Consider the following 121,789-nt stretch of genomic DNA (forward strand, 5'->3'; position numbering starts at 1 on the left):
CCAAATATTTAATGATTATTTGATTACCTAGGACTGTATTTTTAGTTTATGATTATTTGATTACTAAAGATAAGCAAATATTTAATGATTATGTGATTATATTGGCAAAAAAATGGTGATTATGTGATTACTAGGACCCCCCCCCCCCCCATGAGGGGCCTCAAATATCAATTTGGGAGCCTCTATGGGGGAAATCCCCCGCAAATAGTTACAGCAGAGACATATATATGTCTCTGGTTACAGTAAGTGAGTTCGGCAGGTATGTAGATTGCAAATCTAATTTATAACAGACAGACACATAAATCTGAACAAACGATATAACCCTTTTTTTTTAGCTGTTACCTGAGACTACCATTATATAGTAATAACAAGTTATAGTAAGTCATAGTAGTCTGTTTGAACACTTACGTATTTTAAATTTGCCGCCAGGAAACTTGATCACAAATGAGTTTGCGTGAACGACATATTGGATATTATGGGATATACGAGTGTTGTGGCGAAGTGAAATTTGAATATCTTTTTAATGCAAAATTAGTTTTCAAATACACAAACAGACAAATGACAGACTTAATCACAGGTATACATAGGTCACAAAAATATATTTTATCAAATCTGAACATTTAGTTTGCATGAACATATTAACAACAGAATTACCAGAATGGTGTTTACACATTGTCAACACGATGTACACATTGTCATTCTGAAATAAACATTGTAATAGATTTCCACACATTGAAATTGACAACTGCTATAATTTGTTTTCGTATAGCTACATTGTTTGATGCCCGTAATTCGGAAGTTTTATTCAATATAAACAAAAAACACGAGCATGGCGAAGTTTACCTAAAATCTCCCGCCATAGTAAAGTTTTTTTAGAGAGTGCATGGAAGTGCATTAAAGGTGAATGGCGGTTTTTAAACAAAGTCAGATTTTTTTCATAAAAGAATATGTATAGCAAATTCACATGATAAATTTACATTACTTGAGTATGTCATAATATGTATACCAATTAAGATAAAAAAGGAGACAAAATATTAAAATATTGTTTGGTTATGTATGTGTATTGTCATAGATGCAATACCCATCTATGGTATTGTTAACAACTCTGAGGTTAACAAATATCTGGGACTAATAGATAAATTATATTTTCCAGAGGTTCTAGGTGGGTAGGGTGCCTTTATGGAGATACATTTTGGTTAATCTAACCGTTTTATCTATTATCCCAAGCTTTGTATAAGGACCCCCTTTTTTCAGAATTGGGATCTAATTCTGCATCTGTTTACATGTTATTCCCAGGAAATACTAAACATTAGATCTTTATGAAAATACAGAAGCTTGGTGTAATTTGTTCATGGCTGCAAGAAATATGTCACGAATTAGATAATAAATGATTAAGATACAATTTTGTTTTGTTTCAAACATTAATAATTTAATTAGCAGAACATGAAAATAATATTTTGCTTTAAGTAGTCAGTTTGGTTCAATTTTGTCAAAATATAATAAAAAGAATTGTTGAGGTACATGTATTATATTATTGGCTTGCAACTCATATAAATCCCACAACTACAATGAGAGTAATGCAACTTTAATTTATAACCTTTCGTCCAGATGGTTGTGTAGGTTCTCTCACAGCATGTCGCCATGGTCAGTAACTCGGTATGTTCATTCATAAAAAAGAAAAGAATGTGAAAAAAGGGAGACACCAGTAAAACCCTTTTGTTGACTCATCACTGCACACAAAATCATTCTTATAAAGATAAAATGATAATTTAATTATATTTTATCCCATACAACATGAAATGAAACAGATATAGAAAAGTCATCATTAGACGATTGTACATGTATGTGCTTGTGTACATGTGTCTACATATATTTCTATTTATGTTTACATTGGGTTAATAGACTGCAGTCTTCAGTGGTCATCTCTAGTGATAATTAGGACGGTGGAATGTAGTCTAAAATAATTATATGGATTACAGCAGATTCCAACGAGTATGAAGCTATATGTAGATTCTTTGGTTAGCTTCCTTGCTAGCTCAACCATGAAATCATTATTAGGTAAGGTCCACAAGTCTGTGGGTGGAGTCAATAGTTAAACAGAGAACCAATCAGAACTAGTGACAGAATATAAACATTGTAAAACTAGTTTTATAAGTCAGTCTAAAAATAAGTTTTCAATCTAAATTTAAAATTTATTGATTCACAAGCATGTTGTAGGTGTGTTTGAATTGCCAATTTTATTTCAATCAATTACTCAGTTCATTTATAAATACAGTTATGTGTATATACTTTACAATGGTACAATCACGACGTAAATATCCTTCTGTTGCCTTTGAATTACGAATTTTTCAAACTGCAATAGTATAAAAACAGCAAAGATAATGGATAATAGAGGTGGGTCATTTTGTACATATACAAAGGGGAAACTTCAAGCAAGCATAATTATTTATAGTTTCATTGCATTTACATTAGAAGGTGTACTTGAATTGGTCCATATTTATATGTATTTATTTAAACCAATATCTAAATTTCTAAACTTGTTTTTTAGGAAATCATTGCTAGCACTGCTTGCAATAATCCTCCATCTATCAAGTACCAAATTGCCAACTATGAGAGTACAAGGGAAAATGATGTGGATTTTTTATAAAATTTCTATTTGTTTAGCATTGAATCAACACTAAATATTATCATCCTTGAACAAAACATAAACCGTAACTTACTACGCTTCTAATTTATTGAAATACAAAGAATTTTTTAATTCAATCAAAGACTACAAGAAATAAAATTTAATTTGCAAAGTTCTTTAGGTATACCTGTTTGTATGAAACATACATTATTATTATAAACAGGCCATTGATATGAGTGTTTTCATTGGATGACGAATTAGTGCTATGCTCCTCCCAATTTTAAGGTAATAATCATTTCATGGTTGAGCTAGCAAGGAAGCTAACCAAAGAATCTACCTGTAGCTTCATACTCGTTGGAATCTGCTGTAAATGCTGATATGTTAAAGCAAATCCATGCATTGTTATTGCTTCTTTTAGACTTTTTTCTAAATTGGATATAAGGGAAAATCACACGCTTTTCAGTACAATTTTGGATTTGAAAATACTTATTGGCTGAGATTTCAAGATTACTTAAAAAGAATTTGAAGATGACAAAAGCCTAAAACTGAGAATTCATGGTTTTTAGAATAGGATATTAATGACTAGGACAAAAGCCTAAGACTAAGATTTCAAGATTTTTAAAATAGGATATAAAAGAGGAGGACAAAAGCCTTAGACTTGAGATTTAAAGATTCTTAAAATAGAATGTTAAAGAGGAGGATAAAAGCCTTAGACTGAGATTTTTGGGTTTTTAAAATAGGATATAAACAATGATAAAAAATGACAAAAGCCTAAGACTTTGTTAAGCTAAAATGTGGACAATAGTATTTTTTTCTAAATTTGAGCAGAAAATTAAAACAGATAGAGCTATCTAAATGTTTGCTTCTTCGTCTCCTATCTTTGCTACTGCTTGGTATACACAATTTTGATGCCTGAAATTCTGGATGTGCCCCTGAAAACTGAAACTAAATTATAATGTAAGAAATTTGCTTTAAAATTATTTATGGATTATAAATAGAAAACATAGTAATATACATATATAAACCATTTAAAATTAAAGCTTCAAACTGCCTCAACTTTTCACAAACCTGAGACTTTACATTGCTCTTATTTCAGGCATATCATCTGAACTAGTTATTGAACAGAATCAAGATGGAATGGTTCAAGAAGATTCTGACAATGAGGTAAATTGTAACATGTCCAGCTTGCATACATATTGTGAGAGCCGTGGTGTAGTGGTTAGTGCATCGGACTACTAACACAAAGGTTCCTGGTTCGATTCCTGTCTGGGATGAAAATTTCAGGGACTGAATTTTCGGTTCTCCCTTGACACCATTTGCGAGTATGGTCTTGAGGAAACGATGATAGTCCGTCGGACGGGGACGATAAATGGCTGACCCGTGTTAAGAGAGAGCCATATTTCTTGCACGTTAAAGACACCCTTGTAGATTTCGAAAAAGAGCAGGCTAATGCCGCTACAAGGCAGCACACGCACCCGCAAAGTGGAAAGGGATTAATATAAGTTGCAAAACTTGTTTCCCAATCCACTATAGAGGGGGGATAGGAGGGGTCCTGATCCCGAAATCCCGGACTTAAAAAAACGAAATCCCGAGGTCCCGAATTTAAATAAAGTAAATCCTGACGTCCCGAAATCTGAAAAAAAGGATTCCCGGATCCCGAGAGGGTCAATCCCGAAATCCCGAGCTTAAAAACACCCGATCCCGGAGTCCCGATAAAGGTCCTATCCCCCTCACTATAAATAAATATGTTTAAACTAAACTATACATGTAGGTCATTTTGGCCATAGAGTTTGCCTATTTATCTTTTAAAACTTCAACCCAAATAAGTTAAGCAGTTCCCAAGACTGTTTACCTTGGTCATGTAAGTGTTAAGGTCATGTAAGTGTTAAGGTCATGTAAGTGTTAAGGTCGTGTAAGTGTTAAGGTGGTTGCAATTAACATATATTCAAAACTTTGCTTGTTTTGTTTCCTGCAAGAGTTTTAGTTTAAAAGATAGTCAACAATGGAGCTTTTATCAGTTCAAACTGAACATTACTTCATCATTCCTGTCTTTCATATTTATGGTATAAGTAGATTAGGAGTTCAGCCTTTAGAAACCAAGTACTGTTGTACTTTGTTTAAGGTCTAAGTATCACAGATGTTGAACTTGATTTTGCTTTGTAAATATGTTTTTTGCTTTATTTGATATGCAAAGAAAATATTAAACTGCGGTTATTTCTCCCTATAGAAATAAGATGTGGTATGAATGCCAATGAGACAACTCTCTATCTAAGTCACAATTAGTAAAAAGTAAACCATTATAGGTCAAAGTACAATCTTCAACACGGCCTTGGCTCGCACTGAACAGCAAGCTATTAAGGGTCCCAAAAATGTCTAGTGTAAAACCTGTATATGTTCAGTTTATACCTTTAAACAAGAAATCGTTTACATGTCTTATGCCCCTTACTGATCTCTGATTAGTGTAAAATGGATGCTTTTATTTGCACTGTTATTCTCAGAATTTGGTTTGTGCTCCAAACAAATAGCAACCCAGGCCAGTAATAAGTTCCACAAGCTCTGGATATAATAACAGCAATTTACAGGGAGAATATTAAGATATTTGAGACAATAGACATTTTAAAACTTGTGTTATGTTTGACAGTACATGAATTCTTAAAGCATGTCCATCTTTTTTGCATCATTTACCAGAAAGTCAATCAATTGAGCCAACACATAGCCTGTGGTTAAAGTCTTTTCAGCCAAAACTAGGATTTACCTTTCAGGAAAAACTAGGAACTATCAATTTCAAAACATTCTTACTTATAATATTTTTATTATTGATTATAAGAACTAATTTATCTGACATTTATAAATTTTGACAACTGAATTTTTTTATCTTTGTCTTACAATTAACTAAAAGTTTGAAAGTTGAACTATTAATAAGAATTTCTTGGTCATAGTATTTGTAAACAAGTATCAGAGGGTGTAACAATATGTTTTAAAATTGATTTTAACCTTTTGATTTTTATTCATCCTTCAAAATTTTGGCGGGACATATTATGGTATACAAATGTCTTGCGTCTGTCTGTCTGTCTTTTTGACGCTTCACATGTCGCACTGTAACTTGAGAACTGCTGATCTAAATTTCATGAAACTTAAGATGGTTGTTTCTTATGATGGTTAAACAATCTGTATACTTTTTGGTGAAAATAGGATTTAAACTTTTTCAGTTACAGGACTTTATAACTAAAACAGTTGTTTTTTTTTCACATATTGCACTGTATCTAAAAAAAATGACTGATGATTAGTTCTTAAAACTTTACACACTTCTTAGTTATATTAATCTAAAGATCTGCATATTTTTTGGTGATGATTCATAATTTTATTTTAGAGTTGTTGAGTTTTTTGTAAAAAAAAGGGGGGTTTTCACATGTCGCGCCGTATCTCAGAAACTGTTTATAATTATTACATAAAACTTAACACACAAGAGGAAGGGTGTAGCATGCACTTATGGCTCAGCTGTTTATTATTTTTTTCCTAGTAAGGCTAACTTAATTGTTGATGCATTACATTTCTAATTGTTCAAACTGTGGAACAAAAAAATATTGCCCTACTTTTAAACGAGTTTGACTAAATAGTTGCTAGTCAACTAATAATTTGATGAATGCTAAATGAATATCATTTCTGTTTATTGACGAAATATTTGAAATATCTATACCAAACATGTCGAACTTGGATCGATAAAGACCCTTATGATAAGGTAGTCTAGAACTCTAGTGGTTTTGGTGTTTTTGTAAGACTGATATAAAGTAAAATTTTGGTTTCTGGGTGGAATCATTTATGATACTTGGTTTGTGAAAGCACCACACAGTATGATAGACATCTATCACTTTAGGGGTAAATAGGTTAAAGGTCAAGTTTACAGCAGCTATTGATGGACGGAAATTGCAATTTTGGTTTCTAGATGGTATCTTATGAACCTTAATGTCCATCTGGTCCGAGTACACAGTTATCGTCCTTTGATTTTCGTTGTCCACGAATATAGTCCATAGTGTGGACAGTGTGTTACTTGCCAATTTTTTTTATACCCCTTCTAAATTTATTTCTCCGTGTTTTATGCCTCATATAGCAAGTAGGGGGGTGAAATGACACTGTAAAAAAATTTGGGTTATAAATTTTAATGTAAAGTAGTGATTAGGTCTAGCTGAAAAAGGTAAAAAATTAGCACTTCGGAAGCTGTCAAAAGATTTCAAGACCCCCTTAACATAAAATTGTCCATATTTTGAGTTAGAGCTGATGAAGTTTTCTATAATTTTGATATAATTTGTCCCAAAAGAACTACAACACACTGTAAAAATATTATTGAGGAAGCGCAGGTGGGATTTTTTATTAAATTTTAATTTATTGCCTAAAAGAAATGCACTACGATATAACTGTGTACTCGACCCATCTTTCACAGAACTTGGTTAAGAACAAGACCATAAAATTGAAAATACCATTGATAGACTAAAGTTTAGGTAGAAGGTTTCCAGATGATATCTTTTGAAGAATATTTCCATTTTGAACCTTTTCCAAACTTAGCTGCTGGAGCATTAACCTTTGGAAAGAACAAGACTTCCATTGATTCTAGGTTCAGTAGATAAAAGCTCACGGTCACACTGTAGACTACAGAATACACAAGGGGAAATCATTCTCTAAGTTGTGAATTTTTACACTGAATGCTGGTGATTGATGATATATCTCTCTGAATATAACATAGGTAATATCATATGATTGTAAATCAAGGTTATGAAGGTTTTGTCACCTTAAATCACAATAATCCTGTATTTGAATTTTCATTATTTATTTCAATTGATCACAGCATATCTAAGGTGTTTAATAAATAATATATGCTGTCTTAATTTAAAGTCTTTAGGGATTAAAATGATAATTCAAACATTCATTTCTGAATTATTAATTACAAATACTGAATTCAAATGGCAAAGGGCTTAAAGTCAATATACATATATGTATGTAGAAAACCTGAAGTAAAGAAGTATGTACCACAAACAATAAATATTGTATGATGCCACTACCAAATACTTATAAAAAAAGAATTATTAGACAAGGCAATGTCAAGAGTGAAACTATAAAAAGTCTATGCATAACCATATCTGTGGACTCCCCTTTTAAATCAGCCTTTGGCTTTATTGCCCTTGTGAGTCATATTTGATGTAATTTTGCCATTTATCTGATTTTGATGTCCAATTTTGATAACTGTCAATAGACTGTAACAATGACCAGGTATACTGTGGATCCATTATTATTTGTGTGAAATAACAATTTTCATTGATATTATGGGTTACGGTTCCTGGTAAACCACTTAATTAAATATGTTCAAGGAAGTACACGTTTTCTAAAGGCTTATATACAGACTTTAGCAAATACTTGAGGGAAATTATTAGTTTACCCCAATCCACAAAAATAAATGAATCAACAGTGTTCCAAACTAAGAACGGAATGTTATATTTGAGAACAAGAATTCAACACCTGACTCTATGTCTTTAAACCAGAGGCATATAATAAAATACATGATATGTTTAGGCAAAAATTGACATCAAATTGTAGCTTCTCATTTTATAAATGAATAATGGATTGCAGCCTCATTATTACTATTATCAAATGAAGATACAGTAGTTGACTGTTGTTGTTATATTCATGATACAGAAATAATGAACATGATAACAAAAGTTGATCTAAGATACTAAAGCACATTGATGATATATTATTTCCTAACTTTTCATTGTCTTATGTTTGGGGTTTCTTAATTTAAAAATGTTTCCAAGAAAGAGAGGAAATTGCTTTTAACTTTAATAGGAGAGTTTAAGAAATATTGTAATGTTTTGAGCAAAGTCATGATCCAGATAATAACTACCAGGGAAGTATTTATGTGAGGTCTCAATTAGTTCTAGAGTTTCCACAACAAGCTATTGATTTTTCTTTCTAACTTTCAAACAAGACAGTAAAATCAATATCACATACTGCCATGTTGATGAAGAAAATCAAAGTTTCTTATGAGGAAAACACAACTTTTGTGTGCAAGCTGTAGTGAAAAAATTCAATTATAGTATAAATTAGATTTAAAGGCTAGAAAAACCAAAAAAAGTTCTGCATGGTCTGTAAAAAATGTGTAAAGATTAATTCAAGTTGTTATTAAAATCAGTTATTTCTAATCATTGAAAATAAATGAGATTTGAAAAAAGATAAAAAATTGTGTGTACATAATATACATAGAATAAAAGGACATTAGACAGGCACCTAACAGCACATGTAATCCAAATGAAATGCAATGAGACTGACACCCAACAGAATGAAACAGTGATACAGACACCAAACAGCGCATATAAACTAGAAAAATGCAATGAGACACACACATGACATGTGATTAAGTGAGACGCACACACATCAAATATAAAACAAATGACACACCTTTCAGGCTTAATATTGCCACCCATTTTTACTTGGTATGATTTTTTGAAAAACCAAAATTTTGAAAGTCACCTATTTGTTTCACAAACTTTTAATAGTGCTCATATATAGTTTTCAAAATGATGTGATTTGAAAAGGGAGTTATTTCCCTTGGCTGGTAAGTTCGAGGGCAAACTAGTCGGTTTTCACACTTCACTTACTAAAACATGTGATATCTGCAGGTCAGATAAATGATCCATCTTTTAGATTGTGATTAATTATAAAAAGCTTGAATTAGATTCTAAGTTTAGATAATAACCTTTTCTAAAGTTTAGCAATGAGTTTGGTTGATTCATGAAGGAATTTGTTTACTTTTTCCTTTAGAATTGCATCACAGGAAAAATCACTATTTCTCAAATTACGTCAATTGAAAACCTTCTATACTTACAACACTAAATTATTCAAGATTTATTACAGATCTTTCTGTGTAAATATTAATACAAAATAACCAAAATGGCCAATATATAAACTGCTTTAGGAGATTGCAGAGATTTTATATACTAGTACCTTATTGGAAAGTGATAGAACCTGATCATATTTTCCCAAAGTTTTGTTTTAAATTATCTAGTGTATAAGCAGATGCAAATTTGGTTGGTTTATGTTATTGTGTTGTTTGTTTGTTTGCTTATTTATAGACTTTTGATATTGGGGAGGAGTGTGAGTTTTAAATACATGGGGACGGGAGTGGGGGTGGTGGTTAATTTGCTAAATGATAATGGTTCGAAAAAGGAGGTTATGCATTCTTGAATGCTTACAAGATGCAAATCAGCAAAAATCATGCAAAATAGACAAAGTTGAGGATCTTCAAATTTGCATACAAGTATTTTTTGTTGAAGAATTATTTTTTGAGAGGTTTGGTGGTTATCTGGAAGCATACAATTTCTTGTATACAGTTTTCATCACCAACTATATAATTTGTATTGGGTTATTCTTTTACATTTTAAGAATATATATGCTCTTTTATTTAAGAAAATAAGTAAAAGTATTTTTTGTTGCATTTAGAAAGTTTTATTTTAAAATGTTTTAGGATTTTTTTAGATGAAAAATAAGTCCTTAAATCTTTTATTAAATGAAACTGAAAGGAAAGGAAATTTGTTTTTACATATGCAAAAGGCTGGTTTATTTACTGAATGTCAAAAAAGTTATAAAGTTCAAACGGAAAAACAAGAAAAGGCAGAGAAAAGCACTTTGTGTAAAAAGCAATAAATGTTGTGTACTGGTAAAAATATAAAGATGAGTAAATCAATTGAAAATTACATATAAAACAATATTTTAAATTCAGAAATAAAAGAATATTCAGTTTTTTATTAAATTGGCAATGATTTCGAAGAAAAAAATTGAAAAGGTGACAATCCTTCAATATGGCACACCTGTACATGACGATAGATCTCTCAGGTGAATAATTTGTTTTATGTTGCCATGGTAATAATACTCCCAGCTATCATTTTATTGATAGGTATTTGTATAGCAATTAATGGTATAATCTGAGCTTTAATGGTAAAATTAATCTATCTTTTACCTGATACATATATTTCAAATTAAAATCAAAGTATATAATAAATTCAGCATAAATGAAGACAAACTGAAAAATCTGACATTCTCCAATGTGTCTCTAAGACTAGGAGATTATTAATGCATTGCCATGACTAATATTAGGTTACTCTGGAATCATTAGCTATATAAAAGGAATTGTTAGATACTGTAAAAGCAGAAATTTTCGTGGAGGATTAAATTTTGTTTATGTCGTGGAAAGAATATGTCAACGAAATTAAAACCTCCATGAAAATTTAACCTACATATAATATCACTTCCATTTACTGGAATCCACAAAATTAAATCCCAATAAAATCTTATATTAGAGACAAAACCATGAAATTTTAACCCCACGAAAATTAATGTTTCTACAGTAATAAGTTGTATACTGTCTTTAAATAATACTTTTTGAATCCTGCTTTTATTGAATGGCATATTTAAATTTCCTGTAACTATCATGACTATTGAGGAAGGATGATGGGCATTTGCTTTCAGTTTTAAATCTTCTTGTTGGAAATTCATAAAACTTTTATCCAGTATTATAGTCTCAGCAGTTTACTGAAGAGAAAAAAATCAAATTTTGAACTTAATAACATTTTAAAACTTATTTAACCCTCCTTCAGATATAACTAGAACAATAGCTAGCTTACTTCAGAAATTGTATAATATGCAAATTCAATTGATTTATGCAAAGTTTAATTTGCCTTTGATATAAAAAATATATAAAAGAAAGTTCCTGAATCTTATTTTATTAAGAAAGATTTAATTTTGTCAAGTGTAAAATATTGAATGATATATATCCATATCAGACTACTGATTGTTTTTTGTTTATAACGATATCATTTCTGAACAAACAAAAGTTGTCCATTACAGGTAGTTTTCTTTGTGTAACACCCCATCAGCCATAAATCTATACCAATTACTACAACTAAAACATCTGCTCCTTTATATGTCCTTATACTACAGTTAATATTTCACCTTCATTAGCATGCATAGTTCTCAGCCAATCAAATTAGTTTATACAAATGACAAAGGCAGCAATCCGAAAGACAGATGCAAAATTATTATAATTGATTTTTCCAAAGGATGACATCTCTTCTACTCATTGTTCCAAGAGTTTGAACATTTAACTTTGTTATTGAAAAAAGGATTTTTAGGATAAAATAAATGGTTTTGAAGGTAAGATTATAGTTTATTTTACAGGAAAAGTACTTTTTATACTAGTTTTGATTGTTTTAATGGATTTTAAACTTGATAAAAAAGTCATGCAAGTCATTGGAACTCTGATCATAATTTATGCATCTAATGATGGTATTGGAAATTTGAAAAATATTTGTTTTTTGTATGTTTTAACTGCTTATAATAATGTAAAGGTAATTGATTGTGATTTATGTTTGGTTGACAGATATATTTGTTTTACTTATAAGTGGTTTTACATGGTTTTAAGCAGTTAAATTGACTTTACTGGAAAGTTTTATGCTAATGAGGAAGCTAGCAGATTCCTTTACCGACCAAAATGGCTGAACTTGCAGACAAGACTTGTTGACAATCAGAGTAATAGGAAAAAGTTCTAATATGACCATTTTTCAGGGAAATGTAATCCAAAGTCAATGTAATTCACTTTTTTATGAAGGTTTCAATATTTTGCTGGATTCTTTTTAGAAAGTTGACACTTTTTTTAAGAATCTTTGAAATGATGATATTGATTTTTTTGGAAGATGTAGCTTTAGTTAATTAAGTTGAAAGGCTAGTTAGTTATCATGGAAAGATGTGATTCATTAACCTTTGAGAGATTATAATATTTTTAAATTGATTTTTTTTCTTTGTAGAATTCTGATGGTGGTAAATCAAGGGGAACCGGAGAGGGAAATGAAAAGATGACAAACAAAAGAAAAAGTAAGTAAAGTAATTGAAAGGTTATTTTATATTAAAATATGAAGTTTTAACCAATAATAAGGTATGTGTATGGTTGCATCACATTATTATAACTTCTCTAAATTTAAACAATAGAAATGAAACTGAACCTAAAATAAGAAATTTAAATATTGATTTGTAATCAGAATAAATAATTCAGTATCAACTATTAAACTGTAAATTCATCATATTAGTTGCTACTGGATTAAGTTGTAGATTTTATTTTTAAAATGTATATGCAAAGAAAGGAAAGAAAAAAGTAGTAAAATCAAACTTTTTTATCATTCGAAAGAAATTTAAAAGTAAAAAATTGACAGAAAATGTAGTTTAAACCCAATAAAAAAAGTTTTTTGATGATTTATGATTTCAATATATTATCTAATTGTGCGTGAATGGTGACACAAAAGTTCAATATGTGACACAAAAGTTCAATATGTTACACAGTATAAAGTTGTTCACACTTTAGGTAGTTTTTATCTACCCCCTGTGTAACAGCTGTCATCCTCAGGTACATTATTGTACCTTTGTTATCAATGACAGATGGTAGATATTTAAAATCAGCTGTTATCAAAGTTTATAATTTTTATCATTATTAATTGTATTATTGAATTTGCGATTTTTCTGCCTATATATTTTCTAAATTTTAAATCCAAATAATTCAACTACATGTACTTCATAGATATAAGCCATGCAAGCACTGCAATGATATTGGTTATTTTTTTTTAGGTGTGTAATTTTAAGATATCAATTTGTTTGAAAATTCTATCCATTTTTGAACAATTTCATTCTTATAATTAGAAAATAATTACTATTTGTTTTACATGTATTGACAATTTTTTTTATAGAGAGAATTCTAGCCTGATAATGACAAATAAATATTTTGGACTTATAATCATAATTTTTCATTTTTGTCGAGCCTGCAACTTTTGTTGCAGAAAGCTCGACATAGGGATAGTGATCCGGCGGCGGCGGCGGCGGTGTTAGCTCACTTCTTAAAAGCTTTATATTTTAGAAGGTGGAAGACCTGGATGCTTCATACTTTGTATATAGATGCTTCATGTTACGAAGTTTCCGTCAGTTACTTGTCCAATGTCCTTGACCTCATTTTCATGGTTCAGTGACCACTTGAAGAAAAAGTTCAAATTTTTTGTAATGTTGAATTCTCTCTTATTATAAGTAATAGAATAACTATATTTGATATGTGCGTACCTTGCAAGATCCTCATGTCTGTCAGACAGTTTTCACTTGACCTCGACCTCATTTCATGGATCAGTGAACAAGGTTAAGTTTTGGTGGTCAAGTCCATATCTCAGATACTATAAGCAATAGGGCTAGTATATTCGCTGTATGGAAGGACTGTAAGGTGTACACGTCCAACTGGCAGGTGTCATCTGACCTTGACCTCATTTTCATGGTTCAGTGGTTATAGTTAAATTTTTGTGTTTTGGTCTGTTTTTCTCATACTATATGCAATAGTTCTACTATATTTGTTGTATGGAATGATTGTAAGGTGTACATGTCTAGCGGGCAGATGTCATGTGACCATGACCTCATTTTCATGGTTCAGTGGTCAAAGTTAAGTTTTTGAGTTTTGGTCTTTTTATCTAATACTATATGCCATAGGTCAACTATATTTGGTGTATGGAAATATTTTATGATCTTTATGTCAGTCGCGCACGTTTTATTTGACCGTGACCCCATTTTCACGGTTCATTGCACAGTGTTAAGTTTTGGTGTTTTGGTCTATTTTTTCTTAAACTATAGGTAATGGGTCAACTATATATGTTGTATAAAAGCATTGTTAGCTGTACATGTCTGCCTGGCATGGTTCATCTGACCTTGACCTCATTTTCAAGGTTCATTGGTCTTTGTTTAGTTGGTTAATGTTAAGTTTATGTGACAGTTGTAATAAAGCTTAGCTTTATACTTAGGACTATCAACATAATATCAATGATTAGTATAGAAGGCGAGACATTTCAGCGTGTGCACTCTTGTTTATTATGGGCCCAGTTTTCAAGTTGGTCCAAATCGGGGTCCGAAATGATTATATTAATTAAGTATTGTGCAATAGCAAGAATTTTTCAATTGAAGAAATCTTCAATTGCACAGTGTTGTGCAATAGCAAGAAATCTTCAATTGCACAGTATTGCGCAATAGCAAGAAATATCTTAATTGCTCAATAGCAAAAAATTTTCAATTGCACAGTTTTTGTCGAGCCTGCAACTTTTGTTGCAGAAAGCTCGACATAGGGATATAGTGATCCGGCGGCGGCGGTGGTTACAGCGGCTACAGCGGCCGCGTTAGCTAACTTTTTTAAAGCTTTATATTTTAGAGGGTGGAAGACCTGGATGCTTCATACTTTGTATATAGATGCCTCATGTTACGAAGTTTCCGTCAGTCACATGTCAAATGTCCTTGACCTCATTTTCATGGTTCAGTGACCACTTGAAGAAAAAGTTCAGATTTTTTGTAATGTTAATTCTCTCTTATTATAAGTAATAGGATAATTATATTTGGTATGTGTGTACCTTGCAAGGTCATCATGCCCGTCAGACAGTTTTCACTTGACCTCGACCTCATTTCATGGATCAGTGAACAAGGTTAAGTTTTGGTGGTCAAGTCCATATCTCAGATGCTATAAGCAATAGGTCTAGTATATTCGGTGTATGGAAGGACTGTAAGGTGTACATGTCCAACGGGCAGGTGTCATCTGACCTTGACCTCATTTTCATGGTTCATTGCTCAGTGTTAAGTTTTTGTGTTTTGGTCTTTTTATCTAATACTATATGCCATAGGTCAACTATATTTGATGTATGGAAATATTTTATGATCTATATGTCAGTCCCCCAGGTTTTATTTGACCTCGACCTCATTCTCACGGTTCATTAGTCAGTGTTAAGTTTTTGTGTTTTGGTCTATTTTTCTTAAACTATAAGTAATAGGTCAACTATATTTGTTGTATGGAAGCATTGTTAGCTGTACATGTCTGCCTGGCATGGTTCATCTGACCTTGACCTCATTTTCATGGTTCATTGGTCTTTGTTTAGTTATCTTGGTTAATGCTAAGTTTATGTGACAGTTTTTAATAAAGCTTTATACTTAGGACTATCAACATAATATCAATAATTAGTAATCTTGGTTAATGCTAAGTTTATGTGACAGTTTTTAATAAAGCTTTATACTTAAAACGATCAACATAATATCAATAATTAGTAAAGAAGGCGAGACATTTCAGCGTGTGCACTCTTGTTGAATAGATGCAAGATTTTATAATTTTCAAGTCACAACTATCATACAGAGTAGTATTTTACAAAAGAATTATTATTTAATTGTATGAGACATTTCACAGTATCACTCGCATCTTAAACAGAAAAGATCTGTATAAAAGTCTGATGAAAATATTGTTTGTTTTTAGGTACTGTGGATACCAAAGATTTAAGTAAGGTAGGTACAATATTTAAAGAAAGATAAAAAAATTTGCTTTAACTTTTTTGATTGGAGCATCACTGAGGAGTCTTTTGTATACTAAACATGCCTCTGGCATACAAAGTTTCAATCCTGGTATCTAAGATGAGTTTATTTACTTGTACATGTTGTAGTCGAGTTTCAGTTTCAGTTATGAATGATACTTTTTTGTTTATTTTATGAACAAGTTTACCTCATAGAGACAGCAACCTTAAAACACAAATTACACAAAGACACATATAGGACAACCTTCCTGCAGTGTCACCGCAAGGGCCTTGTAGTATTATGGTAACATGCTGTTATATGAATACTTTTTATATTAGAAAGATTTTAGTGTGGTGCTATAATATTTAGGGACCTTTGCTTTTTTAAGTACCTTGGTGCAATTTAAAATATCTGTGGATTCCAAAGGACTTTTCTTATATTATTTTGTAATAGTTTAAGCTTATACGATATATACTTCCATATTGGCTCATATTAAATTTATTAAAATGTTTTATACAATTCAAAGAGAATTTTTGGGGCTAAGTTAGGCATACATATTCAAACTAAATGCTTATACATTGACTTAATATTGAAATCTTTTTGATCTGTTTTTATTAGGCTGAAGGTTTGGAAAGTAAAAAATCAAAGACAAAACAAGGTAGGTCAACTTAGTAGTCATAGAGGGTGAAATATATTTATTATTATGTTAAGAATCAAGGCAGCTTTTCAGACAAGGGAAGCATACATTAATACTCAATTGTTAGTGTATCATGTGTATAATCCTTCTTATTACAAGTTATATTAATCTGATGGATTACATTTTATAAGATGAAATAAGAATGGTTTCCTTTAATAGAAGAGATCACAAGACAAATTATTAAGGTCATAAGTTTAATGATGGATAAACCATACTTGCAAAAAGAATGTTAATGAATAAATAAGATAAAAAAGGGGGAGAAAGTTTTCAACTGCTAATTTTTAGCTCCATCATGTTCAACAGATCAAGACATTATAATCTTACTATCATATTTCATAAAAAGGAGATATCTTTAAGATTCTTCACATTTTTCTATTTCAATTGTAGATGCAGTTTCTGATGGATTTTGTCCTTTCCCAGGATGCAATGGACTTGGTCATGTGTCGGGAAAATATGCTAGGCATCGCTGGTAAGATTATAATATTTTACTTGTTAAACATTTTTACATTTTTATACAAAATAGTTTAAAATTATTCAGTGTAATTTCTGAATAAAATTACGTGAAAAAGATCCAAAAGATTGTTATTGGCCTAAACATTTTTTTTACTTCTGCTTCTCTAAAAAAATGAACAAAAGGAAACTGATCTTTCTGTATTAGAATATGAATAAAATGTGCTGCATTTCCATTCTTGTCTAAAGTTTCTTACAAAAAATATATAATCTCAAAAGTGTAATGTTGTGTATATCTGCTAACACAGCCATTGAAGACACAGTTTGAAACAGTAAAATCTTAATCAACATAACAAATTAAAAAGGAAGCACAAGTACTCTTCTTTAAAAAGACTTATGTACAAAAAGACAACAATTTTCTTGAGTAATCCAAAGAATCTGAAAGACCCTGTATACAACTTCTTACAAAACATTGATTCTTTTTTTCAGTTTACAAAGCTGTCCACTGGCAGCAAACAAAAAGAAAATAAGTCAAACTACTACAGTAAAATCAACTCCAACCTCTAAGTCAATCCAGGTAGAAAAGACTGATGCTGAGGGGAACATTAAATGTGTCAAGGTCAGACTTGATGATGGTTCAATGGTCAGTTCAGGTGATGAGGAAAATGGATCATCAGAAGAAATACCAGAACAGCCACAATGTTCAGATATCCCAGGCGAAAATCCTGAGGTATCATCCGAACCAGCATGCTTCCAGGAAACAGAACAAGCTATCCAACAAATATCTGATGACCAGGATTTAAAACCAGCACCAGAAGATTCCACCAGTGAAACTAGTCATGACAATATAGTAAAATGTGAGGCAAAGTATGAAAATGAACAATCTGCCCCCAATGATGAAGACAACTTACATAAAATACAACAGCAGTGTGAAAGTATCCAAGAAAATGTCGACAATCAAATAGAATTAGACATGTTTGTCATGGAACACTCAACAGAACAACAGGATTTATCAGAAGTTGTACAAACTTACAAAACAGAGAATGTCGAACAATCATCCATCGAAGAATCTTTAGTCACTTCCATACAAACTGAACAGTCATCACAACCCATGGAAGAATCTACAGTCATTTCCATACAAACAGAACAGTCATCACAACCCATGGATGAACCATCAGTCTCTTTTATACATACTGAACAATCACCACAATGCATGGAAGAGTTGTCTACCTCACAACAATCTGAACAGACACAGTTTTCTGAAGAAAATATTGAGATAACAGAAGGAGATGCACAATCACAAGTGGAACCCATTGATCAAAACAATGTTGAAACTGTTCAGACTGGTCCATCTCAAATTATAATTGAACATATTGATTTATCTCAGGCTGGTAATGAAGATATGGACCAATCAGATGTTATAGATATATCTGATGCAATCAAGAAAGAAAAGCCAGATGAGGAGGGAGAATTCCAGGTGGTAGCTGAATGGAGTGCTCCAATGGAAGTGATGGAGAGAAATGAGGAGGAAAAAGAAACTCAGACTGTTGAAAAAGAGAAATTTTCCCCAGAAGACAGTGGAAAGGATGATGGGAAAGATAAAGGTAATTATAGAAATAGAGTATTACACATTTGAAATACATTAGATATAACCCTACATCAGAACACTGGGATTCTCATATTGTAACATATCTACACAAAATCTTTTCCACCAAATATTTGCAAGTTGGTGTAAAAGAAAATAATTTATTCTCTTTTTTGAAAGTCTAATGCATATAAAACATTTAAAATGTACTCCCAAAAAAAGTTCGTCTTTATAAACATTTGTTTCATCATGGGAAATAACTCTGCAATTAAAGTATTGCAAAAAAGAATCATCTTATCATTGTAAAATCTAAATAAAAAAAAACAGTAAAAAATCTCAAGTAAACCAAACTTGTTGAAGACTTGTAAGATATGTGAAATCTTGCTTAGGGTGTTAGACCTTTTTTTTAACATTCTTTTGTTTTAGAATAATGTATAATTTGGAAACAAATTGATATATAGTTTGGAAACAAATTGATATATAATTTGGAAACAAATTGATATATAATTTGGAAACAAATTATATATAATTTGGAAACAAATTATATATGAAAAAAGTAACTGAAAGACAATTTTTTTTTGTATTTTTTTGTATTTTATTTGAATAGTTAGACTTCTTTAGATTTAATATATCTCTGATTCAGATTCTCAACATTTAACTTTGTTTGAGCAATGACTATTTTAATTGTTGGAACAACATAATATAAAATGACTTTCAAAAGTTGTATATTTTTATGTAATTGGAAGATTTTTTTATTGTAATAGAAAAAAACGATATGGTTTATCCATCACATATTCAGTACATGCACACATATTCAGTACATGCACACATATTCAGTACATGCACAGCAAAAACACACTACATGTATATAAACAAAGAATCACGACTTTTGTTGCTGTTCTTCATCTTTGTCACAGCGAGGACTTGTACATGGAGCAAATTTGAACAACTTCTCATCACTGGAAGCTTAATACAGACCCTAGAACCTGTTTGAGTGGAATTCTTGGCAAAATATTTTGCATATTTTAAAAAGTTTAATGTTCATCACCCAACTGATATGATGAATATTACATATATGCATAGAATGCTAATCAATTTCAGATGTAAAATGTCCTACACCTGGTTGTGATGGAACTGGTCATATAACTGGGTTATATTCTCACCACAGAAGTTTATCTGGTTGTCCAAAGAAAAGTCAAGCTCCTCCTGAAGGTAAGTAAGAAACATTAACTAATGTTATAGGGTCCACTTCACAATTTTGTATTAAGTTAACCCTGTTGTAGATCATAACCTCTATGTAGTGCAATTTTGAACTGTTTACTATTATATTCATTTTGAGTTCTGCTAAATTCATTTACAAAATACATCAGGACTGAACTTTAAAATGGCATTTTTTCTTAATCTAATGAAAAAAGAGTTTAAGTTAATGTGACTTTAAACTTTTCCATAGTTTTGTTACAATTTACTGACAAACATTACTATTTTGTAGTTGTTGCTGCACATGAGAGTTTAACCAGGTAAGTGTATGGTATATTAGGAATATCTTTTTTTGCCTTATAGGATCTTATAGTGTTGCATATACATCATGTACATGTCTTGCTTGCCTTAAAAGGTTGCAGATTTAATGACACATGTTTGCAAATTGTTTTAGGCTTATTATTTTAGATGGTATTTGGTATATAGATGCCTTTTTGTTTCAGGATGTTTTTATATACAATTTAAATGCAAGTCTGTAAAACTGATATTTATCATACTTATTTAGAATTCCATTACTTTTGTGTACTGGAAAATTATTCTTTTTAGGATTTTTCCAATTATAAGCTGATTTCTAATTTTAACTGATTTGCTTGTTAAATCTATTTCGTTGGAAAAAATGAATTATGACATGACATTTGCTGTTATCTGGATTTGCCTCTGTTACTGCAGGAAAAAAAGAAGTTAGCAATTGCTCAATACAAATAAAATTGTAAAATTTTACTTTCAGAAGGACTTTTTTTAACTGATGTATTTTTCATTATAATATTTTGATGAGAAAATTAACTCAAGATTTTGTGACTCCAAAGTGATAGATGCCAACCATTACAATTTTTCCGTAATTTTTTCCGATTTTGCGATCAAAACTACGCTATAAAGGTCAAAGTTGAATAGTTTTGGATTCCCAGTCATCGCCGTTCAATTTTGCAAAACAGATTTTTATCATTCCTTTTTCGGCCTGGTCCGGTATTACGAAAACGCCCATGTAATGCTTCCAGTTTCTTGGGAGTTATCAACCTTTTGTTTGGTAACTAATTGACTTTGGAAGAGGCAAACTTGCTTTAAAGTAGCTTTTCCCCTTTCTCTGCTTCTCCTTGACAAAACGAAAAAGTACGAGTCGAGAATTTCTGAACAATTAATGAATTGAATACATACTACAGATAACATGTTAACGAAACATGTTAGTGCACATCAATTTGCAACCACTCTTCAGTATTTTTTTTTGGGTAAATGCACGTTTTTGAATGATTACTGAAAACTTTTCAAAATTACGGAAAATTTGATAGATTTTTGCTGATTGTGTCAAAAGGGGATTGGCATCTATGCAAAGTATAGTTTTCATTTCAATATTGTCTCCGATTTAAAAATGTACAATTGAACAATTATTATAAATATTTTGTTTCCAGATGTCCTACACCAGGATGTATAGGGAAAGGTCATGTAAACAGTAACCGTAGTACACATAGAAGGTAAGAACATTTTATATAGGGTTCAAAGTTGTTGGTTGGGTTCTTAAATGTTCTTTAAGATCTGTTCGTTTGTTTCAAAGAACTGACAAACATATAAAAGGATCAAAGTTGTTATACAGGGTATTTGAAATGATAATAATTGTTATGATCTTTTATTATGAAGTGCTTTATTTATCAACATTTTGAATTTAGTTGATTAATTTAAAAAAAAAAAGACAAGTTGTCTCTGGATAGATAGTGAATTTCAATCTCAAAACAATTTTTTTGGGTCAAATTTTCACATTATAAAACTGTTTATTTGTTTTATAATTGAACAATACTTAAAGAAATACATGCAAGTCCAATAAAACTTCACTTTGCATTATACTTTTAAATATTACATTATGAAATATGACATATTTATTTTTTTATCTTTAATCTTCTGTAACAAGAGAGCCTATTAGATGTAAAAGATGCTTATTGAATTCCTTAAAGCAGTTAGATTTTTAAGTCAACAGTAAAAACAACTTAAACATTTCTCATGTTTTGTCCAAAATGTCAAAATTTACATTTAACATTTGAAATTAACTTTTATTTTACAGTGTGTCAGGATGTCCTATTGCAGCCATGGGAAAACTAGTCAGTACAACAACAAATCAAGCCAAAAAAACAGGTCAATGTTATTCACATTAAATTTGAAAGAAATATTTAATAAGCTGTCCACAGAATAGCCTTTATCACAAATTTTATTATCTCCCCTTAATATTTGCACAATTATGTGATTAATACTTCACACATTTTTTGTTTTTAGCTCACCTGGCCCGAAGGGCCAAGTGAGCTTTTCCCATCACTTTGCGTCCGGCGTCCGTCATCGTTAACTTTTACAAAAATCTTCTCCTCTGAAACTGCTCGACCAAATTAAACCAAACTTGGCCACAATCATCATTGGGGTATCTAGTTTAAAAAATGTGTGGCGTGACCCTGCCTACCAACCAAGATGGCCGCCATGGCTAAAAATAGAACATAGGGGTAAAATGCAGTTTTTGGCTTATAACTCAAAAACCAAAGCATTTAGAGCAAATCTGACATGGAGTAAAATTGTTTATCAGGTCAAGATCTATCTGCCCTGAAATTTTCAGATGAATCAGACAACCCGTTGTTGGGTTGCTGCCCCTGAATATGTAATTTTAAGGAAATTTTGCTGTTTTTGGTTATTATCTTGAATATTATTATAGATAAAGATAAACTTTAAACAGCAATAATGTTCAGCAAAGTAAGATTTACAAATAAGTCAACATGACCGAAATGGTCAGTTGACCCCTTTAGGAGTTATTGCCGTTTATAGTCAATTTTTAACCATTTTTCGTAAATCTTAGTAATCTATTACAAAAATCTTCTCCTCTGAAACTACTGGGCCAAATTAATCCAAACTTGGCCACAATCATCTTTGGGGTATCTAGTTTAAAAAATGTGTGGCGTGACCCGGCCAACCAACCAAGATGGCCGCCATGGCTAAAAATAGAACATAGGGGTGAAATGTAGATGTTGGCTTATAACTCTGAAACCAAAGCATTTAGAGCAAATCTGACGGGGTAAAATTGTTCAACAAGTGAAAATCTATCAGCCCTCAAACTTTCAAATGAATAGGACAGCCGGTTATTGGGTTGCTGCCCCGAAATAAGTAATTTGAAGGAAATTTTGCAGATTTTGGTTATTATCTTGAATATTATTATAGAAAGAGATAAACTGTAAACAGCAATAATGTTCAGTAAAGTAAGATCTACAAATGAGTCAACATGACCAAAATTATCAGTTGACCCCTTAAGGAGTTATTGCCCTTTATAGTCCATTTTGACCAATTTTTCGTAAATTTTTGTAATCTTTTACAAAAATCTTCTCCTCTGAAACTCCTGGGCCAAATTTAACCAAACTTGGCCACAATCATTATTGGGGTATTTAGTTTAAAAATTGTGTGGCGTGACCCGTCCAACCAACCCAGATGGCTGCCATGGCTAAAAATAGAACATAGAGGGGAAATGTAGATTTTGGCTTATATCTCTGACACCAAAGCATTTAGAGCAAATCTGACTAGGTAAAATTGTTTATCAGGTCAAGATCTATCTGCCCTGAAATTTTCAGACAAATCAGACAACCTGTTGTTGGGTTGCTGCCCCCAAATTAGTAATTTTAAGGAAATTTTGCAGATTTTGGTTATTATCTTGAATATTATTATAGATAGAGATAAACTGTAAACAGCAATAATGTTCAGCAAAATAAGATCTACAAATAAGTCAACATGACTAAAATGGTCAGTTGACCCCTTTAGGAGTTATTGACCTTTATAGTAAATTTTTAACCATTTTTCGTAAATCTTAGTAATCTTTTACAAAAATCTTCTCCTCTGAAACTACTGGGCCAAATTAATCCAAACTTGGCCACAATCATCTTTGGGATATCTAGTTTAAAAAATGTGTGGCGTGACCCGGCCAACCAACCAAGATGGCCGCCATGGCTAAAAATAGAACATAGGGGTAAAATGCAGTTTTTGGCTTATAACTCAAAAACCAAAGCATTTAGAGCAAATCTGACATGCGGTAAAAGTGTTTATCAGGTCAAGATCTATCTGTCCTGAAATTTTCAGATGAATCGGACAACCTGTTGTTGGGTTGCTGCCCCTGAATTGGTAATTTTAAGGAAATTTTGCTGTTTTTGGTTATTATCTTGAATATTATTATAGATAGAGATAAACTGTAAACAGCAATAATGTTCAGCAAAGTAAGATTTCAAATAAGTCAGCATGACCAAAATGGTCAGTTGACCCCTGAAGAAGTTATTGCCCTTTATAGTCAATTTTTAACCATTTTTTCGTAAATCTTAGTAATCTTTTTACAAAAATCTTCTTCTCTGAAACTACTGGGCCAAATTAAACTAAACTTGGCCACAATCATCATTGGGATAACTTGTTTAAAAAATGTGTGGCGTGACCTGGCCAATCAAACAAAATGGCTGCCACGGCTAATAATAGAACATAGGGGTAAAATGCAGTTTTTGGCTTATAACTCAAAAACCGAAGCATTAAGAGAAAATCTGACAGGGTTTAATTGTTTATCAGGTCAAGATCTATCTGCCCTGATGTTTTCACATGGATCGGACAACCCGTTGTTAGGTTACTGTCCTGAATTGGTAATTTTAAGGAATTTTTCCGTTTTTAGCTCACCTGGCCTAAAAGGCCATGTGAGCTTTTCTCATCACTTGGCGTCCGTCGTCGTCGTCGTCGTCGTCGTCGTCGTCGTCGTCGTCGTCGTCGTTAACAATTTTTCAAACATCTTCTCCTCTGAAACTACTGAATGGATTTGAATGAAACTTAAAATGATTGTTCCTTAGATTATCCTGCACAAAGTGTGTGCTTCGATTTTTGATCCGTCAAAAAACATGGCCACCCTTACTTTAAATAGAACATAGGGGTCAAATGCAGTTTTTGGCTTATATCTCAAAAACGAAAGCATTTAGAGCAAATCTGACATGGGGTAAAAATGTTCATTAGGTCAAGATCTATCAGCCCTGAAATTTTCAGACGAATCAAACAAACCATTGTTGGGTTGCTGCCACTTAATTGGTAATTTTAAGGAAATTTTGCAGTTTTTGGTCATTATCTTGAATATCATTATAGATAAAGATAAACTGTAAACAGCAAAAATGATCAGCAAAGTAAGATCTACAAATAAGTTAAATATGACCAAAATTGTCAATTGACCCCTTAAGGGGTTATTGTCCTTTAATGACAATTTTTTCACAATTTGTTCATCATATTTGCTAACTTTAAAAAATCTTCTCCTCTAAAACTACTCAACCAAATTCAACCAAACTTCATTTGAATGATCAGTAGGGTGTATAAAATAAAGTTTGTGTTTTATTTTCTATTTCGTCAAAAAACATGGCCGAAGGCATTGTTTACCAGGTGAGCGATTCAGGCTCTTGAGAGCCTCTTGTTTGTTATTATCTTGAATATTATTATAGATAGAGATAAACTGTATACAGCAATAACGTTCAGCAAAATAAGATCTACAAATAAGTTTACATGACCAAAATAGTCAATTGACCCCTTAAGGAGTTATTGCCCTTTATAGTTAATTTTTAACATTTTTCATAAATTTTTGTAAATTTTTAGAAAATATTTTCCATTGTAATTACTGGGCCAAGTTCATTATAGATAGAGATAATTGTAGCAACAAGAATGTTCAGTAAAGTAAGATCTACAAACACATCACTATCACCAAAACACAATTATGTCATGAATTTATCCGTGTCCATTGTTTAATATGCACAAGACCAAGGTGAGCGACACAGGCTCTTTAGAGCCTCTAGTTCTCATTTCAGATTTCATAAATAAAAAGAAAATTTCTTCAAACATTTTTTTGAGAGGATTAATATTCAACAGCATAGTGATTGCTCAAAGACAAAAAAATTATTTTAAGTTCATTAGACCACATTCATTCTGTGTCCAAAACCTATGCTGTGTCAACTATTTAATCACAATCCAAATTTAGAGCTGAATCCAGCTTGAATGTTGTGTCCATACTTGCCCCAACCGTTCAGGGTTCAACCTATGCGGTCGTATAAAGCTGCGCCCTGCGGAGCATCTGGTTTTGTTTTACTTCAAATAATATTTTGCCCATTAGATATGCCAGGGCACTGAACAAATTTAATGGAAATTTTCTACACAGAACCTTTTTGAAAATAACTATGAAAACACTATGGAATGATATATATGCCACGTAAGGTAAAGTTTCTAAATATTGTCAAGGATCATAGACTTATTAAGAAAATTTTCCCTGTTTATGTATGTTTGAATGGAAGGGAAAAGTGAACAATTTTGAATAATGCAGGTTAAGTATTTTTAAGGAAAATGTTCTGTTAACCTCATTTAAGTTCATCATTCTTAACGAAAATTTCTATACCGAGAAAGTTTATTAATGGTTTTAAACATAAATCAAGGAGTTATTCTTTTAATCATAAGGCACAATACTTGTTTGCATTAGTAGGATAACTTATAATTTCTTAAGATTCAATGTAAATTTCAATACTGAGTTTTAAGTGTAAAATTATAGTAGGACCTATAACACCTGTGGGTAAGATTTCAGTGTTGTACTTAACATTGTAGGAATATATTTTTATTATGAATATCATTTAAGCATTGAACAGCTCTATCAACACAGTTATATAAATCTAAACATTGTCAAACTAAGGATACACAATGTTTAATTTAGTAGACAGTGTATGTTTATGTGTTGTGAAATAAAAATATATTGTGGTTTAATACATTTAATATTCAGTTGACCATTGTTGATGCTTATAGCTATATATAGTTTTTGCATCATTATTGCACATAATTGTATGCAATAGCGAGAACAATAGTTGCCTAAAAAAGTCAAAAACAAGTGGCCTTGCTTACAATTCAGAAAAAAATGGCAGAAAAGGATATGCTTTGTTAAAAATAGTTATGATATATAAAAAAATACATAGAAGTCAACGGTCACTTGTTTGTGGATTTGTATTCAGCCTTGCATGTCATTTATGTTGTTGCCATTTAGTTATATTATTTTTTTTATATTTTGGTTTGTTAGGTCTGCATTTAGTACTGCTCCCTAAAGAAGATGACCCCAGTAAAGCGGTATTGGCCGCTTGTAATGAAAAAGAACTGATTCGTCTTGCCGCCCAGAAGTCTCAATCTGTCCCGTCTGCAGGGCCTGCTAGTGGTGTGTACATTGCTTTTTGTTTGCTCCGTTTCATTTTGTAGAATTGTTGATAGTTTTTAAGATAATAACTTTTAATATTTAAACAGTGATCTAATTTTAATGAGATATGTGATTTAGAATGAGTATTTTTGTTATATTATCAGTGTTCAAACTTGTGATCAAAAGTAGAAATTCAGGTTCTTGTAAAAATAAATATACTGTCACCAAAATAAATAATTGATCTTTGAAAATTACATTTCCAAGTGATTATTTGATCGGTTAATAAATATAGAATGAATAATTTTTTTCCTATTATGGAAATTGAATGCATAATTATCTGTTATCATTGCATTGAAGAATATATTTATATTACTGAAAGTTTAGAAAAAGACCAAATCAAAGAACTTGTATTATTATAAATAAATGTAAACCTTATTGAATTATTGACAAAACATTATTATGAAAGTTAAGGATGTGAGGTTATTTTTTGCATTCTAGAATCAGATAGAATTCTTCGTCCAATGATACTCACCAAGCAATTAGAACTACAGGGAACAGACTCTGTTGTATCCACATCAACACCTCGTGGTAATCTGGCCAAAGAACTGGAAAAGTATAGTCGACCTGACCTAGCAGCAATGGCTAAAAATCTTAATGATCCGAACGGAACCAGTGCAACAACAACAGTACAAAAACCTCCACCTAGAAAAGACTTAAGTGATCGACCTAACATCTTACGTCGACCTAGTTTTAAGCCAAAGCTTGCACGTAGCCCGTCATCCAGTTCCGAGAGCAGCATTACATTACCAGTCAGTCAGCCAGTATCATCAACATCATCTACCATCAGTAACATTCTCAGTCAACAAAAACAAGCAAACATTGAGTATACTAGGTCTGTAACTACAGTAACAATACCTAATCCAATAATGGCCAAATCTAGTATACAGCCACAAATTCATGGATCTGTTCTAACCTCACAACAAAATATTGCCTCAAAAGCCAAAACCATTTATTTACAATCTGGTTCACAGACTTATAAATTACCACCGGGTTATGTTATTTTACCACAATGAAATTAGTGTTTTGAATTCAATATATGCAGCAAGATGAAATGGCTTGAACTTGGTTAAGACCCTTAGTTTTTTTTTTTCGAAAGTTATTAATGAGTACAAATTTCCTGATCGCATAATTGTTTTGTACACTGGGGGGCATTGATTTCAGTGAATTTTGGAATTTTAGATTTGAAATCTAAAGAATTAAGAACACATTTTCATAGATTTCAGAGTCGGATTTAGGAGGGGGCCAGGGGGCCCGGGCTCCCCCTTTTTAGGAAAAAAATTGGTTGGTTATATAGGGAAGCACTGAAGCGTGACTGGAGAGGGCCCCCTCTTAGGTCAGTCAGTGGACCCCCACTTATGAAAATTTCTGGATCCGCCACTGGATTTTACAAGAGTCGGATCAGTAAATAATTATGACTACAGAAACAAAATATTGTTTGATCATAGTAAATGTTGGCCAGCCAAGTTCAAGCTAATAACTTTTATAGAAAGAAACTTGTTTCAGCTGTAGTAGCATTTTACTCTTTTATTTTTGACATACATGTTATGAATTGATATACAGTTGTTATATACTTTTGAATAAGCAGGATTTTATTCATATTAAAATTTGTTTACTCTTTCATTTTCCAAAAATTTGAAACCTTTCTGGGAAAGAACACTTACTTTTTTTTTATCTGATGTTTTCAGATTGTTTAACAAAAGCAAGTCTTTTATTTTAAAAGAAAAACAATAGTTTGAAATTATATATTTTTATACATTATTTAGAATGAATTGAAAAGAATTATGATAGGTCATTTAATTTTAACAGTTGACGATCTTACAACTTAAAAATTGATGTATGAAGAAGTACTGTTTATAGAAATTATTGAGAGTTATAAAGTTTACATTTTGTGACAGTTCTGAATAATGTAACCTGCATTTAAGTCCGTGAGAAAAAGATCTGTAAATACTCATAATTTCGGACTTAACAGAATCTGCTACTCTTTTCACTAAAAGTCTTATGATTAAAATTGATGATATTTTGTTACAATAAAATTCATAACTTAAAGAGTATAAATTTTACTCCTAAGATTTTTTGTTTAAAGAATAGCTGGTACTAAAAGTGAAGTCAAGCAAATTTCATGTGAATATAATATTGGCAGGTATAAGGATTAATTTTTCTATTATTCTAATGTGTGTAAATTTGTCTTTACAGATCAATCGGGGACTTAAATACAGAGAGGTAATTTTGTCTCAGATTTATTGATGTTGTAACTGCTTACTTATGTCCCTTTCATTCACGTTTTTCTATCTTTTTTTTTCTATCATGCTCTAATGACTTAGAGTTATTTGAGCTGTTTCTGTTTTTCATTTTGCCCCCCTATAATTTATAATTTATAAAATATTAAGAACCATTTTGAAAATAATTCACAGCCATATTAAAATACTGAACAATTTAAAGGTAAGAAAATACCATTAGGGAGGGAAAAAACTGGGGGCATTTCAGAGATTTATTTTTTCACCAGATTCTTTTTGAATTTAAAGTTTTCAAATTAGTTTTGAATACATATAAATCAATATTTTTTGTAAGACAATTGAAGTTTTTGGTTCACATATGAAATAAAACAGATCGATTCTTATTATTTGCATCTTTAGCAATTATTGCCTAAGAAAGGAAACAAAACAATATCAATTTGAATATAGATTTCCTTATGATTATATATCAATAATTTAATTTTAGATGTAACCTGTCTTCTGATTGGCTGACGTTGTTTTGTTTATCTGCTCATAGAAATAATTTTGTCATGTGACCGTGAAGTCATCAACGTTAAATCATGGTTTACTCTGGTTTAAAATGGAATTTAGAATTAAATTATGAAAAAATGACTAATATTTTTTCTGTCTATTCGAAATAACATAAAAAATGTGGTGCACACTTTAAAATAACCCACTAGCGGGTTATTCAGTGTGCACCACATTTTTGGTGTTATTTCTTCATAGACAGAAAAAATATTACAGTCATTCCTTAATGAAGATTTGGAATGATATATTTAAGGCAAAAAATTTTTTTTTAAATAAGATAGAAAAAAAATGTGTCAGTTTTTGAGACTTTTTGTACTTTTTATAACATAAGGAACTGCATTTTGTATATTTTATACTGCCATTTTTTGTTAAATCAATGTAGTTTACTTAGTACTTCGTTACATAATGAGGCTTATTGTAACATATTGTTAAAGATTTTATTCCTTGTTGAACTCTTGTTTTTAATAAAAAAAAGTGATATACATATGTTATTGACTCATTATTTGTTATAAAATTGATTAATTTACAGTGTGTCATTTTTAATTGGTAGGTGTTCAAAGTGTGGAAATATTGATTTTGTTTTATCACTTCTTGTTGTACATGAATAAAATTAAAATGATACATTTGTACAAATAAAAATCGATTCATGAATTAAAGATGTAAAACCAAAGAAAATTAAGCACTGCTTTTTGAGGATATCTATACCATAATTAAAAATAAAGATATTTTGAAGTATGTTTTTCATTAAAATAACAGATAATATTAGAAAATAGGCATTCTAGAAAAAATAGTAATTTAATGCTATTTTAGAAAGTAATCAATGAAATCTACAGTTAAAACTAAATTTTGTTATGAATTTTATACCTACATCCTGGCAGTTTAAGTGATCACATGATCTATAACATTTTCTATTATGGTATGGATGCCTTTTGTTTTATTTTACATTTATAGTTGTTGTATGCATGTTATACATGGTGTCAGTTTGATATATTTGATAGAAAGGTTTCATTTACACTTTGTTAGAAATTTTATCAAGCTGTAATCTAGGAACAGTAACATGTTGAAAGCTTTCATGATATGATTGAATATTTGATAAAACAGCAGTAAGACTATAATGGTTTTCAACAATTCACAACGTAAAGTATTTTGACGAACACAGTTTTGGCAATTACAGGACTTTTAAAACTCTGTATCAGTAATTTACATTTTGTAAGCAGAAATAGTGAACTTTTTAAGGTCAAGCATTAAATAACTGTTCAGATGCCAGTTTTGTGATATGCATTGATATCAGGTTATATCACATAAAAAATAATAGATCAGAAAACTTGCTTACACTCCAGGATCTTGTATACTAGTATGCCTAATGGTCAAGAAAAAGATCCTGCCTTAACATAATGGAAGGTGTATTTGCAAAAACAGAACAACTTCTTTAAAATGACATCCTGAATATATATGATGCAGAAACAAAAAAAAAATACATAATAACGATTTAAAAACAGTATGACAAACCATTATTTTTATAAGAATGTTCTAGGATTATAAGTAATTTTGATTGTCAGGTGCAGGAGTCCTAGTGAATTCAGTACAGATTCCAGAGGAGATCCATTCTATGAAGGTTTCTCAGGAAAGGGAGATAATTCACAATGTCCAACACCAAATTGTGATGGGTCTGGTCATGTGACTGGTAACTACACCTCCCATCGTAGTGTATCTGGGTGTCCATTGGCTGACAGAAACATTGCAACTTCAAATCAAGTGGATTTAAAGTAAGTTATCCTTTCGATAATTTTTTATTCTTACTTTACTTGAATTGTAGCAGTCTGTATCAATTCTAAAACTTAGTATATTGTAATCACGCTTTAAGCTAGTGTACCTAGATTTGAAATGTCTGAGGCAGCAAATGGACAATGTTTTATCGTTTTAATATACATAGTCTATGTTTCCCTATATTTCCAGTATCGGTCCATTATACAGTAAAAATTTGAAGTCATCATAATTAACCAGTGCAGTAAAAATTTAACCACCTTTTTAATATTCCAGTTTTGTTAAAAAAATTATCAACTCAGTTTTTTTTCCCAAATTCATGAATATTTTAAGTCTTAATATCATTGGCACAATTTACTAAGTTTTGCAAAGACAGTTTTAGTAGTTTATTTTACAAATATATAAATACTGATTATTTTCAGATGTCCCACACCTGGTTGTGATGGTTCTGGTCATGTAACTGGTAATTATGCATCACACCGTAGTTTGTCTGGATGTCCTAGAGCAGCAAAGCTAAAAAGGATGATGGGAAAAGATGGTGAAAGGAAAGAGGAAGAACCTTTACGGTAAGTCTAATAACCAACAATAACACAGAGGACATAATTACTTTTGAAGATGTACAGCACAATGACACTTCAGAAGTTGATTCTTTCCTTCTTAGTTATTGAAATAGTTATCAATGTTAGAAAAGACTAAATGTATAGATTATTGGGTATCTACACATAGATATTTTATGATATCTGTATGAAGAAAACCCCGATTATCTGTTTATCTTTCTGTCACTGGTCCTTTTCCCCTCCCTAAGACAGATTTATGCTTGACAAAAGCAAGCTCGAAAACGTCTGCTCACACATTGTGAAGTCGCTGATAATCCATGCTCTCGTCTCAAAGCCATGATACAAGAATTACGGAGCGACTGAGCAGGGTGTTATAGGCATTGGGAAGGACAATAATTACCGGTAAATGTACAAAAGCAGATTTGTAAAAATATTATTTGCAGGAGGGTGTTGTAAAATGTACTTGGTCTGGTATGTTATTGTTAAATAAACAAATTCTCTAAAATTTCTTGCAGCTGTCCAATACCAGGATGTGATGGCTCAGGTCATGTGACAGGAAAATATTTGTCACATCGAAGGTACATCAATGTTCCTTGATACACAATAATATGTTGTCCTTGTTTTTTCTTTTAAATGTTGTGTTTTGCATTGAATTTAGAGACATTTAAATATTTTTATTGTTATAAAAAGATTCCATCAAGATGTATGTCATTTTGTTCTAATGGGGAGTTTATTAATGGAAAACACTTAATTTGGGATTATCCATTCAACCTTACACTCTTGATTTTTTCTTAATACCTTATAGAAAAAATGCATTAAAAATCCATTGGTTTGATTGACCCTTGAGATTTTTAATAAGAAAATGTGTAAAAATTTATTTCCACCAAGGATGAAAATCTGGAAGTAACAAAAACATTAAGAAAATTGAAATTGCCTTTTTTCAGTGCTTCTATACTTTGATTATTGATCATTATTCAATTGAAAACCTTTCCTTACATCTTTTAATGGATGAATGCTTATATTTAACATAACATTTTGGAAGGCTTGGGTCTTTTATAGCTTACAATAGGGTATGGGTTTTGTTCATTTTTTGAAGGAAATTACCTATAATGACTTACAGTTATTTATGTTCCGCCTCATAGGTAACTGTGGGAAGTTGTTTCATTGTCAAGTATACCAAATCTCTTTATTTTTATAATCTTTAAATGAGGACTTGAATACAGTTCATATGCTTTATTATATTTTGCCATAAGCTTTACAATGTTTACAAGGGAAAAATTGTACTTTTTAAACTATTTAAAGCACCAGATTTTTTTGCCAGTTCATATTTAATCTTCATTAATTTTATGTGTTTGTAATATATTTGCCAACTGATTTTATTATTTCTTTGGTTGATAGACATCAATATAAAACAGACTTTTTTGGTAAGGGTATGTCTGAGAGATATAGACTTAAAAAACATTCTGAAACTTTAAAAAATGACATACCAAATTGGGCAGGTTTCCCTTAGAACAAAAGTCATATTATTTTATTTTTGGTTGGCAAGTATAAACAATTGAGTTTATATTCTATTATTCCACTTTACATGTTGTTTGTAATGCAGAGTTCTCTATATATAAATAGACATTTATCCTCTGAATCAAATTGTTCAGTATTGGCATTTATGTCTTATGTTGTACAGTTTGAACCTTAAATTTTATACGTGTATATGATTAAGGATGTATTCTTCTGACTTTTCAATCTTGTTCAGTCTCGTTGAAATCTCGTTCTTGAATTATTTCCAAAACATGTAACACAAGTGGAAAATATCGATGAATTTTAAAAATATTATAATCAAACCTAACTCTGTTAAAAAATTGTGTATTTACAATGAATGGTTATTGAGGAATCCAGTTTTCAAATAATACAACCAATCAAGTCAGTATTTTTAGCCAAAATTTTGAGAAAATGGGTTAGGGATACAAAAAATGATTTTACAAGAATCATGTACATCCCATATCATTTTAGTCTTTTCAAATTTCTTAGATATGTATTTTTTCAATCAATTATAACAAAAAAAGTTGAAATAATATGCATTTTGTTCTTAAAACTGAGAAAAATCACAAAAATACAAAATTGACAGCATGGTTAATTTTACACAAAAAAAGCGTCAAAATATGATAAAACTTTCTTATATTAACACCTACCTATAGTTTTTTTAAGTAAAATTTATTCAGATAGGCCCACTTCATCTTTATAGAAAGTATGAAAAAAAGTTTAATTGTGGAACTGTGATTTTTTGTTGATAATAGCCCAAAAATAGGTAAAAATCGATGAAAAATGGGAAAATCATCAAAATTGGGCATTTTCAAAGGGCCGTAGCAAAAAAAGAAGTGCACCACCCTATGATTTTTTCTTCACCAATTATTTTGTTACAGTCTTATAAACCCAAAAATTAGGTTCAGAAAAAAAGTTTAATTCTAGAAATTTTTGGCTCCTCAGAGGTGTACATCCATAAGAAATAAACTGATACATACCTCAACACTATAAATTGAGTCAAAATAATGCTGGTCAAATGAATTCTGTCACTTTAAAATGACAATCGCTTATAGTGCAGCTTAAGAATAGTACATTTTTAAAACAAAATAAATTGTAGATATTTTTTACCTAAAAACTAAATTTTAGTACCTTTTATTAATACCAGATGCAATTTGAAATATATTCATATATTATACAATTACAAAGACTAAGTGTTAAGAATTTGAGAATAATACTTGAAATAAAAATGATAAAATATTGCCTTCAACTTTTAATTTATCTTCTTTAACAGTTCCACAGAAAATTGTTTATAATAACGAAGACACAGTTTTTACATGGATTCGACAATGAGTTAAATTTTTAAAATTTGATTGAAATAAAATAATGTCAATGTTTTCAAAAGTAAATCTCATTTTCATCTTTCCACAAATATGAACATATAACCTGTCAGGATTTCTGTGGTTCCCAACATGAAGAATTGTATTTAATTTCAGTGCCTCTGGTTGTCCTCTTGCCAATAAACACAAATTACAACGACAGCTACTAGCAAGTTTAGATTGTCAAGATTCAGATCTTGCCAAGTCATTAAAGATGGATGGCATTGTGTAAGTTCAATTAATACCTGTTTAACACATTTGACTTTGTTCATTTTAAAAGTTTTCTTTTGCTCTAACTACTCTATTTAAGATTACAAACAATATGCTAATGCTCTTTCCCATTCACCCGATAATTTTCTAAATTAAAAATTATGTGTGATTGAAACATAGGACTAAAAAATGAAACAGGTTAAATATGAACATATTTAAACCAGACAATATCATTTCAATTTGAATTTTTTTTCTGTTTCTTTTTCAAATGCCTATTAACTTGTTGTGTAAGGCTTTTAACCCTTTCCTCCATGGATTTTTTTTTTCTCACATACTTTCTATCAAAAAAAATCATCAGGTTTAAAGTTATAATGCATTGTAAAAAACAAATATACTAATATTTCATCAATGAAATTCAAGTCAGATATTCTTATGAATATATTTTCATATTGGTTTCAAACTTTTTTAAGTCTGATGCAGACATTTTGTAGTCAAAGTGTTTCAACTAAGGTACTACACAGGCGTCAAAAGGCGTCATTATGGAGTAAAGGGGTTGGCATCAGAAAGCGTCATTATTGAGAAAAGGGTTAAACTATCTTGAAAAGAATCTATTATACAGGAAGTTATCACTTACTTATTAAATAAAAAGATGTGATATCAATTACAATGAAACAGCTACCCTCCAGGGAAACCAAAAGATGTGATCCTTATTTTTTTGGCATCTGCAGGACCCATAAAACCTTCAAAAATTGACAAAGACCCATATCAAAAAGCAGGACATTCAAGTCAAGTCCTGCATAATATACACTCATTTTAGGAACTGATATTATTCTTAACAAGAATACTTTAAGGATTTTGAATTAATTTATTGTGTTTTATTTTTCAGCTGTCCTACCCCTGGTTGTGATGGATCTGGTCATGCTAATGGAAGTTTCTTATCACATCGCAGTCTGTCTGGATGTCCCAGAGCTACACAAGCTATGAAGAAGGCTAAACTCAGTCCTGCTGAATTGAGTATTATACATTCCAAACTTCAGAATGGTGAAGGTACACATTTATTTACTAGTACTTTATTAAAAAAAAAAAAATATTTATTTCTTCAAAAAAAAATTCAGGAAGTTAAAGATTTGATGTAAACAATATAGGTTTGGTCTATCATTTTTGTCTTGCCTGCAATTAAAGTCACAGTATGCCATACATAGGGATTACTATCAGGTGAAAGCAGCGGAGGCAACTTTAGTTTACCTATTTGTATAAAGCTTTATTTTGCTGGACATTGATGACCTGAATGCTTCATACCTTGTATGCAGTAGATTCAGTCTGATATATGTCCATTCTCCTTGACCCTATTTTTATGGTTCATTAACTGCTTGAAGAAAAAGAAAAAAAATGTCAGGTGATTATTTCACTTATAATTAGTATTAGGATAACTAATTTTTTATATCTATTCCTTGTCTATTTTCCTAATACTTAAAGCAATAGGTCAGCTATATTTTGTATATGGAATAATTTTAAGATGTACAGGTCTGTCTGGCAGGTACCAACTGATATATACCTCATTTTTATGGTTCATTTGTTTTTATGTTAATGTATTTTGTATTTTGGTCCATTTTTCAATTACCATAAGCAATAGGTGAATAAATTTGATGAAACGAATAATTGTAAGGTGTACATATCTGTCTTAACAGGTATCATCTGACATTTACCTTATTTTCATGGTTCATTGGTTGGAATGTTAAGAGAAAGGTTTTGGTGTTTTGGTCTGTTTTTCATTTACCATAAGCAATAGGTCAATTATAGTTGGTTAATGAAATATTTGTAAGGCTAACATGTCTGTCTGAATGGATACGATCTTGATGTCAATGTCATGGATCTTTTAAAAGGATGAGTTTATATGATACGTGTAGTAAAACTTTTCTTTACCTTTAAGACTTTCAACATAAAATCAATAGTCAGTAAAGAAGACAAAACATTTTACAGAAAATTCACAGAACTTTTTTAAGTAACTCAGTGTTACAGTATCCATGATCCTATAGAAATTATAAGCATTTAATTGTATTACATGTATTTTTAATATTTCGATGTGTCTATTTTTTCAGATTTACATAATGATGAAGAGCTTCAACAGCTGGAAATTGACATATTAAAAATCAAAGAACATAATGTAGAATTAGATCAAGAATTAAGTAAAATGAGGTCAGATGTAATCACCTTAGAGAACCAAGTCTTACAAGAGGAGAAGGAAAATAATGCTATTCAGGATCAATCAACAATACTCACAGACTATTTAGCAACCCTGAAGAGACAAATTTTATCTGTGTTGTCCCAAATTAACATGCCACATTTAAATACAACATTAATAAATGAGGAGAATTTAGAAGAATGTATAAATCAGATCCAATCATTATGTTTCAATAGAAATGGCAGCATGGTTGCTGGAAGTGGCATCAACCTAGGTGTGTCAGAGATTCAAGTGGCATAAACACATTGTTTTTATATAAATGATTTATATCTCATTTTTAAAGGCCAAAGTATCCTAATGTGTCTTAAGCATAAAAGACCAAAGTGTTTAATTTATGATAGAAGTCTTAGTTTTCTGCTGCAAAAAAAATCAAAATTGAAAATCGAAGATTTCTCAGTATACATATCATGATTTTTTTCATTATAAACGTTTATGTTGTAATTTTAAGCTTTATTTATGATGAAACTATAATTCAGGTTCAAAAGAAAAAGGTTTGCTACTTTGATTAAGTGGCAAAAGGAAGGCTTATTGAGAAAGTGTGTGAATGCTTTCTGATGGAATTCTGATTGCCCATGAATAACTTATGTGGAAAGTTTCAAGAGGTATAGCCAGAAATTTTTACCTATTAAATTAAATACCAACATTTCTGAATTCCTTGAAGGAAAATCATCTGTTGACAGAATAATAATATCCTATACATGGTCGTTAGTTACTGTAAAGATTACTTTAAAATGTTGATCTTGGGGATCTATATACAAAATAAGAAAAGTAATGTTTAATAGTTGTATATTTGTACAATTACTGTTAAATTTTCTGTGACAAGTGACAAGTTTGATTTATTCCAATAACCTTTGTGAATACAATGGTAAACAGAAAACAATAACATCAAAGTTACCCTCTGTCACAACAATGGTGAAACATGAGGTTTACATAGAAATATTTGAATATGTACCGGATATTCTACAATGATGTGCTTGGTTTAGTGTTTAACTCTATTGCTCAATAAAAATACATATTATCCGTATAATGTTTGCTCAATACTTATTCACAAAAGCTTGTGCCAAAAAGGAAATGTTTAGCTTAAGTATAAAATACATGCACTAGACTTGCAGCTGTTTCATGATGAGACACAGTAGTATATGTTTGTCAACTTGAACACTTCTGTTTCCATAGAAATCACTCTTTATCTTTAGCTGTACTAACCATAACTGAATGAAGAGCCAAAATAATGTATTTCACCATTGCAAAAGTTTCTCTCTTAATTTGCCAAAGATGGTTGTTTTTTTAATGCATAAAGCAACTTTTATTGAAGTCAAAACTTAGACAGTTTATGTTGAATTCATTTCCAAATGGTCAACTTGATGCAATTTATAGTTTGACATATCATATAAATTACTAATTGACAGCCTGAACTTGACCTGGATATCATGTATTTGATTAAATGACTTGGTTGCTGTGATCTGAACACAACATCTCTGTTTAGTAATTCATGTAGTATTATGGTACTTGTCAATAAAAGTAAAACAGTTGCCACAAAAAGGGTTTTAGATATATATGTTAGATACAGTAATTTGTTATGTTTTATATATTTATATATTTATTATGAATCATTCCATTGTACATACTAAAACCTTCAGTGTATATGAGAAAAAAAAACAAAAGGTGCTTTTTACACTAATATTTCATGTAAAATTTGTTAGTTTCTAAGTACACTGTATTACAATTTTTATCCAACATTTTTTTTTTTTTAACTTTTTAAGAAAACAGAATTTCTTTGAAAAACAATTCTCTTATCTGATCTAGGGATGTTTTTACATCTTACACAGTAACTTGATGCTCCTTATGGGATGGTAAAGATATCTCCTGAACAGTAGGGACAAGGTTATGTTTTATATTGCCTACATTTTGAGCCAAATTATTTTCTTTTTTTGTTCTTTAGATTTTCTATATGAAAACAATGCCAATCTTTGGATAGAAAATAGAGCTTCTTCACATTTGCAAGGGAAAACATTGTATCTACTGTCTCAAATGTTTGGTTCTTTGAATTTAAGTTGATTTTTGATAACTTTTTGATTACCAAGTACAAACATTTAGATTTAATTTAGTAGATAGCTTTATGAAACATTAGTGCAGACTGGTCTCAGTTTGAAAACTATTTTATCCTATATTTTATTTTAATTTTATTATTAATTAGTTATTACATGTAGCCATTTATGGTTTTTAAATGTGCAATATATGGAGTTTAAATGTGCAATATATGGAGTTTAAATGTGCAATATATTTATATAACGGAAATATTGAAAGATGCAGTTCTAATTTTAAAGGCCACACAACTGTAATGTTTAGTTCTATGGATTATAGGGTTTTACATTGAAACAACTTAAAATTTTAAGGTGCTTTGTAAGTAAGATGCATCGAAATTAATATTTTCGATGAAAAATTTCATTTGCTGAAAGAATCATAAGCAAATATACAGGAATAACATTAATTTGTATTGGTCTAAATGCTTGTTTGTTAATATTTTAAACTTTTCGTTATCTCTAATTATTTGAATTTTGATCTGCCTTTTTCAATCTTTTTATAAAATCAACACAAAGTATGAAAAGAAATTTGAGAAGGTTGTCATAAATGTCAAGGTCATGTGATCTTGTGTAATCTTGTTGTGTAACTTGGATTCCAGGCTTATGAAGAACAATTTATATGTTGATGTGTTACTACATGTTTTCATGTTTGTATAACCCATTCCATTATTTATATAGATATTTGTTATGTATTTATTTATTTATTTATTGACATTCCTCTTTGTTATAAAATATGTAATTTTAATTTTTTCCATTGTGAAATAAAAAGGTGCAATATTTTCAGCAGATAAATGCTTCAAAATGATTGTTTATTGTTTCCTTTTTCATCAGAATGCCAGTGTTTAGATATAAGAAGATGTGGTATGAGTGCCAGTGTTTAGATATAAGAAAATGTGGTATGAGTGCCAATGAGACAAATCTCCATCCAAGTCACAAGTTGTAAAGGTAAACGAGAGGCTCTCAAGAGCCTGTGTCGCTCACCTGTTACTGTATTTACTGATGTCAGCCATCTTGGTTGGTAGGCGGGGTCATTAGACACTTTTTTAAAATAGATACCCTAGTAATGATTGTGGCCAAGTTTGGTTAAATTTGGCCCATAGTTTTAGAAAAGAAGATTTTTGTACAAGTTACAAAAATGACGAAAAGTTGTTCAATATTGACTATAAAAGACAATAACTCCTTAAAGGGTTCTCTGACAATTTTGGTCATGTTGACTTATTTGTAGATCTAACTTTGCTGAACATTATTGCTGTTTACAGTTTATCTCTATCTATAATAGTATTCAAGATAATAACCAGAAACTGCAAAATTTCCTTAAAATTACCAATTTTAGGGCAGCAACCCAACAACGGGTTGTAGGATTCATCTGAAAAATTATGAAGGGATAGATCTTATTCTGATGGACATTTAAATCTTGAAAGATTTGCCCTAAATGTCTTAGGCGGCGGCGGTGTTAGCTAACTTCTTAAAAGCTTTATATTTTAGAAGGTGGAAGACCTGGATGCTTCATACTTTGTATATAGATGCCTCATGTTATGAAGTTTCCGTCAGTCACATGTCCAAATTATGTCCTTGACCTCATTTTCATGGTTCAGTGACCACTTGAAAAAAAAGTTCAGATTTTTTGTAATGTTGAATTCTCTCTTATTATAAGTAATAGGATAACTATATTTGATATGTGCGTACCTTGAAAGGTCCTCATGTCTGTCAGACAGTTTTCACTTAACCTTGACCTCATTTCATAGATCAGTGAACAAGGTTAAGTTTTGGTGGTCAAGTCCATATCTCAGATACTACAAGCAATAGGGCTAGTATATTCGGTGTATGGAAGGACTGTAAGGTGTACATGTCCAACTGGCAGGTGTCATCTGACCTTGACCTCATTTTCATGGTTCAGTGGTTATAGTTAAATTTTTGTGTTTTGGTCTGTTTTTTTCATACTATATGCAATAGGTCTACTTTATTTGTTGTATGGAATGATTGTAAGGTGTATCTATCTAGTGGACAGATGTCATATGACCTTGACCTCATTTTCATGGTTCAGTGGTCAAAGTTAAGTTTTTGAGTTTTGGTCTTTTTATCTAATACTATATGCCATAGGTCATCTATATTTGGTGTATGGAAATATTTTATGATCTTTATGTCAGTTGCATAGATTTTATTTGACCGTGACCTCATTTTCACGGTTCATTGCACAGTGTCAAGTTTTTGTGTTTTGGTCTATTTTTCTTAAATTATAAGTAATAGGTCAACTATATATGTTGTATAGAAGCATTGTTAGCTGTACATGTCTGCCTGCCATGGTTCATCTGACCTTGACCTCATTTTCAAGGTTCATTGGTCTTTGTTTAGTTATCTTGGTTAATGTTAAGTTTATGTGACAGTTGTATTAAAGCTTAGCTTTATACTTAGGACTATCAACATAATATCAATGATTAGTATAGAAGGCGAGACATTTCAGCGTGTGCACTCTTGTTTAAACTATATACCACAATTATGATTGTAGCCAAGTTAGTTTAAATTTGGCCCGGTAGTTTCAGAGAAGAAGATTTTTGTACAAGTTACAAATAATGACGAAAAAGCTGTTAAAATTGACTATAAAGGGCAATAACTCCTTAAGGGGTTGACTAACAATTTTGGTCTTGTTGACTTATTTGTAGGTCTTATTTTTCTGAACATTATTGCTGTTTACAGTTTATCTCTATCTATTATAGTATTCAAGATAATAACCAAAAACTGCAAAATTTCCTTAAAATAACCAGCAACCCAATAACAAGTTGTCCGATTCGTCTGAAAATTTCAGGGCAGATAGATCTTGACCTGATAAACAATTTTACCCTGTCAGATTTGCTCTAAATGCTTTGGTTTTAAAGATATAAGCCAAAATATACATTTTACCCCTGTGTTCTATTTTTAGCCATGGCGGCCATCTTGGTTTGATGGCCAGGTCATCAGTCACATTTTTTAAACTAAATACCCCAAGGATGATTGTGACCAAGTTTGGTTAAATTTGGCCCAGTAGTTTCAGAGGAGAAGATTTTTGTAAAAGTTTACGGACGACGGACGCCAAGTGATGAGAAAAGCTCACTTGACCTTTCAGGACAGGTGAGCTAACAATTACAGGTCAAAGTACAGCCTTCAACAAAGAGTGTTGGCTCTCACCGAATAGCAAGCTATAAAAGGCTCCCAAAATGACTAGTGTGAAACCATTCAAACAGATATCCATTTAAAAACAAGAAACTAGAGGCTCTAAAGATCCTGTGTCGCTCACCTTGGTCTATGTGAATATTAAACAAAGGAAGCAGATTGATTCATGACAAAATTGTGTTTTGGAGATGGTGATGTGTTTGTACGTCTTACTTTACTGAAAATTCTTGCTGCTTACAGTTATCTCTGTCTATAATGAACTTGGCCCAGTAGTTTCAGTGGAAAATGTTAGTAAAAATTTACAAATTTATAAAAATTGTTAAAAATTGACTATAAAGGACAATAACTCCTTAGGGGGTCAATTGACCATTTCAGTCATGTTGACTTATTTGTAAATCTTACTTTGCTGTACATTATTGCTGTTTAAAGTTTATCTCTATCTATAATAATATTCAAGATAATAACCCAAAACAGTAAAATTTCCTTAAAATTACCAATTTAGGGGCAGCAACCCAACAACGGTTGTCTGATTCATCTGAAAATTTCAGGGCAGATAGATTTTGACCTGATAAACAAGTTTACCTGTGTCAGATTTGCTCTAAATGCTTTGGTTTATAAGCCAAAAACTACATTTTACCCCTATGTTCTATTTTTAGCCATGGCGGCCATCTTCGTTGGATGGCCGGGTCACCAGACACATTTTTTAAACTAGATACCCCAAAGATGATTGTGGCCAAGTTTGGATTAATTTGGCCCAGTAGTTTCAGAGGAGAAGATTTTTGTAAAAAATTACTAAGATTTACGAAAAATGGTTAAAAATTGACTATAAAGGGCAATAACTCCTAAAGGGGTCAACTGACCATTTCGGTCATGTTGACTTATTTGTAAATCTTACTTTGCTGAACATTATTGCTGTTTACAGTTTATCTCTATCTATAATAATATTCAAGATAATAACCAAAAACAGTAAAATTTCCTTAAAATTACCATTTTAGGGGCAGCAACCCAACAACAGGTTGTCCGATACATCTGAAAATTTCAGGGCAGATAGATCTTGACCTGATAAACAATTTTACCCTTGTCACAGACTTGCTCTAAATGCTTTGGTTTTTGAGTTATAAGCCAAAAATCTACATTTTACCCCTATGTTCTATTTTTAGCCATGGCGGCCATCTTGGTTGGTTGGCCGGGTCACCGGACACATTGTTTTAACTAGATACCCCAATGATGATTGTGGCCAAGTTTGGTTTAATTTGGCCCAGTAGTTTCAGAGTAGAAGATTTTTGAAAAAGTTAAGACGACGGACGACGACGGACTCCACACGCCGGATGCAAAGTGATGGGAAAAGCTCACTTGGCCCTTTGGGCCAGGTGAGCTAAAAAACACTTATGAATCACATCAACAAAGGATAACAATGAACATCAGGTTCCTAAATTAGGACAGGTGTAAACAAATGCAGCAGGTTTAAACGTTTCAATAGGCAATATGAAAGAAGATTGTTTTACATTTAAAAATAAAGAACCTTAATGAGCGTGCTCACATACCCCACGCACACCACATTGTCACTGGACAAAACTCTTAAGAAACAGAAATTTAATTATAATTTCCTATCAATATGCACATCTACATAGTATGTCCTTTTTATCTACAAAGTTGTGTGAAATTCTGTTGTGTGGTTTTAGAGGAGTTGCAATGAAAAACTTGCAGAAGTGTATCGAGGCAAATAAGTTCAAAGGAGCATAACTCGTAGAAAAAAAATTAAATCATAATTTCCTGGCGATTTGCACATCTACATAGTATGTCCTTATTATCTACAAAGTTTCATGAAATTCTGTTTAATGGTTTCAGAGGAGTTTTGATGACAAACTGTTGCAGTAGTGTATTGAGGCAAATAAATTCAAAGGGGTGTAACTCCTAGAAACAAAATTCAATCATAATTTCCTGTTGATATGCACATCTACATAGTATGCTCTTATTATCTACAAAGTTTCATGAAATTCTGTAGTGTGGTTTCAGAGGAGTTGCAATAAAAATCTATTGCAGAAGTATATTGAGACAAATTACGTTTTAAAAGGGTGCAACTCCTAGATAAAACCAGATGCCCTGCAGGGCGCATCTTTAAATGACCGCAGAGGTCAAACCCTGAACGGTTGGGGCTAGTATGGACGCAACATTCAAGCTTGATACAGCTCTGAATTTGGATTGCAATTAAATAGTTGACACAGCATAGGTTTCTGACACAGAATGAATGTGATCTAATGAACCTAAAATTTTTTTTGCTTTATAGCAATTCACTATGCTGTTGCATATTATTCCTCTCAAAATTAATATCAATAGTAACTTCTAACCAGATGCTCCGCAGGGCGCAGCTATATACGACCGCAGAGGTTGAACCATGAACAGTTGGGGCAAGTATGAACACAATATTTAAGCTGGATTCAGCTCTAAATTTGGATTGTGATTAAATAGTTGACACAGCATAGGTTTCTGACACAGAATGAATGTGGTCTAATGAACTTAAAATACTTTTTTTGCCTTTGAGCAATTCACTATGCTGTTGAATATTAATCCTCTCAAAAAAATGTTTGAAGAAATTTTCTTTTTATTTATGAAATCTGAAATGAGAAAAATTTAATCCCCCCCTTTTTTTCACACCCCCCTTTCCCTTTTTCCAAAACTGATCTCAATTCAAATTCCTAATGGAGTTTGCAACAATAACTACTCATTTAAATACATCATAAAATATTAACATGTAAAATAAAGTGCTTGTTATCACTGAATGGTAAAGATTGTTTTAATTTATCAGTTGGAAGTAAAAGTGAATATACATTGTATATTGTATAAAACAATGATTTAAGTTGATTCAACTACTATTCTGGACAAAGAAAGATAACTCCAATTGAAAATTTATTGCTATTGCACAATATTGTGCAATTAGATATTTCTTGCTATTGCGCAATACTGTGCAATTGAAAATATTTGCTATTGCACAATACTGTGCAATTGAAGATTTCTTGCTATTGCGCAATACTGTGCAATTCAAAATTGCTTGCTATTGCACAATACTGTGCAATTGAAGATTTCTTGCTATTGCTGAATACTTAATATAATAATTTTGGATCCTGATTTGAACCAACTTGAAAACTGGGCCCATAATCAAAAATCTAAGTATATGTTTAGATTCTGCATATCAAAAAAGCCCAAGAATTCAATTTTTATTAAAATCAAACTTAGTTTAATTTTGGACCCTTTGGACTTTAATGTAGACCAATTTGAAAACAGGACCAAAAATTAAGAATCTACATACAGTTAGATTCGGCATATCAAAGAACCCCAATTATTCAATTTTTGATGAAATCAAACAGAGTTTAATTTTGGACCCGATTTGGACCAACTCGAAAACTGGGCCAATAATCAAAAATCTAAGTACATTTTTAGATTCAGCATATCAAAGAACCCCAAGGATTCAATTTTTGTTAAAATCAAACTAAGTTTAATTTTGGACCCTTTGGACCTTAATGTAGACCAATTTGAAAACGGGACCAAAAATTAAGAATCTACATACACAGTTAGATTCGGCATATCAAAGAACCCCAATTATTCAATTTTTGATGAAATCAAACAAAGTTCAATTTTGGACCCTTTGGGCCCCTTTAAACTGTTGGGACCAAACCTCCCAAAATCAAACCCAACCTTCCTTTTATGGTCATAAACCTTGTGTTTAAATTTCATAGATTTCTATTTACTTATACTAAAGTTATGGTGCGAAAACCAAGAATAATGCTTATTTGGGCCCCTTTTTGGCCCCTAATTCCTAAACTGTTGAGACCAAAACCCCCAAAATCAATCCCAACCTTCCTTTTGTGTTCATTAACCTTGTGTTTAAATTTCATTGATTTCTATTTACTTATACTAAAGTTATTGTACGAAAACCAAGAATAATGCTTATTTGGGCCCTTTTTTGGCCCCTAACTCCTAAACTGTTGAGACCAAAACTCCCAAAATCAATCCCAACCTTCCTTTTGTGGTCATAAACCTTGTGTCAAAATTTCATAGATTTCAATTTACTTAAACTAAAGTTATAGTGCGAAAACCAAGAAAATGCTTATTTGGGCCCTTTTTGGCCCCTAATTCCTAAAATGTTGGGACCAAAACTCCCAAAATCAATCCCAACCTTCCTTTTGTGGTCATAAACCTTGTGTTAAAATTTCATAGATTTCTATTTACTTTTACTAAAGTTAGAGTGCGAAAACTAAAAGTATTCGGACGACGCAAGACGACGACGTAGGACGACGACGACGCCAACGTGATAGCAATATACAACGAAAAATAAAAATTTTTGCGGTCGTATAAAAAAATAAATGGAGAATGAACAGAAACTAAAATTTTTTCAATTTTTCCATTTGTAAAGGGGCATAACCCTAGAATGGTAATCAAAGTGCTTGTAATTACTGAATGGTAAAGACTGCTTTAATTTATCAGTTGGTAGTAAAGTGAATATTGCATTGTATATTGCATATAGCATTGATTTAAGTTGATTCAACTACTATTCTGGACAAAGAAAGATAACTCCAATTTTCAAAAGATTCCATAATGCATTGGTTTTAGGTGATTCAACAACCATTCTGGACAAAGAAAGATAAGTCCAATTTATTGTCTTGAAACTACAAAAATGCTTGTTTTGGTCCCTTTTTGGCCCTTTATTCCTAGACTGTTTGCCCCATAACCCACAAAATATATCCCATCCTTCTACTTATGGTGGTAAACATTGAGGTACAATTTCAGAACAATTGAAATACTTATACACAACTTTTTGTACTGACACTAGATAAATGCTTTTTTGGGGCCCCTAATTCCTAAACCTTAGGGAACATAACACCCAAAATCAATCCCAAGCTTCCTTTTGTGGTTATAAAGATTGTGTTAGAACAATGGTACACAAGAGTGCACACACTGAAATGTCTCGCCTTCTTTACTAATCATTGATATTATGTTGATACTCCTAAATATAAAGCTTTATTACGACTGTCACATAAACTTAACATGAACCATGAAAATGAGGTCAAGGTCAGTTGAACCATATGCCAGGCAGACATGTACAGCTAACAATGTTTCCATACAACAAATATAGTTGACCTATTGCTTATAGTTTAAGAAAATAGACCAAAACACAAAAACTTAACACTGAGCAATGAACCGTGAAAACCAGGTCAAGGTCAAATAAAATCTGCACGACTGACATATAGATCATAAAATATTTCCATAAACCAAATATAGTTGACCTATATATGACATATAGTATTAGATAAAAAGACCAAAACTGAAAAACTTAACTTTGACCACTGAACCATGAAAATGAGGTCAAGGTCAGATGACATCTGCCCGCTAGACATGTACACCTTACAATCATTCCATACAAAAAATATAGTAAACCTATGGCATAAAGTATGAGAAAAACAGACCAAAACACAAAAACTTAACTATAACCACTGAACCATGAAAATGAGGTCAAGGTCAGATGACATCTGCCCGCTAGACATGTACACCTTACAATCATTCCATACAACAAATATAGTAAACCTATTGCATAAAGTATGAGAAAAACAGACCAAAACACAAAAACTTAACTATAACCACTGAACCATGAAAATGAGGTCAAGGTCAGATGACACCTGCCAGTTGGACATGTACACCTTACAGTCCTTCCATACACCTAATATACTAGACCTATTGCTTATAGTATCTGAGATATGGACTTGACCACCAAAACTTAACCTTGTTCACTGATCCATGAAATGAGGTCGAGGTCAAGTGAAAACTGTCTGACAGCATGAGGACCTTGCAAGGTACGCACATACTAAATATAGTTATCCTATTACTTACAGTAAGAGAGAATTTAACATTACAAAAAATCTGAACTTTTTTTTCAAGTGGTCACTGAACCATGAAAATAAGGTCAAGGACAATGGACATGTGACTGACAGAAACTTCGTAACATGAGACATCTATATACAAAATATGAAGCATCCGGGTCTTCCACCTTCTAAAATATATAGCTTTTAAGAAGTGAGCTAACACTGCCGCCGCCGCCGGATCACTATCCCTATGTCAAGCTTTCTGCAACAAAAGTTGCAGGCTCGACAACAAACCACAACATAGAAAACAAGACTGCTTCACACAAACCCCACCAAAACTTTGGGGTACTCTGGAAGAGTAGGTAGATCCTGCTCCACATGTGGCAGCTGTCGTTTTGCTTATGTTAGTACAAACCTCGTTATAAGTCTTATTCGGTAAAATAAAGGATTAAATAGAGAAGGAAAACATGTGTGCTCCAATTTATTTCATAATACATTAACATCTCTTGGTAACACAAATATATAGCAACAAACAATATGAAAATGGATTCAAAATGAATCAAAAACATCTCATGAAAAATCTATCCAAAAACATGATTCAAGGTTCTGAATGAAAAACAATTGATTCATAAATCTGTACAAAATCTATTGGCATATTTTTTTTTGAAAATGACTCTTTATTTTGTTCTCTATACATTTTAAGTAATAAACCATAGAATCTTGCAGAAATGGACATTTGAATTTATTGATTTTACTTGAATGGCTGCCATGTCATGACACATTTTCTTCCAAAGTATAAAGCATTTCTAATTCTAACAAATGTATTTTGACATGCTAAATACAGCTGATATTTTATTTAAAAGGAAATGAAACCTTTCCCCAGAATAAGTTGGTGTATACCTGACCATTCACATTTTTGCAAAAGAAACTGTTGAATTGAATAAATACAACAGCTTTTGTTCTCAGTTAATTTCTCCTTGCAAAACCAATCGTTCATTGATTAATTTGACTATAAAAATTAATTCCTAGTTGATTGAATAAACTTTATGACAATAATTTAAAGGTTGAATATAAATTATTTTTTTTGCGCAAACTGAAATTTCCTCCAAAACACTTTTAGAGAATCAAGAGACACACTGCAATGCAAAAAATGTTTTGTGGTCGTATAAAAATGGGTACTAATCATATTCTGCAAATACAGCCTAAATATCAATTTTTAGTGGAATATAAGCATATATCATTCGCTCTTTATGTAAACAGAGACATATATATGTGTATATATGTCTCTGATGTAAACCAGCTTTAAATAAAATCAGAATCTTAAAATGGTTGTGTTCATGCACTGGAAACTACTTAAAATTAATGCCATCACTTCAAACTCTGCTAGTACCTGATTAATATCTTATGTACAATTGTGTTCTAAATTGTAACTTTACTAATTACATATATTAGGAAAATGACCAAAGGCACTGCTTTGTTTTGTTGATACATTGTATAATTTAAACCAATGATTTGGCCTCACTTCTTCAGATTGAGATAAGAAACTGATTGAAATTAAAACGTTTTAAGGTCAATAGACAATGACTAAAGGGCAGAGCCAAATAATCTCCATGTAAATGAGATGACCCAATGCTTATACAACTGCATATCTAATACCACTGACTTAATTAATAGTTCCTCTAACTTAAGAACAAACTTGAACAACTATTTACTGCTGACACAAACTGAAACAACACACCTAAGTTATGCTTCTGCAACTTTTTCAAGGTGGGGCAAAAATGTACAAAACACAAAATGGTCTTTCTGTTTATGACTACATTTTGTAAATCTGTTAAATACCTTGATCCATTAATGTTATTTACAAAACACAAGAAGGAAATATAAATGCTTTCATAGTCAAACTAATAGTAAAATCAGCACTAGTCTTGTCTTAAACACAAACAAATCACAAAATCATTGTTTAAAATATCCTCATGCCATTACAGTATTTACATAATCAATCGCACCAACCAGTTCTGATGTCTCTATTAATATGCAGAGATTTTTTTTTTATCTTTTTCAAAGGTCAATCTCATTCAAATTTCAAACTAGGCAAGAGAAGAATGATGAATCCCTTTCTTAATGACTCATCAAACAATATATTGACCCATAAAAAAACAAAAACAGCCAAAACTCAGATTTTTACTGAAGCAAACTCCTAAATCACAAATGTGCAGTTTTGGATGCATAAAACATAAAATTACAAAATGCTGAATGAACATTTACATTTCAGTATCAAAGCCATGAATCTTTTATGATGACTGATTCAAAGCTATTTTGCCATAATTACCACTAAGAAAATAAAGCTTGATTAATGACAATGATTATATCTTTCTCATTGGTGTCATCTGTTTCTCTCTTTCATACTTTCAGTTTCTTACAATCATTTATTTCCAATGCCAAACATTAACTTGTGATATCTATATCATCATAAAGTGACCTTTTCTTTTGATAATCATTCATCTGTATGTACATGCAAATTCTTATCTTCGTGTCCTCTTTCAAACAAACAGTACTATGTAGCCATAGAAACCAAAAAACAATCAATATATATTAGTTGTCCAACTGAACACAAAACAAGTATATACAATAATTTAATACCTTTGTACAATTCATATCACAGACTAGTAAAGGTATAATATTGTCAGTGTATGCTGTCAAAAGATTACCTTCTTATTTTCCACAAATTATTTGCTTCATTATGTGAAAAATAACAATGAAAGACTTGTATCATAAATTGTTTTAAGTCGACAAAAAAATTATGAGGAAAAAATCAAGCCTAGAGCTACAAAAGCATAAGCAATATTGTAATCTATGAGTAAACATCTAAAAAATGCTAATATCCAAATTTCTGGTGTCTTAATAGTGGATAACATTCCATTTTACGATGTCCAGTCAAATGCTTATAGAAGCTTATCCCTCTTTAAAGAAGCATACCAGCAGTGATTTACTAAAAATAAAATTTCAATCTCAGAAAATGAATCAGCCTGATTTTCTTCCATGTCAAGATACAACTTATATATAAATCAAATAAGTCAGATACAATTTTTTTAATAGATATATGTTATACAGCTACTGTATATCTGTCAATGTTTGTAGGAATGAAAATATACTGGTATTTTTGTTATTCATATAGCTTTTACAAGTCAAATATCATTTTTTTTAAACATTAGACATTGAAGTTTTTATAATGTTCATGATTTTACTTGAAAAAAAAATGCTTAATACTGGGAAAAGAAACATACTGCCAATGGAAAATTTTAGGTTCGCAAAGAGTTATTAATGCCCGTCAAAATCCATGAAAATTATTTTTTTAATGTTAAGTACCATTTACCTAACAAAATCTTTGGTTATGTTACAAACAAATATAGTGTTAAAATAAAGTTTGTATTAACTCATAAACTTCCTTTTTTTCTTCTCAGTATTTCATTCTTTTGCTTGTGTCTTAGCAAAAGAATTTAAACAAATGGGTGTAACTTGAATTCTGTTAGTGTGAAACAATTTTAAGTGTACACATTTTAGTCTAACATTGTTATTGTGGAATAATAACAATTGTACATTCATGTAGTACTACATAAACTAAAAAAATTTCTAGCATTTTCTATAGTAGTTAATGTAAGCTTTCATAGCTTCAGGAAGTGGCAGTACATAAATTTTTTCCTGCATATAAGTTTTAATGTTTTCCCGTGGTTCACTAACATCGTTTGGCTCAGTATCAACAATGTCTTTATCATTCACAATGCCTTCATCCTCATCATTATTATTTTCTAGCTGTTTAACGTCCATTTCATCTTCCTCAATTATCTGATCACAGCAGCTTCGCTCCGGACTACTTTCATCCGGAGAACTTTTCTGACTTAACAACCGTCCATTTCCTATTTCTGGTAAGTGATCGTCTATAAAAGATCCAAATGCTGAAGCCTCAGAGAATGAACCAATACCTGAGGTTTCAGAAGTATCGGCACTATTGTTTGACATACACCTTGATGTTTTCTTCACTCTGTTATGGAAATCAATCACATCGGCTATGTCCATACCTTCTTCTTCTTCGTGCTCCTCTTCTGAATTTTCCTCACTACTTTCTGTTTTGTCTTCTGTTTTTATCTTCTTTATAGTTGTTTCATCATTTTCCATTTCCTTATCTTCTTCATCAGTTGAGGCATCTGTTCCATTTAACAAATCCATGCATCTTTGAGCTCGCAAAAGTGCACGCATTTGTTCAATGCGTGAACTAAGTTGGCTTAGTCTCAAACCTAACCGTGGATTTGCTGAGGATGGGATTGGAATAGTTTCATCATCGTCATCCTCAATATTTTCCTCGTCATTTTGACTAGTTTCATTATTTCCATCAATTTTTTTATCACAATTTGCTCCATTTTGTTTTTCATTTTTCACCCCACCATCAGAATCCTCATCCTCATCATAATCAAAGAAATCTTCTGGTATGACACTTGCGTGATCTCTTGATGGAATAGTTACCTCACCATCTTCCATTTCACTGTCATCAAAGTCACTGTCGAGGTGTGGTGATCTTGTAGCTCTATTTCTTTCCTCATCATCATCCCCACTTCCAGTGCTCTCATCGTAATTACTCAACATAATCATTCCAACGTTTGTCGGCACAATATTTACTCTTCGTCTATTTGCTGGCGGAGCAGTTTTCTTTGGCTTTTTTGGAGGTCTTTTTCTCACTGAACGTAATTTTGGATGTTGTTTGTATATGTTAGATCTCAATATCCTACGTACAGTTATTCTGCACATGTTTTGTAAACGTGGAAGATCAACTACAGCTATAAAATATTAAAAAAAAAAATCCATAAAGTTCTCAATTTCATTAACTAAGCATCATTAATATTCAAACATTCTTCTAAATTCTTGTTAACAACAATTTTTCTATATCCATATATAAATAACATTATAACAGTCAGTTGACAGTATTCAAATTTAGGTATTTACCAATAAAAGTTGATTTTCCAAACTTTGAAATGAGAATTATCAAGAATTTTTAAATTTGATAAATGTCATGAATATTGTAGAATCTGTTTCTTCAATGAGTTTGTGGACAAATGCAGGTTGAAATTTTCAATACGCATATGGTGGAAAATTATACATTCACAATGTAGATGCAATAAATTTGTGGTTTATCTTAACTTTTATCAATCTAATCAGAACTGATTAAAATGTATAAAGATTTATGATCCTATAACTACTGAACACCAGCATAATTCAAAAGCCTACAATAAAATTTAGAATGGAAATGGGGAATGTGTCAAAGAGACAACAACCCGACCATAGAACAGACAACAGCAGAAGGTCACCAATAGGTCTTCAATGCAGTGAGAAAATCCCTCAACCCAGAGGCGTCCTTCAGCTGGCCCCTAAACAAATATGTATACTAGTTCAGTCCAAATTATACACAAGGGTATGGGGCTCAAAATTGAAATGTATTTGATACTTACGTAATTCTGTGACATTATTAGCTTCCTCTTCTGTGGGGGCTATTAGAGTTGCAAAAGATACTGACATCACATTCTTAGATTCCCATTTGGCCTCATCCACTCTCTTTACTTGTAACAACTAAAATATAAAAGATAAAAACATTAATGATAAATACGGTCACATAAGCATGATCTTTTGCTGCGTTGATTTCTTAAAACTTAAAAATGCTAATTAAAGTTATTCTTCTGATAATCTTTGTAATGAGAGTTGTCTCATGCCACATCTTTTTATTTCTATTTGTGTCATTCTTGTTCTGCAGGGTGTACAACCCATGTTACAAGTGCTGTTGGATTAGCATAAAAGGATTTTAATTAAAAATCAACAATTCATTATCATGTCTCGTACATTATTACTTCTTCAAAGAATTTATTATCAATTTAAGCATTTAAGATAATTTACAGTGTAAATAAGATACAAGACACAATTTTTTCTTTCTTGCAACAACCGCAAAATTAGCAGTTCCTAAATGTGTAATGATTAATTTGCTGCTGATTATGACCTAAATTTCAAGTATAAAACCTCTCTTTGGACTAAATATAATCTACCTGATCATTCAGAGGCATCACAAGAATACCACCAACTTTTAACAAATTTTTGACGTAATTTTCATGTTCTGGGGGACACGCTGCTCCACAGTACACACGGTCATACAACATCACATCAGTTGGTAGCTGAAGACAATTCCCATTCACAAAATAGGGTTCACAGAATTCAAAGTCATCAAATAATTTTGATTTCTGTTTAAAATCTTCCACTCTGTCCTGGGCATACTCCACCACATCATCATAATATTCAACTCCATGATTTATACCATATGGCCCTATAATGATGGAGATATTATTTATTAAATTTTTCATTTATTACATAAATTACAAAAAAAAATACATATTTAAAAATAAAAGAATGTTTCATGTACTGCAACTAACCTTTGAATTGTCTATCAAAGTCATGAGAAGTTTTAGTGTAAAGTGAAGAATGGGGCCAAAAAGTCAATTTTAAAGGTCTACATCTTTGGACTATGCTATAAAGTTTTTTTGTATGAAAAAGTCATTTATGTTAACAATGTCTCACATATTTATAAATAGTCAACAACATATCTTTGAAAACACCAGAATTTATTCATATTTTAAAGAATTTATAAGTGGGGTAGGGGAGATAACTGAAACATAACTAGGATAATTATTTAGGGGTTATTTAACCTGGTTATAACTGCTAGTCTCCTGTTTTTACACAACTTTGTAAAATATAAAGACGCAAGAATAGCTACCCTCTTTTCTTTTCATTTATAAAAAAGTGACTGATCTTAAAAAAATTAAACTGTCTATTTACCTTACGAAAGACATTGTTAAAACAAGTGAGAACATGTACACAACTGGCAAAAATGTGACATACCTTTAAACTGATGAAATAAAAATAACACTTATCTATCTAGATTTACACATAAAACAACATTAAATGACAAAGTAGTAGTTCTTACCTAATATCAGTCCAACCATTGAGCTTAGATAACCAGTCCCACTTCCAAGATTGAGAAAAGATAGCCCTGGTTCTAATGACAATGACTCCATCACTTCTGAATAGATACACGGAGCAGACATATGTAAATGGCCAAACTTCCATGCCAAGTCTTTGTAGGCACTGCCTTTGTGATCTTCAGTGTAATAGTGTGCTCTATCTACTGCACGGAACACTCTCTCCACTAATGGTGTCTTTATATAATCTGCTTCTACCAAGTTGTCAATCAATTCATCATTATCCTCTCCACGGCTCACAGCTCCTCCCATTGTAAGACTGGTCAACTAAAAGACAAAAAAAAACATCAAGATGTAGGCTTTTAAAACTATTCATTTACTTCTTTTTTTTGTACTTTAAAAATGGTATTTTACAAATATTTCTCCACATCCTAAAAAGTATTATGATTTAATATCAATTTCTACAACCAGTAGTTCATAATTTGTTTAGTAAGTAACCATTTTTGACTGACAACTGAACAAAAATGTGTTCATAGTTCTCAGACGCCCCACTCACACTATCATTTTCTATGTTCAGTGGACCGTGAAATTGGTGCCAAAAATCTAATTTGGCAATTAAATTTGAAAGATCATATCATTGGAAACAAGTTTCAAGTTGATTGGAACTCACACTATCATTTTCTATGTTCAGTGGACTGTGAAATTGGGGTTAAAATCTTATTTTGCATTCAAATTAGAAAGATCATATCAAAGGGAACATGTACACTCAGTTTCAAGTCAATTGGGCTTCAAATTCATCAAAAACTACCTTGACCAACAACTTTAACCTGAAGCGGGACAGACGGACTGACGGACAGACGAAAGAACGGATTAATGGACCCACAGACCAGAAAACATAATGTTCCTCTACTATTGTAGGTGGGGCATAAACATTATAACCTTTCACTAATCATGCTAATAGTGTACAAGAAATCATGTCATGCAAATAAGCTGTTGTTCAGCCATACAAAAAACTAAAATACAGACTCTGTGTCCAACTCTTCTTTTAAAGGCTTCCAAGCAAAGTGTGTACCCATGATCTGTATTTTAATCAGATAGTGTGTTACAGTGATACTCATGTGAGTCAATTTTGGAATATCAAGGTAAAGAGGTAACCGAAGAGACATACATCTATAGAGAATACAGATAGATGTTGCTAGAGTTGAAATGATTGTAAATATATGTTCCCATAAATGCATTGATGGTTAAAATAAAAGGGGGTCCAAACCTGGAACCCTCCGCCTGGATAATGGAAATAAGATGTGCCAATATTAATGAACAGGTTGGGAACAAACAGTAAATCAAAGCCTTAAAGGCTGTAAAAGCAATTGCTGTCATGTTAATGTTTGGGGACTTATATATAATAATTAAACCTGACATGAGTGTTGTCTAGTTAGAAGTAAGAAGGTTTTAACTTTATATAAATAAAAGACTTTAGCAGAAAGTCATTTTTAATATGTTTTATATTTCACAAGGAGAAAACACGTTTACCAGGCTAAAGTTGGGGTCAAATATACATGTGCTGAAACATATAACTCAAAAAGAAATCATCATGGATTATCCCCTGGTAGTGTTTGTAACTGGGCAATAATTTCCTTTATTGATTTAATTTTAACAATTTTCATTATTAATTTATATTTAACCATTAACACAAATGAAAAAGTTAAAACATTTCAACTTTCCAGACGCAAATGTTAAAAAACGGGAAAGAAATAAAATATCTTACAAGACATAAGCATGTAAAGAATAAATGTATATTTCAGCTTAATAAAAATATTTTCATAATGGTACTTTGTCATCATTTTTAAAACTAAGTTCCAAACATTATTGCTCAGTTGATATACATGTATGTCCTTCTGATGCGGTACGAGCACAGGCACTTGTTTCTATCCAAAATAGTTTTATATGGATAGTCGACCTTCCTATGGATAGAAACAAGTGCATGTGGGTACGAGATAACTATAATTATCATGCAATCCCGAAAAGGGGGGTCATCACAGACAAACATGACATTAAATCGTTATCACTGAACTAGTATATGTATTGTTTAGGGCCAGTTGAAGGACGCCTCCGGGTGCGGGAATTTTTCGCTGCATTGAAGACCTGTTGGTGACCTTCTGCTGTTGTATGTTTTTCTATGGTCGGGTTGTTGTCTCTTTGACACATTCCCCATTTCCATTCTCAATTTTATTATACGAACAAGAACAAACAGCTCTACGTTGCTTTGACATTTATCAATTTTCAGGAAACATTGCGAAAAATGATCTTCAATATTTCGAAAACATGTGAAATAAAATTGCTAACACGGTGGACCGTCGAGTGTCAACAAACGTAGTAGACTTGTTCACTGAAAAGACGAGGATAATGGTTTCATCTGACATTTGTTATGCATACCCAGTTTTTATCATGATATTTGAAAAGACGTACTTTTTTTCAATCTATGTAACTAGAAAATTCCAAATTGAAATATCTCTTCATCTGGACCGACTTGGCATCTACTACGTTTGGACGGGTCCATTTTATTAGTAAGGTGATCGATAAATATTACGGAGTTTTGACAGAAAAGGAAAACGAACTTATTGTTATGTGTTTTCAACAAGGGTTTCGTTCCGCTAAATTATTTGCGCAAACAAAGTTTGTCTATTTTTAGATTACAGGTAATCATTTGACACTACGCATTAACCTGTGTAGTGATTTTGATTTTACGATAAATGTATGAATGAACGATAATTTTATGAATGAACAAGAGCACCTGACCTCTTAAAGAAACACAAATTAAACATATAAAACCGTATTTAATAGGAGATAATTCAGTTAAATTTTCAATACTAAATCAACAACTGAAATGAATCCATATTTTGTTGAAACATCGTACGAACGGCGGAAAACGGAATCGCAGTTATAAAAATGTACTTTTTTTCACTCGGACTTCTATGTTATTTGATAGTCAAACGGTTGACCCTTTAAATACAAAAATACATCTACAAGAACATATTCTGAAACTTCTTAAATCCACTAACGTTTTTTTTAAAGTTTCAAGCTATGTATTGCATTAGAAAACATACATAGGTGTTAAAGAATGACAGACCAGGAGCCTGTTTAACAAAATACTATGGCTTGATATGGGCGGAGTCTCTGATCTGGGTCACAAAGATGGCCATACGCGATAGCATAAAAGCAATTGCTTTAAAAAAAAAACTGGTGAAATTTACCAATATAATGTTAAAATTTCAACATTAGCTGAAAATTATTGACACAAGTTTTGTTATGGACCAAATTTTATTACACTGTCACAATTAATAATCTTTACCCACTTGAGTATAGTAAAAAAAAAAAAGAGTCCCATATCGAACCTTTTCCTTATAGATACTGTTTCAGCTGATAAATATATGAATGGGTTATTGTTTCGCTGCTAAATATATGTATAGAACTAAAGGTTTGGATTTCACAATTATTCAATACTGTAAATTTAGAAATTATTGTGATGTTTTATCATTGCCCACAATATCTGCTGTGAATTTAAAGTATATGAAAAGGAGTGTTTTTTTTAAATGACAGCTGCAAAGCTGTACCAAAATCCCCATGTTGAGCAGGTTGGGAACAAATCCTCTATTTGGTGTTTATATTTGTATAAAGGGATAAACGCAGAGGCGGATTTAGGGGCGGCAGGGGGCCCTGGTCCCCCCTTTTGAAAAAAAATTTGGTTATATAGGGAATCACTGAAGAGTGACGAGATGGGGCCCCCTCTTAGGCAGCCAGTGGGCCTGGTATCGGGTCTGTTCGCCCTAATACATATTCGCCTTGGTCCATTCGCCCTGAGTTCGTTCGCCCTACTAAAAAAATATTAATATTCATGGTATTGAAGTTAAAAAACTTATTCAGATATTTCTATGGTTCATATTCTTGAAATTTATGGAAATAGCTAAAAGTTTATGGCTTGTTTAAGATCATTAATTGTTCAATGACTAAATAATTCGGATCACTGATTATTGTGATACTTGTCTCAGTCTGCACCAAAAACATTTTTTAACTACTAGTCCAAAGACCAATATTCAGACATTTTTCTTATTGGTCCAAACAAAGTTTTGCAAAAACTTACTAGTCCAAATGAAATTTTACTAGTCTGGGGCATCGGACTAGTGGCTAACCGTGCAGACTGTTGTCTTTTGATGGATTAATAATAAAAACAAACGTTTTGTTTTGATAAAATATTCAACTTGAAATTAATAAAAACAATGATGTACATTGTACGAACTCATGAAACGGATTTAAAAGTTCATTTATTATTATGTTCTGAGACTAGTCTCAGTTATACTGCATACATTCGTGATTGACTGAATACAATTATTTTGTTAACAAATATCAATAAAGATAAATACATTGTATTCCAGTATTCTACTCTGCAAATCAAAGGGAAAATGATAAATTGATTGCAGCAATATAAATATTCTGTCAATTTTTTCACAAACTTTAACATATTTTGTTCAAATACTTAAAATAATGCGAACCAACAACAATTGGAAAAAAATAAAATCAGGGTGAATGGACCTTGGGCCAACAGGTATCAGGGCGAACAGGTACTAGGGCAAAGGTGAATCAGGGCAAACGGACCCGGATTCAGTGGACCCCCACTTATGAAAATTTCTGGATCCGCCACTGAAACTTTCTATAGATGGATATTTATGTTTAGACTGGATTAAAAGGAGGAAAATGTCAAAATGACATTTTCTAGTTATATTTGATATAATCTATAGCATTATATGCATCAATTACTGCACTTTACTAAAAATTGGATTCCCAGTTTTCTGCTAAAGTGACAGAACTTTGCATCTATTGTATATGTTACCTATCTCAGAACACTTGATCAACAACAAAAGGGACAATTGACCTTTAAATTTTATGTTAAATGTATATGTAAGAGAATGATAATCTCTTTCTTCATGATTAAGTATGTATGTATGAGCATTAGCAAGTACTTATCATGATGATCAATAGATTGTATATTTAGTCAGCTTAGCAGTAAACTGGGCATGTGCATGTTAAATAAGGTACATCAGTTGGTCCACCATACTGCCATAATAAGTAGAAAATGCCATTTTGCCCTGTTGTTTTGCTTTTAATCCAGTCTAAAGAAAAATATCCCTCTATAGAAGGATAATTTTATCCCTCTACAGACATGACAGAAGGATTATCTCGCCATATAAAGGGTTTGTTTCCAACCTGATTTAACTGGCATAATGTTCTTATAAATCACAAACTTCAACAGATTGGTGTGGGTGCCACTGGCACTGACATCTTCAGGTGAATCAGCTGTTCTAATACTTTTGTTTTACAATTTGACAACCAATTTGCAATGCAAAATATTTATTAACAGACATCAGAAGATTCGAATAAATGATCAAGTTAACATAATGCGTTTACCTTTATGCAATAAAAGATGTATTTTAAAGAATATCAGGAAGCCATTGCTAGATCAAAACAACAACAAAGTAAAGTGTGACGTCATACATTTTTATTCACGTTGCTTCGGATATCACTGTTTTCACTGTTAATATGCAGGATAAATCTTGAGGTTTCTAAATGTTTCTATTTTGCAACCTTTAACTAATTTAACATATCCAGAAAAATAGATAAGACAACTCAGGAACAAATATATTATTAAAAAATAATAAGAGTTACAATGAAAGTAATTGTTTAATTATTATTTTCATTTCGAATAGAAAGTAGAACTTTTTTTTATCGAAAAGTAGAATACGTAAAGTCTAAAGACATTCCGATGTAGTTTATTTCGAAATGCATCAAGTTTTTTCTCTAAAATGATCTACAGAAAATTACGGAAATGTCCGGAAAAACACGAGTATATAAAAATACAGGGAGTTAAAAAGAACAGCTACGAAATTAATTGGCAGATATTCGGTTTTACTCCCATTATTGGCAGAATATTGAACTTCCTGTTGGATGGTAAGACAAATTTGTGTTAAAAAAACACACAAAACTTTACGAAAAAAGAAATTTACTGCGCAAAAATAGTTAACGCAAAATTAAAAGATATTTTCTATCATTTTGTGAACATGGAAGTACTAATTATTTGTTTATTTCAAATTAATATGTGTTTGCGTCGCTACTTTTAGTTTTCGATGACATTTTCGCTTCCAAAGTGCTTTTAAAAACGTTAATGCGCTATTAAAATTGATATATCATATATTGCATTGAAAAACGTGTATATTTCAATGTTTGTTTTCAAGCAGAATTGTGTGAAGAGCGTATATGCGCTTATTATTTTACTTTTGTCGGTTGTTTTTCATGTTTTTGGGTCTCCGGCGGAACATAAAATTTTAAGCCAAAACGAGGCTGAGACATTGAAAAAATATTTTTCAACTTATGTTCTTATTTCAATAAAACTAGACCCAATCAAATACAATGTTTAATAATCAAAATGTGTCTTTCTTCATTTTTCGACATTAGACCAGTAGCAACGACAGTTATTTTGCAAACATATGTGTTCATTATATCTGAAAATAAGGATTATCAATGATTATTAGGCTCTAAAAATAAATGTTTAAACAAATTAATTTAGATACTTAACATTTAAAAGCAACATACCATAATATATTATCATGTTATGTTGTATATGTTTGGTCCTTTGTTTATTAAGTTAGAAACCAATCAAGTCTTGTAAATTCATACTTTTTTTTTAAATTAAAAATATCTAAAAATGAGTTTTTACACTAAATAATTGTGTAGAAAGGTGAAATCATTTTAATATTCAAGTAATATGCTTATTTGTTACTTGATGGCTAATGAGAAATTTTAAAAAAGGAAAATATTTAAAATGTTTATATCAAATATTCAAACAGATTATCATTGACAAACTGTTCCACAATTAGCTCATACATTGAAGTAAATTAAAAAACATTTAACCTCATTTCATCCTTGTAACATACATATAACACATTTAATATTGCTTAGCATGTTTAGATTTTGTTTGCTATTTCTGCATGTTGAATGTCAATTTTACCAATTTCTTCAGTTAAAATACACTATTTTATTAAAAATTCAACAACATGCCTATAAAGAAAAAACTATTAAAAAGTAAAAATCACAAAAATACTGAACTGAGAGGAAAATCAATTTGGAAAGTCCATAATCACATGGCAAAATCAAATAACAAAACGCATCAAAAATGAATGGACAAGAACTGTCATATTCCTTACAAATTACATGGCATAATATTTAACACTGTACTATATACCTTTCAAAGCTCGAAAGTTGTTTTGATGAGGCTGACACAGTGTTATTGCCAAAAAATAACAATTGACCAAATAAGATAAACATGTTTTAACATTTGCTTTATATATGGTTTAATTTATGCTTTCTGTCATTTTGATAACACTGAAATAGGACTGCAAATTTAAATTACAATTGTTCCTTTTCCAGATTTATTAAAAATTAAAACACACAAGTTCAACAATTTGTTTTTGTGTTTTTTGTTTAATTTATACCTTCATAGAAAAAAAACCTCTTTCATTTTTTTATATTTCCTCTTTCCTGAACTATGTACAATGCATCCTTCAAATATATTCTTTTTGCTTTTAAAAAATATGCTGAAAAAAATATGGTTATTTCTATAAAAGTTGAATTTGAGCTTTAAATGCAATGGCAAACAAGCTTTATGTACATTAAATTTTTGATACTGCTTTGATCTCCACATCATAGCATGCTTGTCTTGAATTGGGGAGGTCATTGGTTGAATTTAAACTAATGCTTGGTCCACATCTAAAATACTGATTACCGGTAGTAGTACTTTTTTTTATGTTTAAGAGTTTTAACATGTATTCAATCATGATCCGTAAACACAGTCCTACAATCTATCAATATCTTTATTTTGGCATGGTAACAGGCGTTGTTTTCTCTAACTGTTAATGATATCTTTACACTAAATCTATTGGATGTTGGATGTGTTCTGATTGATGAGGCGGAGGATTATATTTGGTGCAAACAAAAATGTTTAACACTGCCACATTCTGTATGTACATGTATTTGCCGCAAGTCAGCAGCATGTAATTCACAGGTAGTTGATTGTATATCATATTCATTTTCTGTTTATTTTTTTGTTCATTAATCAGACCATAAGATCCTTGCTTTAATTGTTTAACATTTATCATTTGTGGTCCTTTCTAGCTTAATACAGTATGCAGTATGAGTTATGCTAATTGTTGAAGACCATACAGTGACCTACATTATGTATACATTATTTGGTCTCAGTTGAAGTAGAGTTGTCACATTTTCTTATTTTTATGATAAAGCAAACAAGACATTTTAACTTGTGTGCTCTTGTTTTTCCAATTGTAAGAAAATATTATTTTTATCACCTACTAACATTTAAAAAGTACAGGCAATTGTATGAAAAAAAAGTTTTGTTATGGATTACTAACTTCATCTTATAAGTCTACATTGTGATGTTCTGCTTTTCAGAAAAATAATGAATCCAATATCAGGGGGAGATAACCCATCTGCTGCTAAGAAGTTGAGAACAGATAGTAGTGATGAGGCATCAGTATCTACAATGGGTATCATTCCACCTACCACCTGTTTACAGTCCAGACCTATCAGTCTAACTATAGCCAATGGTAAGTGTTTACAAATGTATCATTGCACCTACCACCTGTTAACAGAAGTCTATTCGTCTAACTATTGCCAAGGGTAATTGTTTACAGAAGTATCTTTCCACTCACAACCTGTTTACAGTCCAATGGTAAGTTTTTACAAGGGTATCTTTCCACCCTCCACCTGTTTACAAGGGTATCTTTCCACCAACCACCTGTTTACAAGAGTATCTTTCCACCCACCACCTGTTTACAAGGGTATTTTTCCAACCAGCACCCATTAAAAGTCCAATGGTAAGTGTTTATAAGGGTATCTTTCCACCCACCACCTGTTTACAGTCCAGTGATAAGTGTTTTCAAGGGTAAGTGTTTACAGAAGTATCTTTCCACCTACCACCTGTGTACAGTCCAATGGTAAGTGTTTACAAGAGAATCTTTCCACCCTCCACCTGTTTACAAGGGTATCTTTCCACCCACCACCTGTTTACAAGGGTAGTTTTCCACCCAACACCAATTAATAGTCCAATGGTAAGTGTTTACAAGGGTATCTTTCCTACCAACACCTGGTTACAGTCCAATGGTAAGTGTTTACAAGGGTAAGTGTTTACACGGGTACCTTTCCATCCACCACCTGTTTACAGTCCAGGTCTATCAGTCTAACTATAGCTAATGGTAAGTGATTTCAAGGGTATCTTTCCACCCACCACCTGTTTACAGTCCAATTGTAAGTGTTAACAAGCAGGGATCTCCATGGCCTGTTTAACGATGGCGCCCCACCATCATTCAAATGTCTTGCGCCATCATCAAATGACCCACGTCATCGTTCAATTGTCTTCCGCCATCGTTCAAAACTGATCGTTTTTATAGCCTGACGCCATTATTTTTAGCAATTATAAATAAATGCATGTAATTGCATAACCCTCAGGCTTTTTTTTATAGTATAATCCAATACAGTTCAAACGTCTGAGGGGTATCCGGATTAAGATCGCTAATCACTTGTATCTGAGCTTGTTCAGGTAGATCAACAAACCAGACAGGAGAATATTATCTGAAGATAGACGATTAATTTGTCGAATTATTTAACTAAGTTTCCGCAAATGCTTATGATAATTCAGATTAAACAAATAAATTAATAATCCAGTTACAAAGTTTAACAAGTCGACCACGTGCTTTTATTTTGACTTACGCAATCAGGATCAATCAGCATCCCCCTTTTTAAGAAGTACAAAATAAGATGTAAAACAGTAATTATTATTTCATCGCAAATAACTCGAGTACTGCAGTATTGTAACGATAATATAGAATTACTTTAAAACTTAAAAAGTAAAAACTTTTAATATTTCCTATAAAGAAATATCGTATCGTAATTCCGAATTCATTTCGTAGTTTACAATCAAATTGATACATCCGCGTTTCCGGTTTCTATTCAGACTCGAAAGATGCATGTTGCATAGCATCGATTTGCTAGATAAAGTCATTAAAATTTAAAACCTTTTCATTTGACAACGTTTGCTTTACAAATCTTTTTAACCTTTTACATAACCCGTACGACTCGTTTTGTCGTTGCTGCTAACCAGCCATACCAGTAATGGGTTCATGAATTCTGAATTTGACAGTGTCCTTGAAAAATAAGCTCCACATGATTTTTAACCCCGATAACAATTACCAAAAATAGCAAGAAAACTACATGGGGACCTTCGTGATAGCTATTGGTCATTCTCGACAAAGGGTAAGGGAGGGGGCATGAGGGCTGACTTTGAAGGGTTACAAACGGCAATTATTGAAAATATATATACTTCTATATAGAATTTATAATAAAAATTCAAATAAATATAATTTATAATTGTATAAATAAACCAATTGTTCAGACGTTTCGGCCATTGGCCTTCTTCAGTTATTTATTATTCCTCTAAACTACATGGCTGACATTTCTTTTTTTTTTTTGAAAAAAGAAATGTCAGCCATGTAGTTTAGAGGAATAATAAATAACTGAAGAAGGCCAATGGCCGAAACGTCTGAACAATTGGTTTATTTATACAATTATAAAAGGTATGTTCCCTATTGGAATTTTGAAAACAAGGAAATATAATTTAAATAAGCAATGAATTTATAGCATGCTCACCTATCCTTATGTGGAGGCATGAAATACTTTTGATCGCGCTACACTGTACGGTGAAGATACGGTTTATGATGGTGAAAGTTCCTCCATCGTTCAATTTTCATCCATGGAGATCCCTGAACAAGGGTATCTTTCCACCCACCACCTGTTTACAGTCCAATTGTAAGTGTTTACAAAGGTATCTGTCCACCCACCACCTGTTTACAGTCCAATGATAAGTGTTTACAAGGGTATATTTCCAACCACCACCTGTTTACAGTCCACAGGTCCAATGGTAAATGTTTACAATAAACTCATCATAGATACCAGGACTGAATTTATTATATACGCCAGACGCGCGTTTTGTCTACAAAAGACTCATCAGTGACACTCGAATCCAAATAAGTTAAAAAGGCCAAATAAAGTACGAAGTTGCAGAGCATTGAGAACCAAAATTCCTAAAAGTTTTGCCAAATACAGCTAAGGTAATCTATGCCTGAGGTAGAAAAACCTTAGTATTTCAAAAGATTCAAAAATTTGTAAACAGTAAATTTATAAATATAACCATATCAATGACAATTCATGTCAGCACAAGGGTATCTTTCCTACCAACACCTGGTTACAGTCCAATGGTAAGTGTTTACAAGGGTATCTTTCCATCTTCCACCTGTTTACAGTCCAGGCCTATCAGACTAACTATAGCTAATGGTAAGTGTTTTCAAGGATATCTTTCCACCACCACCTGTTTACAGTCCAATTGTAAGTTTACAAGGGTATCTTTCCATCCACCACCTGTTTAGAGTCCAATTGTAAGTGTTTACAAGGGTATCTTTCCACCCACCACCTGTTTACAGTCAATTGGTAAGTGTTTACAAGGGTATCTTTCCACCCACCACCTGTTTACCTGTTTACAGTCCAATGGTGAGTGTTTACAAGGGGATTATAGATGATAGTTCAGGCAACAATATTACAACAACTGTTCAGCCATTACATTTAATATACAAGTATGTATTTCCACCCCAGGCCACATCAATGACAATATGACGTCGACAATAGACATGTACAATAGTTGGAATGTTATGTTCCTGCGATAATCTCAACATACTGGGGCCGCGAAAAAGTAAAAATTATCACAATTTACTAAAAATCTCAATTGTCCATTGATAAATCGTTTCACTGATAAATAACTGTCCATTAATAAATAATAATACTTTGAAACTGTCTCTCACGTTGTGTTTTTCTTTGTAATACTGAGAAAATCATATAAAAAACGGAAATTACATTTAGCGATTAAATTCAATTAAAGTCTCTCATGGAATGAAATAAAATTCAACTTTGCACTATATGTGTAATTGTTAATGTTCATCGCTAACATCACTGGTGAATCCACTTCTGTATGGTCTCACAGGCTATTTTGTCACAGAATGTTCTGTTAGTGTTGTATTTGCTACTGAATTGTTCATTATTATCGTTTGTCCCATAAAATTAATGTAACGGCGTAAGATATCCAAATTTCCATCTTTTTCTGGAGTCGTAAACAATTCTGTTAGAGGTGATGCTCGGTTCCTTCTCTACTGCATGATCAATAATGTAATGTAGTTTTCTTGAAGTTTCTGTTGTTTTATTTATCTTTTTTATGAATTGCCAACGTTCCTGTTCTTAAATATCGTGTCCGTATTGCTTCAACATATCTGGGGTTTTAATGAGTCTTGTCGTGACGTTTTCTGTATTTTTCTTCGTAACGGTTATATTTGTAAGTAATTCATCAGTGTCTTGTTTCCATGGTAACCAAGCAACATTTTTATTTTCACGTGTATCCAACTGAATTAAACTGTCCAGATAGGCTTTAATGTATGCATTATCTTCTTCGATCTTCTTACTAGTGATTCCAATAGACTCCAAATTCTGAATTATCTCTAGATTGCATTCTACAGCAATTGAGCATGTTATTATTTGACGTGTTGATCTCCTTACTGTATGTAGGTCCTGAAAGCAAATATCCGATCTTTGATATCACGTCGGTCGGACCATTTCGCGTACTATATGGTCGTCTACAATGTCCAAGTAGTGATCTGCACCTACGAGCAATGATATCTCTAATGAATCTTGCTGTGTCATTGTGTGCACTAACTTTAAACCACATAAATATTCAAACTTTGTATCAATGTTACTCATTTGATTGTAAAATTAAATGAGGCTTAGTTATAAGACGATATTTGATTAAAATTTTTATAAACCAATAGTTATGCTAAGAGTTAACATGAGAAGCGCATGCGCAGATAGAGGTCACTATTCAGAGATATTCATGTATAATTGAATAAATTTCTGGGTGAGTAATGATGAAAAAAGGGTGGGCATGTTAACTCTTAGCATAACTATTGGTTTATAAAAATTTTAATCAAATATCGTCTTATAACTAAGCCTCATTTAATTTTACAATTTTTATAAACCAATATTATGCAAGAGTTCCCATGAGATTTGAGAGCCAATTTACTTGAATACGTGTAATTTATACCTGTTGTGTAGGATTACAATAATGTATTGGATTCCCAAATTACTATAAATTAATATAGCAATCAGCTCACAATTAGTTATATATATCTATAACTGTTTCAACGACATACGGAATACCAATATATCTGTAGGCAACAAAGCCATTTCATAATATGGATTTTGGTAATGATAAAGACATTTTCAAATAATATTGTATTAACTTATATACATCATGAACATTGGTACATTATAAGCAAAAACAAAACTATTTTCCACGAAGTACTCGTACACTATAGTTATCATTGTACTCTTGAACAGTAACTGGTCTATTGTAAAATTGCCTAAAAGTAGACTCATTTGTCCATCCTGCTGATTTTAAAATGGAATTTACTGACACCCCAGCTCTAAGTGCTGCTGATGTACTAGCTCCCCTAGTACTGTGTGTTTTAAAAACAGAAGTATTTACACCTGCAAGCTTTAAAACCAATTTAATCCAATTACTAATTGTTGACTTTGTTGGGTGATGGTATGGTTTTACAAATGTAACAAAAAGTTTTTGAGATGTACGTATTGCAGATGTTCTTTCGATATAGGCGTTTAAAACTGTTACAATACACAGTCTTGTGTCATCAACAAATGCTGGCAAACATATTGGTGATAAATGTTTTCCTGGTTTTGAGGTTTTCAAAACCTCATTAATTTCAATTACAACATTGTCTTTTGAAATTTTCATAAAATCTAAATCTACACAATGTAACGTCTGTATTCTCTGTCCAGTAACTAGTGCTAATAACATGACTAATTTCAAAGTTAAACATCTCAGTGACAAAAGCTTTACAGGCGATAAAGTAATCAAAAATTCTAATACAACATTAACATCCCATGTTTGCTGATATCTAGGGAACATTGGTCGTTTATTATAAACTCCTCTGAGGAACCTTTTAACTAAAGGCCACTGACCAATCGGCAGTGTTTTTCCCAATGTCAAATATGACGATAATGCAGATCGTGCTGTGTTAATAGAACTATATCCTACACCGGACTCGTATAAAACTGTCAAAAATTCCACTACATCCACCTCAGTTGGCGTAAAAATATCAATCTTTCGTTGACAACAAAATGTACACCATTTTTTTGAGATATGTCCAATACTGTTTTTGTGTACTTTGTCTCCAGGATGAGATGACAATTTCTGCAGCCTTTTTTGATAGTCCTGTATTTTGAACAATTTGCCCGACAATCTGAAGACACCCAAAATCAGTTTTTTCAACGGATGTTTCTTTTGAGGATCTGTTGGCAGTATCAACAACTGTTGTCCTTTTTCCCTGGGTATTATGTAAGAATCCTGAACAATATGATGCAGTATTTGAGGGAACCAATGTTGAGTGCTCCACAAAGGTGCTATTAAGGTTATTTCTGCTTCCTCCAATATCAGTTTTTGGATAACTTTTCCTACCATGCTAAAAGGAGGAAAAACAAATGAGTTAAAGTTAGTCCATCTTATAGAAAAAGCATCTACTGCTTCAGCATTAGGATCAGGTAAGTATGAAATATACCTCGATAACTGATGATTTATCCTTGAAGCAAATAAATCAATATCATGCGGACCATATATTGAATTAATACACATAAAAACATTAGTGTTAAGTTTCCATTCTAGATCTGTATTATTAGAACGTGACAATTTGTCGGCTTCAACATTTGTTTTTCCCGGTAAATGACAAGCACTTAACCAAATGTTTCTGTGTATACACCACTGCCATATTTCCCTTGTTAAGGTATTAAGAGATTGAATTCTACCTCCCATTTTGTCTATATAGGTCACAGCTACCATATTATCCATGTATATTCGAACATGTTTATCAGATTTTGTTGAACAAAAACATTTTAATGCTAAAAACGCTGCTTTCAGTTCTAAATAATTTATGTGTAATTTCTGCTCTTCATAAGACCAAAAACCCTTGGTTTGAAGTTGTGTATTGTCGACAACACCACCCCAACCAGTTTTTGAACTGTCTGTTTTTAAAATGATCTCAGGATCTTTTCGTACTAATGGTTTAAAACTAGACTCAACATGAGAAATCCACCAATTTAACACATCTACTGATTCATTTGAAATGATGATTTTAGTGTCAAAATCGCCATTGTTTTGTTTTAAAAACTTGTCTTTTTCTATTTCTAAAGATTTTATATATATAAGTGCATGTTCAACTCCTGGTTCGGCAGCAATCAATTTGCCTATAATCTGTGCAAATTGCCTGATTGACATTTGTCTGTTTTTAACATATTTACAGCATGTAAGTTTTATTGCTTGTGCTTTTTCAGTTGTAAGTTTAATTGTCATTGTTATTGAATTCAAAACAAATCCTAAAAATGTAATTGTTTGTGTCGGTTCAAATACAGATTTGACAGGATGAATAGTAAAGCCTAATTTATCCAATAAGGTGACTGTATCAGAAATATTAATTGCACATTGCGAATAACTATCACTGATCAAAAGACTATCATCAACGTAAGCTACATTTTTGTGTCCAATTTTTCTTAAATGTGAAAATGGCACTTTCAAAACTTTTGTAAATATCCTTGGCGCAGTTGTCAGCCCATTAGGCAAACATGTATATTCATACAACTGATCATTCCAATAGAACCATAAATATTTTCGGTCTTTGTGGTCAATAGAAATAGAATAATATGCGTCTTTCAAATCAATAGAAGCAAACCAGCAGTTTTGTGACACACATTGTATTGCTGACTTTAATGTTTCCATTTTAAAATGGTGTTTTTCAATATCATTGTTGAGAACTTTTAAATTTAAAATTACTCTACATGTACCATCCTTCTTTGGTCTTGTAAAAATATTTGAAACATATTGATTTTTAATATACGTCACTGGTTTTATAATTTGTTTCTGTAAAAATTTATCTATTTCTAACTGTACCATATTTGTTTCATCTTTATCAAATTGTAATAAATTTGGTTCTTTGTTTTGATATGGAATTTGCTCAAACTCAATTTGATACCCTTTTACAACATCTAAAACCCAGTTATCTGAAGTAAGACTCATCCAATTATCTAGGAATGTTTTCACTTTCCCACCAATGAAATTGTCTGGTGTGTTTGAAAATGTAAATTGTGTATTCAATTGCTGAACTGAAGTACTCACAGGCAAACTAATTTGCTTTGGCAATTCTAAAACTTCTTGTCCTGCTCTTGGAACTTCTTTTTGAACTTTTTCTTTTTGTAAGTGGGTTTCCCTAAAAAATCTTTCTTGTTTGATGGTTTGTCAAAATGACGTTTTGGTACATGTACATATGGCTTCTTAAAAGTTTTCTTGTCATCATGTGATTTCTTTCCAACATTAAAATTGGTTTTGCCCAGTTTCTTCCCTACTGTATATTCAGCATCCATTTCTTTGACTTTATCTTTGATGTCATTTCCAAAGAGAAAATCAGTTACTGGAACATCATCTTTGCATAAAGCTTTATATTTTGGTTGTATTTCTGCTTGTATTAAAGCTCTTCGTCTAAAAGTAATGTCTGCATACGTGACTTGAGTCATTTGGTACGCGTCCTTACAGAGTTGTGTAGCAGAGTGTACCTCTTCTGTCGTGAGTCCATCATTGGTTTGAGATTTACCAAGAAACATGTCCATTAAATACAGCATAGGACACGCTGCTTTGCCCAATAGGTTTTGAATTTTTTGTAGTTTGACGTCGTTCATTCTATTAGATATTGACATCTGTGACCAGATACCTGAAAAGGAAATGAATTCCTGTATTTTATGTCGGCCTCAATCAAATAATTTATATTGATTTGAATTAAATTTTAAAAAATACATTTACATGTACATATTTATTTTCAAAGAATTGAATTTTAATTAATTTTAAAATTTAACATGTACATTTTTGTACATGTATCATATGTTAAATAGTATATTTACTTTATATACACTCACCCAAATTAATTTTTGGGACTGTCAAACTGTGTACATTTTCTGGCTTTGCATACTTTTTGGTTAGCTCATCAACTTTGTTTTGCTTGGCCTTTTTTCTCAAGCCATCATTGACAACAGATGCCAGTTCATCATTTATCTTGGGACCAGCTTTCTCTTCAGTTACCATGAAGCCTTTCATATCTTCAATGACAGACATAGTGTCATTGTTTTTATTAGAAGTACTATTACTGTTAATGTTAGTCTGTATTTCTTGTTGATCAAGTTCATTGTCAGAATTATTTGAGCTTTCTGATTCACTTTCACTTGAGACATCAGATAAAGGGCTTGCTTCCCTTTGATTTTGTTTGTTGTTTTGTGATTGGCAAAGTTCTTGAAGTTCTTTCATGTAACTTTGTGTCAAAGACTCAGATTGTACTCGTGATCCATGTCCGTGGCCACTTTCAGTTTCATATCTTTGTTTTTTAGAACTTGATGGGCTTGCGTCATCACTGGCAGATACAGTACATGTTGTACGTCGTTTGCCACATTTGTTTTTCTTAACTGGCGTGTTAGAATCAGTTCTTTCATTGTTCAACAATGCTTGTGTTATCATTTGAGTTTGTAGCAGTAACTGATACAGATCCGGTTGTTTGTCAACATCCGGTGTTTGGTTGATTGACACATGTGACAATGGAGCTCCGCCCCCTACGCACAAATTGTCTACATTTTCAAGTCTAGCTTCAAACACAAGTTCATTATTAGAAGCGTTATCAATATTGCAGTGTTGTTGATTAACTTCATGAAAATGAAGAAATCTACTGTCATTCGAAGAATGTCTTTCCATTTTGGAATGTTCTTCCTTTTCATCCGCCATTACGGTCGGATATTTGGACAGTCACACTGTGGTCACAAGAACGACCTCGACCGCAGTCGTCAGTCTTATAATGTTCAAGGACCTATAACAGCAAACGTTGCTGATATCACTGTTCATCCATTGAACATAATAATAAATCCAATTAATAAGAATAGAATCAAAACTTTCAATAATAAGTTTCTAAAATTTTCCACGTGTTAACCTCTTAAAATCTGCTAACGCAGTGACCTCTATCTGCGCATGCGCTTCTCATGGGAACTCTTGCATAATATTGGTTTATAAAAATTCTGTAGAGGCATAGAGATGAAAGGTACTATCAGTACTTTGATTGGCAATACTTGTCCTGCATCGGTTTTCAGGTAGACTGTTGTCTTTTCTAAGTGTCTCACTGTTTTCTCTTTACCTTCAAATGCTGATAACTGTGTAATTTCTGTTCCCTCTATCCGTAAGTTAAGTTTATTCGCTACACCCTGCTTTAAAAAGGATCTTTGCGCTCCTTCCTCAAGGAGAATATTTGTGTCAATGTAGAACTGTTCGACCCTACTTGAGTTACAGCGGTTTTCAAAAGTACATTTGATCTCGATTTGGTCGATTGAGAGTACAAAATGGTAGCATCTTGTTCCGTATCATGAATATCATTTACGAGGTGAATGTTTGTCAAATAGAAGATTGCGTGTTTGGCAGGTTGCTACTCAGGTTATCTTTTTCGCAGAAATTCGTATGTGTTATATCGCTTAATTCATTCCTTGGTTTTGTGTCATATGTTTTGTGGGCATTACATAAGCTTGTATGGTGTTTTCTATTACAATATCTACATGTATTCTCAGATCTAAATTCGTTAAGTCTGTGGTTACCAAGGCAGTTAAAGCATAACTTATCTCGTTTTACCATGTCCATGTGGGATTCCGTGTTAGTTATATTATTGCACTGGGTAGGTGTGTGTATTTCATGACAAAACACACAAGGTCTTGTCTCAATATTCTTGAAAGATTTGGACTTTGTCGATTTCGCTCCGGCAGAGAAAGCTTATGTTGTGGGTGAAAGGTGTGACCACTCTATCTCTTGTCCTGCGTTCATTATATTGATCTCATCTAAAATGCTTTTACAGAGGTCCCGTAATACCTGTTTTGTTGACCGAACCTCTCTTTAAGCAAATTTACGGCTTCATCATAGTTGAAATTTGTTAGGGCGAAACGTGCAATTGATCCTAATGCTTCATGTTCTAGCTGTGCTTTCAGATAATTGAATTTTTGTACATTTGTAAGTGACAAGTTAAGGTGTACGGCCGACTCATATGAGTCCCAGAAAGTTTGCCATTCTAAGATGTTGCCTTAGAATATTGGAAGCAAAAGTTTGGCTAGGCGGTGACTACTAGCTGACAAAAATGTACTTTGCTGTGTGTTGAACGTGTGACTGGCTTTTACAGACGAGTTCTTAAACGACTGTGCGTTGTGTGGGTTGGCTATGTTGTGCGTTGGAACAAACGGTATAGTTTCTGGATTTAATGTGTGGGTTGTTGTATGTGAATCAATGTGATAGGACTGTTTGGACATTTTGTATGAACTTACGTATGTGGTGAATCTTTGTTTCCATATCCACTGAATATTCATCTGAATCTATAATCTCATTTTCCACATTTTCCCGGTTCTGTTAACTTTAGAATTTGTTCCTTTAAATCCTCAAACAATGTTTGTTTTTATACGACCGCAAAAATTGAAATTTTTTGGTCGTATATTGGTATCACGTTGGTGTCGTCGTCGTCCGAATACTTTTAGTTTTCTCACTCTAACTTTAGTAAAAGTGAATAGAAATCTATGAAATTTTAACACAAGGTTTATGACGACAAAAGGAAGGTTGGGATTGATTTTGGGAGTTTTGGTCCGAACAGTTTAGGAATAAGGGGCCCAAAGGGTCCAAAATTGAACTTTGTTTGATTTCATCAAAAATTGAATAATTGGGGTTCTTTGATATGCTGAATTTAACTGTGTATGTAGATTCTTAATTTTTGGTCCCGTTTTCAAATTGGTCCAAATTGGGGTCCAAAATTCAACTTTGTTTGATTTCATTAAAAATTGAATAACTGGGGTTCTTTGATATGCCAAATCTAACTGTGTATGTAGATTCTTAATTTTTGGTCCCGTTTTCAAATTGGTCTACATTAAAGTCCAAAGGGTTCAAAATTAAACTAAGTTTAATTTTAACAAAAATTGAGTTCTTGGGCTTTTTTGATATGCTGTATCTAAACATGTACTTAGATTTTTGATTATGGGCCCAGTTTTCAAGTTGGTTCAAATTAGGATCCAAAATTATTATATTAAGTATTGTGCAATAGCAAGAAATTTTCAATTGCACAGTATTCAGCAATATCAAGAAATCTTCAATTGCACAGTATTGTGCAATATCAAGAAATTTTCAATTGCACAGTATTGTGCAATAGCAAGAAATCTTCAATTGCACAGTATTGTGCAAAAGCAAATATTTTCAATTGCACAGTATTGCGCAATAGCAAGAAATTTTCAATTTGAGTTATCTTTCTTTGTCCAGAATAGTAGTTGAATCAACTTAAATCATTGTTTTATACAATATACAATGTATATTCACTTTTACTACCAACTGATAAATTAAAACAGTCTTTACCATTCGGTGATAACAAGCACTTTATTTTATATTTTAATATTTTATGATGTATTTAAATGAGTAGTTATTGTTGCAAACTCCATTAGAAATTAGATTTGAGATCAGTTTTGGAAAAAGAGAAAGGGGGATGTGAAAAAAAAAATGGGGGGGGGGGGGGGTTAAATTTTTCTCATTTCAGATTTCATAAATAAAAAGAAAATTTCTTCAAACATTTTTTTGAGAGGATTAATATTCAACAGCATAGTGAATTGCTCAAAGGCAAAAAAAATATTTTAAGTTCATTAGACCACATTCATTCTGTGTCAGAAACCTATGCTGTGTCAACTATTCAATCACAATCCAAATTTAGAGCTGAATCCAGCTTGAATGTTGTGTCCATACTTGCCCAACCGTTCAGGGTTCAACCTCTGCGGTCGTATAAAGCTGTGCCCTGCAGAGCATCTGGTTGCACTAGTTTTCCGAGTGTTGCAATAACTTCTTCGTCGAAATTCGAATTCTCCTTTGCTTCATCTAATCTTCGGAATAATCTGGTAACAGCGCTTCTGTTCCCCGATTGGACTGATTTCAATTTTACGAGATCCATTGGTCAAGGCACCATAAATATAGATGATAGTTCAGGCAACAATATTACAACAACTGTTCAGCCATTACATTTAATATGTAACTACGTATTTCCGCCCAAGGACACGTCACTGAAAATACGACGTCGACAATAGACATGTACAATAGTTTGAACGTTATGTTCCTGCGATAATTTCAACAGGTATCTTTCCACCCCCACCTGTTTACAGTCCAATGGTAAGTGTTTTAAAGGTATCTTTCCATCCACCACCTGTTTGCAGTACAATGGTTAGTGTTTACAAGGGTATCTTTCCACCCGCCACCTGTTTACAGTCCAATAGTAAGTGTTAACAAGGGTATCTTTCCACCCACAACCTGTTTAAAGTCCAATGGTAAGTGTTTACAAGGTTTTTTTTTCGATCCACCACCTGTTTAAAGTCCAATGTAAGGGTTTACAAGGATTTTTTTCGGCCTGCCACCTGTTTACAGTCTAATGAGTGTTAACCAGGGTAAGTGCTTACTAGGGTATCTTTACACCTGCCACCTTTTTACAATCCAATGATAAGTGTTTTCAAGGGTAAGTGTTTACAAGGGTATATTTCAACCCACCACCTGTTTACAGTCCTTTGGTAAGTGTTTACAAGGGTATCTTTCCGTCCACCACCTGTTTACAACCCAATGGTAAGTGTTTAGAAGGGTATCTTTCCACCAAGTACCTGTTTTAAGTCCAATGGTAAGGGTACAGCAGTGGCCAATCAATCTTACTATCGTATCACCAATGGTAAGTGTTAACAAAGGTATCTTTCTACCCAGCACCTGTTTTCAGCAGTGGCCAATCAATCTTACTATCATATCACCAATGGTAAGTGTTTACAAGGGTATCTTTCTACCCAGCAACTGTTTACAGCAGTGGCCAATCAATCTTACTATCGTATCACCAATGATAAGTGTTAACAAAGGTATCTTTCTACCCAGCACCTGTTTACAGCAGTGGCCAATCAATCTTACTATCGTATCACCAATGGTAAGTGTTAACAAAGGTATCTTTCTACCCAGCACCTGTTTTCAGCAGTGGCCAATCAATCTTACTATCGTATCACCAATGGTAAGTGTTTACAAAGGTATCTTTCTACCCAGCACCTGTTTTCAGCAGTGGCCAATCAATCTTACTATCATATCACCAATGGTAAGTGTTTACAAGGGTATCTTTCTACCCAGCACCTGTTTACAGCAGTGGCCAATCAATCTTACTATCGTATCACCAATGGTAAGTGTTAACAAAGGTATCTTTCTACCCAGCACCTGTTTTCAGCAGTGGCCAATCAATCTTACTATCGTATCACCAATGGTAAGTGTTTACAAAGGTATCTTTCTACCCAGCACCTGTTTTCAGCAGTGGCCAATCAATCTTACTATCGTATCACCAATGGTAAGTGTTAACAAAGGTATCTTTCTACCCAGCACCTGTTTTCAGCAGTGGCCAATCAATCTTACTATCGTATCACCAATGGTAAGTGTTAACAAAGGTATCTTTCTACCCAGCACCTGTTTACAGCAGTGGCCAATCAATCTTACTATCGTATCACCAATGGTAAGTGTTAACAAAGGTATCTTTCTACCCAGCACCTGTTTTCAGCAGTGGCCAATCAATCTTACTATCGTATCACCAATGGTAAGTGTTAACAAAGGTATTTTTCTACCCACCACCTGTTTACAGCAGTGGCCAATCAATCTTACTATCGTATCACCAATGGTAAGTGTTTACAAGGGTATTTTTCCACCCACCATTTTTCAGTCCAGAGTCCAGACCTATCAGTCTATTGCCAATGGTCAGTGTTACAAGGGTATTATACCTCCCAATATGTTTATTTTCTTCAGTCTTACAATTGGTTATTTTATACGAAACAACAAGCTGTCATTTTGTATCCTGAATGTTTAATATATTGACATGCATCTTGAAACCTATTGCTTATTTCATTCAGAATTGTACAAAAAAATTAAAATATTTTTTCTTCAGGTTGCTTTTGAAAAATATGTTATTTGAAGAGTGTTACAGAATATACACGCTTGACAATATATATGTTTATATACCCCATATAACTACTAGGAAATAGTAGATTTCAACTTCTGAACATTTTATATATCATATTAATCATTTCATTATAGCCTTAATATAGTTATCTGGCACAGATTAACTGTTTCAATTAATGAACAATCAAAATTGAATATCTTCTTTCATGTGACTTCATGCATGAATAAGATATTGATATCCATTGATGCTGGAATACTTTTAATCATGATAGATTTTCTTTCTTATGTATAAGACCATATAACTGCACTTCAATCTCCATAAATACATACAGATATGCATGTTTACAGGAATGATAAACTGGAAGACAACAACAGAGCATGCTGCTATTCCTGTTACCATGGTGAAGGGTAAACCTCTTTTTATATTTTTCTGTATATTTACATTGCATTGAAACAAATTATTTAATCACACCACACCCCTGTATACAGTTTATTTAATCACACCACACCCCTGTATACAGTTTTATGCCAAGTTAAAATTCATCATACAATATTTTTTCTTAGATTATAATTGAAATAACTGAAATTTAAGAAATAGATGAATACATTGATTTTCTTTTTGCCTGACTGTGCCTCTTTCTGTCTGTTAATCCCTCTTGTTTCACAGTTTAAAGTTTTGATTAACCTTGCAGTTGTTCTTTAAGTTAACTCGAAACTTAGATAGAAATAAGAAGATGTGGTATGCTTGCCAAAGAGACAACTCTCCTCCAGAGACCAAATGAAATTAAAAGTAAGCAATGACTGGCCACTGTAATACTTTTAACAATGCAACACCTATACCGCAGACAAAGCTTTAAAAGGCATGACTAATGTAAACAATTCAAACCAGAAAACTAACTGCCAGATTTATGCAATAAACAAAAAAATAACTATGATAAACAGCAACAAACAACAACCACTGAATTACAGCTGGCTTCTGACTTGTTACAGAATCAAACAACAACCACTGAATTACAGCTGGCTTCTGACTTGTTACAGAATCAAACAAAATGTCGCTGAATGTGGATTACTAAAAAATTTGATGGAAAAGGCTTGACTTGTCAGATCAACACAAAGAATAAAAAGAAAAGAACTTGAAAAAAAACTTAAGATACAGAGTACAGATTGAACACATATTCATTATATTGCTAATTAACTTTCTAAGTTATATGGTCTTATATGTCTAAAATTCTGGTATCACATCAAAATATCGTTTACATGTTTAATATGATTTGAACTTTAAAAAATTAATTTCAAATCCTGGTTTTTACCCAGATTTTATGGTTCTCTGAACATTGATAGAGAAAGTGGGGCATGGTGTCCTAAAGATACACATCTTGTTTGAAAAGACAGTTTTTATAGTTCATAGGGAAACAATTTTGATGTGAACTTAAACTTGGCATATAACTGCTGTAAAGCATGCTGGTTGTTGTAATTCAGTCATTCATTTAAGAATTGAATGCTTCTTTTTGTAAATTCATTGGGATGTAAAAGCGTTGACCGAAGTACATTTTGTATGAAGCGCGGAAGCGCTTCATTCTAAAAATGTGCGCACGATCAACGCTTTTACAATTCAATACTTATAATTACATTTTTTAGCTATGATCAAGAAAACACGAATTTTATATTGCTTTTATTTAATTCACCTGTTATTTATTGTGGGACCACGTGTTATCATGAATGAAAAGTTTTATTGAGTGATGCAATTGTTTACGGAATAACACGTGATGTGCAGTAAGCCAATCAGAATAAAGTATTATAATGAAACATACATCTAATGTAATTATTTATTCATTTGGACTTTTTGATGAGAGCTTTTCATTTTTATTTCTTTTCTTTTATTTGATTAAGTCATTAGAAATATTTTGGGTTATGGGATATGGTCATATTCATTTTTCTTTTCTTTATTTTTTAATGCCTCCACTTGTTTTTTTTAACTATAAGATTTATGTAGGTACAGCATCTGTAATGTCAGATTTTGCTCAAATTTGTAGTCACAGTGCTTAAACTACAATACTAAATAGAAGACTTCCAAATAAAGTTTTAAATATACTGTGAAAGTACTTTTATTCGTGGGGTACCAATTTTCGTGGTTTTCGTGGATGTCTTTATCCACGAATTTAAGTGTCGAACGAAATACAACAACCATTGTTCAAATCAAGACATGGACAGATCCCCATCGGTAGGTTTAAGTTGACTACTGATATGACCTAGAGAATATATTGAATAACGCCAAATCTGAGAATACTTTAATAGCAGTCACAGAACTACAACCTCATGCAGGAGTATACCCATTTAATCTTTAATAACCTAAACTGTACAACTTTTGATCTTTTTGTTCTCATAAAAAAAAATTTTGATCGATGAAAGTCAGATATCCGGTATTGATATGCTAGTATGACAAAAGGGTTAATTTTATATCCTCATAGTTCTCGTACATATGGGAAATATTAATTTCGTGCTGGGCTTGATTTTTGATAAGAATTATTTGACAATACAAAATACATTTATAGCATAAGTTCCTGTTTTCTTTAGGTGACATCTTTATGGCCTAATTCACACCTTTGATGGTCTTAAATCTGTTGATCACTTTATCATGGGTTAATAATTGTTATCACTACGATTTACACGGGTCAATTAACTCATCATATATACAAGAACTAAATTTTATAAATACGCCAGACAATGTTTACTTTGCCATTTCCTTCAATCCAGACTATTTGTTACCTTCGTTTCTAAAGGCTTTAATTTTTCAATTATTGTTTTTTTTAGAAAACTAAAATCCACGAATTTAAAAACCCACGAACATGTAAATATTGCTCAAACCACAAAAATTGATACCCACGAATTAAAGTACTTTCACAGTATTTGGTAAAATATGATACCATAAAATAGATCAATAATATTTTATTGTTAGTTAAAATAGATGAATTGTCTTACTTCTATTTAACAAACTGTTAGTGCAATTAAACTTGTATGTTCCCACTAAGTGATGGTGGAGGCTTTACATTGTAGTTTGCTCACCTCAAGTGCTGGTGTTCATGCATTCAATCTTGGCAGGATCAAACTAAGAATTTAATGCATGCCTACCAAGCATGATTCTTTTAGCTATTACCTCCAAGAAGAATTTTTTTACATACTTATTTTACATAGGCTATTTTGATAAAATGTTGAAAATAGAACTTTGAAAAACAAGGATGATCTTGGTAAAAAAGCAAATGATCATGTTTTAGACAATAATGTATGTTCTCAACTTTAATATGCATTTAATCTGCTGTTAGACATTAAAGGTTCGTGGAGAGGGCTAACATAGGCATGCCTGTTGCTTAATCCAATTCAATTTATTTGAACTAAATACTGTTTAAACTGAAGGTTCATCCATCAATTCATACATAATCAAACTTTACCCTTATAATTTCTGAACGCAGGTCAACTTTTTTGACTCGTGCCCCTGAATAATGTAATCTATTAATAACAAATTGTATGTTTACTCTCAGTAAGGTGAAAATATTAAGGATTCACATACAACTGAGTGAACTGACAGTTAACATTTTGTTCTCCTTTTTGACTATCATACACCCAAGCAGGCAGTATTGTCAAAAAGCACAAGGGCCTTGATGGTCAGGTGGTTTAAATAGTTCATCAACTGTATAAGTAGCCATTCAGCAATGAGGTTGTGAGTTTAAACCCCACATGTTGCTACTAATGGTCAGTCAATGTTATTTGGTAAGCAGTTGTATTAGTATTTGAAGGTCTCAATTCCATGGGGTTTATATGGCCAGTTTAAAGGGAATTCTTATTATAATGGTATTGAGAATGCAGTTGTATAAGCATTGGCATTTCTCATTTCTATGGCACAGCATTGTCATCTTTTATTGACTTTGAATTGTTTTGGTAGAACATCACAAATTATAGCCATTTTAATTTCAATTTGCGGTATACTATCAAATAACATAAAGGCAAGACATCTCTCTGTGTCAACACTTTATATGATTTATATAATATATAGAAATTATTGAATGTAAAAGAAGAAAAAACCTTAAAATATATAAATTCAACATATGTTTCCCAAAAATTTCTAATTATTTAAAAAAAAAAATTGTGTGACAGGTGATGAGCTCAGGTTTTCATAAATCAAGGATTGATATTCTTAGTCATTTAATCATTATTAGATTTGCTCATTATATGATTTTCAAAGTATAGGTGTTTTTTGGATGTGAAGGATATGCAAATATGCAGGCACATCTGGTCAGAATAGGGACGTTAAACCTGAAGCATTAGGGTTTTATAAACAAACATAGTCTTATATAGTTAAACTGAAATCAGTACAGTGTTAGTCGATGTAACCCAATGAATTATGAATGTGTATTGTAGGAAGGACAGTACAGTCTGGACAGATGAGATTTTCTGCTCCAAGCCCCAGGGGCAATATATCCTTTCTTAACCAGTCACAAATACAGAATGTTGGTTCCAGTGGTATGGTAACAGTTAGACCTGGTAATCTAGCTTTTACTATGGCCAGACCAGGACTGGCAGGAGGTGTTCAGACAATACAGGGAGCTGTGCAACAGAAACAGGTAACAGGAGGACAGGTCCAGTTTCAAGTTGGACCACAAACAACACAAGGCATAACCACACAAAAAGTGGTAAGTATATTTTCAGCACAGAGATCAGTAAAACAATTGTGAATTATATTCCTACAAAAAACAGATACAAGTCAAGTAAAAAGAATGGTGAGAACATTTTGACATGTTTTATTAACCTTAACAAGATGAATATCATTAAAAACCTATATATTAATACAGGGCTGCTTTCCAAGTATAAACTATTTCAATGGTTGATTGTAAGACAAATTCTATGTTTTTGTCATCAATGAAAAGGTGTAGTTTGTCTTATTAATAGCCTGGTAATTTGTATTATCTTTTGTAGATCCAAGGTCAAGTTTCTTTGTCACAGTTGTCAGGTGGGATTGTTGCCCAACAGATTCCTAATGCTGCAGTTCTTAATCAACAGCAGCAACAGCTGATCATACCAAATTTTCAGACAACCAGATATATCCGGCCACAACCTGCTATTAGTGGTCAACAAGCTAAGTTATCAACAGTGCAAACAACAAACCAGCCAATATTTTCTGTCAGACCTATTGCTCAAATACCATTAGTTACAGGTGCTAATAATAAAACAGACACAAATTCCCAGCCTTCTAATATTATGACTGTTCAACAACAGGCTAGCCTGCTTCAGCAGACTGGAAAAGCCCAGGCAATAAAAGCACAGCAACAACAACCGTTAGTTAGTCAGATACAGCTACAGAATGCAAAAGGACACCAACAAGTTACTTTTACTATAAATACACAGGCTGCTGGCCAGGTTAGGCTAAATCCAGTCATCCAGAGTAATAAGGCACTTTCTAATCGTAATCCTTCGACTGTTTTAATCCGACCACCTATCCGACAAACCTCTCAAATTCCACCTAAATTGAATATTAACCCACAAAGTGTAGCTCAGTCTAGTATTATAGTTCAGTCCCCTGTCAATAGATTCCAGGCACCAGGTATGAAAGCTCACATCCTTGAAAATCCAAAGAAAAATCCACTGGCAACACAGTATATGATTTTGTCTCAAAATAAAAACTTGGTTCCAATGCCTGTTATGCAGCAGGATACGGCACATCAGATTCCAACTCCTGTTTCAGACCTAGATGGATTGATACCAGAACTGACAAAGAAAACAGATTTACCAGTAGTTGAACCGAAACAAAAAACAAATCGAAAAAACTCTGCTACTTTACCTGCTAAGGAAAATACAACCTTGCCGCAAGTTGTCACATCTATTGCTAATGTAGACAGACAACTTTTGGAAAATCAGAATATGGCTAATCAATTGAACGATATTATCAAGTTAAATGATGCAGCTTTAGGAAATATGAGTTCTTCTGGTGTTGTTCAGATGGTTGTAGAAGATAAACCGGAATGTTTGCCAGTTGTTGATTCTACTGTAAAGGAGGAACCTTCTAATGTAGAGGAATCTATCCATACTACAGTAAAAGATGAAAAAATTGAAGAACCAGTCAAGCAATTTAAAAGTGAAAAAGGAGACTTTGAGAAACTTATGAAAGAAAATAAAATCACAATAGAAAATGAAATGACAGAAGTTAAAGTTGAAAATAAAACGTCAGTAAAAAATGAGCCAAGTGAAAATTCCTCGGAAACTGTGAAACAAGAACCAACAGATAATGCCATGGAAGTTGATGAAGTAAAGAACGAAAAAGAAACTTCAGAAGGAGAGAAAAAAGAAGAAAGTAAAGATGTAGCAGATTATGAAGCGCTGACTTGGAAAGATGGAGTAGGAACGTTGGAGGGGAGTGAACTCAAGGTAAATTTCATGTTGGAACCCGATCATTGATTGGCATTTTCTACTTCTTATACTTACCTAAATATGCTTTGATTAATTCTGATAAAACTTCATTTGATTATAGTATTAAATCAATTAGCACAAGCACTGCTTCTAACATATAACTGTTATTGTTATGCCCCATTTATTATGCCCAATTTATGGTCATTATGTTTTCTGGTCTGTGCATCTGTTCGTTTGTCCCTCTGTCCTGCTTCTGGTTAAAGTTTTTGGTTGAGGTAGTTTTGATGAAGTTGAAGTCCAATCAACTTGAAACTTAGTACACATGTTCCCTATGATATGATCTTGCTAATTTTAATGCCAAATTAGAGTTTTTACCCTATTTTAACAGTCCACTGAACATAGAAAATGATGATATGGATGGGGAATCTGTGTTCTAGGGACACATTCTTGTTTTCTTCTATTACAATAATGGGGTCAAAGTGAAACATGAGTATTGTACAAACATCAGTTAGGCAACACTTGCCAATCACTGCAACCAATTACTGTGGAATTGATAGCATCCAAAGTCATGTAAAGTAATGTCACATGTCATTTAGCATTAAAATTCATCTCTCTTTGCATTAGAAAGAAATGGGGAATGCGTCAATGCGACAACAACCCGACCATAGAGCAGATAACAGCCAAACGCCACCAATGGGTCTTCAATGTATCGAGAAACTCCGGCACCTGGAGGTGTCCTTCAGCTGGCCCTTTAAAAAATATGTATACTAGTACAGTGATAATGAACGTCATACTAAACTCTGAATTATACCCAAGAAACTAAAATTAAAAATTATACAAGTCTAACAAAGGCCAGATGCTCCTTACTTGGGACAGGCGCAAAATTGCCGCGGGGTTAAACATGTTTAGTTTGTACTACTTATTTTAAGTTGAAAAAAGGATAATCAGAAGCTTATATGATGAGGAAACATTATATGCCTTGTCAATGATTATTGTTAACTGCATAATAGCTTGTTTCAAAAAGAATACATTTTGAAGCTTGTATTTATAGTTTACTCTGAATGAGTTTGGTTGTGTTGAAGTAATAACTGAGGAATTGGAATGTGATGAGACCTTGAACACTAGTAGTGAGACAGAACAGAGTAAGGATGTTACAGAGGCTTCTGGGGATAATGTGTTTAAAGAGGATACAGAAATGAAAGAAGGTAGGATGCTAGCTGGTTCAATTTTTTTTTTTTCTGTCCTTTTACATACCAGGCTTATTCAAGGAAAGATAGAAAAATGGATGTAATATAATACATACTTTAAAATAAAAGAAATAAGAAGATGTGGTATGAGTGTCAATGAAACAACTCTCTTTCCAAGTCACAATAAGTAAAAAGTAAACAATTATAGGTCAAAGTACATCCTTCAACACTGAGTCTTGGTTCACACTGAACCGCAAGCTATAAAGGACCGCAAAATAACTGGTGAAAAACAATTCAAACAGGAAATCCAACAGTCTAATTTATATCAAAAACAAGAAACAAGAAACACTTATGAACAACATCAACTATCACTGAACAACAGATTCCTGACTTAGGACAGGTGCAAACAAATGCAGCAGGTTTAAGCATTTAAACAGGTGCCAACCTCGCTTTAACCTGAAGTAGTACTGTACTGTAACATTACAACAAAGAAAGACACACTATGAAATATAAATTGAAATGGCTTAACTCAATCAAAAAGACATTGACAAAAACAAGTGAACATACACTTAATGAATAAATTTGATCTATGACATGATATAAATACAAAATGAATAAAAAAGGTGGAGATGTAAAACAATATCAGAAAGACAACTATAACCTTGGACGAAATGATGTTTAAATAAAATAACATATACATGTAAGTATAAAAATTTTGTTGTAAGGAGTACATGGTTTGATTTTGACATTTTAGAGAAAACAGATGATAGTGGTGACAAGAAAGATTTAGTTTGTCAGTGTAATCACTGTGGGGAATATGGATTTTACAGTGAATTCTGTCAAAATGGACAGTTCTGTAGTCAGACTTGTGTTGGAGCATACCAGTCAAAGTAAGTTATTACAGTGAATTCTGTCAGAATGGACAATTCTGTAGTCAGACTTGTGTTGGAGCATACCTGTCTAAGTAAGTTATTACAGTGAATTCTGTCAGAATGGACAATTCTGTAGTCAGACTTGTGTTGGAGCATACCAGTCAAAGTAAGTTATTACAGTGAATTCTGTCAGAATGGACAGTTCTGTAATCAGACTTGTGTTGGAGCATATCAGTCAAAGTAAGTTATTACAGTGAATTCTGTCAGAATGGACAGTTCTGTAGTCAGACTTGTGTTGGAACATATCAGTCAAAGTAAGTTATTACAGTGAATTCTGTCAGAATGGACAGTTTTGTAGTCAGACTTGTGTTGGAGCATACCAGTCAAAGTAAGATATTACAGTGAATTCTGTCAGAATGGACAGTTCTGTAGTCAGACTTGTGTTGGATCATATCAGTCAAAGTAAGTTATAACAGTGAATTCTGTCAGAATGGACAGTTCTGTAGTCAGACTTGTGTTGGATCATATCAGTCAAAGTAAGTTATTACAGTTAATTCTGTCAGAATGGACAGTTCTGTAGTCAGACTTGTGTTAGAACATATCAGTCAAAGTAAGTTATTACAGTGAATTCTGTCAGAATGGACAGTTCTGTAGTCAGACTTGTGTTTAAGCATACCAGTCAAAGTAAGTTATTACAGTGAATTCTGTCAGAATGGACAGTTCTGTAGTCAGACTTGTGTTGGAACATATCAGTCAAAGTAAGTTATTACAGTGAATTCTGTCAGAAAGGACAGATCTGTAGTCAGACTTGTGTTGAAGCATATCAGTCAAAGTAAGTTATTACAGTGAATTCTGTCAGAAAGGACAGTTCTGTAGTCAGACTTGTGTTGGAACATATCAGTCAAAGTAAGTTATTACAGTGAATTCTGTCAGAAAGGACAGATCTGTAGTCAGACTTGTGTTGGAGCATACCAGTCAAAGTAAGTTATTACAGTGAATTCTGTCAGAATGGACAATTCTGTAGTCAGACTTGTGTTGAAGCATACCAGTCAAAGTAAGGTTTTACAGTGAATTCTGTCAGAATGGACAGTTCTGTAGTCAGACTTGTGTTGGAGCATACCAGTCAAAGTAAGTTATTTCAGTGAATTCTGTCAGAATGGACAGTTCTGTAGTCAGACTTGTGTTGGAGCATACCAGTCAAAGTAAGTTATTACAGTGAATTCTGTCAGAATGGACAGTTCTGTAATCAGACTTGTGTTGGATCATATCAGTCAAAGTAAGTTATTACAGTGAATTCTGTCAGAATGGACAGTTCTGTAGTCAGACTTGTGTTGGAGCATACCAGTCAAAGTAAGTTATTACAGTGAATTCTGTAAGAATGGACAGTTCTGTAGTCAGACTTGTGTTGGAGCATACCAGTCAAAGTAGGTAATTACAGTGAATTCTGTCGGAATGGACAGTTCTGTAGTCAGACTTGTGTTGGAGCATACCAGTCAAAGTAAGGTTTTACAGTGAATTCTGTCGGAATGGACAGTTCTGTAGTCAGACTTGTGTTGGATCATATCAGTCAAAGTAAGTTATTACAGTGAATTCTGTCAGAATGGACAGTTCTGTAGTCAGACTTGTGTTGGATCATATCAGTCAAAGTAAGTTATTACAGTGAATTCTGTCAGAATGGACAGTTCTGTAGTCAGACTTGTGTTGGAGCATACCAGTCAAAGTAAGTTATTACAGTGAATTCTGTCAGAATGGACAGTTCTGTAATCAGACTTGTGTTGGATCATATCAGTCAAAGTAAGTTATTACAGTGAATTCTGTCAGAATGTACAGTTCTGTAGTCAGACTTGTGTTGGATCATATCAGTCAAAGTAAGTTATTACAGTGAATTCTGTCAGAATGGACAGTTTTGTATTCAGACTTGTGTTGGAACATATCAGTCAAAGTAAGTTATTACAGTGAATTCTGTCAGAATGGACAGTTCTGTAGTCAGACTTGTGTTGGAGCATACCAGTCAAAGTAAGGTTTTACAGTGAATTCTGTTAGAATGGACAGTTCTGTAGTCAGACTTGTGTTGGAGCATACCAGTCAAAGTAAGTTATTACAGTGAATTCTGTCAGAATGGACAGTTCTGTAATCAGACTTGTGTTGGATCATATCAGTCAAAGTAAGTTATTACAGTGAATTCTGTCAGAATGGACAGTTCTGTAGTCAGACTTGTGTTGGATCATATCAGTCAAAGTAAGTTATTACAGTGAATTCTGTCAGAATGGACAGTTCTGTATTCAGACTTGTGTTGGAGCATACCAGTCAAAGTAAGTTATTACAGTGAATTCTGTCGGAATGGACAGTTCTGTAGTCAGACTTGTGTTGGAGCATACCAGTCAAAGTAAGGTTTTACAGTGAATTCTGTCAGAATGGACAGTTCTGTAGTCAGACTTGTGTTGGATCATATCAGTCAAAGTAAGTTATTACAGTGAATTCTGTCAGAATGGACAGTTCTGTAGTCAGACTTGTGTTGGATCATATCAGTCAAAGTAAGTTATTACAGTGAATTCTGTCAGAATGGACAGTTTTGTAGTCAGACTTGTGTTGGATCATATCAGTCAAAGTAAGTTATTACAGTGAATTCTGTCGGAATGGACAGTTCTGTAGTCAGACTTGTGTTGGATCATATCAGTCAAAGTAAGTTATTACAGTGAATTCTGTCAGAATGGACAGTTCTGTATTCAGACTTGTGTTGGAGCATACCAGTCAAAGTAAGTTATTACAGTGAATTCTGTCAGAATGGACAGTTCTGTAATCAGACTTGTGTTGGATCATATCAGTCAAAGTAAGTTATTACAGTGAATTCTGTCAGAATGGACAGTTTTGTAGTCAGACTTGTGTTGGATCATACCAGTCAAAGTAAGTTATTACAGTGAATTCTGTCAGAATGGACAGTTTTGTAGTCAGACTTGTGTTGGATCATATCAGTCAAAGTAAGTTATTACAGTGAATTCTGTCAGAATGGACAGTTCTGTAATCAGACTTGTGTTGGATCATATCAGTCAAAGTAAGTTATTACAGTGAATTCTGTCAGAATGGACAGTTCTGTATTCAGACTTGTGTTGGAGCATACCAGTCAAAGTAGGTTATTACAGTGAATTCTGTCGGAATGGACAGTTCTGTAGTCAGACTTGTGTTGGAGCATACCAGTCAAAGTAAGGTTTTACAGTGAATTCTGTCGGAATGGACAGTTCTGTAGTCAGACTTGTGTTGGAGCATACCAGTCAAAGTAAGTTATTACAGTGAATTCTGTCAGAATGGACAGTTCTGTAATCAGACTTGTGTTGGATCATATCAGTCAAAGTAAGTTATTACAGTGAATTCTGTCAAAATGGACAGTTCTGTAGTCAGACTTGTGTTGGAACATATCAGTCAAAGTAAGTTATTACAGTGAATTCTGTCAGAATGGACAGTTCTGTAGTCAGACTTGTGTTGGATCATATCAGTCAAAGTAAGTTATTACAGTGAATTCTGTCAGAATGGACAGTTCTGTAGTCAGACTTGTGTTGGATCATATCAGTCAAAGTAAGTTATAACAGTGAATTCTGTCAGAATGGACAGTTCTGTAATCAGACTTGTGTTGGAGCATACCAGTCAAAGTAAAGTTTTTACAATGAATTCTGTGCACAATGAAAAAAATAGCATGTCTGTAAAATTTGACTACATTTACTGAAAGATTTAAAAAAATATCATCTACATGATTATTTAACTTCTATATTTTGCAGAAGAGAAAGAGAAGTAAAGAAGAATAACTTGGTATCTAAGATGGTACTTGGCATGAAGAAGAAAAGAAAGAAACTTCTTCTGATGAAGGGGGAAGATGATATAAAAATAGCACCAGGTTAGAATTAGTCCTGAATGGATTATATGTTATATCACTTATTTATTGGGAAAAAATACTTATTTGGGGATGTTGAATGAGTGTATCAAAAGTTTTGAAAAAGTTTGTATAGACCATTACACACAAAATAATTGTGAAGAATGCAGTTAATTTTCTTCAGGGATACAAAACTAGACTATTGTTTGTAATATTTTATTTTTAAAAACTATATGTTAACCTTGACTTAATAATTAGAGATTGAGTGGAATATGAAGTTCAGATACAATTTTAAAAAAGTTGTATATTATATATATTATACAAAAAATTGCAGACAGAACTATTATATATACAGTGTAAAAAGATTATCTTAATTTAGCATGTTTTTTTGTAAGTTAAATTTGAGAAATGCTTCTTTATTTATGTAATTGTTTTGTAGGAAGAAAATCCAAAACCTTTTCCTGGACAACCTATATATCTGAAGAGAAATGTCCAGCGGCACCTCCAAGATTGTTTAAAAATGTTAGTATTTTATTGAAAAGATAGAAAAATGAAGTACTGAATGTTATGTCAATGATCATAGACTGTCACTCTCACCTACCCCGAATTAAGAGTGTTATTTCTAGCCATTACTTGGCATCTTTCATACACTTCAGTTAACTTTTACAATAATCTGTTCCTCTGGGACAACTGAGACAATTGAAACCAAACTTGTACTCACTCATAGTTGAGGTTTTTAGTTTAAAAATAGTTTACATTCTGATTAGCAACCAACATGGCCACAAATCTAAATATAGAACATAGGGGTAAAATGTGAGCAATCGCTAATAACTTGAAAAAAGATTTTGAGAGATAGAAAATATGGCAGGGGCAAAATGTTTTAGAAAGGAAAATCTATATTTGCCTGAAGACTGCTTAAAGGAGTTAGAATAGAAAAAGAGAAAGTTAGAAAAAATAAAATGATCAGCAAATGACTTATAATATATAAGAAAATAAAATAAATTGGTCAATCAAATCCTTAAATCATGATGTTTAACCTATTTTTTCTACATTTTACAAGTATAGCTGATGACCATGATCATCATTTGTCATCTAACTGATAAAAATCATTTTGGTTTTTAGGCATTCCCATCTCACAAGAATGGATTTAAATTAGGTATGAGGATGGAAGGCATAGATCCAAAGCATCAGACATTGTTATGTGTCTTGAGTGTAGCAGAAGTCTGTGGATATCGTGTTAGACTACATTTTGATGGTTACTCAGAATGTTACGATTTCTGGACCAATGCAGATTCACCATATATATTCCCTGTTGGATGGTGTGAAAAAAATGGAAAAATCTTGCAGCCTCCTAAAGGTAGGAATAAAAAAAAACGCATGAACTCTCCACAATTTCATTCCTCTATGCCTGGAGTGAACACATATCTTGCTTATAAATAAGCCATCTTTCATTTGTTAATCAAATCTTGCTACACAACTCCACAGTTTACTTCAAAATGAAAAACAGATATTCAGTGTATTCAACATTAAGATAGCTCAGACACAAAAAAAAAACTACAAAAACATTTAAGTTATTATGGCCCCGCAACGAAGTTGTCGGTGTCATATAGTTTTACCCTTGTCCAAAATTCTGAAATTCTGAAATGCCGTAATTCCGTAATTCTGTCATTCTGTCATTCTGCAACAAACCATTACACAGAGTTTTTTTCTAAACGCCTTCAGATATTGGGCTGTTTTTTTGGTATGTGAGTTAACCATGATGAGTTACAGATCAAGTTTAAGTTTTGTTCTGCTCCACTAATTTTTGCCAAAATTACAGACTTTGTACTTTGAGAAATTGTTGAAAATCATAGTTATACAGACTTTTTTTCTAAATGCCTTCAGATATTGGTCCGATTTTTGATATGTGATTTAACCATGATGAGTTACAGATCAAGTATAAGTTTTGTTCCGCTTTGCTAATTTTTTGCTGAAATTACAGGCTTTGGACTTTGATAAATCATTGAAAATCATAGTTATACGGATTTTTTTTCTATACCCCTCCAGATATTGAGCTGATTTTTGATATGTGAGACTACCATCATGTTTGTATCCACATGTGTTATTGAAATGGCAGATTTTTCAACTTTTTGGGACGGGGCCAGTCGTGTCGCTTTGACACATCTAGTTAATTGATATCTCAATAAAATCAATTTACATCTGCACATAAAATGTATGATTTCATTTTCAGGATTCAACAAAGATACTTTTAATTGGGCAACATATTTAAAACTAGCTAAAGCTATATCTGCTCCAAAGCAAATGTTCCATAACCAACCTAACACAGTAAGTATTAGTCCGTTATCACAGTTAACTTAAATTTATTATATTCTGCATAAATAGCTTCATTTTATATGACTTCACATAATTAAAGTTTTATTATATGTACAGTCTGAAAGAATTATACCAGTATATAGATTAATATTACAGGTTACAAATGTATCAAGGTTTGTGATTGGATAACAACACAGAGATGTCAGTATATAAACTGCCGGGGTATATACGATGTTTTTATCCCCAATTGGAACCTCAAAAACGTCATCATAAGACCAGTTACTATGTGATGTAGTCAAAAGCTATCACACTGTCAGAGGCTCACAGAGGGAAAATAATGACGTACTTAGGTCAATAATACATTTTTGATACAAAATCACGCAATTTACACTTTTAATACTTAAATTTAATGTTAAAAGTGTTATTATGAATTATTACATACACGATAAAATTATGTTCACAGCAAATTAGAAAATCCTTCACGTATGCCGAACATATCAGGTTGGGTTTTTCAACTTATATATGTGTTATCAACAAATACCTGCACTGGAAAATAACATTAGTCAGGGGTAATCCGTTATATATGTGTAATTCAGGTCTCAGAAAGGGTATATACTGTGACATTCCCAGCTTAGGGCTTATATCCCCTTCGCCTTCGGCTCAGGGGATATAAGCTCTAAGCCGGGAATGTCACAGTATATACCCTGTCTGAGACCTGAATAACATATAATACACACAAAATACCTTCCTTAAAGATGTATACAAAAAATCACAGATGATTTTATACATAAAAAGTAAGCCTTAAATCTGTTCTATTTCACCATTTTTCAATAACTGTACAATATTAAAGTGAATATAGTAACCATAGTAAAAGTATCCACGAAAAATAATTGAGCTTGTAACTAAAACTAAAAATTTGATTGTTCAATGAGTTTTGTATAGAAGAAAACATGTTTTGAGATCATATTTAAGAAGTTTGTTGTAAATACTTACTTATTTCAGCCTGTGACCCCTAGTTTATTTAGAATAAATAGTAAACTGGAGTCTGTTGACAAGAAAAACAACAATTTAGTGTGTGTGTCTACTGTAGTGGATACTATGGGGGATAGAGTTCTCATACATTTTGATGGATGGGAAGATACATATGACTATTGGTGTGACATTACCTCCCCTAACATACTTCCTGTTGGATGGTGTGAGGAGCAAGGGCTACCATTAAATCCCCCATGTGGTAAAGTTTACTTATACGGTTAGAAATAACACTAATATTCTTTTCAAATACTGTGTTAAGTTGGGTTTTTTTTTTAAGTTTTGTATTGTAGAATAAAAACACATTGGAAATGCTGATTTTGTTAATAAAAAATATAATTTATAATCATAGTTAGGTTAATTGATGCTTAGTTATATTTGTTATGTATCTGGAATGTAAATTAATATTGATTAATCAAATTTAATATATTTTTTATCAAGAATGTCAAAGTTAATTTACTTTCTCTTTTTTTTTCAGAATGGAAAGGTGCAACATTTAGATGGGATGAGTACTTGGTAAACACAAAGTCAGCGGCAGTCCCAGCCAGGGCATTCAAACCTGTAAGATTATAACACTTATGTCAGATTAGCTTTTGTGTTGTAGTAAAAGATACATGAATTCTTTTCAATGGTAAATACACTTGATTTCAATTTTCACTCTTAAATTATTTGGTTTTACACGACATTACTCTATGTCTTCAGTGCATTAAGAATCAATCAGGAGTCGGTTTCACAAAAAAAACTTTAAACTAAGATTGATTGTAAGTATACTGAATTGTTCATGACTTACGATCAATTTTATTTGTAAGTTTTTTTGTGAAACCGAATCCAGTACTTTGAGTAAAGGGATTAATGTCTGTGTTGAATTCCAGATCATGGCTAAAATGAATGATACATATTTCTGTTAGTGGAGTTGAATCATGTACCCTAGAATACAAAAAAAATGACAATATCAACCAGGCACAATTACACTGTTAGTTCAAGGATGCAAAGATCTAATCAGCTAATAAAACCGGTATTGCCGTAAAAAGTCAGAGAAAAGAAAAGAAGTTATTCTAGTAATGGAAATGATGTTAATCAAATTTGTTTTAACTCTATTTATAAGAATAAGAATAAGAATAAGAATACTTTATTAATCCAATTATGGACCCTTGCGGGTTTTAAATTTCATACAATGATTACAATGATTTGTTATAACAATGAAATAATAAAATGAAATACATGACAATAGAACTCTGAACAGTTATTGCATGCACATGGAATAGAAAGTAATATGGGAGACAATCAATCAATTTCTGTAAGGATTATTCCCCTTTAAACAGATATGGTGTTTTGAGTTGCATTCAAATGATATGCAGCCCCAACTGATTAGATATAAGGGTATTTTACTCCCATGTACACACAGCAACCAATTACTAGATATTTATGTATTTATATGAGTACTGTTGTGTATGAAATTACATAGTTATTTTATTAAGGTATTAGATGTGTGAAAATTTCTTTACTTTCATGATCCAATAAACTAACATTTTAAAATATCTATGAACACTTTCTTACCTATACATTAACAGAGAGCCCCACTTGGATTTGAAGTGAGTATGAAGTTAGAAGTAGTTGACAAGAGAAACCCTATCCTAATTAGAGTAGCCTCTGTTGTGGATACTGATGGCCATCTGATTAAGATACACTTTGATGGATGGGCTGACAGTTATGACTACTGGTTGGACGATGATTCTTTGGACATTCATCCGCCTGGGTGGTGTGCTAAAACAGGACATCCTCTCACAGCACCTATATGTAAGTGTTCATTGTCATATTGTGGTGTTCTAAAACAGGACATCCTCTCACAGCACCTATATGTAAGTGTTCATTGTCATATTGTGGTGTTCTAAAACGGGACATCCTCTCACAGCACCTATATGTAAGTGTTCATTGTCATATTGTGGTGTTCTAAAACAGGACATCCTCTCACAGCACCTATATGTAAGTGTTCATTGTTATATTGTGGTGTTCTAAAACAGGACATCCTCTCACAGCACCTATATGTAAGTGTTCATTGTCATATTGTGGTGTTCTAAAACAGGACATCCTCTCACAGCACCTATATGTAAGTGTTCATTGTTATATTGTGGTGTTCTAAAACAGGACATCCTCTCACAGCACCTATATGTAAGTGTTCATTGTCATATTGTGGTGTACTAAAACAGGACATCCTCTCACAGCACCTATATGTAAGTGTTCATTGTTATATTGTGGTGTTCTAAAACAGGACATCCTCTCACAGCACCTATATGTAAGTGTTCATTGTCATATTGTGGTGTTCTAAAACAGGACATCCTCTCACAGCACCTATATGTAAGTGTTCATTGTTATATTGTGGTGTTCTAAAACAGGACATCCTCTCACAGCACCTATATGTAAGTGTTCATTGTTATATTGTGGTGTGCTAAAACAGGACATCCTCTCACAGCACCTATATGTAAGTGTTCATTGTCATATTGTGGTGTTCTAAAACGGGACATCCTCTCACAGCACCTATATGTAAGTGTTCATTGTTATATTGTGGTGTTCTAAAACGGGACATCCTCTCACAGCACCTATATGTAAGTGTTCATTGTCATATTCTGGTGTTCTAAAACAGGACATCCTCTCACAGCACCTATATGTAAGTGTTCATTGTCATATTGTGGTGTTCTAAAACAGGACATCCTCTCACAGCACCTATATGTAAGTGTTCATTGTCATATTGTGGTGTGCTAAAACAGGACATCCTCTCACAGCACCTATATGTAAGTGTTCATTGTCATATTGTGGTGTTCTAAAACAGGACATCCTCTCACAGCACCTATATGTAAGTGTTCATTGTTATATTGTGGTGTTCTAAAACAGGACATCCTCTCACAGCACCTATATGTAAGTATTCATTGTCATATTGTGGTGTTCTAAAACAGGACATCCTCTCACAGCACCTATATGTAAGTGTTCATTGTCATATTGTGGTGTTCTAAAACAGGACATCCTCTCACAGCACCTATATGTAAGTGTTCATTGTCATATTGTGGTGTGCTAAAACAGGACATCCTCTCACAGCACCTATATGTAAGTGTTCATTGTCATATTGTGGTGTTCTAAAACAGGACATCCTCTCACAGCACCTATATGTAAGTGTTCATTGTCATATTGTGGTGTTCTAAAACAGGACATCCTCTCACAGCACCTATATGTAAGTGTTCATTGTTATATTGTGGTGTTCTAAAACAGGACATCCTCTCACAGCACCTATATGTAAGTGTTCATTGTTATATTGTGGTGTTCTAAAACAGGACATCCTCTCACAGCACCTATATGTAAGTGTTCATTGTTATATTGTGGTGTACTAAAACAGGACATCCTCTCACAGCACCTATATGTAAGTATTCATTGTTATATTGTGGTGTGCTAAAACAGGACATCCTCTCACAGCACCTATATGTAAGTGTTCATTGTCATATTGTGGTGTTCTAAAACAGGACATCCTCTCACAGCACCTATATGTAAGTGTTCATTGTTATATTGTGGTGTTCTAAAACAGGACATCCTCTCACAGCACCTATATGTAAGTGTTCATTGTCATATTGTGGTGTGCTAAAACAGGACATCCTCTCACAGCACCTATATGTAAGTGTTCATTGTTATATTGTGGTGTTCTAAAACAGGACATCCTCTCACAGCACCTATATGTAAGTGTTCATTGTTATATTGTGGTGTTCTAAAACAGGACATCCTCTCACAGCACCTATATGTAAGTGTTCATTGTTTTATTGTGGTGTTCTAAAACAGGACATCCTCTCACAGCACCTATATGTAAGTGTTCATTGTTATATTGTGGTGTTCTAAAACAGGACATCCTCTCACAGCACCTATATGTAAGTGTTCATTGTTATATTGTGGTGTTCTAAAACAGGACATCCTCTCACAGCACCTATATGTAAGTGTTCATTGTTATATTGTGGTGTGCTAAAACAGGACATCCTCTCACAGCACCTATATGTAAGTGTTCATTGTTATATTGTGGTGTGCTAAAACAGGACATCCTCTCACAGCACCTATATGTAAGTGTTCATTGTCATATTGTGGTGTTCTAAAACAGGACATCCTCTCACAGCACCTATATGTAAGTGTTCATTGTTTTATTGTGGTGTGCTAAAACAGGACATCCTCTCACAGCACCTATATGTAAGTGTTCATTGTTATATTGTGGTGTGCTAAAACAGGACATCCTCTCACAGCACCTATATGTAAGTGTTCATTGTTATATTGTGGTGTGCTAAAACAGGACATCCTCTCACAGCACCTATATGTAAGTGTTCATTGTTATATTGTGGTGTTCTAAAACAGGACATCCTCTCACAGCACCTATATGTAAGTGTTCATTGTCATATTGTGGTGTTCTAAAACAGGACATCCTCTCACAGCACCTATATGTAAGTGTTCATTGTCATATTGTGGTGTACTAAAACAGGACATCCTCTCACAGCACCTATATGTAAGTGTTCATTGTCATATTGTGGTGTACTAAAACAGGACATCCTCTCACAGCACCTATATGTAAGTGTTCATTGTTATATTGTGGTGTTCTAAAACAGGACATCCTCTCACAGCACCTATATGTAAGTTTTCATTGTCATATTGTGGTGTTCTAAAACAGGACATCCTCTCACAGCACCTATATGTAAGTGTTCATTGTCATATTGTGGTGTTCTAAAACAGGACATCCTCTCACAGCACCTATATGTAAGTGTTCATTGTTATATTGTGGTGTTCTAAAACAGGACATCCTCTCACAGTACCTATATGTAAGTGTTCATTGTTATATTGTGGTGTTCTAAAACAGGACATCCTCTCACAGCACCTATATGTAAGTGTTCATTGTCATATTGTGGTGTTCTAAAACAGGACATCCTCTCACAGCACCTATATGTAAGTGTTCATTGTCATATTGTGGTGTTCTAAAACAGGACATCCTCTCACAGCACCTATATGTAAGTGTTCATTGTCATATTCTGGTGTTCTAAAACAGGACATCCTCTCACAGCACCTATATGTAAGTGTTCATTGTCATATTGTGGTGTTCTAAAACAGGACATCCTCTCACAGCACCTATATGTAAGTGTTCATTGTTATATTGTGGTGTGCTAAAACAGGACATCCTCTCACAGCACCTATATGTAAGTGTTCATTGTTATATTGTGGTGTTCTAAAACAGGACATCCTCTCACAGCACCTATATGTAAGTGTTCATTGTTATATTGTGGTGTTCTAAAACAGGACATCCTCTCACAGCACCTATATGTAAGTGTTCATTGTCATATTGTGGTGTTCTAAAACAGGACATCCTCTCACAGCACCTATATGTAAGTGTTCATTGTTATATTGTGGTGTTCTTAAACAGGACATCCTCTCACAGCACCTATATGTAAGTGTTCATTGTTATATTGTGGTGTTCTAAAACAGGACATCCTCTCACAGCACCTATATGTAAGTGTTCATTGTCATATTGTGGTGTGCTAAAACAGGACATCCTCTCACAGCACCTATATGTAAGTATTCATTGTCATATTGTGGTGTTCTAAAACAGGACATCCTCTCACAGCACCTATATGTAAGTATTCATTGTTATATTGTGGTGTGCTAAAACAGGACATCCTCTCACAGCACCTATATGTAAGTGTTCATTGTCATATTGTGGTGTTCTAAAACAGGACATCCTCTCACAGCACCTATATGTAAGTGTTCATTGTTATATTGTGGTTATTAAGTTGTTATACTATCAGCAAAACTGAACCTGTGTACACTTTGTTTTATAGATTTTCACATTTGTATTGTATACCTTTTGAAAACTATATGCTTTTGAATCAAAAAACTTTTTTTTATTGTAACTTTGTATCTATTTCTATAATTTCTGACCATCCTGTACAATGCATGTATGTAGATGTAGAAAAGAAGCAAACATTCTATAATAAAACTATGTCATTATTCTTTTCTTGTTTTTTTTGGGTAACAAAATCTATACTAAGACAAGACTATACTTGCATTTTGCAAAAAGAGATAAGATTTCTAAATCCCAAAATAATATATTAAATCGTAAAATTTTACACCTTTAGTGCAGGAAAAAAGCATTAAAGCACACAAAATTGTTTTTTATACCATCAAACACAGATCAAGTTCAAATTTGGTGGCATCACTCATATCGCTTTTGAATTATGTCCCTTTATAGATGAAAAAATTGTAGAATTTTCTGATCTGATCCATCCCTAGAATCCTTATAATTTTGTGTACTTTAACCCCAGATGACCAGATCCTTTCCCCAGAATCGTATCATTAAACAGTATTATGGGTTTTTTTAGCTCCAGAAGATATTATCCATTCCCCTGGACAGTCAGGATGTCCTACACCAGGTTGTAAAGGAATAGGCCACATCAAAGGGGCCAAATATATAGGACATCACAGGTAGTATTTTACATTATTCTATTGTCATCATATGAAAGCAGTTTTTATGGCATTATATAAACTAAAATCAGTATTACCAAACATCAGCAGAAAATTTTTTTTTTTTTTAAATTGCAATTTAATAGCTTATGCTTAGGGTTTCTAGAAATAGACTGCTCTGTAGAATATGATTGTTTTAAAACGTTTTTAAGCATTTTGTACATTTAAGATTTTTCAAAGCTTGAAAAACTTATCTTCAATTGTTGATGACACATTTTTACATTTATCTCTATGGAAAAAGTTCATTAAATGAAAGATAGTCAAAAAAGGAAATAGCACAAACATTATTAGAACTTAAGGTTATTGGTTATGAAATCCAAGTCAATGTATAACACAAGGATGAATACAAAATTGATATGATTGCTTAAAACATAAAATTATAAATGCCTGATTTTAAAATGATTATGACTTTGACACTTCATATATTTTGAATTATGAATTTCATTTCGCAGTGCTTTTGGTTGTCCATATTCAGCATTGAATATGAATAGAGAAACAACCCTCCAAGATCGGCTAGGGTCAACTCGTGCTGAGGAAGGACAATCAACGCCAATGCCAGGATCTGGTGATGATCAGTCGTTAGATGGATTAGATACACTGAAATCAGAGCCACAATCTCCTTCATCACAAGAAAATGGGTAAAATTTACAGCTTTTACAATAGTAGTTACATGTTATTATATGACCATCAAATTTGTTTTTCCATGCAATATTTTTACTAATAAAATGAAGTATTTTTATATTGTGGCAGCTTCATAATGAAAGTTTCAGAAGAAGTTGCAAAAGAGAACCTTCAAGTAAAGCTATTAACTTTATAAGCATTTAGCAAGACATTTGATGAAAGGAGGGAATAACAATGAGATTTTGTTGTGTTTTTTATTAATTTTATGGTAACTGTTTTCAGTTGCAAAAGAGGTATAAAAATATACTTGTCTGAAAAAGAAATAAAAATTTTTTTTTTTGTCAAGATGAATTTGATTTAATACATTTTTCTGTTTCATCTGTACACATATTGGAAATATCAAACTGTTCAATGAAATACAGTTAAAGTGTCTTATTTCAATATGTTCATTGATTATTATGTAAGTAACACATAATGTAATTAGATTATAAAATCAGAATTATCAGTAAAGATATTTCAACTTTTAGGAAGTGTGAGACCCCTGGATGTGATGGATCAGGTCATGTGACTGGTAGATTTACATCACATCACAGAAAGTCAGGCTGTCCCCTTGCCCAGGAAAATCTCATAGAAAAACAGATGCAGCAGTATAGACAACAGTTGGAAGTCAAACCTGGTTTTAAAGTGAAATCCACAAGAGGAAGAAAACCTAGGTTTGTAGGAAGGGGAGATAATTTATATTTTTAAAAACACCTGAAAACATAGATTAGCATGTTCTTATTAAATAGAGTATAAAGGGATCAGAAAACATTTTGACTTCAGTATGATGCGTTTCAGGACATAGAAACACAAGGTGCTTGTACATATGCTTGTATCTGTCTTATCTTGTAGGCACTATCACATACACAATTCGTGCCCATTTTTTATCCAAGGTTATATCAGCAATGTCTCTGACAAGATCTTAGAGTGAAGTAAGTAAAAGTAAGTAAGTAAGTAAGTAAAACTTTATTTGGATTCGGCATATTGACAAACAATACAAACATAAGCTCTAATGAGCTTTTCACCGAACATAAAAACATATGCAATAACAAATAAAACAAGGCATGCAGCATGCAATAAATAATAAAAAGCAGCACCAAAAATTAACTCTAAGCAAATAGCATATACATGTATCTTTCAAAATACTAAAACATATATGTGAAACACTAACATTTTTAAAAAATTTGTTTAAAAATTATTTTTATACGACCGCAAAAATTTTAATTTTTTGGTCGTATATTGCTATCACGTTGGCGTCGTCGTCGTCGTCCGAATACTTTTAGTTTTCGCACTCTAACTTTAGTAAAAGTGAATAGAAATCAATGAAATTTTAACACAAGGTTTATGACCACAAAAGGAAGGTTGGGATTGATTTTGGGAGTTTTGGTCCCAACATTTTAGGAATTAGGGGCCAAAAACGGCCCAAATAAGCATTTTCTTGGTTTTCGCACTATAACTTTAGTTTAAGTGAATAGAAATCTATGAAATTTTGACACAAGGTTTATGACCACAAAAGGAAGGTTCGGATTGATTTTGGGAGTTTTGGTTCCAACAGTTTAGGAATTAAGGGCCAAAAAAGGGCCCAAATAAGCATTATTCTTGGTTTTCGCACAATAACTTTAGTATAAGTAAATAGAAATCAATGAAATTTTAGGACAAGGTTTATGACCACAAAAGGAAGGTTGGGATTGATTTTTGGAGTTGAGGTCACAACAGTTTATGAATTAGGGGCCAAAAAGGGGCCCAAATAAGCATTATTTTTAAGGTCCAAAGGGTCCAAAATTAAACTTGATTTGATTTTAACAAAAATTGAATCCTTGGGGTTCTTTGATATGCTGAATTTAAAAATGTACTTAGATTTTTAACCGGATTTTTGTGACAAAAATGTCGGTTATTGATTTGGGGATGTACGGCGGGCGGGCGGGCGGGAGGCAATCAAATGTTGTCCGTGCATTAACTCATGAACCGTTCAACCAAAGCTTTTAAAATTTTAATATGTTGTTACTGACAACTAAATGAAGGTCAAGTTCAATAATGGCGATTTTGACTTTTACCGTTCAGGAGTTATGGTTCTTGAAAGATTGAAAAATGGAGTTTCCAGTCGTGTCCGTGCATTTACGCATGAACTGTTCTACCTAAGCTTCCCAAATTTTAATATGTTGTTACTGATGACAAAATGGAGGTCAAGTTCAATAATGATGATTTTGACTTTAACCGTTCAGGAGTTATGGTTCTTGAAAGATTGAAAAATGGTGTTTCCAGTCGTGTCCATGCATTTACGCATGAACTGTTTTACCAAAGCTTCCCAAATTTTAATATGTTGTTACTGATGACAAAATAGAAGTCAAGTTCAATAATGACGATTTTGACTTTTACCGTTCAGGAGTTATGGTTCTTGAAAGATTGAAAAATGGTGTTTCCAGTCGTGTCCGTGCATTTTCTCATGAACCATTCAACCAAAGCTTTTGAAATTTTTATATGTTGTTACTGATGGCAAATTAGAGGTCAAGTTCAATAATGATGATTTTGACTTTTACCGTTCAGGAGTTGTGGTTCTTGAAAGATTGTGAAATGGCGTTTCCATTCACGTTGTTGCATTTACTCATGAACCATTCAATCTAAGCTTTTCAAATTTTAAGATGTTGATACTGATGACAAAATGGAGGTCAAATTTGATATTGACGATTTTCACTTTCACCATTCATCAGTAATGGTTCTTGTGATATTGCCAGGACACAAATAAATATTAATAAATCCGGTTTGCTGTCGTTGTGACAGCCTCTTGTTAATTATTGGCCTAGTTTTCAAGTTGGTCCAAATGGGGGTCCAAAATTAAACTTTGTTTGATTTCATCAAAAATTGAATAAATGGGTTCTTTGATATTCCAAATCTAACTGTGTATGTAGATTCTTAATTTTTGGTCCAGTTTTCAAATTGGTCTACATTAAGGTCCAAAGGGTCCAAAATTAAACTAAGTTTGATTTTAACAAAAATTGAATTCTTGGGCTTATTTGATATGCTTTATCTAAATATGTACTTTGATTTTTGATTATGGGCCCAGTTTTCAAGTTGGTCCAAATCAGGATTCCATATCAAGTATCGTGCAATAGCAAGAAATTTTCAATTGCACAGTATTGCACAATAGCAAGAAATATCTAATTGCACAATATTGTGCAATAGCAATTAATTTTCAATTGGAGTTATCTTTCTTTGTATAGAATAGTAGTTGATAATATATGTTGGAAATTTGCCAGACATGACTATGATGTCATTTTCTATTTTTATTTGCCAATAACTTTATGTAAATAACTTCATTGGAAATTTGCCAATATAAAATGTTGCTGATGAAGCTTTTTTTCCTTATCTTATCTAAAATGTTTTTAGATAATGTATGTTGGACATTTGCCAGACATGACTATGATGTCATTTTCTATTTTTATTTGCCAATAACTTTATGTAAATAACTTCATTGGAAATTTGCCAATATAAAATGTTGCTGATGAAGTTTTTTTTTATTGTTTTATACAATAAACAATGTATATTCACTTTTACTACCAACCAATCTTTACCATTCAGTGATAACAAGCACTTTATTTTACATTTTAATATTTTATGATGTATTTAAAAGAGTATTGTTGCAAACTCCATTAGAAATTTGAATTGATATCAGTTTTGGAAAAAGGGAAACAGGGATGTGAAAAAAAAAGGGGGGGGGGTTTAAATTTTTCTCATTTCAGATTTCATAAATAAAAAGAAAATTTCTTCAAACATTTTTTTGAGAGGATTAATATTCAACAGCATAGTGAATTGCTCAAAATCAAAAAAAAACTTTTAAGTTCATTAGACCACATTCATTCTGTGTCAGAAACCTATGCTGTGTCAACTATTTAATTTTAGATTTAAAAAGTTTGAAGAAGAAATCTTTAATTGATTTGTAAAATTTTGACATTTGTTTTGTGTAAAAAAAACCCATGTAATGTCAAAAATTTGATCACAATCCAAATTCAGAGCTGTATCACGCTTGAATGTTTTGTCCATACTTGCCCCAACTGTTCAGGGTTCGACCTCTGCGGTCGTATAAAGCTGCGCCCTGCGGAGCACCTGGTTTAAATAATTTATGATTTATAAAGTAAAAATTTCAAATCTTTCAAATTATAAAAAGTAAAAAAAAAAAAAAAAAAAATTTCAGTTGCAAAGCAAGCTGTTAATGCAGCATAAAAAGCATAAATATTGTAACACAAAGTTATCTACAGGCAGAGCAAAAACATTCTGTTCCACTCCAGGACTGAACAAGACTCTTAAAATGTGAGAAGCTGTTAACAGTCCTGAAGTGGTCTGGTAAGCTATTCCATAAAGAATCAGCAGCAAAACTAAAAGATTTTTTTCCATATGAGGTAGTTCTTACCTGTGGTATATCCAAAATATTACTGTATCTAAAAGAATATTTAGTGTGTTTAATTTTTAGTAAATTTTGTAAACATACAGGAGCCAAATTATTTAAAATTTTATAAGTCTCAAGTGCCATTGTCCTGATCAGGGCTCACACTACTTCAGAATTATAGGGAGAAGTGACTTCTCTTTTTGAAACTGATAGGGAGAAGTGGTGAGATTTAAAAGAGAAGTGCTCATTCGCGCGGTGCGCTACAATGTTTGGATTTTACTATAGTATAAGGGTCATATGTAAATAATGTTCTTTTTATATTATTCAATTAATATCTGAGTATACAATTGAAGTAACATTTCAAATTAAAAGTTGTTTAAGTTTTACTAAAGTTCTTGTGAGAAACTATCAACTAAATATTTAATACCTAGCACCTGAGACTTAACTATAATGTGTTATAGTAGTCTCAGCTACCACTAAAAAAAATATTTTTTATTTTAAAAAATGTAAAGAAATTATAATATATCAATTACAATTCAATTCAAACCTATCTTGTGTATGAAATTCAGTGTTTCTAATAAAAAAATATAAAAGTTATTAAGCTGGGCCATAATATAATTAATAAATTATAATAAAATAAATAAATAAAAAATATAGGGAATTATATACACCAATCAATTAGATGTAACCAAAAGTCTCTTATATATATAATTAATGCGTGTGGAATACGTAATTTTTCCCTTTGGGATATACACCAATCAATTAGATGTAACCAAAAGTCTCTTATATATATATAATTAATGCGTGTGGAATACGTAATTTTTCCCTTTGGGATCAATATTCTTCTGTCAGCTGTTCCATACGTGCGTCCGTAGTAATAATTGTAAAAGTATGGATTTCGTTCATAGCTGGTCCGGTTCAGATCCGTAGTTTAGAAATCGGTCAATGGCGGACGAATGCAAGAAAATTTACAAAAATAAACGATGTTTGACAAGTTATTTGGGAAGGAACATGACGTTTTTAATGCAATAAAAGGATTAAACATATACTGGAGGCAACTTTTATCACGTTTAAATGAAGTAACAAACTTATTTTGCCGCCGAAATTTAGGTTGATGTACGTTTTCGAGTAACAAGCACCGGAACTTGCGGAAATGCACGAAGTGATAAAAAGTTGTATTTTTATCAAATAACCTGCTACATACTACAAAGACAATGCTTCAATCTCTTTTCTTAAGATAATGAATCGTTTATGTCTAAAATTCATTCTTTAATTATCAATAAAAAATTGATGTTTCATCAACTTGGAAAAAATTGAAAATGTCCGATGACGGAAGCGACTGAAAGCGAGTTTCGTCAAGAACAGGGCGACTTGTTTTCGCTTTTGGGGGTCGGGGAAAGCGACTTCTTCGCCCAAGTCGCCTGGTAGCGTGAGCCCTGCCTGAGGCGTCTTACTTGTAGGGTTGAAACCTTTGCGTTCTCAAGAAGAGTTTCAGAGGTTGATAAATAGTCGTCATATACAAATCTTAATGCTCTCTCTTGTATTTTTTCAAGTTTTTTAGAATTTTTCTCTGTACAAAAATGCCAAGCCAAAGGGCAAAAATTAAAATTACTCAAAATAAAAGTATGAAAAATTGTAAGTTTATTTAATCTGTTTAAAAATGATCCAATTCTCTTGAGAACATTCAGTGCCAAACAAACTTTTTTCTAAGAGTGAAAAATTGCATTGTATGCACTCCACAGTGAACAATTCCTGCAAGATTTTTATCAGCAAATTCTCGAACAAGTTTGTGAAAAACTGCAAATAAACTTATCTCAACAGGTTTATGCCTATTAAAATATTTATTGTATGGAAATTTCATTGTATTGAGTCCTCTCAAGTCTACATTTCTGTAAGATATTCATTAGATATTTATGCTACAGCTCTGTACAAATTGTATTGTATATTTATACAGAATTGAAAAACTACGGTTAATCTTTTTGGTGAAATATCTGATAAGATGTATTTTTCGATGCAGAAAGAGTTTCTACATGTACATTTCTGTTATGGACACACATGATACTTGTTTTATGATTGACACCTCATTAACAAGTTATTAACACATACATGAATACCTATCTGTTGCAATCAATCATTGACATTTTATTTCTTGATTAACTAATTATTTACAATGAGTGGTGTACTCAACTTAGTCAAGAAATGTACTTAGATGGCAGAATACGCAATATAAAGATAAAGATTTTGTGATATATTTTTAAAATCAACTAGATTTTTGAAATAATGTCAATTCTGCTGACTTGAAATTGAACTCTTCCTGTACAGATATTGTAATAATACCTGATTTTTTTCATTGGACTTGTTTTATAATGAGATATTTGTATTGTAGAAGTTATTACTTAAATATGGGTGACAGAGGTCCATTTAAATCACATCTTACCACGAAAAAGGAAAAGGAATATAAAGAAGGTAAATAAATATTTGTAAAATTCACAGAAAAACTAATTAAACACTATATTGTCAACATAGACCTTCAATCATTCACTAATTACATGTACAATTGGTTTTTCATTGAAATTATAATGTTTTAATAAGTTATAATTTTAAGGCCTATAAAGAAGTGTGTTACTTTCATTTCCTTAGATAATTATTTTGCCATAATAAGGTGTAACACCACTAATTCCGGGCCCGGCCAGAAAGCACATACCAGAAAGTAGTACATGATTTACACAAAATAGTTCCTACGCATGAATGTAACTTTCAAAATATGTAGAATATTTAGGCATTTTTGGTATCAAATGAAAGCTGTAGGACTGGTAATCATTGTAGAACACTTTTTGACTTAAAATTTTGAATAATAAAATTACTGCACCAAATTTTAAATAGAGGGTATATTTTGTCTGTCAGATCTGTGGTACCTGTTTTGGTACATCCTAAGTTCCAGGGACCAGTTCTTTCTTATATGCCATTAAAGGTATGCTGATTTTTCCAGTACAAGACACCATAAAGTTTTGCTTTGACTTGCAATGATTGCCACTTTATTTGAACTTAAAACAAAAGAGGTGTGCCTGCTTGAAATGGAGGAACATAGAAAGCAATGGGGCCATGAATTAGTGGTGTACTTCCATAAGCAAAGCTTTATTAAACCTATTTGACTACATGTATTATATATTACATTATGAGTGCAATTGTATTTCCTCTTTTACTCCAATTCGCATTATTTTATGTATTTCATCATTTAAAGTGTTTGCATCTTTACAGGTCAGAATCAAGCTGAGAGAAAAACTGAATCATCAATCCACAAATCTGTGTTTTCTTCTTCTTCCATCATCAAACCATCAAAAGATCTTCCATTAGGTTGGGAACAACATTCCAAACTTTTACCCGGTGTTAATCGAGGGACAGATATCAGCAGCTGGTCTGTTGAAGATGTCTGCCATTTTGTACGCAATTTACCTGGATGTCTTGACTATGTTCGAACTTTCAAAGAGGAGGTAATTATATTATACAAATCACAGTTTTTTATACGACCGCAAAAATTTAAATTTTTTGGTCGTATATTGCTATCACGTTGGCGTCGTCGTCGTCGTCGTCCGAATACTTTTAGTTTTCGCACTCTAACTTTAGTAAAAGTGAATAGAAATCAATGAAATTTTAACACAAGGTTTATGACCACAAAAGGAAGGTTGGGATTGATTTTGGGAGTTTTAGTCCCAACATTTTAGGAATTAGGGGCCAAAAAGGGCCCAAAGAAGCATTTTCTTGGTTTTCGCACTATAACTTTAGTTTAAGTGAATAGAAATCTATGAAATTTTGACACAAGGTTTATGACCACAAAAGGAAGGTTGGGATTGATTTTGGGAGTTTTGGTTCCAACAGTTTAGGAATTAAGGGCCAAAAAAGGGCCCAAATAAGCATTATTTTTGGTTTTCGCACAATAACTTTAGTATAAGTAAATAGAAATCAATGAAATTTTAACACAAGGTTTATGACCATAAAAGGAAGGTTGGGTTTGATTTTGGGAGTTTTGGTCCTAACAGTTTAGGAATAAGGGGCCCAAAGGGTCCAAAATTGAACTTTGTGTGATTTCATCAAAAATTGAATAATTGGGGTTCTTTGATATGCCGAATCTAACTATGTATGTAGATTCTTAATTTTTGGTCCCGTTTTCAAATTGGTCTACATTAAGGTCCAAAGGGTCCAAAATTAAACTTAGTTTGATTTTAACAAAAATTGAATCCTTGGGGTTCTTTGATATGCTGAATTTAAAAATGTACTTAGATTTTTAATTATTGGCCTAGTTTTCAAGTTGGTCCAAATGGGGGTCCAAAATTAAACTTTGTTTGATTTCATCAAAAATTGAATAAATGGGTTCTTTGATATGCCAAATCTAACTGTGTATGTAGATTCTTAATTTTTGGTCCAGTTTTCAAATTGGTCTACATTAAGGTCCAAAGGGTCCAAAATTAATCTAAGTTTGATTTTAACAAAAATTAAATTCTTGGGCTTATTTGATATGCTTTATCTAAATATGTACTTTGATTTTTGATTATGGGCCCAGTTTTCAAGTTGGTCCAAATCAGGATTCCATATCAAGTATTGTGCAATAGCAAGAAATTTTCAATTGCACAGTATTGCACAATAGCAAGAAATATCTAATTGCACAATATTGTGCAATAGCAATTAATTTTCAATTGGAGTTATCTTTCTTTGTATAGAATAGTAGTTGATAATATATGTTAGAAATTTGCCAGACATGACTATGATGTCATTTTCTATTTTTATTTGCCAATAACTTTATGTAAATAACTTCATTGGAAATTTGCCAATATAAAATGTTGCTGATGAAGCTTTTTTTATACCCCCGCTTTAAAAAAGGGGGGGTATACTGTTTTACCTCTGTCTGTCAGTCCGTCCATCAGTCCGTCCGTCCATCAGTCCGTCAGTCAGTCCGTCCCATGAAACTTTCGTCACATTTTTCTCAGGAACTACACATCCACCCTTTCTGTAATTTGGTATCAACATTTATATATGTCATCCATACCGTGTGATGCGTTTTCAGATTCATCACTTGACAACTTCCTGTTTACCGAACACTTGTCTGATTTTACACATGATAGCCAAGTTGAAATTTTTCGTCACATTTTTCTCAGGAACTACAATACAAGGATTTCTGAAATTTGGTTTCAGGATTTATATAAGTCAGCTATACCGTGTGATGCGTTTTCAGATTCATCACTCGACAACTTCCTGTTTACCGAACACTTGCATATTTTTACACTATTAATATTATCCACTTGCGGCGGGGGTATCATCAGTGAGCAGTAGCTCGCAGTTTCACTTGTTCCTTATCTTATCTGAAATGTTTTTAGATAATGTATGTTGGACATTTGCCAGACATGACTATGATGTCATTTTCTATTTTTATTTGCCAATAACTTTATGTAAATAACTTCATTGGAAATTTGCCAATATAAAATGTTGCTGATGAAGCTTTTTTTCCTTATCTTATCTGAAATGTTTTTAGATAATGTATGTTGGACATTTGCCAGACATGACTATGATGTCATTTTTAACCGGATTTTTGTGACAAAAATGTCGGTTATTGATTTGGGGATGTACGGCGGGCGGGCGGGCGGTCGGGCGGGCGGGCGGGCGGGCGGGCGGTCGGGCGGGCGGGCGGGCGGTCGGGCGGTCGGTCGGGCGGGCGGGCGGGCGGGCGGGAATCAAATGTTGTCCGTGCATTAACTCATGAAACGTTAAACCAAAGCTTTTAAAATTTTAATATGTTGTTACTGACAACTAAATGAAGGTCAAGTTCAATAATGGCGATTTTGACTTTTACCGTTCAGGAGTTATGGTTCTTGAAAGATTGAAAAATGGAGTTTCCAGTCGTGTCCCTGCATTTACGCATGAACTGTTCTACCTAAGCTTTCCAAATTTTAATATGTTGTTACTGATGACAAAATGGAGATCAAGTCCAATAATGGCGATTTTGACTTTTACCTTTCAGGAGTTATGGTTCTTGAAAGATTGAAAAATGGAGTTTCCAGTCGTGTCCGTGCATTTACGCATGAACTGTTCTACCTAAGCTTCCCAAATTTTAATATGTTGTTACTGACAACTAAATGAAGGTCAAGTTCAATAATGACGATTTTGACTTTTACCGTTCAGGAGTTATGGTTCTTGAAAGATTGAAAAATGGAGTTTCCAGTCGTGTCCGTGCATTTACACATGAACTGTTCTACCTAAGCTTCCCAAATTTTAATATGTTGTTACTGATGACAAAATGGAGGTCAAGTTTAATAATGACGATTTTGACTTTTACCATTCAGGAGTTATGGTTCTTGAAAGATTGAAAAATGGTGTTTCCAGTCGTGTCCGTGCATTTACGCATGAACTGTTTTACCAAAGCTTCCCAAATTTTAATATGTTGTTACTGATGACAAAATAAAGGTCAAGTTCAATAATGACGATTGCGACTTTTACCGTTCAGGAGTTATGGTTCTTGAAAGATTGAAAAATGGTGTTTCCAGTCGTGTCCGTGCATTTTCTCATGAACCATTCAACCAAAGCTTTTGAAATTTTTATATGTTGTTACTGATGGCAAATTAGAGGTCAAGTTCAATAATGACGATTTTGACTTTTACCGTTCAGGAGTTATGGTTCTTGAAAGATTGTGAAATGGCGTTTCCATTCACGTTGTTGCATTTACTCATGAACCATTCAATCTAAGCTTTTCAAATTTTAAGATGTTGATACTGATGACAAAATGGAGGTCAAATTTGATATTGACGATTTTCACTTTCACCATTCATCAGTAATGGTTCTTGTGATATTGCCAGGACACAAATAAATATTAATAAATCCGGTTTGCTGTCGTTGTGACAGCCTCTTGTCTATTTTTATTTGCCAATAACTTTATGTAAATAACTTCATTGGAAATTTGCCAATATAAAATGTTGCTGATGAAGTTTTTTTTTATTGTTTTATACAATAAACAATGTATATTCACTTTTACTACCAACCAATCTTTACCATTCAGTGATAACAAGCACTTTATTTTACATTTTAATATTTTATGATGTATTTAAAAGAGTAGTTATTGTTGCAAACTCCATTAGAAATTTGAATTGATATCAGTTTTGGAAAAAGGGAAACGGGGATGTGAACAAAAAGAGGGGGGGGGGGGTAAAATTTTTCTCATTTCAGATATCATAAATAAAAAGAAAATTTCTTCAAACATTTTTTTGAGAGGATTAATATTCAACAGCATAGTGAATTGCTCAAAGGCAAAAAAAAAACTTTTAAGTTCATTAAACCACATTCATTCTGTGTCAGAAACCTATGCTGTGTCAACTATTTAATTTTAGATTTAAAAAGTTTGAAGAAGAAATCTTTAATTGATTTGCAAAATCTTCACATTTGTTTTGTGTAAAAAAAAACCATGTAATGTCAAAAATTTGATCACAATCCAAATTCAGAGCTGTATCACGCTTGAATGTTTTGTCCATACTTGCCCCAACTGTTCAGGGTTCGACCTCTGCGGTCGTATAAAGCTGCGCCCTGCGGAGCACCTGGTTATCCATTTAATTTAAAAAAAGTTAAATTGTTGTTGTAAATTCAATGTTTAATATAATTTTGCCATTTGTTAACTGATAGTTTTTTAACCATATTTCAGTATACAAGGAATATTTTAGCATACAATACTAGTGTTGAAGGGTTACAAAGATGAAATATAAAACTGATTAGGAAAAAAAAGCTAAAGGATATCATGTGTCCATATAACATGAATAGCAACACTATATGACAAATCAATTGTCACTAATTTCTTGGAAAGAACTTAAACCACTTCGATCTTGTAGCTTAACACACCTCAAGCCCAGGAGGTCAAAGGATTGATCCAAGATAGGGTCAAACCAAAGTCTTGAAAATTGTTAATTGTTGCTTCTCTTATTATCAATAACACATAGGAGTAAGGACAAAGACTGGTCAGGTGGGAGTCATAATATTGTGTCTGGCTAGGGTGACATGTGTTTCCTACATTATATATCCTGCTTAGCTTGTTGGTAAAGTACAATGCAGGGTTATATTCATATCATTAGAGTTACCACTGTATGTTAAATAGCCGTCCATCATCATTATCTTAGTAAGTCTGTAACTCAAAATAAAAAAATGCCAAAAAACCCAACAACATGCTATTAATTTCATGCATCAGAAACACTTTTCTGGATTTACCTTCACCAGGAACACTCCAAACCAATTATTTGAAAGCCAAGAATTTATAAAAACCGAAACAGTATAAGAGCTATATAACCAAAAAGAAGTGAACCAGAAACAGCTGTATATTTGTAAGCAAATGAAAAAAAAAGTTCTGGACAACTTCTGGGTAGCATTTTATGACCACAAACACAGACTGATTCAGATTGGTTGAAACAGCATCTCACTTGCTTTAATCAAACATTAAGTGTAAATCAAATTATCTTTTCAGCAAATTGATGGTGAAGCTTTTCTTCTGATGGACCAGACAGATCTGTTGAAGATTTTAAATTTAAAACTGGGACCTGCTTTAAAAATATACAACAGTTTATTAATGTTTAAAAATTCCCTGGATGTGTGAAAAGATACTGAATACCGGTTATTATATTTCTACCTGGAGTACCAAGAGAAATATACATGTTTAGAAAATTTAGATTATTCCCTAGATGGGTGAAAAATGTTAAATGATAGTTATAATACACAAAAAGTGTTATTTCATTAATCTGTATTACCGCCGATAGCAGATAGTGTGTAAGCAAATGTAAAGGCAAATGTAATATCTTTGGTTTGCTCACTTGCTAGCTGAACCGTGAAGTCATTATTAGTAAGGTATACTACCCTCCTTTCGAAATAGCTTAGTCCTGCAGACAGAAAAACTGGTTATGTGTTGGACTAGTCTTCTCTTAAAGGAGGATAGTTTACCCTAACCTTATAATGATTTCACAGTTCAGCTAGTATGCAAGCTATCCAAAGATATTACCTTTGCCTACACACTCAATGCAATCGGATGTAAGGGTGTTTAACACCAGAGTTTTTTGTAGGTTTTAAGATCTTTAGTGTACAATTTATCATTTTTGATAAAGACTGTGATAAAACTAAGAGAAGAAGTAGTAATACACTTTATAGGTTGATTTTAATAGACTCCTATTTATTACAGATATTTTTTTGAATGGTTAATATATTTTATTATAATTTGAAAAAAGAAAACATCAAGAAGGATAACTCTGTATTTTATAGATTTTTTGAAATCCTTGAAATTATTGTTGTTTCTTGAACATGTGAATTTTATTATTATCACAGAAAAATCTCATGCTAAGCATCTTGAAAATGTTAATTTATTATTATTATTGTGAGGAATCTCATGTTAAACAGCTACAGAGGACCTTGAGTGAGAAGGATGCCAATAGTAAAAAAATCATGGAATAATTTAACATTCATTTGATAATGTTTAGCATATGCTACACAAAAATCCAAATAAATACAGCCCTTATTTGTATTTGTCAAACAATTCCTTTAGATTTCATTGGTCATCTGCACAAATTTTGACCAAAATGGTATGCAATTCTCTTAGTTATTTCAGTGAATTTGCTTGCCATGATAGTATTTTTTTTTTCAAAAATTACATAGCGCTATTAGGGTTGTTGTATTCATGCTGTTTAAATGTTATTACGAAAATAATAAACAAATATCTTGCAGCAATTTTCTATTTAATGAGATTCTGCGAAGATTGTCAAATTCTTTAAAATGTCATTGGAGATGACTGACAGTTACTTTTCAGACCAATTTTTAGATAGAAGAGTATATCAACATGTTTCTCTTTCTTGGTACCCAAATACCTAATACTTTTGAAACCTACCGCTAAAGAAAATGGTAGTCCATACTCAAAATTTCCAGAGATGATCCATGCATAATATTGACATAATGTTTGGTGCTACATGTATTATCGTCATGCAGAAAATGTGCTTAAATTTCATGATGCTGTTAAGAATGTGATTAATAGAAAGGAATTGATGTAGCCTTTTTTTTTTTTTATTGTTTTTTATGCTTCAATGAGTGGCAAGGTGTGCTAGATTGTGCTATTTGTATGATTGAATGAGTGACAAGGTGTGCTAGATTGTTCTATTTGTATGATTGAATGAGTGGCAAGGTGTGCTAGATTGTTCTATTTGTGTGATTGAATGAGTGGCAAGGTGTGCTAGATTGTGCTATTTGAATGATTGAATGATTGGCAATGTTTGCTAGATTGTGCTATTTGTATGATTGAATGAGTGGCAAGGTGTGCTAGATTGTGCTATTTGTATGATTGAATGAGTGGCAAGGTGTGCTAGATTGTGCTATTTGTATGATTGAATGAGTGGCAAGGTGTGCTAGATTGTTTTAATTTTAAAAGCTTAAATCATGTTACTTATCTGATTTGTTCAGGAAAAAAATTGAATAATGTGAAAAATTAGTTAGCATTGTAGATTGCATGTGTAATATTGAAATCATGTCAGGCATAGTAAGAATGTGGTATGGATCGGTAGCTGATATTGTTCTCTTGATTTGTGAGATATTTAAAGTCATTTTAAAACTTACTTGAATTGCAAAAATATATACTTTTATAACATATTTGGGTTTCACACTAGTTTTGATTAAGATAGATTTTGAAAAATAGGTTTGGTTGCTTTTTGGTAATAACAAAATTTGTAAGATTGTATTTCCAGTTATTACAAATTCTTGAAAAAATGTTTGTGATAAAAAATTGTCATAGGGATCAAATGATTATTATAAATATATAAATGGACCACATATAAATGTCTAACATTTGGGTAAGAAAGCGAATGACTGAGGAAAAATTAAATGCTGTGATTTTGAGGAATAAATATGTTTTTGTTATGTTTTGTATGATGCTGAAAATGTGATAAATAAATATAATATAAAGGTAATTTGTTTTTCTTTTCTTGTTCAAATATATTAGTTTTTTTCCCACCTGCAAAGAAAGTGTTACATTTATGACATAGTGATAACTATCCCATGGTGGCAGCTTACACTATTTGTAAAAAGCTTTATATTTCAAAATGTATAAGTCCTAGATGCTTGATACCTGGAAAGCAGATATATAAAGAAAGAAGTTTTTGTTTGTCATGTCCATGGTCCTTGACCTCATTTTCAAAAAAAAAGAAGTAAATCTCGCACAAGTAATAGGATAACAATATTTGGTATATTTGCATTGCTAATGTCTGTCTGACAGTTCACCTGACATTGACCTCATTTCATGGATCAGTGATCAAGGTTAATGTTACATGATTTGGTAGGTTTCTCTAAATGTATAAGCAGTAGTTCAACTTAATGTAGAGTACGTATAATTGTAAGGGGTGTATATCATTCAGGTTTCATGTGATATTAACCCAATTTCATGGTTCATTGGTCAATGTGAAGTTCTGGTGTTTTGGTCTGCTTTTCAAGTACTATTAGTAGAATGTCGACTTAATGTGGTGTTATTAATGATTATAGGGGTACATTCCAGTCTAGTGGTTTCATCTGATCTTTACGTCATTTTCATGGTTTATTGGTTAATTTTAAGTTTTGTGTTTTGGTCTATTTTTTAATTACCATAAGCAAAAGGTCAACTATATTTGATGTATGGAATAATTTTAAGGTGTACATGTCTGTCTGACAGGATTTATCTGACCTTGACCTCATTGTAATGGATCTTTAAAAATGTTAATATTATGTGATAAATTTGACAGTTGTAGGGATTTAACCCTGCATTTCATTCGAAAAAATTGTTTCTGAGTCATAAATATATATATTGGGTATATATATGCACCATTATTTTGTTTATAAAACAAAATAGAATAAAACTTTATTTTCATGCCAAGTTATTTGAAACAAAAGATAAATTCCACAAATTTTTGACAGTGCCAACATAGCATTGTTGGCCCTCTCTAGCATATAATTCTTGTTGGATTTTCATATCAAAGGTTTATATCATTATGTCTTGGAAACGTTTAAAAAATCAGTGTTCATCAACTATTATATCTTGTCAAAATATCATCTATTCAGAACATTGCACTGTTGGCACTCTTTGAACCAGTCCTACATTTTGTGATGGACATTATTATACAACCACAAAAATTGAAAATTTTTTAGTCGTATATTGGTATCACGTTGTCATCGTTGTCCGCGTCGTCGTCGTCTGAAGACATTTGGTTTTTGTCGAGCCTGCAACTTTTGTTGCAGAAAGCTCGACATAGGGATAGTAATCCGGCGGCGGCGGCTACGGCGGCGGCGTTAGCTCACTTCTTAAAAGCTTTATGTTTTAGAAGGTGGAAGACCTGGATGCTTCATACTTTGTATATAGATGCTTCATGTTACGAAGTTTCCGTCAGTCACATGTCCAATGTCCTTGACCTCATTTTCATGGTTCAGTGACCACTTGAAAAAAAAGTTCAAATTTTTTGTAATGTTGAATTCTCTCTTATTATAAGTAATAGGATAACTATATTTGATATGTGCGTACCTTGCAAGGTCCTCGTGTCTGTCAGACAGTTTTCACTTGACCTCGACCTCATTTCATGGATCAGTGAACAAGGCTAAGTTTTGGTGGTCAAGTCCATATCTCAGATACTACAAGCAATAGGGCTAGTATATTTGGTGTATGGAAGGACTGTAAGGTGTACATGTCCAACTGGCAGGTGTCATCTGACCTTGACCTCATTTTCATGGTTCAGTGGTTATAGTTAAATTTTTGTGTTTTGGTCTGTTTTTCTCATACTATATGCAATAGGTCTAATATATTTGTTGTATGGAATGATTGTAAGGTGTACCTATCTAGCGGGCAGATGTCATGTGACCTTGACCTCATTTTCATGGTTCAGTGGTCAAAGTTAAGTTTTTGAGTTTTGGTCTTTTTTATCTAATACTATATGCCATAGGTCATCTATATTTGGTGTACGGAAATATTTTATGATCTTTATGTTAGTCGCGCAGGTTTTATTTGACCGTGACCTCATTTTCACGGTTCATTGCACAGTGTTAAGTTTTTGTGTTTTGGTCTATTTTTCTTAAACTATAAGTAATAGGTCAACTATATATGTTGTATAGAAGCATTGTTAGCTGTACATGTCTGCCTAGCATGGTTCATCTGACCTTGACCTCATTTTCAAGGTTCATTGGTCTTTGTTTAGTTATCTTGGTTAATGTTAAGTTTATGTGACAGTTGTATTAAAGCTTAGCTTTATACTTAGGACTATCAACATAATATCAACTAGAACACACCCGTGATATCGCGGGTCCGTGACTGAATTAAAATATATAATTATGCGCAAGCCTTATCTTAGTATAAGTACTGTCATCTGATAAAGTCATGCCGATTATAAGAAACACAATTTTCTCTGCTTTCAAATCTTTCTGTTTGAACCCGTCGAACTGGAACTTATCAATTATTGGTAATATTAATTATTTGGAAAACAAAAGGTCCTGGAATGGAGTATTTTTTAATCAACAGCATTGTCCTATATTAGTTATAAATAAAGTTGAATTCTTTGATTCGCTGATTTACGCCATGCCCGCTAACAAATTGAAACTTATTTTTAGTCCAGATTTTTAGTATTCGTATTGTTATCTTAGAAAGTCTTACGGATTAAAATACTACAATAGGTAAAAATTTGACAATTTAGTAGTGATGTGATTATGACCCGTGTATATAGCATATTAATCCTGAATATACCGTTTGGTGGTGCGCCTGTCAGATGCGGAACGTACAGATAAGGTAATAGGTAACAGGTGATTATACTATTGGTATCGGTATCGGACTCGACCCGGAACTTCCTAATTATTGGCAATATTAATAACGTGGAAAACAAAAGGGCCTGGAGTGGTGTAATTTTTAATCTACACCTTTGTACTATATTAGTTGTATATAAAGTAAAATTCTTTGATTCGTCGTTTTTACGTGATGACGGCTGACAAATTGGACCTCGTAATTTTAGTATTATAGATGATTAGTATAGAAGGCGAGACATTTCAGCGTGTGCACTCTTGTTGCACTATAACTTTAGTATAAGTAAATAGAAATCTATGAAATTTACACACAAGGTTTATGACCACAAAAGGAAGGTTGGGATTGATTTTGGGAGTTTTGGTCCTAACAGTTTAGAAATTAGGGACCAAAATGGGCCCAAATAAGCATTTTCTTGGTTTTCACACTATAACTTTAGTTTAAGTAAATAGAAATCTATGAAATTTACACACAAGGTTTATGACCACAAAAGGAAGGTTGGGATTGATTTTGGGAGTTTGGGTTCCAACAGTTTAGGAATTAAGGGCCAAAAAAGGGGCCAAATAAGCATTATTCTTGGTTTTTGCACAATAACTTTAGTATAAGTAAATAGAAATCAATGAAATTTAAACACAAGGTATATGACCACAAAAGGAAGGTTGGGATTGATTTTGGGAGTTGAGGTCCCAACAGTTTAGGAATAAGGGGCCAAAAAGAGGCACAAATAAGTATTTTCTTGGTTTTCGCACCATAACTTTAGTATAAGTAAATAGAAATCTATGAAATTTAAACACAAGGTTTTTGACCATAAAAGGAAGGTTGGGATTGATTTTGGGAGTTTTGGTCCCAACAGTTTAGGAATAAGGGGCCCAAAGGGTCTAAAATTAAACTTTGTTTGATTTCATCCAAAATTGAATAATCGGTGTGCTTTGATATGCCGAATCTAACTGTATATGTAGATTCTTAATTTTTGGTCCTGTTTTCAAATTGGTCTACATTAAGGTCCAAAGTGTCCAAAATTAAACTTAGTTTGAAACAAAAATTGAATCCTTTGGGTTCTTTGATATGCTGAATCTAAACATGTACTAAGATTTTTTATTATGGGCCCAGTTTTCAAGTTGGTCCAAATCGGGGTCCAAAATTAAACTTTGTTTGATATCAAAAAAAATTGAATCCTTGGGGTTCTTTGATATGCTGAATCTAAACATGAACTAAGATTTTTGGGTCCAAAATTAAACTTTGTTTGATTTCAACAAAAATTGTATATTTGGGGTTCTTTAATGTATGATTACTCTAATGTATTTAGATTTTTGATGTTTGGGCCCAGTTATCAAATTGGTCCACATTGAGGTCTAAAGGGTTCTTTGATATGCTGAATCTAACCATGTATTTTGATTTTGGATATTGGACCATAATAGGTAATGTCCAATTTAAAATTTAAAGTTTTTAAGTTTAAGTTCTTGGACCACATTCATTATGTGTCAGAAACCTGTGTTGTGTCAACTATTTAATCACAATCCAAATTCAGAGCTGTATCAAGCTTGAATGTTGTGTCCATACTTGCCCCAATGTTCAGGGTTCAAACTCTGCGGTCGTATAAAGCTGCGCCCTGTGGAGCATCTGGTATAAAATTTACATTAAAGGTTTATATAAGCAAGGTAATCAAATCGTTTGATAACCATTGTCTAGCATATATTTGAGCAGAAAATAGAA

The 121,789-nt window shown here is 32.5% G+C and overlaps 4 protein-coding genes across 13 annotated transcripts; 2 read left to right on the forward strand and 2 right to left on the reverse strand.

Moving 5' to 3' along the window:
- The first annotated feature begins 436 nt into the window (after positions 1 to 436).
- LOC143053267 (uncharacterized) lies at positions 437 to 40,572 on the forward strand. Of its 6 annotated transcripts, XM_076226173.1 has the most exons (20): positions 437 to 577; positions 3,723 to 3,790; positions 12,475 to 12,541; positions 15,975 to 16,003; positions 16,628 to 16,667; positions 17,094 to 17,175; positions 17,646 to 18,760; positions 19,843 to 19,953; positions 20,231 to 20,258; positions 21,402 to 21,464; positions 22,046 to 22,116; positions 27,068 to 27,199; positions 27,677 to 28,070; positions 29,432 to 29,458; positions 31,578 to 31,784; positions 32,205 to 32,348; positions 32,855 to 32,917; positions 35,351 to 35,461; positions 36,330 to 36,490; positions 37,543 to 40,572. In XM_076226173.1, the coding sequence occupies exons 1-20, from the start codon at positions 445 to 447 to the stop codon at positions 37,923 to 37,925; spliced, it is 3,429 nt and encodes a 1,142-aa protein (XP_076082288.1). In that variant the 5' UTR covers positions 437 to 444; the 3' UTR covers positions 37,926 to 40,572. The 6 variants fall into 6 exon arrangements, with proteins under 6 accessions (XP_076082288.1, XP_076082292.1, XP_076082291.1 ...); XM_076226177.1 differs by lacking the exon at positions 35,351 to 35,461; XM_076226176.1 differs by lacking the exon at positions 32,855 to 32,917.
- An 8,661-nt stretch (positions 40,573 to 49,233) lies between these two features.
- Positions 49,234 to 61,350, reverse strand: LOC143053204 (uncharacterized). 2 transcript variants are annotated; one of them, XM_076226168.1, is made up of 5 exons: positions 61,239 to 61,350; positions 55,784 to 56,105; positions 54,852 to 55,126; positions 54,267 to 54,384; positions 49,234 to 53,597 (listed from the first exon to the last, which is right to left on the reverse strand). In XM_076226168.1, exons 2-5 carry the CDS (start codon positions 56,088 to 56,090, stop codon positions 52,399 to 52,401), a joined length of 1,899 nt encoding a protein of 632 aa, XP_076082283.1. In that variant the 5' UTR covers positions 56,091 to 56,105; positions 61,239 to 61,350; the 3' UTR covers positions 49,234 to 52,398. The 2 variants fall into 2 exon arrangements, with proteins under 2 accessions (XP_076082283.1, XP_076082284.1); XM_076226169.1 differs by lacking the exon at positions 61,239 to 61,350 and adding an exon at positions 61,038 to 61,088.
- Positions 61,351 to 61,651: 301 nt separating this feature from the next.
- On the forward strand, positions 61,652 to 117,239 carry LOC143053231 (lethal(3)malignant brain tumor-like protein 3). 3 transcript variants are annotated; one of them, XM_076226170.1, is made up of 20 exons: positions 61,652 to 61,778; positions 64,293 to 64,447; positions 79,399 to 79,458; positions 83,464 to 83,735; positions 84,019 to 85,464; positions 86,498 to 86,651; positions 87,388 to 87,523; positions 91,276 to 91,391; positions 91,807 to 91,889; positions 92,490 to 92,724; positions 93,598 to 93,692; positions 94,683 to 94,929; positions 95,188 to 95,270; positions 96,281 to 96,506; positions 101,096 to 101,198; positions 101,690 to 101,875; positions 102,386 to 102,571; positions 108,665 to 108,744; positions 109,537 to 109,769; positions 114,767 to 117,239. In XM_076226170.1, exons 2-20 carry the CDS (start codon positions 64,300 to 64,302, stop codon positions 114,893 to 114,895), a joined length of 4,218 nt encoding a protein of 1,405 aa, XP_076082285.1. In that variant the 5' UTR covers positions 61,652 to 61,778; positions 64,293 to 64,299; the 3' UTR covers positions 114,896 to 117,239. The 3 variants fall into 3 exon arrangements, with proteins under 3 accessions (XP_076082285.1, XP_076082286.1, XP_076082287.1); XM_076226171.1 differs by having other exon boundaries at positions 94,683 to 94,911; XM_076226172.1 differs by lacking the exon at positions 79,399 to 79,458.
- Positions 69,210 to 74,073, reverse strand: LOC143053333 (uncharacterized). Of its 2 annotated transcripts, XM_076226181.1 has the most exons (3): positions 72,969 to 74,073; positions 72,178 to 72,766; positions 69,210 to 70,474 (listed from the first exon to the last, which is right to left on the reverse strand). In XM_076226181.1, the coding sequence occupies exons 1-2, from the start codon at positions 73,819 to 73,821 to the stop codon at positions 72,204 to 72,206; spliced, it is 1,416 nt and encodes a 471-aa protein (XP_076082296.1). In that variant the 5' UTR covers positions 73,822 to 74,073; the 3' UTR covers positions 69,210 to 70,474; positions 72,178 to 72,203. The 2 variants fall into 2 exon arrangements, with proteins under 2 accessions (XP_076082296.1, XP_076082295.1); XM_076226180.1 differs by lacking the exon at positions 69,210 to 70,474 and having other exon boundaries at positions 71,879 to 72,766.
- Positions 117,240 to 121,789: the final 4,550 nt, after the last annotated feature.

This window comes from Mytilus galloprovincialis, chromosome 1, assembly GCF_965363235.1.
Source record: "Mytilus galloprovincialis chromosome 1, xbMytGall1.hap1.1, whole genome shotgun sequence".
NCBI classification, from domain to species: Eukaryota; Metazoa; Mollusca; class Bivalvia; order Mytilida; family Mytilidae; genus Mytilus; species Mytilus galloprovincialis.

What these genes read in the sequence shown, in the direction of transcription:
- LOC143053267 (XM_076226173.1), top strand. Translation starts at nt 445, where the DNA reads ATGAGTTTGCGTGAACGACATATTGGATATTATGGGATATACGAGTGT. An exon ending in AAAATCAAAGACAAAACAAG is followed by an intron (nt 16,668 to 17,093) that starts GTAGGTCAACTT and finishes TTTCAATTGTAG; the next exon opens with ATGCAGTTTCTGATGGATTT. An exon ending in AAAGAGGAAGAACCTTTACG is followed by an intron (nt 32,349 to 32,854) that starts GTAAGTCTAATA and finishes AATTTCTTGCAG; the next exon opens with CTGTCCAATACCAGGATGTG.
- LOC143053204 (XM_076226168.1), bottom strand. Translation starts at nt 56,090, where the DNA reads ATGGGAGGAGCTGTGAGCCGTGGAGAGGATAATGATGAATTGATTGAC. An exon ending in TGATGCCTCTGAATGATCAG is followed by an intron (nt 54,385 to 54,851) that starts GTAGATTATATT and finishes TTTATATTTTAG; the next exon opens with TTGTTACAAGTAAAGAGAGT. An exon ending in TAATAATGTCACAGAATTAC is followed by an intron (nt 53,598 to 54,266) that starts GTAAGTATCAAA and finishes AATATTTTATAG; the next exon opens with CTGTAGTTGATCTTCCACGT.
- LOC143053231 (XM_076226170.1), top strand. Translation starts at nt 64,300, where the DNA reads ATGAATCCAATATCAGGGGGAGATAACCCATCTGCTGCTAAGAAGTTG. An exon ending in GGATACAGAAATGAAAGAAG is followed by an intron (nt 86,652 to 87,387) that starts GTAGGATGCTAG and finishes TTGACATTTTAG; the next exon opens with AGAAAACAGATGATAGTGGT. An exon ending in CAGCCAGGGCATTCAAACCT is followed by an intron (nt 95,271 to 96,280) that starts GTAAGATTATAA and finishes ATACATTAACAG; the next exon opens with AGAGCCCCACTTGGATTTGA.
- LOC143053333 (XM_076226181.1), bottom strand. Translation starts at nt 73,821, where the DNA reads ATGGCGGATGAAAAGGAAGAACATTCCAAAATGGAAAGACATTCTTCG. An exon ending in AGTCCCAAAAATTAATTTGG is followed by an intron (nt 72,767 to 72,968) that starts GTGAGTGTATAT and finishes TTTCCTTTTCAG; the next exon opens with GTATCTGGTCACAGATGTCA.